This window comes from Vulpes vulpes, chromosome 14 (assembly GCF_048418805.1).
Source record: "Vulpes vulpes isolate BD-2025 chromosome 14, VulVul3, whole genome shotgun sequence".
Classification (NCBI taxonomy): domain Eukaryota; kingdom Metazoa; phylum Chordata; class Mammalia; order Carnivora; family Canidae; genus Vulpes; species Vulpes vulpes.
In genome coordinates this window covers 79,804,343-79,929,485 of record NC_132793.1, presented here as the reverse complement: position 1 = coordinate 79,929,485, position 125,143 = coordinate 79,804,343, and the positions used below count along the sequence as shown (strand labels likewise).

Genomic DNA, 125,143 nt, shown 5'->3' with positions numbered 1-125,143 from the left:
TTTTTGTGTATGGTGTAAGAGAATGGTCTAGTTTCATTCTTCTGCACGTGGCTGTCCAATTTTCCCAGCACCGTTTATTGAAGAGACTGTCCTTTTTTCCAGTGGATATTCTTTCCTGCTTTGTTGAAGATTAGTTGACCATAGGGTTGAGGGTCCATTTCTGGGTTCTCTCTTCTGTTCCATTGATCTATGTGTCTGTTTTTGTGCCAGTACCACACCATCTTGATGATTACAGCTTTGTAATACAGCTTGAAATCCGGCATTGTGATGCCCTCAGTTTGGTTTTCTTTTTCAACATTCCTCTGGCTATTCGGAGTCTTTTCTTGTTCCATACAAACTTTACGATTATTATTATTATTTGTTCCACCTCTGTGAAAATGTCAATGGTATTTTGATAGGAATTGCATGGAACATGTAAATTGCCCTGGGTAGCATAGGCATTTCCACCATATTTATTCTTCCAATATGGATTGGAAGCATGGGATGTTTTTCCATCTTGCATCTTCCTCAATTTCTTTCATAATTGTTTTATAATTTTTAGCATACAGATCCTTTACTTCTTTGGCTAGGCTTATTTCTAGGTATCTTATGGTTTTGAGTGCAATTGTAAATGGGATTGATTCATTAATTTCTCTTTCTTCTGTCTCATTGTTAGTGTTTAGAAATGCCACTGATTCTGGGCATTGATTTTGTATCCTGCCACATTGCTGAATTGCTGTATGAGTCCTAGCAATCTTGAGGTGGAGTCTTTTGGGTTCTCCACATAAAGTATCATGTCATCTGTGAAGAGGGAGAGTTTGACTTCTTTGCCGATTTGAATGCCTTTTATTTCTTGTTTTCTGATTGTTGAGGCTAGGAACACAGGGGTGAGAATGGATGTCCCTGGAGTGTTCCTGATCTTAAGGGAAATGCTCTCAGTTTTTCTCCCTTGAGAATGACATTCGCTGTCGACTTTTCAGAAATGGCTTTTATCATACTGGGAAAATTTCCCTCTAACCCTACACTTTGAAAAGTTTTAATCAGGAATGCATGTTGTATTTTGTCAAATGCTTTCTTTGTACCTCCTGAGAGGATCATATGGTTCTTGTCTTTTTTTTTTTTATTGATGTCATCTATCACGTTGATTGTTTTATGAATGTTGAACCACCCTTGCATCCTAGGGTTGTGATGAATAATTCTCGTAATGTACTGTTGATCCTATTGGCTAGTGTCTTGGTGAGAATTTTTGCATCCATGTTCATCAGGGACATTGGTCTGTAATTCTCCTTTTGTGGTGGGGCCTTTATCTGGTTTTGAGATCAAGGTAATCTTGATCTCTTGAGAGAGAAGGAGAGAGAGACAGAGACATAGGTAGAGCGTGAAGCAAGCTCCCTGCGGATAGCCTGATTTAGGACTCGATCCCAAGACCCCCAGATGAAGACCTGAGCCAAAGGCAAATGCTCAACCACTGAGCCACCCAAGTGCCCCAGTAGAATAGGTATTATTTCTTCTTTAAATGTTTGGCAAATTCCCCTGGGATGCCATTGGGCCCTGGACTTCTGTTTCTTGGGAGTTTTTTGATGAATGCTTCAATTTCCTTGCTGGTTACTGGCCTGTTCAGGTTTTCTATTTCTTCCTGTTACAGTTGTGGCAATTTGTATGTTTACAGGAATGCGTCCATTCTTTCAGATTACCTAATTTGTTGGCATATAGTTGTTCATAATACATTTTAAAAATCATTTGCATTTCTTTGGTATTGCTTGTGATCTTTCCTCTTTCATTCATGATTTAGTTAATTTGAGTCTTTTCTCTTTTTAATAAATCTGGCTAGGGGTTTATCTATCCTATTAATTCCTTCAAAGAACCAACTCCTGTTTTCATTGATCTGTTCTACAGTTCTTCTGGTCTCTATTTCATTGAGTTCTGCTCTGATATTATTATCTCTCTTCTGCTTGGTTGAGGCTTTATTTGCTGTTTATTCCAATTCCTTTAGGTGCGAGGTTAGCTTGTGTATTTGAGATTTTTCTAATTTTTTGCTTGTAATATATTTCCCACTTAAACCACCTTTGCTGTATCCCAAAGATTTTGAACAGCTGTGCTTTCCTTAGTTTCCATGAATCTTTTTAATTCTTCTCTAATTTCCTTGTTGACCCATTCATCTTTTAGTAGGATGCACTTTAACCTCCAGGTGTTTGAATTTCTTCCAAATTTCTTCTTGTGATTTGAGTTCTAGGTTCAAAGCATTGTGGTCTGAAAATATGCAGGGGACAATCCCAAACTTTGGTATTGATTGAGACCTGATTTGTGACCCCATATGTGTTCTATTCTGGAGAAAAGTTCCGTGTGCACTTGAGAAGAATGTGTATTCTGCTGCATTAGGATGGAATGTTCTGCATATATCCGTGAAATCTATTTGGTCTAGTATGTCATTCAAGGCCCATGTTTCACTGGTGATGTTCTGCTTAGAAGATCTGTTCTTTGCTGGGTGTGCCTGCTGAGTGTGTTGAAGTCTCCTACTATTAATGTATTATTACCTATGTGTTTCTTTACTTTGGTTATTAATTGATTAATATACTTGGCAGCTCCTACATTAGGGGGATATATATTCATAATTTTTAGGTCTTCTTGTTGGATAGACCCTTTAAGTAAGATATACTTCATCTTTTACTACAGTCTTTGGCTTAAAATATAATTTATCTGATATGAGGATTGCTACCCCAGCTTTCTTTTGAGGACCATTTACATGGTAAATGGTTCTCCACCCCCTCATTTTCAATCTGAAGGTGTCCTTAGGCCTAAAGTGAGTCTCTTGTAGATAGCAAATAGATGGGTCTTACTTTTTTGTCCATTTTAATACTTTGTATCTTTTGATTAGATCATTCACATTCAGAGTAACTATTGAAATATATGAATTTAGTGCCATGGTATTACCTTATACAGTCCCTGTTTCTGCAGATTGTTTCTTTGGGCTCCCTCCTTCTCTTATAGGGTCCCCCCTTAATATTTCTTGCAGCGCTGGTTTGGTGGTCACATATGCTTTCAGTTTCTGTCTATCCTGGAAGCTTGTTATCTCTCCTATTCTGAATGAGAGTCTTGCTGGATAGAGTGTTCTTGGTTGCATTTTTTTTTTCTTTTAGGATGCTGAATGTATCATGCCAGCCCTTTCTGGCCTGCCAGGTCTCTGTGGAGAGGTCTGCTGTTAATCTGATATTTTTCCCCATATAAGTTAGGAATCTCCTGTCTCAAGGTACTTTTAGGATTTTCTCTTTATCTTTGAAATTTGTGAGCTTCACTCTTATATGTTGGGGTGTTGATCGGTTTTTGATTTTGTGGGGGGCTCCTCTCTATCTCTTGGATATGAATGTCTGTTTCCTTCCATTGATTATGATTTGTTCACATATACTTTGTGATCCTCTCTCTTTCTTTACCTCGTCTGGAATCCCAATAAGACGAATATTAATCCTTCTCAAGCTATCCTTTATTTCCTGAAGCCTTTCCTCATGGGTTCTTAATCGTTTTTCTCTCTCAGTCATTTGTGAGAGACACAGACTGATAGAGAGAGAGAGAGAGGCAGAGACATAAGCAGAGGGCTCCTCACAGGGAGCCCGATGCGGGACTCAATCCTGGATCCTGAGATCATGACCTGAGCCAAAGCCAAAGATCATGACCTCAGCACCCAACTGCTGAGCCACCCAGGTATCCCAAATAAAATCTTAAAAAAAAAATCAACCATGACCTAAGTAAACTATACCCTAGACAATTCTATAGGGGCCAGGGACAAGAACATTAAAAAAATGAAAAAAAAAAAAAAAAAAAGACCATGAAAGTGAAAAACAAATTTAAAAAAATAGTAGAAATTAATTTTAAAAAGGGTGGGGAGGAAGTGCTAGGGGAGAGAGAATATAGTCTCACAGAGTGGAACAAGGAGGCGATCCTCTTGATTCTGAATGTATTTGGTTCTGTATGTTGGAAGGTGCTGAATTCCAAATTTATATAACCAGTAAGACTTACCTAGAGACACAACAGCAACCCTGAAACAGAAACAAGATAAAAGTGGGGGATGGAAATGGAAGGGAGAATATAATCTCACTGAATGGACCAATGTCGTGCTCCACTTGGTTCTGAGTGTAGTTTGGTCCATATGTTAGAAGATACTAAATTCCAGAATTATAAAACAACACAAGACAACCCCCCCCATAATTTATATATTTAGAAAAATTAGATTGAATACACTGATAGGAATCCAAAAATGAAGAATTTATCTAAGACACATAATTGGAAATTATGGAAGTCAAAAAGGAAAAAAACTAAAAATGAAGAGTTGATAAAATACTGTAGTTATGGCAGGCAAAGAGAAAAAATATTGGAAAATTTTAACCTGAAATATAAATGAAAAATAAGGAAAAAAACCTGGAGGTCTATATACTATTTTCCCTCAGTCCTGGAGCTTTCCAGTGCTGCTCAGTCAAGAACTTGCTCTTCCCCTGTCCTTCCAGCTCCTCTTCTGGGGAAGGGGCCTGCTGTGCTGATTCTCAGGTGTGTGTACCTGGGGGAGATGCCCCACCCCCTGCTGAGTGCCGGGCTCAGTGGGAACTGTTTACTCCATGAGGCCCCTGTTCCCTGGTGGCCCTGCCTCTCCCAGGTGAAAAGAGAGAAGAAAGAAAATTAAAATGACTGTGGCCAGATCTCCAGCCTGGGAGCCAAGAGGTCCCTGCATGCACCGAACTGCAGTCTGTCAGTGCATACTGGCCTAGATCCTCCTGGGGGTGGGCACGGGGCATTGATCTGTATAGAGAAGGGTGCCGAGAGGCATAACTTTCACTGTCTTGTGCCCTCCCGAGTTCCACCTGTCTCGGAGGGAACAGAGGGTAGTCCGCTTCTGGTCACTCTCTCTCTTGGGTAAAGAGAGCTCAGCTGCTGGCCCTCGAACCCAGCACACTTCTCCCAGATGCCCTGACGGGGTTGCCGTGTTTGAGCCCTTTAGGGAGATCTGACTGTGTTTTCCAGTGTGCTGTCTTCCTGGTGCCTCTATTCTTACTGTGTCTCTGGGAACATTGAAACCTCACTGCCCCTCCTAAGATTCTGCCCTATTTCCCCACTGAGCACTTTTCAGTCAGAAGACTCTCTTAGGTGCAGGTTTCTAAAGGTCCTGCTTGTGTGCTGCACTGCTTTCCTAGGTTCCCTCTTCCGCCATTTATCTTCTGATATATCCCCTCTGTTCCTCTTCTCCACCTCCCTACCCTGTCAGAAGCGATCACTCTTCTCTGTCGCATCCAGCTGTTCTCTCTTTACATCTCAGATTGAATTTGTAGGTGTTCAGGATGGTTTGAAAGTTAAGAGGTAAGTTTGGGGGACCAGGTGAAACGAGGACCCTACTCCTCCACCATTTTGCCTCCATCTCTCTACCTCCTTTAGATGTAATGTTAGTTTGTGGTTTTGAGACCTTTCTTGTTTCTTGAGAAAGTCTTATATTGCTCTATTCTTCTCTCTTAGGACCTTTGCTATATCCCAAAAGTTTTGGACAGTTTTTTTTTGACAGTTTTTTTCATTTGTTTCCATGAATTTTTTTTAAAAAAATCTTTAATTGGCTTTGTTGACCCATTCATTCTTCAGTAGAATGCTCTTTAGCCTCCATGTATTTGAGTTTTTTTCTGAGTAGGTCTGCTGCCAGTCTAATATTTCTATCCTTGTGTGCAATAGACATCTTGTCCCAAGCTGCTTTCAGGATTTTCTCTTTGTCTCTGAGACTTGCAGGTTTCACTATTATCCTTCAGGGTGTTGGCTTATTTTTATTGATTTTGAGGGAGGATTCTTGGTACCTCCTGGATTTGGATACCTGTTTCCTTTCCCAGATGAGGTAAGTTCTCTGCTATAATTTGCTCCACTATACCTTCTGCCCCCATCTCTCTTTCCTCTTCTTTTGTGGTTTCAATTATCCTAATAATGTTTTCCTTTATGGCATCACTTATTCTTCGAATTATTCTATGATCTAGTAGTTATCTTTTTCTCAGCTTCTTTATTCTCCATCATTTTATTTTCTATATCACCCAGAATCATACATTACAGAGAAAACATTTTAATTTTTTAAATAATATTTATTTTTTATTGGTGTTCAACTTGCCAACATACAGAATAACACCCAGTGCTCATCCCGTCAAGTGCCCCCCTCAGTGGCTGTCACCCATTCACCCCCACCCCCTGCCCTCCTCCCCTTCCACCACCCCTAGTTCATTTTCCAGAGTTAGGAGTCTTCATGTTCTGTCTCCCTTTTTGATATTTCCTACTCATTTCTTCTCCCTTCCCTTCTATTCCCTTTCACTATTATTTATATTCCTCAAATAAATGAGACCATATAATGAAAACATATTAATTTTAAAAGATTTTATTGCTGGGCAGCCCGGGTGGCTCAGTGGTTTAGCGTTACCTTCAGCCCAAAGCCTGATCCTGGAGACCCAGGATCAAGTCCCACATCAGGATCCCTGAATGGAGCTTGCTTCTCCCTCTGCTTGTCTCTACCTCTCTCTCTCTCTTTCTGTGTCTCTTATGAATAAATAAAATCTTTAGAAAAGACAAAAAGATTTTACTGCTAAAAAAATGTTAACCATCATCTGTTCTTCTAGTGAGTGATGATTTTTTGCTGGTGGAGGGTCTTGTCTTGATGTTGATGGCTACTGACTGGTGGTAATTGCTGAAAATATTTGGAGCTGTGGCAATTTTTTCAAACAAGATAAACTGATGGGTTAATTCTGGTTAATTCTGTTGACCTATACTGCAGGCTGGGTTTTCTCTCTGGCCAGTCTACCTTTCCCCTCTTTCCATTGGTAGTCTGCATGTCTAACTCCATCTTGGAGGCTGCTTCCCAGAGAAACTAAGTGGTGATGGTTACAGTGTATTCTTCTCGTTTTATTTTTAAAAATACTTGTATTTATTTGAGAGAAAGAGAGCATGTGCATGCGTATGAGCGGGGGAGGAACAGACGGAAAGGAAAAGGGACAAGCAGACTCCCTGATGATTGGGGAGCCTGATTTCGGGGCTTGATCCCAGGGCCCTGAGATCATGACCTGAGCTAAAGTCAGACACTTAACCAACTGTGCCACACAGATGCCCCTTTTTCTCCAATTTAAACTTGCTAATATTTCCTTGGAAACTCTTAAAATCATAAGAATAGGTCAAATATTACAAGTTTTGTAACAGACCAAAACCCATTTCTGTGAAGAAAGTAGTATATAGTGCAGAGATCAGAGGGTCGTTCAGGGTGGATGAGTGGCTCCACACCATGATGTTGTTCAGAATGCAGGTTCCTTATGGCTTGTCCTGCCACTGCCTTTGATGCTGCCCTTGTTTCCATGATCAAACCTGGGTGGCAGGACTGCCCACAGGAGGGAAGAAGAGAAGAGGCAGAGGGCAAGCAAATTTCTTACATGGTCATATCATAATCTAGTTGTTAGGAGGCTGAGAACTTGGTTAAGGTATTTGCAGTTCTAGCCTTTTTGTTTTGTTTTGTTTTGTTTTGTTTTAGCCTTTTTGAAATGCTGAGGTATAACGTATCTACAATTACTCACTTTAAAAAATGATTTTATTTGAGAGTGAGTGAGCCAGCATGCGTGGGTGGTGGTGGGGGGGGGACAAGGGCAGAGGGAGAAGCAGGCTTCCTCTTCAGCAGGGACCCCTATAAGGGCCTCATTCTCAGGACCCTGGGATCATGACCTCAGCAGAAGGCAGATGCTTAAGCAACTGAGCTACCCAGGTGTCCTAGAATTACTTATTTTTATTTCCCAGATGAAATAAAATTGATTGAAATAAAATTTTGTCTGAGAGTTGATTCAAATTCTATCTCAGAAAATGTTCTACATTACTTCTCTACTTTGGGTTAGGATACAAAAGACACTAAAGACCTTCACTCCTGTGGTTACGAGAAAAGACAAAATACAATTTATATTTTTCTGTGGGATTAGTGCAGACTGTCCATACAGAAAACTTGAACTGAATTCCAGAGAGAAATAAGTCCTTTATAAGAAAGTGAAAGGCTTTGCAACTTCCATACCCTAGGAGGGATGAATGGTGAATGTGTGGGTTGGCAGTAGGACCTAGTCTGCCATCGGTGCAGGGAATATACTGGGATGAGAAGAAATCAATCGAGCCTCTGACAAGCAATGTGTTCTGCTAGGATGGATTAGAATGTGAAAATTGCAAATACAAAATCAATCACTTGTTCCAACAATTCCACCCCACTCCCTCAATCCTCCCCAAATTTTGATAAGGTCGCAGTAAATAGAAACCTGGGACTATAGTCCTGTGTGTTCTCAGAGTGATTGCATTCTGGAGCCCTAACAAACCTAAATCCAAAGGTTAACCAAAAGCATCTGAAAATGCAGCTTAATCCTTCCTACTTCAATTACTCATGAGATAAAAAGGTAGTGATAGTGGAGGTTAGAGTCTGGAAATCCAGGTCAATTCAATATAATTAAAGCTGAAGTCCAGCTGCAATTCAACCCAAGTCTAGAAGGAATCTGAGGAATCCTTTCCTGTCACAAACTACAGGATTCAGATTCTATATTCCAATTCTGATGTGTGTTTTTTCCCTAAATTAAGTAATTCTCCAACACCAGCTGGCTGCCCTCCAGTTCAATTCTGACACTATTTATCTGCAAGTAGCTTTTGTGGGGACTAAACCCCACAAGAATGCCTCCCCACTCCCACTTCAGACACCAATTGCAAGTCCAGATTGTCACTTTTTCTGACTCACCAGATATAGATCAGAAGTTCCAAAAACCCCCTCCCTATTTGGGTTTGGTTAGTTTGCTAGAGCAGCTCACAGAACTCACGAGAAACATTTTCCTTTAGTAGATTACCAATTTATCATGAAAGGATATAATTCCTCAACAGCCAGATGGAGGAGATGCATGGCACAAAAGATATATGGGACGGGGCAGAGTTTCTGTACCCTCTGGGCACTCCACATTCCTAGCACCTCCATATGTTCACCAACCCAAAAGCTCTCTCCGAACCCTGTTGGTTTTAGGTATTTAAGAAGGCTTTGTTACATAAGCATGATTGATTAAATCTTGGCCATTGGTATTTGAACTCAATATTCAGCCCCTCCCCCTGCCCAGAACTGGGAGGTGAGACTGAAAGTTCCAACCCTCTAATCACACCAGTTCCTGGGTAACTTACCCGGTTCCTCATCCTTAGGTAAGTTACCCAGGAACTTTACAAAAGTAATCTCATTAACATAACAAAAGACACATTTATTGCTCACATTACAGGAAATCCCAAGGGTTTTAGGACCTCTTTGCCAGGAATAGGACAAAGACCAAATATATGTATTTCTTGTTAAAAATCACAATATTGCAAGGACAGACTTGTATTCTCTGGGAAAACAATCTTATACTACAGTGTCCAATGTTCATAGACATCTGGAATAAAATCTCAAAACCTAAAGACATGTATGACACATATAAAAAAAATGTCATAATTGAGGAAAAATAGCCAATAGAAGAAAACCAATAGTTGACTCAGAGTTAGCAGACAAGTACTTTGAAATAATTATAGGTGTGTTAGGACGCCTAGGTGGCTCAGCAGTTGAGCATCTGCCTTCGGCCCAGGACATGATCCCCGAAGTCCTGGGATTGAGTCCCACATAGGGCTCCCTGCATGGAGCCTGCTTCTTTCTCAGCCTATGTCTCTGCCTCTCTTTGTCTCTCATGAATAAATAAATAAAATTTATTTTAAAAAATTATAGGTGGGTTGAAGAATTTTCAGGAATAGATGGCATACATGGCAAAGAAAACAGTTATTTCAGGGGCATCTGAGTGGCTTGGTTGATTAAGTGCCTGCCTTTGGCTCAGGTCATGATCCTGGGATCCTGGGATTGAGGACTACACAGGGCTTCCTGCTCGGGCCTTCTCTACTCGCTTCTTCCACTCACTTTCTCAAATAAATAAACAAAATAGGTATTTCAGGACAGAAATGAGAAATAAAAAAAAAGGAACCTTTAGAACTGCATAAGAAATTCTAAAATTTAAAACACCATTCTGACTAAAGGTTAATAAACTTGAAGACATGTTACTAAAAATTAAGAAGAGAGAGACTGGAAATGAAAAAGTATCCACAGCATAGAGGATAAGTTGGTCTAATGTATGTGTAACTGATAACCAGAAAGATAGGACAGAGTGAATGTGCCAGAAAAAATATCTTAAAAATAGTGGCCTAACTTCTGGGACATGGGTCCTCAGTCCAAGCAAGGGAAGACTCATCCAATACAGAGTTAGTAACTGCAGAGCTTTTGCTACTGCTTTATTACTAAGGACCTGCTCAGGTTGGGTATGGGGAGGGGGACCATAATAAGGGCTGATCAATGAGAAGCAAGAGAGCCTATTTGTATTCCCAGGAGCCAATCCTGTACTGTTTTGTAGTCAGGTGACTGTCAGGGGTGGAGGGGTGGAGGCTCTATTCACTCCACTGGAAGATGAATGTAACCTACATGGTAATAAAAACAATCATTTCGGGATCCCTGGGTGGCGCAGTGGTTTAGCGCCTGCCTTTAGCCCAGGGCGCGATCCTGGAGACCCGGGATCGAGTCCCACGTCGGGCTCCCGGTGCATGGAGCCTGCTTCTCCCTCTGCCTGTGTCTCTGCCTCTCTCTCTCTCTCTCTCTCTCTGTGACTATCGTAAATAAATAAATAAAAAACAAAACAAAACAAAACAATCATTTCCCCTTTGATCCCAGAAGAGCTGGCTCCAGAAAACTGGGATCATTCTGAATGGAAAATATGTTATGAGTCCAGCATAATGCTGATAACAGAAATTTATAGGGGATTGCAAGAAAAGAAAATTACAGAAAAACATCTCTCATAAGATAGACCCCAATTCCCTAATGAAATCAAGTCTTTAAGTAAATCGAATTTACCACAGATGATTTATCCCAGAAAAGCAGGTTTGGTTCAACATTTGAGAATCAGTTGAATCGACATATTAACAATGGACAAAAACCATCTAGTTGTCTCAATAGATGTAGTATATGAAAAAAAGCCAACGACCATTCACAATAAAAGCTCTCAACAAACTAGCAATAGAAAAGTACTTTCTCAACCTAATAAAAAACATCTTTAAAAAATCATACTTACTGGTAAAAGATCAAATGCTTTACGGTCAAGAACAAGGCAAACCTATCTGCTCCCAACACTTCAATGCAATATGATACTGGAGGTTCCAGCCAGTGCATTAAACAGGAAAAAGAAATAAAAGACACAATGATTGGAAAATAAGAAGTAAAATGTATTTATTCCTAAGTGACATAATTGTGTATATTGTAGATACAAAGGAATCTCAAACTAGTAAAACTAATAGATGAATTTAATAAGTTCACAAGATTCAAGGTCAATATAAAAAGAGTATTTATTAAACAAACTGAAAAATTTTAATTAAGCAAATATAGTGAAGTGGTTTATTTGTAAGATAAAACTAGGTGGTGGGTTCATTATAAAATTCTTTGAACTTTCCTGCATGTTTGAAATTCTTATAGTATTAGAAGATAAAAGACCGTAAAATATAACATTGAAAATATTAAAGGAATGCATTTAATACAATACATAAGACCTTTATTTATTTTTTTATAATTTAATTTTTATTGGTGTTCAATTTAACAATATACAGAAAAACACCAGTGCTCATCCCGTCAAGTGTCCGCCTCAGTGCCCATCACCCATTCTCCCCCACCTCCCGCCCTCCTCCCCTTCCACCACCCCTAGTTCGTTCCCCAGAGTTAGGAGTCTTTATGTTCTGTCTCCCTTCCTGATATTTCCCACACATTTCTTTTCCCTTTCACTATTATTTATATTCCCCAAATGAATGAGAACATACACTGTTTGTCCTCCGATTGACTTACTGCACTCAGCATAATACTCTCCAGTTCCATCCACGTTGAAGCAAATGGTGGGTATTTGTCGTTTCTAATGGCTGAGTAATATTCCATTGTATACATAAACCACATCTTCTTTATCCATTCATCTTTCGATGGGCACCGAGGCTCCTTCCACAGTTTGGCTATTGTGGACATTGCTGCTAGAAACATCGGGGTGCAGGTGTCCCGGCGTTTCATTGCATCTGAATCTTTGGGGTAAATCCCCAACAGTGCAATTGCTGGGTTGTAGGGCAGGTCTATTTTTAACTCTTTGAGGAACCTCCACACAGTTTTCCAGAGTGGCTGCACCAGTTCACATTCCCACCAACAGTGTAAGAGGGTTCCCTTTTCTCCGCATCCTCTCCAACATTTGTGGTTTCCTGCCTTGTTAATTTTCCCCATTCTCACTGGTGTGAGGTGGTATCTCATTGTGGTTTTGATTTGTATTTCCCTGATGGCAAGTGATGCAGAGCATTTTCTCATTTGCATGTTGGCCATGTCCATGTCTTCCTCTGTGAAATTTCTCTTCATGTCTTTTGCCCATTTCATGATTGGATTGTTTCTTTGCTGTTGAGTTTAATAAGTTCTTTATAGATTTTGGAAACTAGCCCTTTATCTGATATGTCATTTGCAAATATCTTCTCCCATTCTGTAGGTTGTCTTTTAGTTTTGTTGACTGTATCCTTTGCTGTGCAAAAGCTTCTTATCTTGATAAGGTCCCAATAGTTCATTTTTGCTTTTGTTTCTTTTGCCTTCGTGGGTGTATCTTGCAAGAAGTTGCTGTGGCCAAGTTCAAAAAGGGTGTTCTCCTCTATGATTTTGATGGACTCTTGTCTCACATTTAGATCTCTCATCCATTTTGAGTTTATCTTTGTATATGGTGAAAGAGAGTGGTCCAGTTTCATTCTTCTGCATGGGGATGACCAATTTTCCCAAAACCATTTATTGAAGAGACTGTCTTTCTTCCAATGGATAGTCTTTCCTCCTTTATCGAATATTAGTTGACCCTACATTTCAGGGTCCACTTCAGGGTTCTCTATTCTGTTCCATTGATCTATGTGTCTGTTTTTGTGCCAGTACCACACTGTCTTGATGACCACAGCTTTGTAGTACAACCTGAAATCTGGCACTGTGATGCCCCCAGCTACAGTTTTCTTTTTTAAAATTCCCCTGGCTATTCAGGGTCTTTTCTGATTCCACACAAATCTTAAAATAATTTGTTCTAACTCTCTGAAGAAAGTCCATGGTATTTTGATAGGGATTGCATTAAACGTGTCAATTGCCCTGGGTAACATTGACATTTTTACAATACTAATTCTGCCAATCCATGAGCATGGAATATTTTTCCATCTCTTGTGTCTTCCTCAATTTCTTTCAGAAGTGTTCTATAGTTTTTAGGGTATAGATCCTTTACCTCTTTGGTTAGGTTTATTCCTAGGTATCTTATGCTTTTGGGTGCAATTGTAAATGGGATTGACTCCTTGATTTCTCTTTCTTCAGTCTCATTGTTAGTGTATAGAAATGCCATTGATTTCTGGACATTGATTTTGTATCCTGCCACGCTACCAAATTGCTGTATGAGTTCTAGCAATCTTGGGGTGGAGGCTTTTGGGTTTTCTATGTAGAGTATCATGTCATTGGCGAAGAGGGAGAGTTTGACTTCTTCTTTGCCAATTTGAATGCCTGTCATTTCTTTTTGTTGCCTGATTGCTGAGGCGAGGACTTCCAGTACTATGTTGAATAGCAGTGGTGAGAGTGGACATCCCTGTCTTGTTCCTGATCTTAGGGGAAAAAGGCTCCCAGTGCTTCCCCATTGAGAATGATATTTGCTCTGGGCTTTTCGTAGCTGGCTTTTAAGATGTCGAGGAAAGATCCCTCTATCCCAACACTCTGAAGTGTTTTGATCATGAATGGATGCTGTATTTTGTCAAATGCTTTCTCTGCATCTAATGAGAGGATCATATCGTTCTTGGTTTTTCTCTTGCTGATATGATGAATCACACTGATGGTTTTACGAGTGTTGAACCAGCCTTGTGTCCCGGGGATAAATCCTACTTGGTCATGGTGAATAATTTTCTTAATGTGTTGTTGGATCCTATTGGCTAGTATCTTGTTGAGAATTTTTGCATCCATGTTCATCAGGGATATCTATCTGTAATTCTCCTTTTTGGTGGGGTCTTTGTCTGGTTTTGCAATTAAGGTGATGCTGGCCTCATGGAACGAATTTGGAAGTACTCCATCTCTTTCTATCTTTCCAAACAGCTTTAGTAGAATAGGTATGATTTCTTCTTTAAACGTTTGATAGAATTCCCCTGGGAAGCCATCTGGCCCTGGACTCTTGTGTATTGCGAGGTTTTTGATGACTTCTTCAATTTCCTCCCTGGTTATTGGCCTGTTCAGGTTTTCTATTTCTTCCTGCTCCAGTTTTGGTAGTTTGTGGCTTTCCGGGAATGTGTCCATTTCTTCTAGATTTCCTAATTTATTGGCGTATAGCTGTTCATAGTATGTTTTTAAATCGTTTGTATTTCCTTGGTGTTGGTAGTGATCTCTCCTTTCTCATTCATGATTTTATTAATTTGAGTCTTCTATCTCTTCTTTTTAATAAGGTTGGCTAATGGTTTATCTATCTTATTAATTCTTTCAAAGAACCAACTCCTGGTTCTGTTGATCTGTTCCACAGTTCTTTTGGTCTCAATATCATTGAGTTCTGCTCGAATTTTAATTAACTGTCTTCTTCTGCTGGGGGTGGGGTCCACTTGCTGCTTTTTCTCTAGTTCCTTTATGTGTAACGTGAGCTTTTGTATTTGAGTTCTTTCCAGTTTTTGAATGGATGCTTGTATTGTGATGTATTTCCCCTTCAGGACTGCTTTTGCTGCATCCCAAAGATTTTGAACGGTTGTATCTTCATTCTCATAAGTTTCCATGAATCTTTTCAATTCTTCCTTAATTTCCTGGTTGACCTTTTCATCTTTTAGCAGGATGGTCCTTAACCTCCACGTGTTTGTGGTCCTTCCAATCTTCTTGTTGTGATTAAGTTCTAATTTCAAGGCATTATGGTCTGAGAATATACAGGGGACTATCCCGATCTTTTGGTATCGGTTCAGACCCGATTTGTGACCCAGTATGTGGTCTATTCTGGAGAAAGTTCCCTGTGCACTTGAGAAGAATGTGTATTCAGTTGAGTTTGGATGTAAAGCTCTGTAGATATCTGTGAAATCCATCTGGTCCAGTGTATCATTTAAAGCTCTCGTTTCTTTGGAGATGTTGTGCTTAGAAGACCTATTGAGGGTAGAAAGAGCTAGATTGAAGTCACCAAGTATAAGTGTATTATTATCAAAGTATTTCTTCAGTTTGGTTATTAATTGGTTTAAATATTTGGCAGCTCCCACATTCGGGGCATATATATTGAGGATTGTTAAGTCCTCTTGTTGGATAGATCCTTTGAGTATGATATAGTGTCCCTCTTCATCTCTCACTATAGTCTTCGGGGTAAATTTTAATTTATCTGATATGAGGATGGCTACCCCTGCTTTCTTTTGAGGACCATTTGAATGGTAAATGGTTCTCCAACCTTTTATTTTCAGGCTGTAGGTGTCCTTCTGTCTAAAATGAGTCTCTTGTAGACAGCAAATAGATGGATCCTGCTTTTTTATCCAGTCTGAAACCCTGTGCCTTTTGATGGGGTCATTAAGCCCATTCACGTTCAGAGTTACTATTGACAGATATGAGTTTAGTGTCATCATATCTATTCAGTCCTTGTTTTTGTGGATTGTTCCACTGAACTTCTTCTTAAAGAGTCCCCCTTAAAATTTTTTGTAGAGCTGGTTTGGATGTCACATATTCTTTCAGTTCCTGCCTGTCTTGGAAGCTCTTTTATCTCTCCTTCAAATTTGAATGAGAGCCTTGCTGGATAAAGTATTCTTGGTTGCATGTTCTTCTCATTTAGGACCCTGAATATATCCTGCCAGCCCTTTCTGGCCTGCCAGGTCTCTGTGGAGAGGTCTCCTGTTACCCTAATATTCCTCCCCATAAAAGTCAGGGACTTTTTTTCTCTTGCTGCTTTAAGGATCTTCTCCTTATCTTTGGAATTTGCAAGCTTCACTATTAAATGTCCAGGTGTTGAATGGTTTTTATTGATTTTAGGGGGGGATCTCTCTATTTCCTGGATCTGAATTTCTGTTTCCCTTCTCGGATTCGGAAAGCTTTCAGCTAGGATTTGTTCAAATACATATTCTGGCCCTCTGTCCCTTTCCGCGTCCTCGGGAACCCCAATTAAACGTAGGTTTTTCCCTTGGCTGTCGTTTATTTCCCTTGATCTATCTTCATGGTCTTTTAATTGTTTGTTCCTTTTTCCTCAGTTTCCCTCTTTGCCATCAACTTGTCTTCTATGTCACTCACTCATTCTTCCACCTCGTTAACCCTCATCGTTAGGACTTTTAGTTTGGATTGCATCTCATTCAATTGATTTTTAATTTCTGCCTGATTAGATCTAAATTCTGCAGTCATGAAGTCTCTTGAGTCCTTTATGCTTTTTTCTAGAGCCACCAGCAGCTTTATAATAGTGCTGCTGAATTGGCTTTCTGACATTGAATTCTAAAGCAAATTCTGTTACTCTGTGGGAGAGAGGACTGTTTCTGATTCTTTCTCTTGAGGTGAGGTTTTCCTTCTAGTCCTTTTGCTCAGTGCAGAGTGGCCAAAAACAAGTTGTATTGGGAAAAGGAGAAAAAGAGAGGAGAGAAAGAAGGAAATAAAAGAGAAAAAGAAAAAAGAAAAAAAGAAGAAAAAAAGAAAAAAGAGAAAGAAAAAGAAAGGAAAAAAAAGGGTGGGGGAAGCAAACAGAAATCAAAAAGCAAAAAACAAAAACAAAAACAAAACAAAAAAACACGGGGGAGTATCTTCCGATTCTGTATACTTGAAGTCCCTTGACTTCCTCTGGAACTGGTCCGTCTAGCTGGTCTTCTGGGGGAGGGGCCTGCTGTGCTGATTCTCAGGTGTTAGCACTTGGGGGAGCTGCTCTGCCCCTGCCTGGTGCAGGGCTCAATGGGGGTTGTTCACCCCGTGAGGCCCCAGGATGAACAGCCACAGTGGCCGGAGCAGCTCTGGAAACCTGGATTCAGCCCCCGCAGTAACTCCGGGGCTCTCCGTCTGCAGGACCTGGAGGCTCCGGGGCGGGGCCGCTGATCTGCTCAGCTCGGGGCAGGAGCGTCCTTGCTGTCCTGGGCCCTCCCGGTCTCTGCCGGTCCCGGGGGGAGGCCGGATCCTGGGCTGTGTCCCCGGTGCCCTGTGCTTTGGCGCCTGCGCTGTTGGATTCGCGCTGCCGCCCCGTAGCCACCTCCGCGGAGCCGCCGCCCGAGCCCCTCCGAGCTGCTCCGGGTCGCGCCATGCGCGCTGCAGCCCTTAGGGAGCTCGGCGCACTCTCCTGCACGCGCCGCGGGTGACTGTTAGTGTCCCAGGGAGCCCGAGGGCATCCCTGCCCTCCTGCGTCCTGCTCTCCCTGCGGGCGCCTTTCCTCCCGGGAAGGTTGGTGCAGCTCCTGCTTCTCCGCGACGGGGCTCTCCTGTCCTGGGGACACTCGCCCCGGCCTCAGCCCGGCTCCTCGCGGGGCCCCTCCCCCTTGGAGGCCTTTTGTTTCTTTCTTTTTCCCCGTCTTCCTACCTTGATAGAAGCGCGAACTCTTCTCACTGTAGCATTCCAGCTGTTCTCTCTTTAAATCTCAGGCCGAATTCGTAGATTTTCAGGATGATTTGAAGGTTATTTAGGTAATTTGTTGGGGACAGGTGATTTGGGGACCCTACTCTTCCACCATCTTGCCCCTCCTCTACCCATAAGACCTTTATATTGAAAACTATAAAGCATTGCTCAGAGAGGTTAAGAGCCAAAATGAAGATATACCATATATATGAATTAGAAGATTCTATGTGAATGTCAGTTCTTCCCACCTGACCTATAAAATCAGCACAACCGAAATTAATTCCAGCAGGCATTCTATGACAGGCTGATTCTAAAATTTATAGGAATATAAAAAGGGCCTAGAATAATCAAAGCAATCTTGAAAGACAATATTATAGGACTTTCATTACCTGATTTCAAGACTTTCTATAAAGCCACAGTCATCAAGATTAGTGTGGTACTGGCAAAAAGATAGACAAATAGATTAATGATATAGAAGAGTCCAGAAGTAGACTTATATTGTCTATTTTTTAAAAAACTAAAATATCAAAAAATTTAATGGGGAAAGGAAAGTTTTTAAACAAATGGTGTGAGAACAACTGGATGATTCGAACTATATGACATTCTGGAAAAGGCAAAACTGTGGAGACAATAAAAAGATCTGAGGTTGGAGAGAGAGGGGAATGAATAGATGGAACACTGGATTTTTAGGGCAGTGAAACTATTCTGTAGGACCCTGTAATGGTGGGTACAAGTCATTATACATTTGTCAAAAACCACAGAATGTATAACACCTAAAGTGAGGATGCCTGGGTGGCTCAATGATTGAGCGTCTGCCTTTGGCTCAGATCATGACCCCAGAGTCCCAGGATTGAGTCCAACATCGGGCTCCCTGCATGGAGCCTGCTTCTCCTTCTGCCTGTGTCTCTGCCTCTCTCCGTGTGTCTGTCATGAATAAATAAATCAAATCTTAAAAAACAAAACAAAACACCAAAAGTGAACCCTAATGTAAAGAATGGATTTTGGGTGATAATATGTTAATACAAGTTCATCAACTATAGTGAATGTACATAGCTCTGTACATGATGTACAGATGTTGATAGTAGGGGAGAATGTGCATGCGTAGGGCCAGGGAGTATATGGGAAATCTCTGTACCTTCCTTAGTGAATTTTGCTGTGAACCCAAAACAGCCCTAAAAAATAAAAGTCCATTTTTTAAAAAGTAATACATTGCTGACACACATAATAAGCATTTCAAGATCTTTATGTTGATAAAAAAGAAGCCAGACTTAAAAGGATTCATGATATATGATTCCATTTATATACAGTTAACAACAAACAATTAATGTATATTGATGACTGGAACAGTAGATGCCTCTGGGCAGGCATAGTGCCTGAAAAGGGTAAGGGAGAGCTTTCTGGGGTAATGGAAATGTTCTGTAGCTTTTTTTGTTACACAAGTATCTACATTTGTCAAAACATATATAGCTTTAAGATCTGTGCAATTTACTGTGTAAATTATACCTCAATTCTAAAAAGTAAATATTTTAAAAAGTTCAACACAATTAGGGGCACTTGCTTGGCTCAGTTGGAACAGCATGTACCTCTTGATCTCAGGGTTGTGAGTTTAAGCTATTCACCGAGTGTAGAGATTACTAAAAAACATTAATTTAAATTCAGCACAATTACATACCATTTGCACACTTATTAAAACAGCAAAATAAAACAAGAAAGTGACAGTATCAAAACCTGACATAGATGTAAAGCAACTGGAATTTTCATACTTTGCTGGTGGGAATACAGAATGGTATAACCACTTTGGAAAAAGATTTTGTTGTTTTCTTTTTTATATAATAGTATAAATACACTTTACATGGCCTAGCAATTCCAGCTCTAGCATTTACCCAAGAGAAATGAAATTATGTTCACACAAAAACCTGCACACAAATGTTTATAGCAGCTTTATTTGTAAAGGCCAAAAACCAGAGACACATGTCTATCACCTGGTCTATGAATTAACAGTGCCAATTCATACAAGGAAATACTGTTCAGCAATGAAAAGACATAAACTTGTAACAACCTGGATGGATCTCAAAAACAGTGTTAGGTTAATCCATCCCTAAATGGCTACATAATGTATGGTTCCTTATATTCTGGAAAATCAACATAATATGACAGAGAACAGATAAGGTGTTGCCAAGGGCTGGGGCTCAAGGAGGAGACTGACACAAAGGGGCATGCATGAACTTCTGGAGATGACAAAATGGTCCTCTATTTTGAGGGAGTGGTGGGTACATCAGGATTCATAGACCTGCATATCTAAAAAGAATAACTTTTTAAAAATACGTTTGTTTGCTTATTTATTTATCTATTTATTTAATTTACTTGAGAGAGAGAGAGAGCACAAATAGGAGGGAGGGGTGGAGTAGGATGGAAAAACAGACTCCCTGCTGAGCAGGGAGCCTGATGTGGGATTCAATTCCAGAACCCCCGGATCATGACCTGAGCTGAAAGTAGATGCTTAAATGACTGAGCCACCCAGGCATCCCTAAAAAGAGTAACTTTTACCCAAGTTTTACCTCAATAAATTCGACTTTAAAAATAGAAAGTAGGAAGCTCAGGGGGGCAAGATGGCAGAAGAGTAGGATCCCCAAGTCACCTGTCCCCACCAACTTACCAAGGTAACTTTCAAATCATCTTGAAAACCTACGAACTCGGCCTGGGATTTAAAAGAGAACAGCTGGAATGCTACAGTGAGAAGAGTTCGCGCTTCTATCAAGGTAGGAAGACAGAAAAAAAATAAATAAAAAAAGCAACTCGCGAGGACCCGGGCTAAGGCGCAGGGCAAGAGCCCGCAGGACAGGAAAGCCCAGGCCCGGAGAAGCAGGAACTTTACCAAACTTCCCGGATGGAAAGGCGCTCGCAGAGATCTAGGTAAGGATCCCAGGAGGAGCAGTGGAGCCCCCAGGTTCCCAGGGTCCCTAACAGAGGACCTGCGTCCTGGGGGAAAGTGCACCACACACTGAGGGCCGAGATCCATAAAGGGATGGAGTGCGCACCCGGCGGGGTCTTGGGAGCAGCTCACGTGGTGGCTCCTGTGGAAGAGGCTGCATAGTCCTGAGAGCAGTTCAGGCTGCGGCTACGCATGGAGGGGGCTATGCGGCCCCAGAAGCAGGATTCCAGCAGCACAGGCCCCGGAGCCCAAGGTACCGGGGGACACAACCCAGGATCTGGCGCTCCCCTTGGGACAGGCAGAGGCCAGGAGGACACAGGACAGCAAGGACTCTCCTGCCACGGGCACCCTGAGCTGTGCAGGCCAGTGCCCACCACCCCCAGGAGCATCGAGGCCAGTGTGGACTGGGAGCTGCAGTAGTTACTGCAGGAGCTGACTCAAGAGCTGGAGAGCTGGCAGCCACCAGTGTTGTTATTCCTCCTGGGTCTCCCTATGCCTGGGAGGAGCAAGGCCACCAGGGAGCAGGGGCCTCACAGGATAAACAGCTCCTACTGAACCTGGCAGGGGCAGGGCAGCTCCCCCAAGTGCACACACCTGAGAATTCGGCTGGAAGGACAGGGGAAGAGCAAATTCTTTTTTTTTTTTTCTTTCTTTTTTTGGAAGAGCAAATTCTTAACCAAGCAGCGCTGGAAAGCTCCAGGGGAAGTCGAGGGACTTACAGTATCTAGAATCAGAGGATACCCCTCCTTGTTTTTTTTCCCCCTTTTTCCTTCCTTTTTCTAGTACAACTTGTTTCTAGCCATTCTGCACTGAGGAAAATGACTAGAAAGAACTCACCACAAAAGAAAGAATCAGAAACAGCACTCTCTCCTATAGAGTTACAGAATTTCAATTACAATTCGATGTCAGAAAACCAATTCAGAAGCACAATTATAAAGCTACTGGTGGCTCTGGTAAAAGCATAAAGGATTCAAGAGACTTCATGATTGCAGAATTTAGATCTAACCAGGCCGAAATTAAAAATCAATTAAATGAGATGCAATCCAACCTGGAGGTCCTAACATTGAGTGTTAATGAGATAGAAGAACGAGTGAATAACATAGAAGACAAGTTGATGGCCAGGAAGGAAGCTGAGGAAAAAAGAGAAAAACAATTAAAAGACCATGAGAAAAGGTTAAGGGAATTAAATGACAGCCTCAGAAGGAAATATCTACATTTAATTGGGGTTCCAGAGGGTGCCGAAAGAGACCGAGGATGAGAAAGTGTATTTGAACAAATCATAGCTGTGAACTTCCCTAATTTGGGGAGGGAAACAGGCATTCAGATCCAGAAGATAGAGAGATTCCCCCCCACCCCCATGAATGAAATAGAGACCAGAAGAACTGTGGAACAGATAAACAAAAATAGGAATTGGTTCTCTGAAAGAATTAATAAGATAGATAAACCATTAGCCAGCCTTATTAAAAGACAGAAAAGAGTCAAATTAATAAAATCACGAATGGAAAAGGAGAGATCACTATCAATACCGAGGAAATACAAACGATTTTAAAAACATATTATGAGCAGCTACATTTTATATATATATATATCCTAATAAATTAGGCAATCTAGAAGAAATGGACGCATTTCTGGAAAACCACAAACTACCAAAACTGAACAGGAAGAAACAGAAAACTAGAACAGGCCAATAACCAGCAAGGAAATTGAAGCAGTCATCAAAAACTTCCCAAGACATAATAGTCCAGGGCCAATTGGCTTCCCAGGGGAATTCTATCAAACATTTAAAGAAGAAACCATACCTGTTTTACTAAAACTGTTCCGAAGGATAGAAAGGGAGAAAATACTTCCAAACTAGTTTTTTTTTTTTAATAATAAATTTATTTTTTATTGGTGTTCAATTTGCCAACATACAGAATAACACCCAGTGCTCATCCCATCAAGTGCCCCCTCAGTGCCTGTCACCCAGTCACCCCCACCCCCCGCCCTCCTCCTCTTCCACCACCCCTAGTTCGTTTCCTAGAGTTAGGAGTCTTTATGTTCTGTCTCCCTTTCTGACATTTCCTACCCATTTCTTCTCCCTTCCCTTGTATTCCCTATCACTATTATTTATATTCCCCAAATGAATGAGACCATATAATGTTTGTCCTTCTCCGATTGACTTATTTCACTCAGCATAATACCCTCCAGTTCCATCCACGTTGAAGCAAATGGTGTGTATTTGTCATTTCTAATGGCTGAGTAATATTCCATTGTATACATAAACCACATCTTCTTTATCCATTCATCTTTTGATGGACACCGAGACTCCTTCCACAGTTTGGCTATTGTGGACATTCATCCATTCATCTTTCGATGGACACTGAGGCTCCTTCCACATTTCGGCTATTGTGGACATTGCTGCTATAAACATTGGAGTGCAGGGGTCCTGGCGTTTCATTGCATCTGCATCTTTGGGGTAAATCCCCAGCGGTGCAATTGCTGGGTCATAGGGCAGGTCTATTTTTAACTCTTTGAGGAACCTCCACACAGTTTTCCAGAGTGGCTCCACCATTTCACATTCCATCAACAGTGTAAGAGGGTTCCCCTTTCTCCACATCCTCTCCAACATTTGTGGTTTCCTCTCTTGTTAATTTTCCCCATTCTCCCTCATGTGAGGTGGTATCTCATTGTGCTTTGAAAGAATTAGTAAGATAGATAAACCATTAGCCAGCCTTATTAAAAAGGAGAGAGAAGATTTCAAACTTGTTCTATGAGGCCCGTATCACCTTAATTCCAAAACCAAAGATCCCACCAAAAATGGAGAATTACAGCCCAATATCCCTGATGCAAAAATTCTCAACAAGATACTAGCCAATAGGATACAACAGTACATTAAGAAGTTGATCCACCATGACTAAGTGGGATTTATCCCCGGGATGCAAGGCTGGTTCAACATTTGTAAAGCAATCAATGAGATAGATCATATCAACAAGAGAAAAAACAAGAACCATATGATCCTCTTAATAGATGCAGAGAAGGCCTTTGACAAAATACAGCATCCCTTCCTGATGAAAACTCTTCAGAGTGTAGGGATAGGGCAAACATTCCTCAGCATCTTAAAAGCCATCTAGGAAAAGCCCATAGCAAATATCATTCTCAATGGGGAAACATTGGGAACCTTTCCCCTAAGATTTGGAACACAACAGGGATGTCCACTCTCACCACTGCTATTCAACATAGTACTAGAAGCCCTAGCCTCAGCAATCAGACAACAAAAAGAAATGACAGGCATTCAAATTGGCAAAGAAGTCAACTCTCCCTCTTCACAGATGACATGATACTGTACATAGAAAACCCAAAAGACTCCACCCCAAGATTGCTAGAACTCATACAGCAATTTGGCAGTGTGGCAGGATACAAAACCAATGCCCAGTAATCAGTGGCATTTCTATACACTAACAATGAGACTGAAGAAAGAGAAATTAAGGAGTCAATCCCATTTGCAATTGCATGCAAAAGTATAAGATACCTAGAAATAAACCTAACCAAAGAGGTAAAGGATCTATACCCTAAAAACTATAGAACACTTCTGAAAGAAATTGAGGAAGACACAAGAGATGGAAAAATATTCCATGCTGATGGATTGGCAGAATTAATATTGTAAAAATGTCAATGTTACCCAGGGCAATTGACACGTTTAATGCAATCCCTATCAAAATACCACGGACTTTCTTCAGGGAGTTAGAACAAATTATTTTAAGATTTGTGTGGAATCAGAAAAGACCCCGAATAGCCAGGGGAATATTAAAAAAGAAATCCATAGCTGGGGGCATCACAATCCCAGATTTCAGGTTGTACTACAAAGCTGTGGTCATCAAGACAGTGTGCTACTGGCACAAAAACAGACACATGGATCAATGGAACAGAATAGAGAATCCAGAAGTGGACCCTTAACTTTATGGTCAACTAATATTCGATAAAGGAGGAAAGACTATCCACTGGAAGAAAGTCTCTTCAATAGATGGTGCTGGGAAAATTGGACATCCCCATGCAGAAGAATGAAACTAGACCACTCTCTTGCACCATACACAAAGATTAATTCAAAATGGATGAGAGATCTAAATGTGAGACAAGAGTCCATCAAAATCCTAGAGGAGAACACAGGCAACACCCTTTTTGAACTCGGCCACACTAACTTCTTACAAGATACATCCACGAAGACAAAAGAAACAAAAGCAAAAATGAACTATTGGGACTTCATCAAGATAAGAAGCTTTTGCACAGCAAAGGATACAGTCAACAAAACTAAAAGACAACCTACAGAATGGGAGAAGATATTTGCAAATGACGTATCAGATAAAGGGCTAGTTTCCAAGATCCATAAAGAACTTATGAAACTCAACACCAAAGAAACAAACAATCCAATCATGAAATGGGAAAAAGACATGAAGAGAAATCTCACAGAGGAAGACACAGACATGGCCAACATGCACGTGAGAAAATGCTCTGCATCGCTTGCCATCAGGGAAATACAAATCAAAACCACAATGAGATACCACCTCATACGATTGAGAATGGGGAAAATTAACAATACAGGGAACCACAAATGTTGGAGAGGATGTGGAGAAAAGGGAACCCTCTTACACTGTTGGTGGGAATGTGAACTGGTGCAGCCACTCTGGAAAACTGTGTGGAGGTTCCTCAAAGAGTTAAGAACAGACCTTCCCTACGACCCAGCAACTGCACTGTTCGGATTTACCACAAAGATTCAGATGCAATGAAATGCCAAGACACCTGCATCCCGATGTTTATAGCAGCAATGTCCACAATAGCCAAACTGTGGAAGGAGCCTCGGCGTCCATTGAAAGATGAATGGATAAAGAAGCTGTGGTCTATGTATACAATGGAATATTACTCAGCCATTAGAAACGACAAATACCCACCATTTGCTTCGACATGGATGGAACTGGAGTGTATTTTGCTGAGTGAAATAAGTCAATAGGAGAAGGACAAACATTATATGGTCTCATTCATTTGGGGAATATAAAAAATAGTTAAAGGGAATAAAGGAAAGGAGAAGGAATGAGTGGGAAATATCAGAATGGAAGACAGAACATGAGAGACTCCTACCTCTGGGAAACGAACTAGGGGTGGTAGAAAGGGAGGTAGGCGGAGGGTGGGGGTGACTGGGTGATGTGCTCTGAGGGGGGCACGTGATGGGATGAGCATTGCGTGTTATTCTGTATGTTGGCAAATTGAACTCCAATAAAAAAAAAAGTAAAATAAATAAAAATAAAAATAGAAATATGGATGCCTATCTGGCTCAGTTGGTACAGCATGTGGCTCTTGATTTCAGGGTTTTGAGTTTGAGTCCCACATTGGGTGTAGAGATTACTTAAAATTAAAATTTAAAAAAAATAAAAAGAGAAAGTCAATCTACAAGCCAGTAAATGGAAAACTTAATTTAAAGTTCAACATATGTCCTAATTCAATGCAAAGAAGCTGACTGACTTGTAAAAGCCAACATACAAAAACAAGGGCATAACTGCACTTCCTCTCATATGCTGGAATACAACACGGAACTCCGATCCTGGTTTATATGAAGATGTATAGGTTCATGACACAGATAATCTATTTTTCATTGTTGTAGGTACTCACTCAGTCAACAAACACTGAGCACCTACTGTACACCTTGCCCCATGACAGATGCTGACCATAACATGGTCATATACAGACGTGTTCCCAAGGATCTCACAGTGCAGTGAAGAGCACAAATAAAGAAACAAATACATCATAAAAAGGGCATAATTATCAATATATTACACCTTGTCATCTTCACCATCAGACATAGGAATGTCCATGTTTATAATAATACATCCTAAATGGCATTTTGATTATCTGAAGCCCTATCCTTTGTGTATTTCCTTTATTTTAGACAGCTTGCTTCTCCCTCTGCCTAGGTCTCTCATGAATAAATAAAAATATTAGAAAAGAAAATCCCTTTGCAGAGAGGAGTTAAGACGGTGGAGGAGTGGGGTAGGGAGCCCTAGACTTGCCTTATCTCTCGAACACAATTAGATAAATATAAAATCATTTAACACCCATTTTATATTTACTCTCGGGAGTAAATATAAAATCATTTATTTATTTAAAATAAATATTATATTTATTTACTCATGAGAGACACAGAGAGAGGCAGAGACACAGGCAGAGGGAGAAGTAGGGTCCCTGCAGGGAGTCCGATGCAGGACTCAATCCCAGGACCCTGGGATCATGACCTGATCCAAAGGCAGAGGCCCAACCACTGAGCCACCCAGGCATCCTGAACACCCAAGAAATTGATCTGAGGAGTGATAGAGCCAAACTGCACTAGGGGTAGAAAAAACCAAAAATCATAGAAGGTAGGAGCTGTGGAGAGTTGACTTGGGGGAGGAAAGACCTACAGGTGCTGCGTTGGGAGGGGGGGCCTGATCATGGAGACTGGAGAGAGAGACAAAGAGAGACAGAGAGAAACAGTGATCAGCATGCACGGCATTGCACAAGAAAAACTCTTCCCCTAAACCATTGTGGGAGGAAAAGGAAAGGGGCTGACTACCACAAGTACTATTAAGCAGTAGAGCACAAACTCTAAAGTTTTGGATGTCTGTGACATTACCAGGGTTGTTCCTTATGGGTGGGAAGGAGGTTTGGAGGCTTGGGAGCAGGCACCATGGTCTCAGGACTCAATTTCCCACTTCAAGGCATTTGGGAGAGCGGGTACAACTGCTCCAAGGGCACCATTGGCTGTGCTATTCCCTTGCATGGGAACAAAGGCTGAGGGCAGCAAGCCATGGTGCTATCTATTTGCTGATCTTTACCATAAACTCCAAATGGCTGTGCTGTCACAACTGATTTCTGGGACAAACCGGCAGATGGCAAAAGTGTGGGGAGACCCTTCTCCGGAGGAACAATGTGGGTCTGCACCTCAGGGATCTTTAAAGTTGGTGGAGTTTTGAAACCCAACTCCATGCCTGAGATAAAATACAGAAGTGTTGTGCAACCTGGCAGGCAGACAGCTTGGATGCCGGGAGGGTGAAGCCAGGGATCTGATGGAAGCTGGGGCAGAAGAGAGGTGACTCTTTGCTCTTCTGTGAGAGCTTCCTCAGGAGTGGTGGGTGTGAACTCCCTGCTCAGGGATAGAGGGAGCAGGGCAACACCATTCTGCCCACTGTCCTCCTTTACCCCTGTACATCAGCACTGAATTCGTATCGTTCAACAATCATTCTGAATGTAAAATGGACTAAATGCTCCAATCAAAAGACACAAGTATCAAAATGGATAAAAAACAAGACCCATCGATATGCTGCGTAGAAGAGACTAATTTTTGATCTAAAGATACCTCCAGATTGAAACTGAGGGGATGAAGAACCAACTATCATACTAACAGATCTCAAAAGAAAGCCAGGGTAGCCATGCTTACATCAGACAAACTACATTTTATTTTTTTTTCAAACTACATTTTAAAACAAAGACAGTAAAAGCAGCCTTAAGAGGTAAGTACACTGTAATACAGGCCTTTCTCAAAAAGCAAGGAAGGTCTCAAATATACAACCTAATCCTAGAAAAGGACCAGCATATAAAGCATAAAGCCAGCAGAAGAGAATATAGAGCAGAAAGAAATGGTATAGAGGAATGCATGGGTGGCACAGTTAAACCAAAACTCTTGTTTTAGGCTAAGGTCCTGATCTCAGGGTCTTGCAATTGAGCCCTACATCAAGCTCCATGCTCAGTGCAGAGTCAGCTTAAGACTCTCTTTCTCTCTCTCTGCTCCTCCCCACTGTACTTTCTCTCTCAGATAAATACATAAATGTTTGGAAAAAAAGATATAGAAACAACAATAAAAACCAGAACTGATCAATAAAACTAAAAGCTGGTCAGAATGGGTAAAATCAACAACTCAGGAAACTACATGTGTTGGCGAGGATGTGGAGAAAGGGGAACCCTCTTACAATTCTGGTGGGAATGCAAACTGGCGCAGCCAAATGTATAAAAACATGGTGTGTGTGTGTGTGTGTGTGTGTGTGTGTGTGCGCGCGCACACACACACATACTGGAATATTACTCAGCCATCAAAAAGAATGGCATCTTGCTATTTGCACCAATGTGGATAGAACTAGAGGGTATTATGCTGAGTGAAGTCAGTCAAAGAAAGACAAATACTGTAAGATTTCACTTGTGGAATTTAAGAAACAAAAGCAATGAATATAGGGGAAGGGAAGGAAAAATAAATAAGAGGGAAACAGAGAGGGAGGCAAACCATAAGAGACTCTTAACTATAGGGAACAAACTGAGGGTTGCTGGAGGGGAGGTAGGTGAGGAGGTTGGATAGGAGCATGATAGGTATTGAGGAGGGCACATGATGGAATGAGCCCTGGGTGTTACAAGCAAGTGATACTACTTAGTCCTCTGTTTCTACAGATGAAACAGCTACCTTCTCCCTTTGATTTAGCCCATAAAACATCTGTCTGCCTCACATGGTATTTTGAACTGTTACACCTGCACTCTCCTGGAAGCTTTTGAAATTGCTAAAAAAGTCTATCCTCTGATAAGGAAGAGTTACAAAAGCTACACATAATAGTAGGGTATGACTGAGATCTATTCTGCCATCTACTTTACTTAATAATAGTTCTAAATTCTACTTCTGAGACTAGTAATACACTATATGTTAACTAACTTGAATTTAAATAAGACGTAAAAAAATAAAAACAGAAACAAAGAAAAACTATGTAAGAATTTCTGCAACCAAGCAAAAGGAGAATAGAAGATTTTAAAATGTCCTCTTTTTAATAGCAGTAACTGCAAATGATATAATTCACATTTAAAGGTATGATACCAAAAATGTATCTTACAGTAGGAAATATATAAGTATAAACAGCTTATATACACTTTGCTTTATTGATAAAATTTTATATACATAACCTTGTATACTATCCAGTAATTTCCAAAGAAAACATCTGCAAATGTACTTGTCTAGACAGTAGAGAATAGTTTTTAAAATGAATCAGAACAGAGATTCTGATTCCTCAGCTGCATGTGGTGGAATTATATTTGTATAAAGATCAATCTTAGAAAAAAAAAAAAAAAAAAAAAAAAAAAAAGATCAATCTTAGGTATTTACTACATTAAAGATATTTAACTTTGTTCCATTCCAGCCATGAGTGACAGTGCAAGAGATTCCACTGTGGAAATAATAAAAATAAGGTTACAAATAGGTTTAAATATTTGAAAATAAGGCTTATTAAATATAAATTGAAAAAGTAAGGTTTACTTCATTTTTAAGATTTTAATGCTGAAAACAAAACATCTTGCATTTCACTGAACAAATCACGATTGTCTCCTCTGTCATAGAATCTGGAGTCAGTTCATAACAAAATGCTATGTTCTAACCTATGAATGGATCCTCTTTGTGAAACAATAACCCCAATGCAAAATGGACAAATAGGTTAATGTTTGCTCTAACACGTGTTTTTAAAAATGTTCAGCTACTCTTAATTAGTATATTACAATTAGAATACACAGAAAAAGGGAAGAGATTAAACCCATACGTTTCTGGAAAAAAAAAAGCTGTGCAAAGATACTACTTAGTCCTGTTTCTACAGATGAAACATACTACACATAATAGTAGGGTATGACTGAGATCTATTCTGGTTTACTTAATAATAGTTCTAAACCTTTAAAAAAATTAAAAGCATCTGATATTCATTTACCACATTGTAATTCTGAAAAAATAAGTCAAAGCATGGCACAACTGCTGAGGGACTTTCCAAGTTTGAATAGATAAAAATTTCTAATTCTTCATGAGATTAGTACCAAAATAATAACATGCAGACTTAGCTACAAGAAAATACAAAAGCAATAATAATTTAACATGGTATACTCACAATGGGGAAAGGATCCTCTACAGACAGCTTTGTTTAAAATGGTTACAAGAAACATATGGCAGTTTTTAAAATCAGACTCCATTTTCTCTATAGATTCCATTCTAGGAAAGAAAGTAAATTTCAATTTAAGTATATAAAGGGTTAATGAGTAGGTTACAAAATATCTTTAGAGGAATTCCAGATGTACTTCAGTTTAATTGCCAAAGTCTAAAGAAATACATAATTTCTTGCCCAACCTTAAAATACAAGCTTTCCAAATGTTTGAAGAAAAAGTCATTAGGACATAAAACTTCCTTTTAGGTGGTACTGAATTCTGAAGCTGAGATGACTAGGGATGTTCCCTTTCCCATTACACATTTCTTTATTTTCATTTACATACCTTCTTTTGAAACAAAGACTACATTAAAGACATAAAACCCTACATCTTAAAATTATTTAAAAAACGGGATGTAAAAATAAGACAATCAGAGAGGGAGACAAACCATTAAGAGACAAACTGAGGGATGCTGGGGGGGGGGATGGGGTCACTGGGTGCTGGGCATTAAGGAGGGCATGTGATGTAATGAGCACTGAGTGTTATAGAGGATAATGAATCACTAAATTCTACCACTGAAACTAATAATACACTATATGTTAACTAATTGAATTTAAATAAATCATAAAGAATAAAATCTTTAAATTAAATAATAAAAATTTATTACGGGCAATAGGCAACATACATAGAAAGAGAGCCCAGAGGACATTCGCATATCCACATCCAGCTTCAGCAGGCACGTACCACCTAGGAGTTCTATGCGCAGCCAGCCCTACCACACTTAGAAGCAAGTTTGAGGCATGACAGCATTCTGACGTAAGTATTTCAGTGTGTATACATTAAAGATAAAACCCTTTTTCAAACATAGCCACAGTATCATTTACTTGAAAATCCTTAATATTTTAATATAATTTTATATTTTATATATATTATATACATTTTAATATAATAAAAAAACCAGTCAGTACTCAAATTTAAAGTTGCTTTTGAAATTTTTCATTCTTTTGCTTTAAGTCTGTAAGTTAATTTCCATAAACTATAATGGCAAATAATGCTTTATAGCCCTCCTAACTCCTGTTATTTTTCTAACAATTTACTTTTGAAGAAATTGAAACAGTTCAATTTTAGACAAGCATATGCAGCAGTGTTATTTTCTCCTTTACCTCACAGTGATACGGAGAGAAAAAGGTGCTTTACACACTTTGAGACAGTCATAATAAAGCAAGTAAGACTTTTATTTTTGCTGCAATTATGAATATTATTTATTTATTTTTAAAAAAGATTTATTTACTTATTTATTTATGATAGAGAGAGAGAGAGAGAGAGAGAGAGGCAGAGACACAGGAGGAGGAGAAGCAGGCTCCATGCCGGGAGCCCGACGTGGGTCCCGGGATTCCAGGATTGCGCCCTGGGCCAAAGGCAGGCACTAAACCGCTGAGCCACTCAGGGATCCCCCATTTGTTTAAAAAAGGATGAATCTTTATTTAGACTCAGAGGGTTTAGTCCACTACAATACAGAAACATACGGCATTTAACAGTTATTTTGTAAAGGTATAAAGTAGACCAATTCTATCTTTTAATTAGATTGTATTTATATTTTAATTGATGTCAATTTAAGCTTATTTTGCTAACAAAGGCCTGAGTTTTCATTCTAAGTCCACGAGTACATATTAGCAGAAAGATCCCATCCTCTTATTTATTTTTTTCTTGGAGTTCAATTTGCCAACATATAGCATAACACCAAGTGGTCATCCCATCAAGTGTCCCCCCTAGTGCCGGTCACCAAGTCACCCCAATGCTCCGCCCACCTCCCTTTTCACCATCCCTTGTTCATTTCCCAGAGTTAGGCGTCTCTCATGTTATGTCACCCTCACTGATAATTCCCACTCTTTCTCTCCTATCCCCGTTATTCCCTTCTATTTTTTATATTCCCTAAATGAATGAGAGCATATGTTTGTTCATCTCCGATTGACTTATTTCACTTAATAACCTCCAGTTCCATTCATGTTGAAGCAAATGGTGGGTATTTATCATTTCTAATGGCTGAGTAATATTCCTTTTCTTAAATTCCTTATTTACTTTTTAATAATAAGTTTATTTTTTTATTGGTGTTCAATTTGCCAACATACAGAATAACACCCAGTGCTCATCCCGTCAAGTGACCCCCTCAATGCCCGTCACCCAGTCATCCCCACCCTCTGCCTACCTCCCTTTCTACCACCCCTAGTTCATTTCCCAGAGTCAGGAGTCTTTATGTTCTGTCTCCCTTTCTGATATTTCCCACAGATTTCTTCTCCCTTCCCTTCTATTCCCTTGCACTATTATTTATATTCCCCAAATGAATGAGAACATATGTTTGTCCTTCTCCGATTGACTTACTTCACTCAGCATAATACCCTCCAGTTCCATCCACGTTGAAGCAAATGGTGGGTATTTGTCGTTTCTAATGGCTGAGTAATATTCCATTGTATACATAGACCACAGCTTCTTTATCCATTCATCTTTCGATGGACGCCGAGGCTCCTTCCACAGTTTGGCTATTGTGGACAGTGCTGCTAGAAACATCGGGGTGCAGGGGTCCCGCCGTTTCATTGCATCTGCATCTTTGGGGTAAATCCCCAGCAGTGCAACTGCTGGGTCGTAGGGCAGGTCTATTTTTAACTCTTTGAGGAACCTCCACACAGTTTTCCAGAGTGGCTGCACCAGTTCACATTCCCACCAACAGTGTAAGAGGGTTCCCCTTTCTCCGCATCCTCTCCAACATTTGTGGTTTCCTGCCTTGTTAATTTTCCCCATTCTCACTGGTGTACGGTGGTATCTCATTGTGGTTTTGATTTGTATTTCCCTGATGGCAAGTGATGCAGAGCATTTTCTCATATGCGTGTTGGCCATGTCTATGTCTTCCTCTGTGAGATTTCTGTTCATGTCTTTTTCCCATTTCATGATTGGATTGTTTGTTTCTTTGGTGTTGAGTTTCATAAGTTCTTTATGGATCTTGGAAACTAGCCCTTTATCTGATATGTCATTTGCAAATATGATCTCCCATTCTGTAGGTTGTCTTTGAGTTTTGTTGACTGTATCCTTTGCTGTGCAAAAGCTTTTTATCTTGATGAAGTCCCAATAGTTCATTTTTGCTTTTGTTTCTTTTGCCTTCGTGGATGTATCTTGCAAGAAGTTACTGTGGCTAAGAAAAAAAAAAATAAGAAAAAAAAAAAAAAAAAAAAGAAGAAGTTACTGTGGCTGAGTGTAAAAAGGGTGTTGCCTGTGTTCTCCTCTAGGATGTTGATGGAATCTTGTCTCACATTTAGATCTTCATCCATTTTGAGTTTATCTTTGTGTATGGTGCAAGACAGTGGTCTAGTTTCATTCTTCTGCATGTGGATGTCCAGTTTTCCCAGCACCATTTATTGAAGAGGCTGTCTTTCTTCTAGCGGATAGTCTTTCCTCTTTTATCGAATATTAGTTGACCATAAAGTTGAGAGGCTACTTCTGGGTTCTCTATTCTGTTCCATTGATCTATGTGTCTGTTTTTGTGCCAGTACCACGCTGTCTTGATGACCACAGCTTTGTAGTACAACCTGAAATCTGGCACTGTGATGCTCCCAGCTATGGTTTTCTTTTTTAAAATTCCCCTATTTGGGGTCTTTTCTGATTCCACACAATTCTTAAAATAATTTGTTCTAACTCTCTGAAAAAAGTCCATGGTATTTTGATAGGGATTGCATTAAATGTGTAAATTGCCCTGGGTAACATTGACATTTTTACAATATTAATTCTGCCAATCCATCAGCATGGAATATTTTTCCACCTCTTTGTGTCTTCCTCAATTTGTTTCAGAAGTGTTCTAGTTTTTAGGGTATAGATCCTTTACATCTTTGGTTTAAGTTTATTCCTAGGTATCTTATGCTTTTGGGTGCAATTGCAAATGGGATTGACTCCTTAATTTCTCTTTCTTCAGTCTCATTGTTAGTGTATAGAAATGCCATTGATTCCTGGGCATTGATTTTGTATCCTGCCACACTACCAAATTGCTGTATGAGTTCTAGCAATCTTGGGGTGGAGTCTTGGGTTTTCTATGTAGAGTATCATGTCATTGGCGAAGAGGGAGAGTTTGACTTCTTTGCCAATTTGAATGCCTTTCATTTCTTTTTGTTGTCTGATTGCTGAGGCTAGGACTTCTAGTACTATGTTGAATAGCAGTGGTGAGAGTGGACATCCCTGTCTTGTTCCTGACCTTAGGGGAAAGGCTCCCAGTGCTTCCCCACTGAGAATGATATTTGCTCTGGGCTTTTCGTAGATGGCTTTTAAGATGTTGAGGAATGTTCCCTCTATCCCTACACTCTGAAGAGTTTTGATCAGGAATGGATGCTGTATTTTGTCAAATGCTTTCTCTGCATCTAATGAGAGGATCATATGGCTCTTTGTTTTTCTCTTGCTGATATGATGAATCACATTGACTGTTTTACGAGTGTTGAACCAGCCTTGTGTCCCAGGAATAAATCCTACTTGGTCATGGTGAATAGTTTTCTTAATGTACTATTGGATCATATTGGCCAGTATCTTGTTGAGAATTTTTGCAAGATTGGAAGTTTTCATTTTTAATTTCTGAAATAGCTTCAGAATATGTATTAATTCTTTTTTAAATGTTTGGTAGAATTCTGCTGGGAGGCTTACCTCTTATTTGTTAGACTCTTGTTTGTTGGGAGATTTTTGATTACTACTTCAATTTCTTTCCTGGTTGTGGATATGTTCAGTTTTCTATTTCTTTCTGTTTCAGTTTTGGTAGTTTATATGTTTCTAGGAATGCATCCATTTCTTCCAGATTGCCCAATATGTTGGCATACAGTTGCTCATAATAGTCTCTTATAATTGCTTGTATTTCTTCAGTGTTGGTTAAGATTTCTCCTCTTTCATTCACGATTTTATTAATTTGGGTCCTTTCTCTTTCTCTTTTGATAATCTGGTTAGGTGTTTATCAATATTAATTCAAAGAACCAGCTCATAGTTTCGTTGATGTTTTCTAATAGGTTTTTTTTTTTTTTTAATCTATAGATCATTGATTTCTGCTCTAATCTTTATTCTCTTCTGCTGGATTTACGCTTTATTTGCCGTGCTTTCTCCAGTTCCTTTAGGTCTAAGTTTAGGTTGTGTATTTGAGACTTTTCTTGATTCTTGAGTACGGTCTTGCTATATACTTTCCTGTTATAATCATCTTTGTTGCATCCCAAAAGTTTGAACTATCATGTTTTCATTTTCTTCCATGTTTTAAAAAAAATTCTTTAATTTCCTGGTTGACCCAGTTCTTTCTTAGTAGCAATGCCCCTTATCCTCCATGTATTTGTGTCGCTTCCAAATTTTCTCTTGTGATGGAGTTCACGTTTTAAAGTGGTCTGGGGATCCCTGGGTGGTGCAGCGGTTTGGCGCCTGCCTTTGGCCCAGGGAGCGATCCTGGAGACCCGGGATCGAATCCCACATCAGGCTCCTGGTGCATGGAGCCTGGTTCTCCCTCTGCCTATGTATCTGTCTCTCTCTCTCTCTGTGACTACCATAAATAAATAAAAAAAAAAAATAAAAAAAAATAAAGTGGTCTGAAAATAGGCATGTATAATCTTAATCTTTTGGTACCAGTTGATATTTTAATTTGTGACCCAATATGTGATCTATTCTGGAGAATGTTCCATGTGTACTTGAGTAGAATGTGTAGTCTTTTGCCTCAGGATGAAATGCTCTGGATATAAACTGAAATCCATCTGGTCCAGTGTGTCATTTCAAAGCTCCTATTTTCTTGTTGATCTTCTTAGATGATCTGTCCATTGCTGTGATCAGGGTGTTAAAGTCCCCTACTATTATTGTACTATCAATGTGTTTCTTTAATACTGTTATTATTAACAGTATACTGTTTATATAATTGTCTGCTCCATAGTTCGGGGCATAAATATTTGCAATTGTTAAATCTTGTTGGATAGACCCTTTAATTATGATATATAGTATACCAATTCTTTTATTGAGATCTTTGGTTTAAAATCTAGTTTGTTTGATAAAAGGATGGTTACTTCAGGTTTCTTTTTTTTATGTCCACTGGCATGATAAATGGTTCTCCATCTTCACACTTTAAATCAGGAGGTATCTTTGGGTCTACAATAAGTCTCTCTTATAAGCAGCATATTGATGGATCTTATTTTTTTATCCATTCTGATACCATATGTCTTTTCATTGAAACATTTCGTTCATTTACATTCAGAATAATTACTGAAAGATTTGAACTTAATGCCACTGTATTACCTGTAAAGTCACTGTTCCTGTAGATTGTCTCTGTTCTTTTCTGGTCTTTGTTACTTTGGGGCTCTCTGCTCAAAGGATTCCCTTTAATATTTCTTCCAGGGCTGGTTTAGTGTTCACAAATTACTTTTGTTTGTTCTTTAAACTTTTTAAAAAAGTTTTATACATTTGACAGAAAAAGAGAGAACGAGCACAAGTAGGTGAAGTGGCAGGCAGAGGAGGAGGGAGAAGAGGCTCCCTGCTGAGCAGAGCCTCATGTGGAGCTCAATCCTAGGACCCCAATATTATGGTTGAATTGAAGGTAGATGCTTAACCAACTGAACCACCCTGGTGCCCCCTTCCTGAAAACTCTTTATCTCTCCTTCTATTCTGAATGACAAACCTTGACGGATGAAATATTCTTAGCTGCATAGTTTTCCCATTTAGAACCCTGAATATATCATGACAGTCCTTTCTAGATTGCCAGGTCTTTGACCAGGTCTGTTGCCAGCCTTGTGTGTTTACCCTTGTAGATTAAGGACCTCTTGTCCCAAATGGCTTTCAGGATTTTTATCTTTATCTCTGAAAGTTGCAAGCTTCACTATTTTACGTTGAAGTATTTGATATCTGACCTAATTTTATTGATTGGCGGGGGGGGGGGGGGGGAGTTCCTCTGTGCTTCCTGGATTAGGGAAGTTCTTAGCTAGAATTTGTTCAAATATACCTTCTGTCCCCCACCCCTCTTCATCTTCTGGGACCCATATTATCTGGATATTATGTTGCTTTATGGAATTGCTGAGTTCTCAAAGTCTCCCTTCATGATCCAGTAGCTTTCTCTCTTCTTTTCAGCTTTATTCTCCATCATTTTGTCTTCTATGTCACTGACTTCTCTGGCTCATTCATCCTTGCTGTTAGAGCTCTATTTTTTACTGCATTTCAGTAATAGCATTTTAAGTTGGGCTGTTAGATTTTCACTTTTATTTCTCCATACAGGATTCTTGAATATCTCCTATAGTTTTTTCAAGCCCTGCTGGTATCTTTACAATCGTTTAAATTCTAGTTCAGTTATCCTATACTTATATTCATATTGATTAAATCCCTGGTAGTGAGTGGTATCCCGTTCTTTCTTTTGTGGTGAATTTCTCCATTTGATCATTACGTCCAGAAAAGAAGAAAACACAATACCAGAAAAACAAGAAAAATAACAAACCAGAAGAAAACAAAAAGGCAAAATAAGAAAAAAAATCATCAAACCAGACACAAACTGAACAAAACAAAATACTATCTCCTGGGATTATTTTGATCTGCTTGTTAAAAGAAACTAGATCGCAGGCAGCCCGGGTGGCTCAGCGGTTTAGCGCTGCCTTCAGCCCAGGGTGTGATCCTTGGAGACCCGGGATCGAGTCCCACATCAGGCTCCCTGCATGGAGCCTGCTTCTCCCTCTGCCTATGTCTCTGCGTCTCTTTCTCGAATAAATAAATAAAATCTTTAAAAAAAAAAAAACAAAATGAAAAGAAACTAGATCCCAACATAAGAAACAAAAATGTATATATATGAAAATAAAGTAAAATATACAATGAATGGAAAGCAAAGATAAAAAATATATACATATATAATGTATATATAAAAAAAGATTTGAAAAAATACGAAAATAGCTGTAAAAAACCAGAAAAACTAAATAAATAAAAAAATCACCAATGCTATATGGTGATTTCTCCAAGAGCTGAATTTTGTAGATCTCTATGGTTGGTGGACTCAGTGTTAACTGCTTGTTTCTGCTGCTTCTCTGGTGGAGGCACCTGCTGTGCTGATGTTGAGGTGCCCTTATGGTGGTGGAATTCCACCTCCCTTGTCAGTGGGCTGAGATCAGGGTTAGGGGCTCCAGACGCCACCGGGTGGCGCTGTTTTGCTCCCTGAAGGCTTTCAGCCCTGATGAGGAGAATGAAAATGGCCAGGCCCCAGTCTCTAGCCCCAGATCTAAAGGTTTGTGACCCCACTCTTCAGTGAGCCCTCATAGACAAGCAGTCGTCATAAAGCCTGTTTTAAAAGGAAAGCTGAAATAGTCACAATGCAGAGGTTCCACAAGCTACTTACTGCCACGTCCCCAGACCTGCTTGCCAACCATCTGCAAACATGAGAGCCAAATTCAATACCTTCATGATGGCTTCTTTCACAAAACTGACCTGGAGATAAAAACCACAGACAAAATACAGGCTCTATAACTATGTTTGGACATGGACACCAACACTTTCATTTAATCTACATGAGTCACAGAAAAAGCTCATCAGTGCAATGACAGCCTTCAGTATAATATGAAAGGGTGCCAGACTATGAATAAGTGCACTTGGAATGAGATACAGGGAATATTAGCAACAGAGCTGACCAATAGAGCAAGAGACCATTTCCTGGGATGGCCGTTTAAATTCATCCACAAAAGGGAGCAAGTAATCCAATGGACTTATCCCATATATTCTTGCTAGCTGGATGCACTTCCTGACTAAAGCACCGTATCATTCCACAACTGCAGACAGAATTTTCCAATTGAATACAAGCGCAGTGTGCAGATGATCACAATGCAGTTCTCATCTGCTTCTCTCAGACACAATTTCTAGTAATATGGCACAAATTTGTAACAAATTTGAAACTCTGCAGAACAGAGGCTTAGTAAGTGTTAAATTCTGAAGCAGATAGACAACTTCCCTTGGCCAGCTTCACTCCTGCCTCAGTGGCCAAATCTGCAGATAACATCTCACGTACCTTTTCTCTTAGCAAACATCGATCATGGATGGTTGACAAGTATCTATAGTGAATCTTAATCAATTGATCTAAATCCTTGGCTTCTTCAACTTGATGTTGAAACTCCAGTCCTGTACTGTGAAGAATCTTGAAGAGAAAGATGAAGTTTAATCAGCAGACTTCTTTGAGGACTTGTGTGCTAGACACAAAACTGTTTATCAACCTCTTCTACTCCTCTCAAATTTTCTTCAATAGTTACATCTGTAAAATTTACAAAGTACCTTTTTTAAAAAAGATTTTATTTATTAATTTGTGAGAGACACAGAGAGAGAGGCAGAGACATAGGCAGAGGGAGAAGCAGGCTCCCTGTGGGGAGCCCAATGTGGGACTCCATCCCAGAACCCTGGGTTCACGACCTGAGCCAAATTCAGTTCAAACACTGAGCCACGCAGGTGCTCCGAAGTACCTTCTTTAAAGGCTGGCATTCTTATCCTAGAATAATGGTGGAGGTCAGTTCTTTAGGAAATCCACTTGTACAGTAAATGAATGCCTTAGTTTGTACTAACAGGTTGCTCCTGGTGGCCAGGGGCAAGTACATCAAACCACATACAAAATGCATTGATTTTTAAAAAAACAATTATCAGGTAAATTAAACTTGTGTTTTTTTAAAATTTTTATTTATTTATGATAGTCACACAGAGAGAGAGAGGGAGGCAGAAACATAGACAGAGGGAGAAGCAGGCTCCATGCACCGAGCCCAATGTGGGATTCGATCCCGGGTCTCCAGGATTGCGCCCTGGGTCAAAGGCAGGCACCAAACCGCTGTGCCACCCAGGGATCCCCAACTTATGTGTTTTTTTAAGTTTCACTGTTTTTATAATGATCTTTCTTTAAAAGGAAGATAGATGTTTAACGAGAAAACAACAAGTAAAAACTTAAAAACTCCTACCATTTACTCTCAGTAATTAAGGGTTTAAGGCTGCCTCTGAAGGCCAATACGTGGTAAGCAGAAAGCACCTCTGCCATATGCATCATGTCTAAAACACAGGCTTCAAAGCCTCACTTCTTCCAAATAAGTTGAATTTTCAGAACTTATGTACAAATGAGTTTTTTTTTAAAGCAGCCATTTTAAATCCCAAATAAGTACTGTCTTCCAAAATACTGCTATTGTTCAAATATCTGAACTCCTATTCCAAACTTCCTCTAGACCTGTTTTTAAGATGTATAAGGAAAGCAGTTTCAGGGGGAACTGGGTGGCTTAGTGGTTGAAAAGTCTGCCTGTGGCTCAGGTCATGATCCCGGGATCCTGGGATCGAATCCTACATCAGGCTCCCCTCAGGGAACCTGCTTCTCCCTTAGCCTATATCTCTGCCTCTCTCTTTCTGTCTCTCATGAATAAATAAATTAAAAATCTTGGGAAAAAAAGGAAGAAAGAAAAGCAGCTTCATTTACTTCATAATCAGTTGCTTCTTTTTTTAAAGAAAAAATACATAATCTGGCTGCATCTTCCTCTTTACACACCATACTAGCCTGACAGATTTTTGGCTGTTACTAAAATTTGAAGCCATTTTCCAGGGACAGATCTGTCATCACTGATAAAGCTTAAAAGGTTATATATTTCAAGTTCTGAAGATAATTACAAAAGAGGAGCTCTGGATATACCTGGATAATTACAAAAGATGAGGCTACCGGACAACAGGGACAGGAATCTCTGGTTACACATGTTGTGGCATGTTTAAAAAAAAATTTCCCCCCACTGCCTTGTTATTTTATGATCAAATATTTTATATGTGCTATTTTCTTACTTATTGTCTACAAGTATTCTCTGGGCTCTTTACTTATAAATATATCACAAGTAGTCCAGGCACAAACCCTGGTCATGATGTAGTTGTGTAAGCTGTTCACAAAGTGCATGAGCTTCACTCTCAAGAGGAACATACGATGAATTTGCTGTCTTACTGGCTCCTTTTGTGGTGCAAACCGAGCAGTTGTATCTTGTTCACATAAAAGTCCTTCTCTAAGTTGTGGTTTTCCAGCAGTACTTGCCAGTTCTATATAGGATTGAAAGAGCAGAGAAGGTGGGAAGAACATCTACTCAAGGTCCACCTGTGCCATTGCACAGGGATGGGACTTCTGATATGGTCACCAACCTGCAAAGGGCACTCTACAGGAGGCACACTAGTGTCTCTGGAAGGTAGGTAAGACAGTGAAAAGTTCCCCTTATCATCCTGATTACCACTGTCATGTAAATGCAAAGTCCCAATATCTGGTCATTTTAAAGATTTTTGTATAATTAAAGAGTACTTATTCTAGCTAAATTCCTTTTTTTTAATTTATTTTTTATTGGTTTTCAATTTGCCAACATATAGAATAACACCCAGTTCTCATCCCAATTCTAGCTAAATTCCTAATCAAGCTGTTATAATTCAGATGGACTGCAGTATAATTCTCTGATATTTCATTCAGGGAAGTTAATCTTGACATCTATAAAACTGTTGCTGTAAGTACTTGTGATTTGGGCACTTATGTATACATAAAAAATGACCAAAGATCACCCCCTTCTTTATTTCAGGGTTAAAATTCAATTATAACTTATCTGTTGAAAACAAATCTTACCACCAAATAGTAAAACATCCAGACTATATTTTGCCCACTTTATTTGCAATAAGAGAAGGAACACCTGATTATAAATTTTTTGACATTCCAAACTTATAACAATATCCACAGGCCATGGGATCTATGAAAACAAAAACAAAAAATTAGAGTAGAAAGTAATCTATTACTTGCATGTTGTAATTTCAACAGAAAACAATGTTCTTATAAAGTGTATCAGCACATACCTTATAGCTCAGGGTGAGACCATCTAAGATATGAACAGGGAGTTTCTTCTTAGTTGTGTCAACATTTTCATAAGATATAGACAGACTAGAAAAATAGATTTCAGCTTTAGTTTGTGAAAGTACTATGCTCAAATAAAAATACTGTTTAAAAACCATTAGCATTTTAACATCCACAGCAATTTCAAAGAAGACTCATTTCATAAAAGGAATGCAAATATTTCAATAAAGGTTTTCTAGCATATATTCTAGAATAGGAATTTGGTTTTAGAAGAGGAGCAAAGTTTTTAAATAATGGGTTTAGCTATGAAAGAGAAGAGATACTTAGATGTAGTAAGTTATTTAGGAAAAAGATGAAGTCAGGGAAGAAGATATAATGGTAATACACTGGCTGGGTGCTTAATTTTTTAAAAGATTTTATTTATTTATTCATGAGAGACAGAGAGAGAGAGAGATGCAGAGACACTGGCAGAGAGAGAAGCAGGCTCCACATAGGAAGCCTGATGTGGGACTCGACCCCGGGGTCTCAAGGATCAGGCCCTGGGCTAAAGGTGGTGCTAAATCGCTGAGCCACCCAGGATGCCCTGGGTGCTTAATTCTGATAAAATTCAGGCAACAGGCTCAGAAGATAGACTCTTTGCTGAGGGCAGTGGAGGCAGACTGCTCTCCTTGCCCTGGAGAGTGTGTGTGCAAGTCTATTGACAGGAATGGGATCTGTTTCTAAAGCAAAGGTATATACACACTGCTTCATCCACTGTTTCCTAACATTGGTTTGAATGTGACTCTCAACTGAAAGCAACAAATGTACATGGAAATGTCCTTGCACCAGGCACCACATGGGCACTTAAGTGCCCTTACTCATTAAATCCTCAGAGTTCTCTCAGTGGACTGGGAAATGATGTAACACTCCCACAATTACAGAGGCATCAAGTGATGAAACAAGGATGCAGACCATGGAAGGTTTAAGTGTAATACAGATGGGGAGGCAGCCTTACAACCAGAGATGGCAAGCACAGCGTGTGACTTATAAATTAGGCAATTCATTCCATGTCATAGGCACTAGTTAGAATGTTTTTTAGCTTGTAAGTCTATTACATGTGCATCCACTAAGTACTTAGTAGGCACTTACTGGATACCTTGACAGTCACCATGCCAAGCACGTGAAAGAAAAGTCAATCCCTTCCCTTCTACAGGCTCATAGCCCAGAGCAAATCCCAGAGCAGACACAGGGTCAGGGTGCTGCGCCAATCCAGGCCAAGCAGGACTACGTAGAACAGGCCACTGCCAGGCCATGCAAATGGAAGAGCTCATAACTGGAGGAAGCTGTGAAGCAGGGAGAGTATACAGCTCTTTGGCAAACCAGAAATACTCTACATCCCTGAAATGTAAAGTGTGGTAGGAGAGAGAACATGATGTGTCTATATGGGTACATGTAACTAGAAATGGGGTTGGGAAATGAGCCAGGTAGTAAAAGCTTGCCCTCTTTTGAGAAGCTCAGCCCATCTGTTATGAGGCACCAATAAGGAGACTGAACACAACTGGTGGAGGGAACTGCTGGTTTACTGTAGTCACTCTGGTGACCCTGTTGGGGTTAAATGGAAGGGAGTGAAGCTTAGACACAGAGATAGTCAGGAGGTGTCAGAGAGGAGCTCTTGAGTGAGCACCCAGAGGTAAGGGGGAATGTTATCTAAGAGGCAGGACTGAACAATTAGGAAGGTGTAGGAGTTTTAGGAAAGAGGAAGGAATCTAGAGCAAGCCACACACTTCCTTTGGGCACTGGAATGAACAATGGTGCTCAACTAGAAGAGACAAGAGATGATTTGGGATGAGACGATGAAGTGCTCCGTTTTGGACACAAGACATTTGAGTGGAGTCACAAGCAGACACTTGGGCTAAAGGTACTGATCTGCAGGTCATAAGGCATTGCTGAAACCATTAACAGGGACTGGAATTGCCCCTGGTAAGAGTGCTGAGGCAGTAGAGAAAGAAGCTATGCCAAGGACATGTGGAAAGCAAGGGGCCCAAGGGAGATTATAGAAAGAGTAGCAGTGATGTGTGAGAGTTTTAAGACAGAGGCACTGTGCAGGGCAGGGGAGTAGCACTGGCAATGACGCTGGAATTGAGAAGGAGACTCAGCAAGCCTGAGGAGGCAGACAGCTGCCTAGAACACATGGAAGCTTGGAAGCCAGAGCAAAAGAGGTCCCCCAGGTGACTCATTCCTCCTGAGTTAATCTATGACTAGAATGCAATCTCTTTATATTTGATATAAAAATACCATCAAATATTTTGTTTTGGTGGAGCTAGACAAGTTGATGATAAAGTACATTTGGGAAAACAAGCAAACAAGAATAGCCAGGAAAGCCTTTATTATTAAAACAGGATGCTATTAACACATGAATAAATAGAACAAAGAAACAGAATGGAAAATCTAGAAAGATACTCAAGTACATATGAAAATTTAATGATAAAGGGCATGTCAAATAAATGTAGGAAAGATGGATTTTTTTTAATAACTGATGGGAACAAATTAATCATTTGGAAAAAAGATAAAACTAGACCTATTTCTCATGTGTTTAGGGGGATAAATCCCAAATGGATCAATATCTAAATGTAAAAAAATCTAAGTATTAGGAGAAAAGATGGGTGATTTTCTTTGTAATCTGGAAAAAGTAAAACTTATCCTGACTCTCAACTCAAAATCTAAAAGTAGGAAAAGACTGATAAATAATAAAACTAAAAAAAATCTACCTGACAAAACAATAAAAAATTATTATAAATGTAAGCAGAATGAAAAGACAAATGTCATTTGGGAAACATATATAATATAATAGTTTCTAAAAATGGAGAGAATTAGAGACCAATAATCTGATACTAACAGAAATGGTGGGAAAAGATATATACAGTTTTTGTTAAAAAAAATTACAAATAGGGGATCCTTGGGTGGCTCAATGGTTTAGCACGTGCCTTTGGCCCAGGGCATGATCCTGGAGTCCCAGGGATCGAGTCCCACATCAGGCTCCTTGCATGGGGCCTGCTTCTCCCTCTGCCTGTGTCTCTGCCTCTCTCTCTCTCTGTGTGTCTCTCATGAATAAATAAATAAAATCTTTAAAAAAATTACAAATAAATATACGGGAAAATGATAAAAGTCACTCATAATTAGAAAAATGTAAATTAAAACTATACGGAGATACCATTTCTCATCAGATCAGCAAAATTCCAAAACTCTGGCAGCATAGTCTGTTGGTGAGAACTGTGGAGAAAGCCACTCTACATATTGCTGGTGGGAATCAGAAAAAATACAGCCCATATGAAGAGAAATTTGGAGTAGCTAGCAGAATTGCACACACATTTACCCTTTTACCCAGCAATCCCATTCTAGGAATATACTCCAAAGTTACACTGGCAAAAATATGAAGCAAGATGTACAAGACTTGTTAGTCATTGCATATACGCACAGCAGAACAGAAACCCAAATGCCCACCAACAGGACAAATGACAGAATACAGTGGAAAGCCAGACAGCTGTAAAGGAGTAAGGACAAGCTCTCTAGCTTATAAATGGAGTGGATGTGAGACACATTAGTAACATAAGAAAAATAAACCAGATGCCAGAGTGGGCAATGCATGCTACCTTTTGTATAGTAGGCAATGAGGAAATGGAATACAGACACATGTTTTTGATTCCAAAAAATAAATACCTGAAGGATAAAACAAAATCTAATAAAAACAGTTACTTAAAGGAAAGGGAGAAAAAGGGTGGGAACAGGACTAGAAGACAGTTCTCCCTAGAAGTGCCACTGTACCAGTGATTTTAACTTAAGACATATACAGCTGTTTACATAATTAAGAAACAAAAGCCAATCAAGAAAAAAAAAACAAAGCAATTCCTAAAAGTAGGAAATAAATGAAAACAAATGAACTTGACCTTATATTAAGCTGGTGGCATAATCATATGGAGAATTATTCCAAGTGGCCTTGAAATACAGTATTCTGATGACTTGACAGTACAGGAAGAAAAGAATCACAAACCTTAATTTAAGCTCTCAGTGGGCTATTATTACTTTGGAACTATTACTTATTATAGAATTAAAAAACCATTCGTTACATCAATGTGTTAGTAAGCACTCAAGAGACGAAGTACAAAGGAAAACCAAAGAGTTGAAAACTAATCTTTAATATAAATTGGAAATACCAATATGAAATTATGATTAATTTTTTTCTTCCTACATATTTCATCACTCTGTCCACTGAGAAACCCCAGAAGTACTAACAATCCAATACTGATGAATACTCTGGCACCCAGATAAAGGTGTTTTTAAGCTACCAAATAGATGGGCCCAGTGCTTCTGGGAGAGGTGCACAAGCCTAAGGCAGGAGGTGCACAGGACCAGCCTGCACATCCAATTAGCCCTGAAAGTAAAGATACTCTCTCAGATTACTAGGGTCATATGAAGGGGTGCCTTTGGGTAAAAAATGGGAGTCTGAGCAACAAAAAAAGAAAAGCTGCAATAGACTGTGACTTTAAATATAACAAATTTATGAGTTTCTGCTAATAGTGAAAAACAACTTTCCCTGTTTTCCATGGGGGTTGCTGGGCACATAACTCACGAAAATTCTGTTTTTATGGAGGAATTAAAGGTAATAAAAAAGAATGACACAAAAATAAAAGAAATTAGAATAATCTACTAAGTAGTAGCTTGGTAATCTAGCATGGCTATGAGGAAATGACATGTAATGTTAATTATTATGACTGCTATTCGTGAAGGACCTCTGAGGATGTGAAGAAAAGAAGCTAAGTAAGAGAACCGAGCAGGGATGCGGAAGAGAAAAAAGACTACCAAGCAGTGTATTAGATTCACAAAGATTTGGTGGTACCAACCCACAGACCTGGGTGAGCTGAACGTTCAGCAGACAGACCAAGAGGCACTGAGACAGGCTTGATCAGCTCTACAGTTGAGGGTAAGAGAGAGCCGAATCTTAACCACTAGACCACCAGGGTTGACATAACAGTTTGAAAACATGCAACTCTATCTATTAAGTGGTAGAAACCATTTCCCAACCCTGAACGCAGGCTGACCCGTGACTAGGTTTGACCAACAGCCTGTGGTGGAAGTGAAAGTCTGTGATGCCTGGAGCTCAGGCGTCGGCAGGTCTCAGAACATCACCTAAGACTCCTGTGTAAGGAGGCCAAGCACAGCTGGCTGGAGGACAAGGACTTCAGGGCTGTGAGGGTAGGCCACCAGACTGACAGTCTACCTGGTTCCATCTCATCGTCTCCTTAGTGGGCAAGTCATTTAGCTACCTTCTGCCTCAGTTTTCTAATATGAAAAATAATACTCATAAAATTCATAGCGTGAGCGCGAGGATTAAATAACATACCTAAGAATTCACAGCAGAAGTGTTGCACATGGATTATTTTATATTATTTAGACTAAAAGGTCTTATGTTTTACCGTAAACTATCTTCAGGATAACGTTGTCCTACTGCTTCTTGAAGCTGCACATTAAGGAAAGACACATTCTGCCAGGTCTCCTTTTCTCTTATTTTATCAAAAATTGATGTGTAGAAGTCATACATGGTATCTCCACCTTCCATTAAGAAAAAATTTCTCATGGCTTGTAAGTATTCAACCAACCTAAACAGAAAATAAACACACAAAGATCTTGCACTCTTGAGACTGAATTCTGGATTAGGACCAGGCTTTGTACACTACTAATTTTAAAACAGGTTTACAAAACCTACATTTACAAAAAATAGAAATGTTAACACCTTTTAAAGACTTTTTAAGTAAAAAAATAGTATATGTTTGTTTTTAATAGAAAGAAATAAATTACTTTCCTATTACATTGTAGAAAGATGGGAAAAGTCAAAAAACTGTAACAAACTGAAGTTAGTCCAAATCCTGCTATTCATAGTGAATTTCTACTGTTAATTCTTGGGGTATTTCTTTCTAGCCCTTTTTTCTATGCATTAAAAAAATATACTTCCCATCATATTATATATCCTGCATTTTAAGCTTTAAGAACATTTTATATTATTTCAAACTCTGGACAAACATAATTCCTTTTTAAAGATTTTATTTATTTATTTAAGACACACAAAAAGAGGCAGAGACAGAGGCAGATGGAGAAGCAGGCTCTCTGTGGGGAGCCCAATGCGGGACTTGATCTTGAGACTCTAGGATCATGACCTAAGCCAAAGGCAGACACTCAACCACTGAGCCACTCAGGCATCCCTGGACAAACATAATTTGTATGAAACAAAGTTTATACTTGACATGGATATGCCATAGTTTATACGGCTATATCATATTTATGGATGTATCATTATTTAAAGAACTAATCATCCATTACTAAGTAATTTCATGTTCTTCCCTCTGACAGCAAACTTTCTGATGGGCATTTTTGTGCAACAAGCTTTTTTTGTATTTCTTTCAGGACAGAATCTCAGATACAAAGGATTAAATTTTGCAATATAATGGTATGAAACACTGATAGTTGATTCTCTCAGAAGAAAACTGTTTATCATGTACCCATTAGTTACTCTATTAACTTGAAATACAGATTTCAAAATAATTTCAACTGTTTTAAAGTACAATAACCTACTTCCAACACAAAACTACTCCCTTAATACCTGTAATCCTTTTTTAGAGTTCGCATGAGGTTTCCACAGCACTCTAGATATTGCTTATCAATATGAGGATAGAGGCAAGATCTCAGTGTTAACTCAAAAGTCTGGCACGTCACGGATTCTGATGATCTATCCACACATATATCTCCACCAGCAAACTTCTCATGAAAGTCACTCTGTTCTAAATATAACCTTTAAGATAAAAATGTGAGTCTCTTTTTATGAGCTGTTGTCAACAGAATTCCCTTAATCAAAACTCCAGAGTCCCATTTTTACCTTTAAAGTTACCAAATATTACAGAAAGAAACTTCCCCCCAAAATATTCTTTACACAAAAACAGTTTTTCAGCCATTTCAACCCTTCTTCCTTAAGGGTCAAGTACTGAGTAGATCTTTTTAATCACTGGGCCGCAGGCAGTGAAAAATGGCCATTAGACAACAGGGTGCTAAAAATACATAAGGGTCAAGATGCATTTTAAGCAGGGTATGTGTGTGTGTGTTTGTGTCTGATGCCTGCACATAACCCAGATGTTCAGAAGTATCTTCTGTATGAGTGATGGCAACTCCCCATGGATATAGGGCACATCGAAAAGCCTGTGGACTTTCATAAACAAGGAGGCCAAACTGAATACAATGTCCTTTTGCATTTCAGTCATTAGAAAAGATGAGCTACAAAGGATTTTAAGGGTGGAAAGCCCCACCTTGCAGAAATAAATGGTTACTAAATATTGCACAGATTTTATTTAAATCATCCAATATCTTGCAGGTATGTATCACCTTGCAAAGTTAATTGCCAGCAGTGGATCGTGAACATCATCCAGTTCCAGATGCCTTTCAGCAATGGACTGCATCTTAATTAGGTTCTCTTTGGTTGCCTGCTGCTCAGTGAAGACCTGTGTAGTAGAATCTTCTCCATGTCGAAGGCGTGACTGTACAGATTCCAGAAACAGGGTATACAAGCTTTTTCTTTCTGCATCTGAAACATGAAGAAAGATGTATGGTGAACTATGTTCTGGTAAATGATAGTAACATTAAGAAATACTAAATAGTTTTATCTTTTTTTTTTAAACATTTTATTTATTTATTCATGAGACAGAGTGAGGGAGGCAGACTCCCCACGGAGCAGGAAACCCAATGCAGCACTCGATTCCAGGACTCTGGGATCATGACCTGAGCCAAAGGCAGATTCTTTTTTATTTTTTTTTTTTATTTTTTAAATTTATTTATGATAGTCACAGAGAGAGAGAGAGGCAGAGACATAGGCAGAGGGAGAAGCAGGCTCCATGCACCGGGAGCCCGACGTGGGATTCGATCCTGGGTCTCCAGGATCGCGCCCTGGGCCAAAGGGAGGCGCCAAACCGCTGCGCCACCCAGGGATCCCCCAAAGGCAGATTCTTAACCAACTGAGCCACCTAGGGGCCCTAAATAGTTTTATCTTAATATAGCTTGGTATTTTTCCTTTGGCTTATGAGAGTCTATCCCTGTTTCTTTACTTCTACAGTATGGTAGAACTAAATAATTTTATATTCTATTAGACAACCGCAAAGCTCAGAAACATTCAAAGCATAAGCTAATTTTTTCTGAAAGAGTAATACCATAAACTGGATGCTTAACAGTTAAGTTAACCACCATAGTGGATAGCACTATGATAATACTAATTGGAGTCATAATTTCTTTGGGGAAAACACTTCTTACAGTGACCCTAGAAGCTCATTACATTTTATTATTGAGTCAAAAAGGAAATGTTCCACAAAGTGAAATATTACTTAAATACAATAATACAAAGAAATGTAAAACTAAGATAATTTACAAACAATTAAGGTCACATATATACTTTCAATTCTTTTTAAGTCAGTTGATAAAACCTGAAGTATTTCATTACTTAAATTGTAAAAAAAAAAAAAAAAAAAAGGCCATAAATATATCAAAATTTTCTCAAGATCTATGATCATGTCTGAACCACTGAACCACCAAATTCCTATCCACCAGGGTTTATATTTATGGTCTTCAACAGCTAAATGCTGCACTGTATTAAGAAATGGAAGAAAATTAGAAACACAGTGCTGAAAATTTCCATTGAGGATATTCTTTAATCAGGAGTAGTAATTTGATCAAGGTGGTAATTTCCACAAAAGTAAAAGGCTTTGATAATTTTCAAACTACAAAATAATTACATATCTATCTCAGGATGACAAGAGTGAAGAGAGAAGAGTTGCCTGAATGCTGAAAGATATATGAAGAAGGAAACTGCTACCTACCTCTGGCTGTGTCCTGGCATGTGGTGCTCTCCACACACTGCAGGTTCTTCAGCAGCTGCATTGACTTGCCAGCCATAATTATCTGCTTAAGGACAGGTTTGAGGAAGGACACCATGGTATGCTGCCTGCTGGAGGGCCCCTGGTCACTTCCAGAACTTGCACTAGCATTATCACTCATTTTTTCTTCATTTTCTGTCTTTTCTGATACGCTGTATAGTGTATAAGTGGCATACCAAAAATCTCTGTGATTTACTGGAACGTTTTTGTTTCTGTAGAGATTCAAAAGAATTTTAAATTTCAACTTTTCAGCCTTAAAAACAAGAGTACATCTATTCTAGCTTAGGCATGTTGTCCAGACATTCCAAAACAGTTTTATCAATTATTAGTAAAATGAAGCACAAAATGGGGCAGAGGTTTATCCGACTTCAGTTTAACATAGAAAAGTAGATAAATACTCTTAATGGCATAGGTAAAATTTAACTAACTAGAAAGTTTCTTAAATTGGAATGAAACAATGGTCAAGTCACTCATCACCCTCTAAGAACAGCCAGAATCCTATTTTCGCAAAATTATCATGCAAGATCAATGAAAAAACAAAATGACAGACGTGACTTAGTTAGAGAAGGTCTGCTAATTTACATGAGCACTGCATAAACAAGGTTACCTTTTCAGAACTGTAAGAACTTAATGCTCTCCTTCTTGATGAGTTAAATGGATAGCTATCCATAAAAATCATACATCTAAACAGAGTGCATTAATTTAAAACTGAGTTAAGAGAGTTGTATATAGCAGTGTATATGATTCTATTCAGAAAAATCAATTAACTGAAGGGGAAATCATAACAAGTGACTAATGATTTTCCTTGCTTTATTAAATATTATATGAAGGAGGGTAATCAAAGAAACCCCTAGCTAATTTGGATAAATACCATATTAAAGGCATATTCTGTAACATATTCATATCTTTTATCCTACAGATAATTTATAATGGGAATTAATTGAAGCCATTTAATATTACCTAAATTCATTTCATGGGAAGCAATGTGCCTTTTACAGTATCAGCCAATCATAAGCACTATCATTTAAAAAACAGAATTTGCTAAGAAAAGGTATAAATTTACATAAAACTTGGAACTTTTTTTGGGTACCTAACATCTACAAAAATGCAAAAGAACTTGTTTATGATAAAAACACAGCTCTGTCACTTGCACTAGTCTCCCTCAGCATCACCTGAACCAACAAAAGTGTATGATTTTCCTGTGAGAGAAAAGAGGTGCAAGCATTTCCCCACATCTCCCAAGCTGTGTGGAGGACCTGACCTTTGGATGATAAACTCCCTAGCACCATCACATAGATGTCCGTGCACGATCCACTCATCCACAATCTGCAGGTAGGGTCGTACTGTTTCAACCCAGAGAGAGAACAGAAGCGAGACCTGAGGGCAGAGTGTACAGTCAATTCTCAGAACTTCCTTGTCCCTGGATAAAATGAAGTTTAAATATTTCTGATACTTTTTTTTTTTTCTTTTCTAGAAAGGGAAAGAGAGTGCACACACAAGGGTGGGTCCAGGGAGAGAGGGGAGAGAGAATCTTTAGCTACCTCCACACCCAGCATAGAGCTCAAAGTGGGGCCTGATCTCATGATCCTGAGATCATGATCTGAGCCGAAATCAAGTCACATGCTTAACCAACTAAACCACCCAGGCATCCCTCTGAAATACCTTTTAAAAAGTGATGGGATTTCTGCTTTTTGACAGAAATTAAGAAATTAAAAATCCAAAACATACTTTATAAAATCCTTATGAAAACTCACCTAAAGATAAGATGACCATATCATCTGTAGTCCATACCAGGACTCTCTTGGGAATTAAAGTTACAAGAGGGTTACAAGAGCAGTCTTAAGTTGGATAGTACAAACTGAGGAACAGCTACCCTATCTAAAACATGTTATTAGCAAAACGTCCATTAAGAATGAAGAAATGAGGGATGCCTGGGTGGCTCCGCATTTGGCTCAGGGCATGATTCTGGAGTTCCGGAATCGAGTCCCACTTCAGGCTCCCTGCAGGGAGCCTGTTTCTCCCTCTACCTATGTTTCTGCCTCTGTCTCTGTGTCTCTCATGAATAAATAAATAAAAATCTTAAAAAAAAAAAAAAAATGAAGAAATGATTTCATTCTATTATACTTCCCAGTAGGAAAAAAATTGCATAGCTGAAAGAAATAAAACTGTTTTATAGTGAACTGCAGGACCAAAATGGTGAGAAAACAAAGTTACATCAAGGTACTAGGAAACAACACCTAAAATGTGTATCCAAACAAACCTGCAGCTTTCTAGACTATAGTTTCCGTTAGATTTGTATTTTTTAAAATTAAAAAAATTTTAAAATGGTATGTATTAAAATTTTAAATTAAAAAAATTTTAAATTAAAACATGTAACACAAAAAATACTATCTTAGGCATTTTTGAAAGGTTTTATTTATTTGAGAGAGAGAGAGCACTAGAGAGACAGAGCAAGGACAAGGTGGGAGGCAGAGGGAAAAGGAGAAGCAGACTCCCCTGAGTAGGGAGCCCAACCCAGGGCTCATGACCTGAGCTGAAGGCAGATAATCAACTGAGCTACTCAGGTGCCCCTATCTTAAGCATTTTTAAGTGTACAGTTCAGTAGTGTTAAATATATTCATATTGTTGTGAATGTTTTTCTTGGGCATGCTGCGGAACTGAAACTCTGCACCCATTAAACATCTTCCCTCTTCTCCCTTCCCAGTTTGTGGCAGCCACCATTCTATTTTGTTTCTATGAATTTGACTACTCTAGATACCTTATATAATCTGTATTTTTATTGAAGAGTAATTGCAAACATCTATATAAGTCAGCTAGATGTTTTTCACATCTTGCTTTTTACGTTTTGCTTTCCCCTTGCCGCATCCTCCCCATAATCTCTGTGATTAAAGCCAAGAAGCCAGTTTCCTGTAGTGCTGATTTTAGAAGCTTATTTAAAAACTCTGAACAGGGACATCTGGGTCTGGGTGGCTCATTGGTTTAGCACCTGCCTTTGGCCCAGGGCGTGATCCTAGAGTCCCGGGATTGAGTTCCACATCAGGCTCCCTGCATAGAGCCTGCTTCTCCTTCTGCCTGTATCTCTGCCTCTCTATCTCTCTCTCTGTGTCTCTCATGAATAAATAAAATCTTTAAAACAAAACAAAACAAAACTCTGAACAACTGTTATGACACACCATGATTTAAGCAGTATTTTTACAAAGAGCTATGACAGGCTATCTACCACTACTTTGGCTGAACAGAAGGGAGTCACACAACTTAGGATGAAGGTCTTACATACAGTTTGCTCAGAGGCTTCTCCAACATTGTCATATTCAAGAATGGCCTTGTACAGTGTGTTGAGCAGGTGAGATGCCCGAACAACATTTCGAGTGTCAGGTGGAACTTCTGCTACTCCAGTACTAAATACTTTGTGCAGAACTTTGAGCTGAGCCAGTCGAGGTGACAACTTATCCACCACTATTGCAAGAGTTATTGTGGTGTCTGTAAAATATCAAAAAATCAAACCCTTTAGCAAGGAAGAATATCTGCATTCAGAAAAGGATATAAATGCTAAGTCACTTATGGAAAGACATGGCAAACTAGGGCATGGTGGATTTTTTTTTTTTTTTAAAGAAAGCACTTTATTTTTTTTTAAGATTTTGTTTTTTTAATCTGTTCATGAGAGACACACAGAGAGAGAGGCAGAGGCACAGGCAGAGGGAGAAGCAGGCTCCATGCAGGGAGCCCGACGTGGGACTCAATCCTGGGACCCCAGGATCACACCCTGGGCCGAAGGCGGCACTAAACCGCTGAGCCACTGGGGCTGCCCGGGCGTGGTGGATTTTAATCTCCCATCATAAGGAGCTAATTTCTCTAAAGAAAGAAAACTCAGAAGATAAATAATATATAATGGAACTCACAGTTCAGGGGAAAGGAAAGGAAATAAAAGTGATTCTTAAATATATAGAGATATTCAACCTCAATTATAATAAAAGAATACAAATTAAAACTACACTGGGCAAATAAAAAAGACTTCAGTGGGCTATTACATTAATGAGGAGATGGTTCCTACGAAGGGGAGCAAGAATAAGTTTTTTCATGGAGATGAAAGAGCTCTGTATCCTGAGGATGGAAGTGGATTTACAAATATATGTGATATTTGTCACGTGATAAAGTGTCACAGAACTATACACGAAGATACCACTCCCCTCCCCACAAAATAGCAAGTGCCTGCAAAACTGCTGAAACTCATGTCAGGTCTGCAGAACAATAAATGTAATGTGCCAATGTCAATTTCCTAGTTTTGATAACATACCATAATAATGGTAAGGTGGGAATTATTGGAGGAAGTTGGGTGATGGGAACCTGGGATGTCTGGGTACTATATTTTTGCAGTAGTTGAAAATGAAAGTAGAGGGCAGGGGGAAGCCAAAAATGCTGGTTACCATTTTAAATCTGTTTGATAACACACTGTTGATAACACACTGTTAACAAGAGTGTGAGGACACAGGTACTCATATATATTGCTGGTTTAATAACACACTGTTGGCAAGGGTAATCATATACATTGCAGGCAACCATGTGGAATACGTATCAAAATCACATATGCCATCACATTCTCTTTAACCTAGGAATTCCATTAAGAATTTATGCTACAGGGATGCCTGGGTGGCTCAGTAGTTGAGCATTTATTTGCCTTTGGCTCAGGTCATGATCCCGTGGTACTAGGATTGAGTTCTGCATTAGGGTCCCTGTGGGAAGCCTGCTTTTCCCTCTGCCTATGTCTCTGCCTCTCTGTCTCTCATGAATAAATAAAATCTTAAAAAAAAATTTATACTATAGCTTGCTTCACATTAAGTAAGCAGTTATCACTATAGCACTATTGACAATAGCAGATCAGAAACAACCTAAATGTACATTCACACAACTAAATACTCAATTTGTAAAAAAGATGAGGAAGCTCTTTACATTTTTGTATGGTTTAATCCTCAAAACCCAAATTAGGAAACAATTTGAAGAGAGGGACGCCTGGGTGGCTCAGTGGTTGAGCGTCTGCCTTCGTGCCCAGGGCATGATCCTGGAGTCCCTGATCGAGTTCTACATCGGGCTCCCTGCATCAAGCCTGCTTCTCCCTCTGCCTAGGTCTCTGCCTCTCTCTCTGTGTCTCTCATGAATAAATAAATTTTAAAAAAATCTAAAAAAAGAAAAAAGAAAAAAAATAATTCGAAGAGAGAAGTTAACAGACTACCAGGTATGTATATATGAATATGTATTGCTTGCATGTGTTTAAATTATTTCTGGGGATGCCTGGGTGGCTCAGTGGTTGAGAGCCTGCCTTTAGCCCAGGACATGATCTTGGAATCCCAGGATGGAGTCCCACATCGGGCTCCCTACATGGAGCCTGCTTCTCCCTCTCCCTGTGTCTCTGTCTCTCTCTGTGTGTCTCTCATGAATAAATAAATAAAATCTCAAAAAATATATATTATTTCTGGAAGAATGCAAAAGAAACTTATGACTTGGTTGTCTCTGGGGAAGGGAACTGAGTACTTGGCTAGAGAACTTGCACAGGAAGAATAATTTTCACTGTAAACTTTCTGTACTATTTGGATTTTTAGAGAATGAATGGTTTAATACAAATTTAAAATGATCATGAATATTACTTATTTGTCATAGAATTTACAAACTTTGTATAATTTAATAACCTAGATGGCATTCTAAATATTACTTATGTGTCTTAGAAGTAAAAAGGAAGGATATTTAAATACCATTATTGATGATGTACTTCTCAATGTCTGTAAGTTCCTTTTTGAAACTAATGAAGTATTTGTATAGGGCCCACATGAAAGCCTGGTATGTCCTAAAGGGAGCTTCAGTCAACTTCTTGGGAAGAGAACCATTTCCAGGTAACATGCCTTCGGAGCTATGCCCCATGACTTCATCGATGAACTCTTGGAGTCGAAATACAACCTGGCCATATGCTGCTATTTGTTCTAGCACTGATCGTAAACAACTCTATAATAGAAGCAAACCGCAAACATTTGAAGTCCTCAAAAAACATTCAAATACATATTCGTTCACTAAAATATTTATTTCACGACTGGTTTCTTTGGGTCACTGTTTTAAACAGTGTGCTTAGTAGACGACAAATAAAATGAATAGTTTTATACTCCAAGGAAACAATGTAAGCATTAATTTCTACAGAATACAGAATTGTGGCTTACACTTTTTAAAAACACATATAAGGTAAGTAAATGTACTAAAAACAAAAAATTTATAGTACACAGCTTCCCAATACAGAATTGACAGAAATAAAAAGGAGAAAACATAAATTGAAACTAAATGTGAATATAACAAACTATTAAAGAATTCTCTAGCACTATAAACACGCACAATTTAATTTTGCCTTTTGGATCTCAAGTGTATTTAATAATTAATTTTGATACTGCAAAATGGTTTAAAGTTACAGAACTATGGTTTACATAAACTCTATTATTTGGGCAGCCCGGGTGGCTCAGTGGTTTAGTGCCGCCTTCAGCCCAGGGCATAATCCTGGAGACCGGGGATCAAGTCCCACGTCAGGCTCCCTGCATGGAGCCTGCTTCTCCCTCTGCCTGTGTCTCTGCCTCTCTCTCTCTCTATCTCTCATGAATAAATAAATTTTAAAAATCTTAAAAAAAAGATTTAAATCCTATTAATTTTAATTACAATAAATACAAATAACTTACATGTGTCAAATGAGTTACTGTAACACTGTTTCTCACAGTTACTTTTCCATCTATCAACTGAAATATAAAGAGCTTTTTCACCCCTGAAAGTAACCTAAAATGAAATAAAAGAGATAAGCCTACAAAAATATTCATTACAGTAATGCCTAAAAATATTTTCTTCTAAATTTTTATTTAAATTTTAGTTAGCTGACATAAAGTATAATATTGGTTTCAGGAGTAAAATTTAGTGATTCATTACTTGCATATAATAACCAGCACTCATCATAACAAGTGCCTTCCTTATTAGCCCATCCCCACCCACATCCCTCCATCAACCCTGTTTGTTCTCTACTGTTAAGAATTCTTTTGGTTTGCCTCCCCCTTTCTCCTTCTCTTTTTTTCTCACTTCCCACACATTCACCTGTTTTGTTTCCTAAATTTCCCCAAATGAATGACATCATATGGTATTTGTCTTTCTCTGACTGACTTACTCACTTAGCATAATACACTCTAGCTCCATCCTTGTCATTGCAAACACTGCTTAAAAAATTTTAATGAAAGATTCAGAATTGGGGGTTTGGGGCAAAGAGAGCAGATAATTAGAAAATAGAGGGCATCAATCTTTTTATCTGATTACCATAAGACTCAAGACATTTCAACATCATCTTAGAAGTCAAGACAGCGTTGTCAAAGCATTTCCTCATCTGTGTGATGGCCTAAATAAGTCTTCCCATTTTTAAGAATGTCAATATTATACTTTGTGGCAGAGGATCAAAACCTGAAAATCTCAGCAGTATCAGCACTACATGCTGCATTTCTCATTTTCATTTTTATGGGAACACAATCTAAATTTTTTTTTTTTCCACAATCTAAATTCTTAGGTTCCTGGTTTCCAGGTAAAAGAAACAGGATCTCACTGACATACTCTGCCTATTAAGAGCAGTTAGCAGCAAACTAGGAGCCTTTCTTTGAACTCAGTAATTAAAAAAATAATGGTTTAATCTAATTAAATAGCATACTAAATGATTTAAGATGAAAAAAAAAAAATAAACATATCAAATTCCCACAATCTCCACAATCAAATTTGAAGTTTGGGTTTCCTGAGTCCCCCCATTTACACTTAGGTGCCTACTAGAAACAGTTTCGGGTTAAACCTAATGGCCTGTTTCTAGTATGAATGTGAAAAAAACCATGAATACTTTTCCTTAAAAAACCAAAATTCTGCTTCTCAGTAACAAAATCTTCTACACTATTAGTTTAATAGGTCTTACCATAAGGTTTCCCGAATAACCTGTGTCTCAGTAACAAAAACTCTGTCATCTGGAACATATAACGGGTCACTGCTATACAAGTGTTGGTCCCTATTAGATAGCAAACATCAAATGTTAATGTAAAGGTTTCTCATGAAGTAAAATTATGTTTAGTAACATATGCATTAGGTGGTAATTTAACCAGTAATCAATAAACAAATAACATGCTTTAAATGCCCTCCATACTCATTTCTACATGTCAATTATAATTCTTTCAGAAGTATTTTCAGAACAATTCCAATTATTATATTCATTATTGATTTAACCAAGTGTTTAAAACTATGCACTGTTTTAGAAAAATAGTAACCGTACTTTTGCAATAAGTGCATTAAAACAGAAATCAAATGGGCTAATTCATACCAATCCATTAGCTTTGAAAATAAATAAAAAAAAAACAGACTATAATTAAATAATAACCTCATTTTTAAAATAAATAACTGAAAACTATGTTCAATTAGAATTGTTAAAAAAAAACAAGTTTAAATTTCAGGGAAGTATTTGATATAAGCCACAAATCAACAGCAAATATTAAAACATCAAAGTTTCTTCAATTAACACATTAAGTGAAAAACTTAGCTTCTTACCAGACAGCAGCTAAATTGGAGTACAAATGTAAACTATGAGGAAATCTTGAGGATCTGGCTGTCCAGTATTGATGAACCACATGCTGTTCCAGCCAACTCTGGCCATCTATCTCATCTACTAAAAGAATATTTAATAAGTTTAAGTTATGAGAGTTAACAAAAAATACTGGAGCAGCTATCCCAAAATTCTGGATTTACGACTCCATTCAAATATGCAATTTAAAAAAGCCCTTTAACTTACCAAACTCAACACCCAAAAAACCAAATAATCCAGTTAAGAAATGGGCAGAAGACATGAATAGATACATTTCCACAAAAAAAACACATCCAGACAGCTAACAGCCTCATGAAAAGATGCTCAACATCACTCACCATCAGAGAAATACAAATCAAAACCACAACACAATACCACCTCACACCTGTCAGAATGGCTAAAATTAACAACACAAGAAACAACAGATGTTGATGAGGATGCAGAGAAAGGGGAACCCTGCTACACTGTTGGTGGGAATGCAAACTGGTGCAACCACTCTGGAGAACAGTATGGAGGTTCCTCAAAAAGTTAAAAACAGAACTACTCTCTGATCCAGCAATTGCACTATTAGGTATTTAACCAAAGGATATAAAAATACAGATTCAAAGGGATAGATATACCCCAATGTTTACAGCAGCATTATCAACAACAGCCAAACCATGGAGAGGGCCCGAATGTCCATCGACTGATGAACAGATAAAGAAGATATGGTATACATACACAATGGAGTATTACTCAGTAATCAAAAAGAATGAAACCTTGCCATTTGCAGCCACATAGATGGAGCCAGAGTGAAATAAATCAGAGAAAGACAAATATCATATGATCTCACTCTTATGATATGAAGCAAAACAGATGAGCATATGGGAAGGGGGAAAAGAAAAAAAGGAGAGAGGGGAAACAAGCCATAAGAGACTCTTAATGATAGAGAATAAACTGAGGACTGATGAAAGGAGTTGGGGACGGGCTCTACAGAAGGGTGATGGGTATTAAAAAGGGCACTTGTGATGAGCACTGGGTGTTGTATGTAAGTGATGAATCACTGAATTCTACTCCTAAAACCAATATTGCACTGTATGTTAACAAAAGTTAAATTAAAAGAATCCTTAAGAACAGAAAAAAAAAAATCCTTAAGAACAGTATACACACACACACATACATATAAAATGTATATTCAAAATTTAAATATCATTGGCTATAAAGAAAAATTACTCTATTTTAAATGAACTATGAATAAGAAAACACAGACAGTATATTCAAATAGTTCAATAATCATGAAAGAAATTGAAATGGTAATCAAAGATGTTCTCATGAATCCCCCCAAACCCTTAGGACTGGGACTAAGCTTTAAAGAACTAAATGGATTATAAAGCTAATATAAATTTGCTTCTAAACGAGATAATTACATAAGAAGAAATAATAATGACATAAAAATGAAAAATCCTAAATTAAAAACAGCTAACCTAGGGGCACCTGACTGGCTCAGTTTGTTGATCATGTGACTCTCGATCTCAGGGTCTTGAGTTCGCAGGAGCCCTACATTAAGCATAGAGCTTATTTTTTTTTTAAAGTAGTTTTTAGGGGATCCCTGGGTGGCTCAGCGGTTTGGCGCCTGTCTTTGGCTCAGGGCGCGATTCTGGAGACCCGGGATCAAATCCCACATCGGGCTCCGGGTGTATGGAGCCTGCTTCTCCCTCTGCCTGTCTCTGCCTCTCTCTCTCTCTCTCTCTGTGACTATCGTAAATAAATAATAATTAAAAAAAAAAAGTAGTTTTTACTACTTTAATAAGAGAATCATTAATTCATTAATCATTAATAAGAGAATAATTATTCAGGAATTCAAAGATGATTCACTATCACAAAATCTATCAATGTAGAAATAGAACAAAAGAGAAAAAGGATAGGATTATCTCACAGAGAAGAATGTATGATAAAGTTCAATATTCATGACTAAAGACTCCTGGAAAAACAGGAATAGAACTACCTTAACTCAATAAAGGCCACATACCCAGAACCTATAACAAAACCCATCACACTTAATGGAGGAATTTCAGATGTAACCCTCTCAGAAGAACAAATCCAGGAAACCTGCTCTCACTGCTGATGCTTTCTCTTCAGACTAAAGGCCTGGCCAGAACAGACACCACTAATGTGTTGCAAAGAAAATACAAGATACAAGAATTGACAGGACTGGGATGCCTGGGTAGCTCAGCTGTTGAGCATCTGCCATCCGCTCAGCATGTGATCCCAGGATCTGAGATAGAATCCCACAATAGGCTCCCTGCAGGGAGCCTGCTTCTTCCTCTGCCTGTATCTCCTCCTCTCTCTGTGTCTCTCATGAATACATAAATAACTCTTAAAAAAATTTTTGACAGGAGATAAAACTGTTTGCAAATAATGATCATCTATATAAATAAGAAGCTACTGCACAGCAAAGGATACAGTCAACAAAACTAAAAAACAACCTACAGAATGGGAGAAGATATTTGCAAATGAGGTATCAGATAAAGGGCTAGTTTCCAAGATCTATAAAGAACTTATTAAACTCAACAACAAAGAAACAAACAATCCAATCATGAAATGGGGAAAAGACATGAACAGAAATCTCACAGAGGAAGACATAGACATGGCCAACACGCACATGAGAAAATGCTCTGCATCACTTGCCATCAGGGAAATACACATCAAAACCACAATGAGATACCACCTCACACCAGTGAGAATGGGGAAAATTAACAAGGCAGGAAACCACAAATGTTGGAGAGGATGCGGAGAAAGGGGAACCCTCTTACACTGTTGGTGGGAATGTGACCTGGTGCAGCCACTCTGGAAAACTGTGTGGAGGTTCCTCAAAGAGTTAAGAATAGACCTGCCCTACGACCCAGCAATTGCACTGCTGGGGATTTACCCCAAAGATACAGATGCAGTGAAACGCCGGGACACCTGCACCCCAATGTTTATAGCAGCAATGTCCACAGTAGCCGAAATGGGGAAGGAGCCTCGGTGTCCATCGAAAGATGAATGGATAAAGAAGCTGTGGTCTATGTATACAATGGAATATTACTCAGCCATTAGAAATGACAAATACCCACCATTTGCTTCAACGTGGATGGAACTGGAGGGTATTATGCTGAGTGAAGAAAGTCAATCGGAGAAGGACAAACATTATATGTTGTCATTCATTTGGGGAATATAAATAATAGCGGAAGGGAATAGAAGGGAAGGGAGAAGAAATGGGTAGGAAATATCAGAAAGGGAGACAGAACATGAAGACTCCTAACTCTGGGAAACGAACTAGGGGTGGTGGAAGGGGAGGAGGGCGGGGGGTGGGGGTGACTGGGTGGTGGGCACTTAGGGGGGCACTTGACGGGATAAGCACTGGGTATTATTCTGTATGTTGGCAAATTGAACACCAATAAAAAATAAATTTATTATTTAAAAAAAAAAAAAAACTAACGGGGAGAGGCATCCAAGATGGTAGTATAGGATGACTCTGAACTTCCCTCCTCCCACAAACACACCAAAAGTACAACTACATATGGAGCACTTCCTCCTGACAAAAAACTGAGGGCTGACTGAACAACAAACAACAGAGGAACCACACAGAGAGGGGTAGGAGAGACAGAAACATGGTCATGACAGGAACCTGACTCCAAATGCTGTGCAGTGGGGAGACAGAGTACTGAGGGACCAATTTGGTCCCTCAAGATTTGTCAGCTGTAGGACACACAAAAAAAGCTGCATATAAAAGGACAACTAGGGATCCCTGGGTGGCGCAGCGGTTTGGCGCCTGCCTTTGGCCCAGGGCGCGATCCTGGAGACCTGGGATCGAATCCCACGTCAGGCTCCCGGTGCATGGAGCCTGCTTCTCCCTCTGCCTGTGTCTCTGCCTCTCTCTCTCTCTGACTATCATAAATAAATAAATAATTAACTTAAAAAAATAATAATAATAATAATAAAGTAAAAAAAAAAAAAAAAAAAAAAAAGGACAACTAGACTAAAATTGATGGAAACCCATTCACTACCCTAGAAGGTCCACCAAATGGCAGAGGAATACCTAAAACTCCCTCCAGGTCAGAGGTGTTGCTGAATACCATTGTTTTTTTTGTTTTTTGTTTTTGTTTTTTTTTTTTTACTTTTTTAATTGGAGTTCAATTTGCCAACATACTGCATAACACCCAGTGCTTAGCTCGTCAAGTGGCCCCCTCAGTGCCCGTCACCCAGTCACCACAACCCACCACCCACCTCCTTTTCTACAACCCCCTGTTCGTTTCCCAGAGTTAGGTGTCTCTCATGTTGTCACCCTCACTGATGTTTTCACTCATTTTCTCTCCTTCCCCTTTATTCCCTTTCACTATTTTTTTATATTCTCCAAATGAATAAGACCATGTTTTCCTTTTCCGACTGACTTATTCCACTCAGCATAATACCCTCCAGTTCCATCCACATTGAAGCAAAAGAAGAGTATTTATATTTTCTTTTTTCTTATAAATTGATATTTTATTGGTGTTCAATTTGCCTACATATAGAATAACCCCCAGTGCTCATCCCATCAAGTGCCCCCCTCAGTGCCCGTCACCCAGTCACCCCCAACCCCCACCCACCTCCCTTTCTACCACCCCTAGTTCGTTTCCCAGAGTTAGGAGTCTCTCATGTTCTGTCTCCCCTTCTGATATTTCCCACTCATTTTTTTCTCCTTCGCCCTGTATTCCCTTTCGCTATTTTTTATATTCCCCAAATGAATGAAAACATATGTTTGTCCTTCTCCGATTGACTTACTTCACTGAGCATAATACCCTCCAGTTCCATCCACGTTGAAGCAAATGGTGGGTATTTGTCATTTCTAATGGCTGAGTAATATTCCATTGTATACATAAACCACATCTTCTTTATCCATTCATCTTTCGATGGACACCGAGGCTCCTTCCACAGTTTGGCTATTGTGGACAGTGCTGCTAGAAACATCGGGGTGCAGGGGTCCCCGCGTTTCACTGCATCTGTATCTTTGGGGTAAATCCCCAGCAGTGCAATGGCTGGGTCGTAAGGCAGGTCTATTTCTAACTCTTTGAGGAACCTCCACACAGTTTTCCAGAGTGGCTACACCAGCTCACATTCCCACCAACAGTGTAAGAGGGTTCCCCTTTCTCCACATCCTCTCCAACATTTGTGGTTTCCTGCCTTGTTACTTTGCCCCATTCTCACTGGTGTGAGGTGGTATCTCATTGCGGTTTTGGTTGTATTTCCCTGATGGCCAGTGATGTGGAGCATTTTCTTCTCTGCTTGTTGGCCATGTCTAACTCTTCCTGTGTGAGATTTCTGTTCATGTCTTTTGCCCACTTCAGGATTGGACTGTTTGTTTCTTTGCTGTTCAGTTTAGCACGTTCTTATAGATCTTGGAAAGTAGCCCTTTATCTGATACGTCATTTGCAAATATCTTCTCCCATTCTGTAGGTTGTCTTTTAGTTTTGTTGACTGTATCGTTTGCTGTGCAAAAGCTTCTGATCTTGATGAAGTCCCAATAGTTCATTTTTGCTTTTGTTTCTCTTGCCTTCATGGATGTATCTTGCAAGAAGTTACTGTGGCCAAGTTCAAAAAGGGTGTTACCTATGTTCTCCTCTAGGATTTTGATGGAATCTTGTCTCATATTTAGATCTTTCATCCATTTTGAGTTTATCTTTTTGTATGGTGTAACAGAATGGTCCAGTTTCATTCTTCTGCATGTGGATGTCCAATTTTCCCAGAACCATTTATTGAAGAGACTGTCTTTTTTCCCGTGGATAGTCTTTCCTGATTTGTCGAACATTAGTTGACCATAAAGTTGAGGGTCCACTTCTGGATTCTCTATTCTGTTTCATTGGTCTATGTGTCTGTTTTTGTGCCAGTACCACACATGACCACAGCTTTGTAGTACAACTTGAAATCTGGCATTGTGATACCCCCAGCTATGGTTTTCTTTTTTAATATTCCCCCTGACTATTCGGGATCTTTTATGATTCCACATCAATCTTTTTGTGTGTGTGTGCATATAAGAATATTTGTTTTTTTTCCATGAAGCAAATTATCACGTGAGACACTGCATTGGTACACACAGCATCTGGTGTCAACAGAGGCCCCTTGAGCACTGAGTGATATATGTTGGCAAACTGAACTGCAATAAAAAGTAATTCAAAAAATAGAGGCTCCCTGGGGGAAACTGCTCCATGTAGAGGAAACCCAGGCCCTGACAGGAAACCTGCCCAGAACCTCCATCTGCACTTGCTCCTGGGCCTTCAAGACAGAAGTGATGAGTGTGCATGCCTTGGTGGTCCCAATCCCCTTCTACAGGGAGGTTTATTCTGGGCTCACACTGAGGTCGCCTCACTGTGTCACTTGCACAGTAATACACAGCCGTGTCCTCGGCTCTCAGGCTGTTCATCTGCAGATACAGTGTGTTCTTGGCGTTAAATCTGGAGATGGTGTGATTCCAAACCAATCTTAAGATAATTTGTTCCAAATATCTGAAGAGGGTCCATGGTATTTTGATAGGGATTGCATGAAATGTGTAAATTGTCCTGGGTAGCATTGACATTTTCACCATATTCATTCTTCCAATCCATGAGCATGGAATATTTTTCCATCTCTTTGTGTCTTCCACAATTTCATTCAGAAGTGTTCTGTAATTTTTAGGGTATAGATCCTTTACCTCTTTGATTAGGTTTATTTCTAGGTATCTTATGCATTTGGGTGCAATTGTAAATGGGACTGACTCCTTAATTTCTCTTTTCTCAGTCTCATTGTTAGGGTACAGAATTGCCACTGACTTATGGGCATTGATTTTGTATCCTGCCACACTGCTGTATTGCTATATGAATTCTAGCAATCTTGGGGTGGAGTCTTTTGGGTTTTCTATGTAGAGTATCATGTCATCGGTGAAGAGGGAGAGTTTGACTTCTTTGCCAATTTGAATGCTTTTAATGTCTTTTTGTTGTCTGATTGCTGAGGTGAGGACTTCCAGTACTATGTTGAATAGCAGTGGTGAGAGTGGACATCCCTGTCTTGTTCCTGATCTTAGGGGAAAGGCTCCCAGTGCTTCCCCATGAGAATGATATTTGCTGTGGGCTTTTCTTAGATGGCTTTTAAGATGTTGAGGAATGTCCCCTCTATCCCTACACTCTGAAGAGTTTTGATCAGGAATGGATGCTGTATTTTGTCAAATGCTTTCTCTGCATCTAATGAGAGGATCATATGGTTCTTTGTTTTTCTCTTGCTGATATGATGAATCACACTGACTGTTTTACGAGTGTTGAACCAGCCTTGTGTCCCAGGAATAAATCCTACTTGGTCATGGTGAATAGTTTTCTTAATGTACTGTTGGAATCTATTGGCTAGTTTCTTGTTGAGAATTTTTCAATCCATGTTCATTAGGGATATTGGTCTATAATTCTCCTTTTTGGTGGGGTCTTTGTCTGGTTTCGGAATTAAGGTGATGCTGGCCTCACAGAACAAGTTTGGAAGTATTCCATCTCTTTCTATCTTGCCGAACACCTTAGTAGAATATGCATGGTTTCTTTTTTAAACATTCGTCAGAATTCCCCTGGGAAGCCATCTGGCCTTGGACTGTTGTTTTGGGGGGTTTTTGATGACTGCTGCAATTTCCTCCCTGGTTATTGCCTGTTCAGGTTTTCTATTTCTTCCTGTTCCAGTTTCGGTAGTTTGTGGTTTTCCAGAAATGCGCCCATTTCTTCTAGATTGCCTAAATTATTGGCGTAAAGCTGCTCATAATAAGTTTTTAAGATCATTTGTATTTCCTTGGTATTGGTGGTTATCTGTCCTTTCTCATTCATGATTTTATTACTTTGAGTCTTTTCTCTCTTCTTTTTAATAAGGCTGGCTAATGGTTTATCTATCTTCCTAATTCTTTCAAAGAACTAACTCCTGGTTTTTTTGAACTGTTCCACAGTTCTTCTGGTCTGTATTTCATTGAGTTCTGCTCAAATATTTATTAACTCTCATCTTATGCTGGGTGTAGGATCTATTTGCTGTTTTTTCTTCAGCTCCTTTAGGTGCAAGGTTAACTTGTGCACTGGAGTTCTTTCAGTTTTTCGATGAATGCATGTATTGCGATGTATTTCACCCTCAGGACTAGTTTTGCTACATCCCAAAGATTCTGAACAGTTGTATCTTTATTCTCATTAGTTTCCATGAATCTTTTTAATTCTTCTCTAATTTCCTGGTTGACTCTGTCATCTTTTAGCAGGATGGTCCTTAACCTCCACGTGCTTGAAATCCTTCCAAACTTCTTCTTGTGATTTAGTTCTAATTTCAAAGCTTTATGGTCTGAGAATATGCAGGGGATGATCCCAATCTTTTGGTATAAGACCTGATTTGTGACCCAGTATGTGGTCTATTCTGGAGAAAGTTCCATGTGTACGTGAGAAGAATGTGTATTCAGTTGCGTTTGGATGTAAAGTTCTGTAAATATCTGTGAAATCCGTCTGGTCCAGTGTATCACTGAAAGCTCTTATTTCTTTGGAGATGTTTTGCTTAGAAGATCTGTCGATTGTAGAAAGCACTACATTCAAGTCACCAAGTACATGTGTATTATTATCTAAGAATGTCTTAACTTTCACTATTAATTGACTGATATACTTGGCAGCTCCCACATTCATGGCATAAATATTGATGATTGTTAGGTCCTATTGTTGAATAGATCCTTTAGGTATGATATGGTGCCCCTCTTCATGTCTCACTACAGTCTTCGGGATAAACTTTAATTTATCTGATATAAGGAAGGCTACCCTGGCTTTATTTTGAGGACCATTTGAATGGTAAATGGTTCTCCAACCTTTTATTTTCAGGGTTAGGTTTAAAATGAGTCTCTTGTAGACAGCAAATATATCGGTCTTGCTTTTTATCCAGTCTGAAACCCTGTGCCTTTTGATGGGGTCATTAAGCACATTCACGTTCAGAGTTACTACTGAAAGATATGAGCTTAGTGTCATCATGATACTTATTCAGTCCCTGTTTTTGTGGTTTGTTCCCTTGGACTTCTTCTTTCTGTTACAGAATCTTCCTTAATATTTCTTGCAGAGCTGGCTTGGTGGTCACATATTCTTTCAGTTTCTGCCTATCTTGGAAGCTCTTTATCTCTTCTATTCTGAATGAGAGCCTTGCTGGATAAAGTATTCTTGGCTGCAGGTTCTTCTCATTTAGGACCCTGAATATATCCTGCCTGCCCTTTTTGTCCTGCCAGGTCTCTGTGGAGAGGTCTGCTGTTAATCTAATATTTCTCCCCATAAGAGTTAGAGATTTCTTGTCTCTTGCTGCCTTAAGGATCATCTTTTTATTTTTGGAATTTGTAAGTTTCACTACTAAATGTCGAGGTGTTGAGTGTTTTTTATTGATTTTATGGGGGGATTCTATTTCCTGGATCTGAATGCCTATTTCCCTCCCCAAACTATGGAAGTCTCAGCTATGACTTGTTTAAATATATTTTCTGGCCCTCTGGCCTTCTTGGCGATTCTGGAACACCAATTATATGTAGATTCTTCCTTCTGAGACTATCATTTATTTCCCTAAGCCTTTCCTCATGAGCTCTTAGTAGTTTTTCTCTTTTTTCCTCTGCTTCCATCCTTTCCATCAACTTGTCTTCTATGTCGCTCACTCTTTCTTCCACCTCATTAACCCTATTCGTTAGGACATCCAGTTTGGATTGTATCTCATTTAATCTGTTTTTAATTTTGGCCTGATTAGATCTAATTTCTGCAGTAACAAAGTCTCTAGAGTCCTTTATGCTTTTTTCCAGAGCCACCAGTAGTTTTATAATTGTGCTTTGGAATTGGCTTTCTGACATCAAATCATATTCTGTAGCTCTATGGCAGAGAGTACTGTTTCCAGTTCTTTCTTTTGTGGTGAATTCTTCCTTCTAGTCATTTTGCTCAGTGCAGACTGGCTGTATGAGTGAGCTGAGTCAAGAATATCAACCATGACCTAAGTAAATTTCACCCTAGATGATTCTAACGTGGTCAGAGACCCGAAAAAGAAAACAAAGACCAGAACAAAATAAAACAAAAGGACCACTAAGGTGAAAAACAAATTTTAAAACAATGTAGTAAAAAACAATATGCCAAAAATCCCAAAGAACAGAAAAAAAAAAGAGAGAAAAAAAGAAAATTAAAGAGGAAAAAAAGAGAAAGAAAAATAAAGAGAATAAAAAACGAAGGGGGGTACTGGGAGGTTGTGGTAGTTAAGCTGTAGTGGATGGAGAATGTAGTCTATTGAGGTGATCCTCTTGGTTCTGAGTGTATTAAGTTCTGTATGTCCAAAGATGTTCAGTCCCAAATTTGTATAAACCAGCAATACTTGTAGAAAGCCCCAACATTGACCACCAACACAGAAACAATATACGTGAGAGGGGCAGAAGAGAAATTAAGAGAGAATATAATCTCACAGAATGAACCAGCAAGGTATTCCACTTGGTTCTGGGTGCATGCTGGTCATGGTTTAGAAGGTATTAACTTCCACCATTGTAGAACAAAATGAGGCAAAGAAAACAAAAAACACAAAACAAAATCGTATCTTGTATATCTCCCAAAATTAAATTTGAATATGTTGAAGGGAATCTGGAAGTGAAAAATACATCTAAGACATGTTATTGTAGAAACATGAAAGTCAGAAAGGAAGAAACTTAGAAATGAAGAGATGGTAAAATATTGTAGTTAAGGTAGGAAAAGAGAAAAAATACTGGAAAATTTTAGTCTGATATAAAAACGAGTTCTACTAGAAAAAGTAAGAAAAAAAAAAAGGAGGTACCCTCTACTTTAATACTAGGGATTAGTAGAGATACTATTAAGTATAATACTTAATATATAATATTAATATAATATTAATTATATTATATTAATAATATAATCTGACTCTCAGGTGTGTGCACCTGGGGCAGATGTCCCGCCTCCAGCTGGGTGCTGGGCTCAGTGGGAGCGGTTTACCTCCTTAGGTCTCTGTTCCATGGTGGCCCCACCTCTCCCGGGCACAAGGTGATACCGGGAAGAACAATAACACTGGGGGTGGCCAGGTCTCCAGTTCTGGAGTCAGCTCCCCACAGTAATGACTGCAGTCCCAGCCCGCACTGGCCTAGATGCTCCTGGGGCGGGGTGGGGGGGGGGGGCGCTAACCTACACAGCTTGAGGGCTCCTGCTATCCTATGCCCTCCCCGGCAATCTGAGATCTGGGGCCTGTTCTGTTGGGATTGCACTCCTGGGCCGCAGCTCTTGAAAGCAGCAGGGCACAGACCCCTCCGTCCAGAGCTGCCACCTGACCCAATAGCTTTTCCCCGAGGCCCCACCGGCTGCGTACTCCAGCCCTTTACTGAGATTGGCCTCAGTGTGCAGTGCGCTCTATTAGTGACTCTGGGAGAATGGAGGCATCCCTGCCCCTCCTGCAGTTCTGCCCAATTTCCCTGCTGAGGACTTCTCTGTCTGGGAAGAATTAATTTGGTGAGGATTTTTAAGATTCTCACTTCTCCAGGGCCGGACTTTCCTGTCTCAGTTTGTAATCGCCGCCCAGCCTTAGCCCGGCTCCTGGTGGGGCCCCTCCCCAACTTGATTCTTTTTTTTTTTTTTTCCCCACCTCCCTACCTTGTTAGAAGTGAAAACCCTTTTCTCTGTAGGGTTCCAGCCATTCTCTCTTTAAATCTGAGGTCGCATTCGTAGGTGTTCAGGATGGTTTGAAAGTTATCCAGGTAAGTTGGTGGGGCCAGGTGTGGTGAGGACTGCTACTCTTCCACCATCTTGCCTCTAAACTGCTTCCAGTCCTTTCTAGAGTCTACTCATTCATAGTCTTCACTAAAACTTAAGCATTTCAATTTAAAATTCAATCATATAGATCTTTTTTCCTTTTATTTAGCTAACTTTAGCAAAGTCAACCCTTTTCCAATAAAAAACAAACTGAAACATTTAGGGCTACTAAAATTCTTAGAACTATAAAAAAGAGAACAGATTTTACTCTAAATCTCTTTTCATATTAATTCTGTAGTATCATAGTATCACTTCTTAGACACTATAGATCTACTAATGGTTTAAAGATTATGAGGATGGCAGAACTTACCAATATCTTAAATTACATAGAACTGATTCCCAAAATGAGCCTGTCCTACTACAAGAAAATGATGCCAACATCTGAGAATACACAGTACCTTTCCAGCTGATATGAGGCCCCAGGTTTCTGTTTTGATCTTGTTCTTCTAACGGTGTCCTGTCCACCTGAATCCCAGAGTCTTCTCTACTTAATGGCTGTTGATCATCTTCGTCTTCACTTTCTTCAGACCAATTCTGATACAAAATGGAAATATATTTTACCCTTAAGAGTGTACGGTGACTAGAACTAGTTAGATGAAAAGATTATCTGTCTCTGTATCTCTCATGAATAAATAAAATCTTAAAAAAAAAGGATGCCTGAGTGGCTCACTGGTTGAGCATCTGCCTTCGGCTCAGGGCGTGATCCTGGGGTCCTGGGATCGAGTCCCACATCAGGCTCCCTGCATGGAGCCTGCTCCTCTCTCTGTCTGTGTCTCTGCCTCTGTGTCTCTCATGAATAAAAAAAATCTTTAAAAAAAAAAAAAAAGATTAAGAAAACTTCCAAAGAAGAGCAAAACGTATATCTAATGACACTTTTTTCTAAATGTCTTCAAAGTTACTATTATAACATGAAATTATTTTTGATGGCAAAACCCCCAAGATTCACAGCTCTATAAAGGATACTTAACATTTATTCTATTCAACTTCCTAGTACTATTGACTCACTGCAAAATCTCAATAAATCTTTGAATATAAACTACTCTCATTTAGTGAACAGCGTTCTTGTTTTAGTTAAGTTGCTCTAAGGTGAAAGGAATCATAAAAAATGTTATCACTTGACATATATTCATATTTTCAATAGTAAAACTATTGCCACTTACTGGTGTGTCTACATTTGGACCAAGGTCAATTTCTTCACCTTCCATCAAGTATTTTCCCCAGTCAAAATCATCTTTCTTTTCTAAAATGTAACAGAAGAATTTAATCAGCTTTATCAAAATTATGTGGGAGAAATCCCCAAAACTATAAGAAAAAAGTCTAACAAAACTCAAAATAAAATGCACTCAGGTGGGACACCTGGGTGGCTCAGCGGTGTAGCCGGTGTAGCCTTCTCCCTCGCCTGTGTGTCTCTGCCTCTGTCTGTCTCTCATGAATAAATAAATGAGCTCTTAAAAAAATAATAATAAAATGCACTCAGGAAATGGAAATTCAAAAATACTGAAACACTCAATTAATTGATATTCTAACACATTTTAAAATTTAACTTATTGTCAAAAGTGACTTTTCTCTTCAAATAATTGAAAGTTAACTAAGTCAGAATTTAAATTTTAACAGAGGATTTGCAATTGCAATTGTATTCAAACCAACAGAAATGTTTTAGTCTCATAGATTTTTACAACTTTTTAAAAATCTCAATGTCACTCTTTTTGTTTTTGCTTTTGTTATATATTAAACATTTGGCAACGTACCCACTTCTTTATCTCTTGGTGTTTCCACATAATTGCTGTTTGAAGGTGAATCAGATAGACACAGAAGAAGTGACAGTATGGAATAATGTGCATCTGTCTTGAAAACAAAATATAAATATTATCAATCACTGAGGTTGGTGAGAACTTTCAAAACTAGTTTAAGAAAAGAAAACCCCATGTCAGTTATGTCCCCAATATTTTTTCTAGTTTTAGAAAACATGAATTATATCTAAATATATTCTAATCTCAAAGTCTCTTTTATAGTTCAAATGTGTACATATAAAGAACTTGTCAAAAATGCATTACCTGAATCATAATGAGGAACTGTCAAAAATACCAAAACTGAAGACAAGTCACCAAATAATTGGCCTGTGCTCTTAAAATATGTCAAGATCAAGGGGGGAGGTGGGGAGAAGCTGAGGAAGTATTCCAGATTGAAAGAGACTGATTAGTGAACCTGAGCAAAGGATACACTGGAGTTTACTTACTATTCTTCAACTTAACTCTTAAAGTTTTTTTTCTTTTTTTTAATGATATTTAAAAGACCATATTTGGGGTGCCTGGATGGCTTAGTTGGATAAGCATCTGACTCTTGATTTTGGCTGAGATCATGATCTCAGGGTTGTGGAATCAAGCCCTGTATCTGGATCCACATTTGGTACAGAGTCTGCTTGTTCCCCTTGGTCTGCTCTTCTTCCTACTTATACTGTCTCTAAAATAAACAAGTAAAAATAAAATCTTAAAAAACAAAATAAAACAAAACCATGTTTAAAAGTTACCAAAAAATAAAAACACCCCAAATGGGCTGTCATAAACTATGCTGGAAAGAAGAGATGGGTTAAATTCAAGGAGGTAAGTCTCTGATGCTGAAAGACCAGGTGAACTCTTCCTATTCTGTTCTTTTTTTTTTTTTCTTTTTCCTATTCTATGTTGTGTTCAAGTTTTCTTCCACACTTCCAATAGGGTTACATCCCAAGAAAGTCATTGTAAGTTGAAAATATTTTAAGTCCAAAATGTACTTAATATATCTAACTTACTGAACATCATAGCTTGGCCTACACTATTTTTAAGTAATCTTTACGCCCAACATGAGGCTTGGACTCAGAACCCCAAGATCAAAAGTCCCATACTGTACCAAGAGAGCCAGCCAGGCACCCTTGGCCTATTCTATCATAAACATGCTCATAACGCTTATATTAGCCTACTGTTGGGCAAAATCATCTAACACAATGCTTATTTAATAATAAAGTACTGAATATCTCATGTAACTTATTGAGTACTGTACTGAAGGTGAAAAATAGAATGGCTGTATAGGTATAAAGTGGCTCTTAAGTGTATTGGTCATTTACCCTCATGAACACCTGGCTGACTGGGGGCTGTGGCTTGTTATCACTGTCCAGCATTACAAGAGTCCTGGGATCCAGCCCCATGTCAGACTCCTTGCTAGTGGGGAGTCTGCTTGTCACTTTCTCTCTCCCCCTGCATATCACTAACCTGAGAAATGATCAAAATTCAAAATCTGAATTTCTACGGAATGTGAATTGCCTGTATACCACTGAAAGTCAGGGACCATCTGTACTACCTTATATATGTATTCATAACGTTTATCATAATTAAATAACTATTAAAAAACTATCTGAAAAGATAAATAAATAAAAATAAAAAACTATCTGGGTAGTGATTATCATGTCCTGTTTATTCTGTATTTCTATCACCTTGTATGATGCCAGGGACACACTAAACACTTGCTAAACTTTCCTAGGAATGTTTAGGAAATATATCACTAATAAGAGTCAAGGAGTTGCCCTTTTCTAATAATTTCTCACCTGCTTAGATGACTAAAATTCCTTTAACAAAGAACTTTTATTCCACAGAGAAAAGTGGAATAAAAAGTGAAAAGAGCAAGATGGTGGAAGAGTAGGGGTCCCCAAGTCACCGGTCCGGATCAATTTACACAGATGACTTTCAAATCATCCTGAAAACCGATGAATTTGGTCTGAGATTTAAAGAGAGAACAGCTGGAATGCTACAGTGGAATGCTACAGTGAGAATGCTTCCTACCTATCAAGGTAGGAAGATGGAAAAAAATAAATTAATTAATTAAAGAGCATCCAAGGGGGAGGGGCCCCGTGAGGAGCCGGGCTAAGGCCCCACTGCGAGGGCTCCCACAGGACAGGAAAGCCCAGGCCTGGAGAAGCAAGAGCTTTACCAACCTTCCCGGGTGGAAAGGTGCTACCAGGGAGTTGGAGCAGGATCCCAGGAGGGGCGTGGATGCCCTCAGGCTGCCAGGGGCACGAATAGAGGACCTGTGCCCTCGTGGAGAGTGGACAACACACCGTAGGTCGAGCTCCCTAAAGGGCTGCAGTGCACGCCCACGGGGGGGAGGGGGGGTACCGAGAGCATGATTCCAGTGGCGCAGGCCCTGGAGCCTAGGGCACTGGGAGACACAGCCCAAGATAAGGCGCTCCAACCTGCAGAGGCCAGGAGGGCCCAGGACAGCAAGGACGCTCCTGCCACCAAGCGGCCTAAGCTGTGTAAATCAGTGGCCCTCACAAAAAAAAAAAAAAAAAAAAAAAAAAAATCAGTGGCCCTCACCTGCGGAGCATCCAGGCCCCTGCGGACTGACAGCTGTGGTAGTTACTGCAGGAGCTGACTCCAGGGCTGGAGAGCTGGCTGCCGCCACTGTTCTTGTTCCACCTGGGGCCTCACAGGATAAACAACTCCTACTGAGCCCTGCACCAGGCAGGGGGCTGAGGAGCTCTCCCAGGTGCTCACACCTAAGAATCAGTACAGCAGGCCCCTCCCCAAGAAGACCAGCTAGACGGACAGGGGAAAAGCAAGTTGTTGACAAAGCAGCACTGGATAATTCCAGGGAAGTCGAGGGATTACAGGATATAGAATAAGAGGATACTCCCCCTTGTTTTTTGTTTTCTGTTTGCTTCCCACACTTTTTTTTTTTCTCTCTCTCCTCTCTTTTTCTCCTTCTTCCAGTACAACTTGTTTTTGGCCACTATGCACTGAGCAAAATGGCTAGAAGAAACACCTCACCTCAAAAGAAAGAATCACAAAATCCTCTCTCCCACAGAGTTACAAAATTTGATTAGAATTCAGTGTGAGGAAGCCAATTCAGAAGCACAATTATAAAGCTACTGGTAGCTCTAGAGAAAAGCATAAAGGATTCAAGAGACTTCATGACTGCAGAATTTAGATCTAATGAGGCAGAAATTAAAAATCAATTAAATGAGACGCAATCCAAACTAGAGGTCCTAACGACTAGGGTTAACGAGGTAGAAGAACGAGTGAGTGACATAGAAGACAAGCTGATGGCAAGGAGGGAAACTGAGGAAAAAAGATAAAACCAATTAAAAGATCATGAGAATAGGTTAAGGAAAATAAATGACAGCCTAGAAGGAAAAATCTATGTTTAATTGGGCTTCCCGAGGGCGCTGAAAGGGCCAGAGGTCCAGAATATGTACTTGAACAAATCATAGCTGAGAACTTTCCTAACCTGGGAAGGGAAACAGGCATTCAGATCCAGGAAATAGAGAGATCCGCCTCTAAAATCAATAAAAACCACTCAACACCTCGACATTTAATAGGGAAACTTGCAACTTCCAAAGATAAAGAGAAGGTCCTTAAGGCAGCAAGAGACAAGAAATCTCTAACTCTTACGGGAAGAAATATTAGATTAACAACAGACCTCTCCACAGAGACCTGGCATGCCAGAAAGGGCTGGCAGGATATATTCAGGGTCCTAAATGAGAAGAACCTGCAGCCAAGAATACTTTATCCAGCAAGGCTCTCATTCAGAATAGAAGAGATAAAGAGCTTCCAAGATAGGCAGAAACTGAAAGAATATGTGACCACCAAGCCAGCTCTGCAAGAAATACTAAGGAGGATTCTGTAACAGAAAGAAGAAGTCCAATGGAATAATCCACAAAAACAGGAACTGAATAGGTATCATGATGACACTAAGCTCATATCCTTCAATAGTAACTCTGAACGTGAATGTGCTTAATGACCCCATCAAAAGGCACAGGGTTTCAGACCGGATAAAAAAGCAAGACCCATCTATTTGCTGTATACAAGAGACTCATTATAGACCTAAGACACCTACAGCCTGAAAATGAAAGGTTGGAGAACAATTTACCATTCAAATGGTCCTCAAAATAAAGCCAGGGTAGCCTTCCTTATATCAGATAAATTAAAGTTTATCCCAAAGGCTGTAGTAGGAGATAAAGAGGGACACTATATATACTTAAAGGATCTATTCAATAAGAGGACCTAACAATCATCAATATTTATGCCCTGAATGTGGGAGCTGCCAAGTATATCAATCAATTAATAGCCACATTAACACATACTTAGAAAAAAAAAACAAAAGACATACTTAGATAATAATACCCTTATACTTGGTGACTTCAATGTAGCGCTTTCTACACTCGATAGGTATTCTAAACACATTATCTCCAAAGAAATAAGCGTTTTCAATGATACACTGGACCAGACGGATTTCACAGATATTTACAGAACTTTACATCCAAACGCAACTGAATACACATTCTTCTCAAGTGCACATGGAATTTTCTCCAGAGAAGACCACATACTGGGTCACAAATCAGGTCTGAACCAATACCAGAAGATTGGGATCGTCTCCTGCATATTTTCAGACCATAATGCTTTGAAATTAGAACTAAATCACAAGAAGAAGCTTGGAAGAATTTCAAACATGTGGAGGTTAAGGACCATCCTGCTAAAAGATGACAGGGTCAACCAGGAAATTAGAGAAGAATTAAAAAGATTCATGGAAACTAATGAGAATGAAGATACCACTGTTCAAAATCTTTGGGATACAGCAAAAGCAGTTCTGAGGGGGAAATACATCTCAATACAAGCATCCATCCAAAAAGAACTCAAATACAAAAGCTAACCAAAAGCAAATACAAAAAAAAAAAAAAACCAAAACCAATACCAAATACAAAAGCATCCATCCAAAAGAACTCAAATACAAAAGCTAACCTTGCACCTAAAGGAGCTGGAGAAAAAACAGCAAATAAATCCTAACCCAGCAGCAGAAGAGAGTTAATAAAGATTCGAGCAGAACTCAATGAAATACAGACCAGAAGAACTTGGAACAGATCAACAAAACCAGGAGACCAACAAAACCAGGAAAGAATTAATAAGATAGATAAACCATCAGCCAGCATTATTAAAAATAAGAGAGAAAAGACTCAAATTAATAAAATCATGAAGGGCAAAGATCACCACCAATACCAAGGAAATACAAATGATCTTAAAACCTTATTATGAGCAGCTTTACACCAAAAAATTAGGCAGTCTAGAAGAAATGGATGCATTTCTGGAAAACCACAAACTACCAAAACTGGAACAGGAAGAAACAGCATATCTGAATAGGCCAATACCAGGGAGGAAATTGAAGCAGTCATCAAAAACCTCCCAAGACACAACTGTCCAAGGCCAGACGCCTTGCCAGGGCAATTCTATCAAAGGTTTAAAGAAGAAACCATAGTAATTCTACTAAAGCTGTTCAGCAAGACAGAAAGAGACGGAATACTTCCAAACTCATACTATGAGACCAGTATCACCTTAATTCCAAAACCAGAGAACAACCCCACCAAAAAGGAGAATTATAGACCAACATCCCTGATGAACCTGGATGCAAAAATTCTCAACAAGATACTAGCCAGTAGGATCCAACAATACATTAAGAAGACTATTTACCATGACCAAGTGATTTATCCCTGGGATGCAAGGCTGGTTCAACACTCGTTAAGCAATCAATGTGACTGATCATATCAGCAAGAGAAAAAACAAGAACCATATGATCCTCTCATTTGATGGCAGAGAAAGCATTTGACAAAATACAGCATCCATTCCTGATCAAAACTCACATATTGTAGGGATAGAGAGAACTTTCCTCAGCATCTTAAAAGCCATCTACGAAAAGCCCACAGCAAATATCATTCTCAATGGGGGAAACACTGGGAGCCTTTCCCGTAAGATCAGGAACAAGACAGGGATGTCCACCTTCACCCCTCTATTCAACATAGTTCTAGAAGCCCTAGCCTCAGCAATCAGGCAACAAAAAGAAAAAAAGGTATTCAAATTGGCAAAGAAGAAACCAAGCTCTCCCTCTTCCCTGATGACATGATACTATACATAGAAAACCCAAAAGACTCCACCCCAAGATTGCTAGACTCATACAGCAATTCGGCAGTATGGCAGGATACAAAACCAATGCCCAGAAGTCAGTGGCATTTCTATACCCTAACAATGAGACTGAAGAAAGAGTAATTAAGGAGTCAATCCCGTTTAAAATTGCACCCAAAAGCATAAGATACCTAGGAATAAACCTAACCAAAGAGGTAAAGTATCTATACCCTAAAAACTACAGAAAACTTCTGAAAGAAAGTGAGGAAGACACAAAGAGATGGAATTATATTCCATGCTTATGGATTAGAAGAATGAATATGGTGAAAACGTCAATGCTACCCAGGGCAATTTACACGTTTAATGCAATCCCTGTCAAAATACCATGGACTTTCTTCAGAGAGTTAAAACAAATCATCTTAGGATTAGTGTGGAATCAGAGAAGATCCCGAATAGTCAGGGGAATATTAAAAAAGAAATCCGTATCTGGGGGCATCACAATGCCAGATTTATTTCAGGTTGTACTACAAAGCTGTGGTCATCAAGACAGTGTGGTACTAGCACAAAAACAAACACATAGATCAATGGAAGAGAACAGAGAATCCAGAAGTGGACCCTCAACTTTATGGTCAACTAATGTTTGACAAAGCCTTTCCTGCTATCCACTGGAAAAAAGACGGTCTCTTCAAAAAATGGTGTTGGGAAAATTGGACATCCACATGCAGAAGAATGAAACTGGACCATTGTCTTACATCATACACAAAGATAAACTCAAAATGGAAGAAAGATTTAAATGTGAGACAAGATTCCATCAAAATCCTAGAGAACACAGGCCACACCCTTTTTGAACTTGGCCACAGTAACTTCTTGCAAGATACATCCATGAAGGCAAGAGAAACAAAAGCAAAAATGAACTATTGGGACTTCATCAAGATAAGAAGCTTCTGCACAGCACAAGAAACAATCAACAAAACTAAAAGACAACCTACAGAATGGGAGAAGATATTTGCAAATGAGGTATCAGATAAAGGGCTAGTTTCCAAGATCTATAAAGAACTTATTCAACTCAACAGCAAAGAAACAAACAATCCAATCCTGAAATGGGCAAAAGACATGAACAGAAATCTCACAGAGGAAGACCTCGACATGGCCAACAAGCACATGAGAAAATGCTCCGCATCACTTGCCCTCTGGGAAATACAAATGAAAACCACAATGAGATACCACCTCACACCAGTGAGAATGGGGCAAAGTAACAAGGCAGGAAACCAGAAATGTTGGAGAGGATGCGGAGAAAGGGGAACCCTCTTGCACTGTTGGTGGGAATGTGAACTGGTGCACCCACTCTGGAAAACTGTGTGGAGGTTCCTCGAAGCATTAAAAATAGATCTGCCCTAAGACCCAGCAATTGCACTGCTCGGGAATGACCCCAAAGATACAGATGCCGTGAAATTCCGGAACACCTGCACTCCGATGTTTATAGCAGGAATGTCCACAATAGCCAAACTGTGGAAGGAGCTTCAGTGTCCATCAAAAGATGAATGGATAAAGAAGCTGTGGTCTATGTATACAATGGAATATTACTCAGCCATTAGAAACGACAAATACTCACCATTTGCTTCGACATGGATCGAACTGGAGGGTATTATGCTGAGTGAATGAAGTCAATCAGAGAATGACAAACATCATATGGTCTCATTCATTTGGGGAATATAAAAAATAGGGAAAGGGAATAAAGGGGAAAGGAGAAAGAATGAATGGGAAATATCAGAGAGGGAGACAGAACATGAGAGACTCCTAACTCTGGGAAAGGAACTATGGGGGTTGGAAGGGGAGGTGGGCGGGGGGTGAGGGTGATTCTGTGACGGGCACTGAGGGGGGCAGTTGATGGGATGAGCGCTGGGTGTTATTCTGTATGTTGGCAAAATGAACACCAATAAAAAATAAATTTTTATATAAAATATAGTGAAGGGAATAACGGGGAAAGGAGATAAAATGAGTGGGAAATATCAGAGAGGGAGACAGAGCACGAGAGACTCCTAACTCTGGGAAATGAAAAGGGGTGGTGGAAAGGGAGGTGGGCGAGGTGTGGCGGTGACTGGGTGACGGGCAGTGAGGGGGGAACTTGATTGGATGAGCACTGGGTGTTATGCTGTATATTGGCAATTGAACTCCAAAAATAAATAAATAAATAAATAAATAAATAAATAAATAAATAAATAAAATAAAAGTGTAAAAATAAATTTAAAAAGTGGAAAGAAAAATTAAAAGTCTAAAATATAAATACTGAAAGAAAATATCTCTCAGTATAGAAACCTATTATGTTCAGTAAGAATTGGAAGTATCAGATTATTATCTATTTTGGATTCTGTGCACCTGAATGAGGTGAAAGGTGAATGACGAATAAAGTGTGTACAGGGAAAGGGCACACAATGCGCCTTTGCAGACCTCCCTACCTGGCCAAGGTTTATAACTATTGCCCTGTAGCACTGTAGGGATGCAGAAAAGCAGCTCTTGGTCATGGGAGGAGGACATGAATGATGCCATTTCCCCACTCCTATACCTTATTCATTTTTTGAGTAACTTCTATAGAGGAGCTTGAGCCTGAGACACTCATCAATTGGGTTATCACTGAACTACAAATCAGCACTAATGGTCTAAACACAGCCTACCAACCAGCTATATACATCATGCTTTGACCAAAATTACTAATTGTAGTAAAGAAAAAGAACACTGCTTAGAGTTAGGATTCTGGCACTTACATTTAGAAGATATGAACAATTTTACTTAACATTAAAAATATAAGTTGGGATGCCTGGGTAGCTCAGTAGTTGAGTGTCTGCTTTTGGCTCAGGGCGTGATCCCAGGATCCTGGGATTAAGTCCCGCATCAGGCTCCCCACAGGAAGCCTGCTTCTCCATCTGACTATGTCTCTGCCTCTCTTTGTAGCTCTCATGAATAAATAAATAAAATCTTTTTTTTTTTTTTTTTTAAATAAAATCTTTTTAAAAATATATGTTAATTTGATTTTTATGTCATCTTTTTACATAATTTTTATTTATGTTCAATTTAGTTAACATGTAGTGTACTATTATTTTCAGGGGGTAGAATTTAGTGATTTATTAGTTGCATGTAACACTCAGTGCTCGTTATTTCACGTGCCCATCACCAAGTTACCTCATCCCCCCGCCCATCTCCCCGCCAGCAGCCCTCAGTTTGTTCCCTATAGTTAAGAGTCTTTTATGGTTTATCTCCCTCTCCACTTTTATCTTATTTTACTTTTCCTTCCCTTCTCTTATTTTCATGTTTTCTCTTTCTCTTACTGACTTATTTTGCTTAGCATAATACCCTGTAGTTCCATCCACATCATTACAAGATTTCATTCTTTTTGATGGCTGAATGATAATCCATTGTATATATACCACATCTTCTGTATCTACTCACCTGTCAATGGACATCTGGGCTTTTTCCACAGTATGGCTATTGTGGACATTGCTGCTATTAACAGTGGGGTGCAGGTGCCCCTTCAGATCACTATGTTTGTATCCTCTGGATAAATACCTAGTAGTACACTTGCTAGGTTGTATAGTAATTCTATTTTTAAGTTTTTGAAGAATTTCCATACTGTTTTCACTAGTGGCTGCACCAGTTTCTTTTGTTGTTGTTGTTGTTGAAGTAGGCTCCTTGCCTGGGGCACCTGGTTGGCTCAGTCAGTTAAGCATGACTTCAGCTCAGGTCATGATTCCAAAGTCCTGGGATTGAGCCCCATATCAGGCTCCTTGCTTGTGGAGAGTCTGCCTTTGTCCCTTTCTCCCCCTACCCATACTCCTGCTGTCTCTCTCTCTCTCTCTCTAAAATAAATAAAATCTTAAAAAATAAAAAGTAGGCTCCATGCCTAGTGTGGAGCCCAACACAGGGCCTGAACCCATGACCCTGAGATCAAGATCTGAGGTGAGATTAAGAGTTGGATGCTTAGGGCAGCCCCAGTGGCTTAGTGGTTTAGCACCGCATTCCACCCAGAGCGTGATCCTGGAGACCTGGGATCGAGACCCATGTCGGGCACCCTGCATGGAGCCTACTTCTCCCTCTGCCTGTTTCTCTCTCTCTCCCTTAAAAAAAAAAAAAAAAAAGAGTCGGATGCTTAATTGACTGAGTCACCCAGGTTCCCTGCCATTGGATCTAGATTATTAAATTCTACAGTCTATACAAGAAACTATATAAAAAAATCAAGAAAAGATCTAAAAAAAAAAAAAAAAAAAAAAAAATCTAAAGAAAAGATTTACTTCCTCTCTTTCAAAATGGTCTTTTCAGGAATAATATACCGAAGTGTGTTTTTAATCCTTAGGGCATGGATTCAAAGTACTGTAGAGCTCTCGTTTCCAGAAATACTTTTTATAGCCTTTCCTTAAATTGATAGTTTCAAAAATTATCTAAAATTCTCTTCCTTATGAGGAAGGAAGCTCTCTTCCTTACCACTTCCCACAGTGTAGATAAAGAGAAAGCCTAACAATTATAGAATATCTCATAGTGCTTATTGTGAGGGTGAATGAATATATATGTGAAATAAAGGATATACTCAGGAAGCCTGATTTGCCCAAACTCTAATCATCTCAGACTGGTCCTTTACTAGCTCCTGAGAGAATCTCTGAGCCCTTGGAATATCCTGCTAAGAGTGCTTCTGTATGCTTTGGGTCATGCAGTATCAGTTTGATTCGTTTGGTCATGTAGTATCAGTTTGATTAGTTAGTTTATGCTAACAATGTGACTTATGGTGAATGCATTTTCTTATGCCTGAGGTCCTTGGTTTGACCTCAGAGGGATTGGAGACTAAAGAACTATGGTCAAGCACATGTGTACTGCACATCCATGTGACTGACCCCCAACTAAATGCTAGACACCAAGGCTCAGGTGAACTTCCTTGGTTTGCAAACACTTTGCATATGTTGTCATACATTGCCACTGTTAGAATTAAGTGCACTCTCATACAATTCCAATAGGAAGGCACACCTGGTTTCTTCTGAACTTTATTCAAAGTATCTTTTCCCTCTGTTCATTTTAAATCTGTATCCTTTTACTATAATAAACCTAACAGTGAGGATAGCAGTGTTTTAAAAGTTCTGTGAATCCCTCTAGTGAATCATCAAGTCTATGGGTGATCTTAGAGACCCTCAGCTGAATATATGAATGTGCTTAGAACAGCACCTGGTATCTAGTTAGCAATATATAAGTAGCTATTATTACCAAGTGCTGAAAAGCCATTTAAAAGTTTTAAGACAGCCAGACAGTGCTATTATTTGTGCCAGTCGATTTCAATTTCCATAGTAGGTTCAGCTTAGAAGACAAAAAAGAACGTGCCTTTTCACTGATCACAAGCCTGAGGCACACTGGGTTTGATGACAATGCTTAAGTCAATTTCCAGAAGGTTCTGCTCCAATTAGCAGATGATTATAAAACAGAATGCTCAAACAGTAACAGAAACAAGTTGATGATAATAGATTGGAAACAATAAAATATACATGAAATGTCACAATATAAGGCTTACCTTTATTTCCTTTATGCTCAGTAGTGATGCATTTAGAAATTCTTCAGTTAATCTCTTCCAACTAGCAGCTTTGCTGAGATCAGAATGAATGATGAATTTTTCATAAATTCTAAAATATAAATAAACTGATAGTTATAATAAAATATCTATAAGAATATACATAAATTTCTGAATATGTACATATATACACACACATATATGAAACTAACTTACCCTTCTATTGTCTTTTCTACTTTGTGGCTGTTAACATCCAAGAAACGATGAAATCTAAAAGGTAAAATGCAATTCTTATATGAATCTTGCCATATACCTAAGTAGACTAGTTTCAGAGCCCTCCATAGCCCTACAGATACCCTATATTCAGCAATATATTTCCAGGACTGGATCCCTCTCAAGTCATCTCTATCATCCAAGCAAATAGCCACTCAGCAGTCTCAGGAGGCTGCTCAAGCACAGGTCAGCCTTAGCCTCTTTTGTCCTCTGATTCCTTCATCTTCCCATAATGCTCTAGAGCAGGGTTCCTAATCTTTTTATACCATAGTGAATGAAGCCCAGTGAAATTTAGGGATCTCTTCTCCGAATAACACTTTTAAACCATAAATTGAAATACAAAGAAAACCAAGTATACTGAAATGTAGTTATGAATTTTTCTAATGTTTGTGATGTAATAAGAGACCTATTTATTAAAGCACTAAATAACAAGATCTAGCAGTGGATCCATAACTCACATTAAAGAATAAAAAATATTTAGAAAAATCTGCCATAACTTTATGATGTGAACTATGTGATTTCTACCTTTGACATAGTCATAGGTAAACCAGTATTGCTTGTTGCTTTCATTTGTAATTTAAGAAAATGCTACTTTTTAGTTAGAGGTTAGTGTAATTTTTTTTCTTGTCCAAATTCTTAACACCTGAATTCTATCTTCAGGCTCTCAGGTTAAAAACTCCTATCCTACATCATATGTAATTAACTTTTGTCTCTTTTCCTTTAGGATAGAGGCTATGTCTCACTGACCTGAATTTCTAGGGCCTAGAACATGGCCACAATTAAAAAAAAAAAAAAGGCAGCAGACATGAATTATTCATTTTTCTGATAAAGTATTATAAAATTGTAGAAGAGCTCACTCAACTCTTGTTTTCCATGTTTTAGTGTCAAAGACAACAATTTGTATTTAAAAGAAATAACTTATGGTACTAAATAACATATCTAATTCTAAATGGCTGAGTAGAACACCACTTTATCTATTACCATTTAGGTGTTGGGGTAAGAAATGAACAAAACAGACCAAGATCCCTACCCTTGTGGAACTTAGATTGTAGCTGAAAGTAAGGTTAGAGGAGAGAAACAGTCAACAACATAAAAGCTATCCAGTGTATTATGCTGTGCATTTTGGGGAGAGAGAAAAAAAAAAGAAGACCAAGGTAAGAGAAATCTGGCTTAGCTCGAGGAGAGAGGAATCCGTAAGAACACTTCTGCCTCACAACCTCACCGCCCTGCCTGGCCAACACAGCCGCCCTTGCAGGCGTGCGCGTATCAGACGACAGGGAAGCAGACAGCCTCAGGGCACCAACCTGCCCCGGCAAAGGGAGCGCCAGCGCTCCGCCGGGGCGGGGACCGGGCCGCGCGCCCCGGGCACCGCGAGACCCCTTCCTGTCCCCGGCCTCGCCCAGGAGCCGCACCGCATTACCTGAAGTTGGACCAAGCAAAGTGCAGGGCCAGCTGGAAGTTGGGGTCTGCCTCGTCCTGAAGGCCTGCCACATGGCGAACGAGCTGGCGAACGTCGCGCTCCTGCTGTGCGTCCTGCGGACCCCATGACAGCCCGGGCCGAGACATTCCGCGCAGCCCCCAGCGACGACTCGCCTCGGGAGAGTGAGCCTGCTCTCGCGAGAGTTACACCCGCCGAAACACACCGCTCCAGCTCCGACCACAACCCGTCTTCGCGAGGTTGCGCCCACTCTCGCGAGAGTTCACACTCCCGCGGTTTTACGCTCCCGAGAGGCTCAGGATGCTGTCGCGAGAATTCGCACTCCTGCCACCTTGAGAATCAGAGCCGGTGTTTCCTGCGTGTTCCAGGCTGGGTTTTCCTTTCCTTCCTGGGTGCTTTTAGGAGCGTCCTCAAAAACTTAGCCTTTATTGTTTATCACATTAATAACCTCTCCCTGGACGCCTGGGTGGCTCAGTGGTTGAGCGTCTGCCCTCAGCTCAGGTGGTGATCCCGCTGTGCTGGGATCCAGTACCGCCTTGGGCTCTCTGCAGGGAGCCTGCTCCTCGCTCTGCCTGTCTTTGCCTCTGTCTCTCTGTCTCTCAGGAATAAATAAATAAAATATTTTTAAAAATACTCTTTGCCTAACTTTGGCTGGTGGTTTAACTTCTGATATTTGGAGAGCACTACTTTTCATCTTATTTGCACCTGCCTTTTCAGGTACCGTTGGCCCCTTATTGTCTATCCTTATCCCAGCTTCAGGTTCTCCTAGAGCTGATCTTAATTATCTCTATTTCACTCTGTCTACTCAGGTGACACTACGGGGTCCACACTGCAGGAAGTGTCAGCAAAGAGGCTTGTCTGGCAGAGGCAGACAGGCTGAGCGCTGCTCCTGCTTCCTCTCTGGGAACAGCCAAAGCGGCTTTATAATCCCTGTTGACCAAAGGTGGCGTATTGTCTTTATTATTCATAATTAAATCTGTACCTTCGAACGAACTTAAAAAAAAAAGACTTTATTTATTTATTTGACAGAGAATGAGACAGCACAAGCAGAGGGAGCAGCAGAGGGACTGGGAGAAGCAGGCTTTCTCCTACCCAGGATCCCAGAACCCTGGGACAATGACCTGAAGCCAAAGCCAGATGCTTAACTGACTGAACCACCCAGGCGCTCCTGAACTAGCTTTCTGCCTGGTATTGTATATAACCATTACAGAAACCTAGATCTCTGTATTTTTCTTTTAGTGATCTGCTAGGTTTTCATGTGGTTTATTACATTTTATTACTGTAGTAATAGCCAATACATCATTGTCAGTCCATTTGGGCAGTTGTAACAAAATACTACAAAACAGATGGCTTCTAAACAACAAAAATTTATTTCTTACAATTCTAGATGCTGAAATTCAAGATGAGGGTGCCAGCATGGGGTTTGTGAAGGGCTTCTTCCTAGAGCAGACTTCTCTGATTGTGTCCTATATGGTGAAAGGGGCAAGGGAGCTCACTGGGGCCTGTTTTATAAGGGCACTAATCCCATTCATGAGGGCTACCATTTAGTACCTGATCACCTCCCAAGGGCTCAACCTACTAATACATTGGGCGTTAGGGTTAGGGTTAGGGTTAGTGGTGGGGTAGGGTTATGATTAGGGCTAGGGTTTGGGTTAGGTTATTGTTAGGGGTGTTAGGGAAGGATTATGTGCAGGGGTATGGTTGGGGAGGCGTAGGGGTACAGGTAGGATTAGGGGTAGCAGTAGGGGCAGGAAAATGGTTAGGGATAGGGTTAGGATAAGGGTTAGGGTTAGGCTTACAGGTAGATATAAGGTATAGGGGTAGATATTGGTGTAGGTGTAGGCATGGGGTAGGGTTAGAGGTAGGGATAGGGGTATGTGTAGTCATAGGGTCAGGTTTAGGGTGAGGATTAGGATTGGGGTACGGATAGGGGTAGGGCTAGGGTTAGAGTAGGGTTTCTTTTAGGAATAGGGTTATGATTGGGAAGCGGTAAGGGTAGGGTTAGAGTTAGGATAAGGGCAGATGTAGGAGCATGAGTATGGTTAGGGTTAGTGTTAGGGGTCGGTGTTGGTGTAGGGGTAGGTTTAGGGTTAGGATTAGGTGTAGGGCTTAGGGGAAGGTGTGGGGTAGGATTAGCATTAGGGAATGGGTATGCGTAGTGGTAGGGTTAGGGTTATGGTTATATTAGGGTTAGGTTTTGTGTTAGGTTTAGGGGTAAGGATGGGGTAAAGGTATGGTTAGGGTTAGGGGTAGGTGTAGGTGTAGGGTTAGTGTTTGGGTTAGGGCTAAGGTTAGGGTTGGGGTAGGAGTAGGGTTAGGAATAGGATTAGAGTTAGTATTAGGGTTTGGGTATGTTTAGGGGAGAGAGAGGGGTAGCAGTAGAGGGAGGGATGGTGTTAGTTTAGGGTTAATGTTAGGTTAGTGGTAGGGTTAGGGGTAGGGACAGGTAAAGGGATAGGGTTATAGTATTCTTAGGTTTAGGATTATGTTTAGGGTTAGTGTTAGTGGTAGGATTAGGGGTAGGGATAGGTTTAGGATTAGTGTTTGGGGTAGGGGCAGGTGTAGGGTTAGGGATGGGTTAGAGGTTGGGTTTGGGTTAGTATTAGGGTTATATTTAGGGCTAGATGTAGGGTTAGGAGTAGGGGTAAGGGTAGGGGTAGGGATGTGGTTAGGTTAGGGTTATTGTTATGTTTAGGGCTGGTTTAGGTAGAGGTAATGTTAAGGTTAGGGAGTAGGGTTAGTGTCAGGGTTAGGGGTAGGGATAGGGGTATTGGTGGGTGTAAAGATATGGGGATGGGTAGGGGTAGAGTTAGGGGTATGTTTAGGTGCAGGTTAGGGTTAGTGTTAGGGGTAGTGGTAGATGTTGGATTAGTAGTAGGGTTATATTAGGGGTAGGGGTAGAGGTGGTGTAGGAGTAGGATTAGGGTTAGGAGTAGGGAAAAGGGTAGGTGTCAGGTTAGGGTTAGGGTTATGGTTAGATTTGGTTTAGTTTAGGGTTGGGTAGGGGTAGGACTAGGGTAGAGTTTGGGTTAGGGATTAGGGTTAGGGTTAGTGGGAGGGTTAGTGGTAGGATTAAGGTAGGGTTATGGGTAGTCATAGGGGTAAGGTTAGGGTTATGGTAAGGTTAAGTTTAGATGTAAGGTTTTTTAAAGATTTTATTTATTTATTCATCACACACACACACACACACACACACACACACACACACAGAGGCAGAGACACATGCAGGGAGCCTGACATGGGACTAGATCCCGGGTCTCTAGGATCACGGCCTGGGCTGAAGGCAGTGCTAAACCACTGAGCCACCCAGGCTGCCCTAGGTGTAAATTTTGATGTGTAGTGGGTGTAGGTGTAGGTGTAGGTGTAGGTGTAGGGTTAAGGTTAGGAGTGCAGTAGTGTTAGGGGTAGGAGTAGGGTTATGGGTAGTGGTAGTGCTAGGGCTAGAGATAGGATTAGGGTTGTGGGTACTTTGAGGGGGAGGGGGATGGGTAGCTGTTGGGGAGGGGTGGTGGTAGTTTAGGGTTAGGATTATGTTAGGGGTATGGGTAGAGTTAGGGTTAGGGATAGTGGTACGGTTTTGGTAGCATTAGGGTTAGGATTAGGTTTAGATTTAGGGTTATGGCTAGGGTTAGGGCTAGGGGTTGGAGTATCAGTGGTGGTGGGTCAAGTGTTAGGTTGGTACAGGTTAGGGGTAGGTATAGCAGTAGGTTTAGGGTTAGGATTTCAGTTAGGGAGAAGAGTAGCATTAGGAGTAGGTGTTCAGGTCGGGTTAGGGTTAGTGTTAGGGGTGAGGGTAGTGGTAGGTGTAGGATTAGTGGTAGGGCTAGATTAGGGTTAGGGTTATGGTTAAGGGCAGAGGTAGGTGTAGGGGTAGGATTAGGGTAAGGTTAAGGATAGCTGTAGGGGTAGGATTAGTGGTAAAGTTAGTTTAGGGGCAGGGTTAGGGATTATGGGTAGAGTTACAGTTATGGATAGGGTTAGGGTTAGGGGTACAATTATAGTAGTGTTATCGGTAGGCATAGGCATAGGGTTAGGGGTAGAGTTAGGGTTAGAATTCGAGTTAGGAGTAGGAGTAGGAGTAGGTTTAAGTTTAGGGTGAGGGTTAGGGTTGGGGTAGGGTTAGTGTCAGGGTTAGGGTGTGGTTTTGGTTAGGATTAGGATAAGGGTAAGGGTAGGTGTAGGGTTAAGGTTAGCAGTAGAGTTTGGGTTATAGTTAGAATTAAGGGTAGGGTAGTAGTAGGGGTATTGTTGGGGCTAGTGTTAGGGTTAGGGGTAGGGGTAGGAATAGGTGTAAGGATAGGTTTAGATTTACATTTTGAGGTAGAGTTAGATGTAAGGGTAGCAGTAGGGGTAGGGTTAGTGTTAGTGTTAGCTTTAGGGTTAGGATTAGGGTTAGGGTTAGGCTTAGAGAATGGGTAGGGGTAGTGTCAGGGCTAGGGTTAGGTATTGGGGTTACTGTTAAGAGTCGTGGCAGGGGTATCAGTGGTCGTGGGGGTAGGGATAGCTTTAGGGGTAGGATTATGGGTAGGGGGAAGGTGTACAGGTAGAGGTAGGGTTAGTTTTAGGGTCAGGGGTAGGGGTAGTGGTATGTGTATGGGTAGTTGTAGGGATAGGTATGCGGGTAGGTATACGGGTAATGGTAGGGGTATGTTTAGGGCTAGGCATAGTGTTGGGGAGAGGTAGGACCAAGTGTAGGTGTAGGCTTAGGGGATGGGTTAGTAGGTGTAGGATTAGGGATATGAGTAGGGGTCAGGATAGGTGTAGGGTTAGGGCTATGTGTAGGGTTAGGAAGAGGGTTAGTGTTGGGGTAAGGTTAGGAGTAGGGGTAAGAGTAGGGCTTTGTGTAGGGGTCGGAGTAGGGTTAGTTGTACAGGGAAGGCTAGGGGTAGGGACAGGGTAGGGTTAGGGGTGGGGGATTTGGGGTAGGATTAGGCTTACGGATAGGGGTAGGTGTAGTGTTAGGTGTAGGGTAGCGGTAGGGGTAGAGTTAAGGGTAGGGGTAAGAGTATGGTTAGGGGTAGGTGTAGGGTTAGAGGGACTATAGGGAGTAGGAGTAAGGATAGATATAGTGTTTGGGGGTAGGGGTAGGGGTAATGGTAGAGACAGGAGTAGGAGTAGGTGTAAGGGTAGGGGTAGATGTAGCTGAGGAGTAGGTTAGGAGTAGGGGGTAGAGTTAGGGATAGGGGAAGGGTTAGAGTTAAGGTTAAGGTTAGTGCTAGCTTGAGGGTTGGGGTAGGGTTAGGTGTTTGATTAGTGGTAGGAGTATTGGTAGGATGAGGGGTAGGGGTAGGGTTTAATGTAGAGGTACAGGTAGGTTTAGGGGTAGGGGTAGAAGTATGGGGCAGGGGTAGGTATAGGGTAAGTGTATGGGTGGGGTAAGGCTAGAGGTCCGTGTTAGAGTGGGTGTAGGGCCATGATTATGATTAGTGGTAGGGGTAGCAGTAGTGGTTGAGGTAGCAGAAGAGTTAGGAGTAGATGAAGGGCTGGGGTGGAGGATGGGTAGTGGCAGGCATAGGGTTAAGTGTAGGGCCCAGGAGTAGGGGTAGGGTAGATGTTAGGGTAGCTTTAGGGGTAGGGTTAGGTGTAGGAGTAGGGTTAGAGGTAGCTCTGAGAAACAATTATTTCTTGAATGCAGCATTCAAGTAACCTCTCACCTTTCTCAATGGTACAGGTAGAGGCACATTGGGAATGCAAAGTACTGAAGTCTGAGAAACAAGCATTCCTTGAATGCAGCATTCAACTACCTTCTCAATAAGGGAGTTAAAACCTACCTCAACAGTCAAGGTGGAGGTACAATGGAATTGAAATGTACTGGGGCAGCCCCGGTGGCTCAGCGGTTTAGTGCTGCTTGCAGCCCAGGGAGTGATCCTGGAGACCCTGGATCGAGTCCCACGTCAGGCTCCCTGCATGGAGCCTGCTTCTCCCTCTGCCTGTGTCTCTGCCTCTCTCTCTCTGTCCCTATGAATAAATAAATAAAATCTCTAAAAAAAAAAAAAGAAATGTACTTAACTCTGAGAACCAAGCTTTCATAGAATGCATCCTTTAAAAGCCTATTACATAAGGGAGATGGAATGTAACTCAATAGCAGGCATAGAGATGCAATGGATGCGATATACTTAACTCCGTGAAACAAGAATTCCTTGAATGCAGTGTTCAACTAGACTGGAATTGAGCTATACTTAATTGTCAGAAGCAAGTGTTCCTATAATGCAGCCTTCAACTAGCATTTCATATAAGTGAGTTACAACCAATCTCAGAAGTACGTGTGGAGGCCCATTGGATATGTGCTGTAGGGAACACTGAGAAATAAACTTTCTTTGATTGTGTTTTCAACTAGTCCTCACATAAGGGAAATAGAAACTATTTCAACAGTAGGTGTGGAGGTGTAATGGATATGTGCTATAGTTAACTCTCCGAAACAAGAATTCCATGAATGAAAGCATATGAAACCAGCCTTTCGTATAAGTGAGTTAGCACCTACCTCGGAAGGACGTGAGGAGGACCATTGGAAAGGTGCTTCATGTAAACAAGCCTTCCTTGAGAGCAGTGTTCAACTAATTTCTCACATAAGAGAGTTAGACTGTATTAGAGCAGTAGGTGTGGAGGTGCAATGGAAGTGTGATATACATAAATCTGAGAAACCAAATAATGGTGAATGCAGATTTAACTAGCCTCTCACATAAGAGAGTTAGAACCTATCTCAAAAATTGGTGTGGACGTTCAATGGAAATGTGATATTTTGAATTCTGTGAAACAAGCCTTCCTTGAATACAGCTTTCCACTAAACTCTCTTAGAACCTACCTCAGAAGTAGGTGTGGAAGCCCATTGGAACTGTGCTCAAAGGAACTCTGAGAAACAAGATTTCCTTGATTGCAGCTTTCAACTGGCCTCTCACATAATGGATAAAACTTATATAAACAGTTGGTGTGGATGTTCAATGGAAATGTGATCTATGGAATTCTGAGAAACAAGCCTTCCTTGAATGCAGTTTTCAACTAGCCTCTCATGGAAGGGAGTTAGACTCTATCTGAGCAGTATGTGTGGAGGTGCAATGGAAAGGTGATACACTCAAGTTTGTGTAATAGTTTCCTTGAAGGCAGGTGTAACTAGCCTCTGACTTACACAAAAGAGTTAGAGCCTATCTCCACAGTACTTGTGGAAGTGCTATGGAAGTGTAATATACTTAACTCTCTGAAACAAGCATCCTAAACTTAGCTTGCTAACCAGTCTCTCACATAAGAGAGTTAGAACCTCTCTCAACAGTAGGTGTGGATGTTCAATGGATATGTGATATATTGAATTCTGAGAAACAAGTCTTCCTTGAATGCAGCTTTCAACTAGCCTTACACATCAGGGTGTTAGAACCTATCTCAACAGTAGGCATTAACTTTCAATGGAAATTCCATATACTTATCTCTGAGAAACTAGCGATCCCTGAATGCAGCTTTCAACTTGCCTCTATGAAAAAGGAGCTTGAGTCTATCTCAACAGTAGGTGTGGATGCTCAATAGAAGTCAGCTGTACTTAACTCTGAGAAAGAAGCATTCTCTGAAGGCAGCTTTCAACTAGCTTCTCATGTAAGGGAGTTAGAAACTATCTCAACAGTAGGTTAATTGGAAATGTCCTGTCTTACCTCTGAGAATCAACCATTCCCTGTCTACAATTTCAACTAGCCTCTCACATACTGGTTATGAACTTATCTCAACAAGTAAGTGGAGATGCAATGGAAATGAACTGTGCTTAACTCTCATAAACAAGCATTCCTTGAATGCAGCTTTCAACTATCCTGTCACAACTGGGATTTAGAACCCATCTCAACTGTAGGTAAGGAGGTGCAATGGAAATGGTAATGTTAACTCTGAGAAACAAGCGTTCCTTGAATTCAGCTTTCCACTATCATCTCCCATAAGGGAATTAGGACATATCTCAACAGTCGTCATGGAATTGCAATGAAAAACTGTACCTACCTCTGAGAATCCAGTGTTTCTTGAATGCAGCTTCATAACTAGCCTCTCACATAAAGGAGTTAGAACCAATCTCAACAGTAGGTTTGGAGGTGCAATGGAAACATAAGTGCTGTACTTAACTCTCAGAAACAAGCTTTCCTTGAATGCAACTTTAAACTGCTGAATAACCTCTCATGTAAACGAGATAGAACCTACCTCAATAGCAAGTATGGAGGCACAATGGAAATGTGCTGTACTGAACTCTCAGCAACAAACAGTCCTTGAACGCAGCTTTCAACTTGCCTCTCACATAAGGGAGGTAGAACCTATCTCAAAGTAGATGTGGAGACACATTTGAAATGCGCTGTACCTAACCCTCTGTAACAAGCATTCCTTGATTTTTAGTTTTCAACTAAGCTCTCACATACATGAGTTAGAAGCTATCTCAACAGTAGGTGTGGAGTCTCAATGGAAAGGTGATGATCTACTTAACTCCAAGAGAAAAGCATTTTGTGAATGAAACTTCAACTGGCATCTCACATATGGGATTTATTTTTTAAAAATATTTTTATTGGGATCCCTGGGTGGCGCAGCGGTTTGGCGCCTGCCTTTGGCCCAGGGCGCGATCCTGGAGACCTGGGATTGAATCCCACGTCGGGCTCCCTGCATGGAGCCTGCTTCTCCCTCTGCCTGTGTCTCTGCCTCTCTCTCTCTCTCTCTCTCTCTGTGACTATCATGAATAAATAAATAAAATATTTTAAAAAAATAAAAATATTTTTATTTATTCACAAAGATACACACACACACACACAGAGAGAGAGAGAGAGAGAGAGAAAGAGAGACAGAAGACAGAGAGGCAGAGACACAAGCAGGCACCACACAGGGAGCCCAACGTGGGACTCGATCCCAAGTCTCCAGGATCACACCCTGGGCTGCAGGCAGCGCTAAACCACTGCGCCACTGGGGCTGCCCTCCAGTATGGGATTTAGAAGCTATCTCATCTTTAGGTGTGTAGGCACAATGGAAATGTGATGTAGTTAACTCAGAGAAACAAGCATTCCTTGAATGAGGCTTGAAACTAGACTCTCATGTAAGGGAGTTGGAAACCATGTCTAAAGTCAGTGTGGAAGTTAAATGTATATCCGTTGTACTTATTTGTGAAAAAAATCATGCCTTGTATGAGCTTTACTAGCCTCTCCCATAAGGGAGTTAGAATTTATCTCAACAGTAAGTGTGAAGGCACATTGGAAATGTGATGTTCTTAACTCTGAGAAACAAGCATTCTTTTCTTTCATTTATTTTTTATTGGTGTTCAATTTGCCAACATATAGCATAACACCCAGTGCTCATCCAATCAAGTGCCCCCCTCAGTGCCCATCACCCAGTCACCCCCACCCCCCACCCACCTCCCTTTCTACCACCCCTTGTTCGTTTCCCAGAGTTAGGAGTCTCTCATGTTCTGTCTCCCTTTCTGATATTTCCCACTCATTTTTTATCCTTTCCCCTTTATTACCTTTCACTAAGAAACAAGCATTCTTGAATTCAGCTTTCTTTTTTTTTAAGATTTTATTTGTTTATTCATGAGAATATACAGAGAAGAGAGAGAGAGAGAGAGAGAGAGAGAGAGACAGGCAGAGGGAGAAGCAGGCTCAATGCAGGGAGCCCGATGTGGGAATCAATCCCCGGTCTCCAGGATCACACTCTGGGCTGAAGGCAGTGCCAAACCACTGAACCACCTGGGCTGCCCTGAATGCAGCTTTCTACTAGGGTCCCACATGAGGGAGTTAGAACCAAGCTCAATAGGAGGTGTGTAGGCACCTTGGAAATGCAATCTACTTACTCTGAGAAACAAGCATTGCTTGAATGCAGCTTTCAACTAGCCTCTCACATAAGGGAGTTAGATACTATGTCACCAGTAGGTGTGACGCTAAAATGGAAGAGTGCTATACAGTAGGCATAGTATAGGAGTATTGCTAGGAGTAGGTTTAAAGTTGTGATTGGGGTAGTGTTACATTTAGGGTTACAGATGGGTTTAGTGATAGGTTTAGAGGTAGGGTTAAGCATAGGGGTATTGGTAGGGATAGGGATAATTGTACAGATAAGGTTAGGTGTAGGGTTACAGATGGTGTAGAAATAGAGGTGGGAGTAAGTTTAGATGTAAGGGTACTGGGGTAGTGGAAGTGGTAGTGGTATGGGTAGGGTTCGAGGTAGGGGTACGGTTAGGTGTAGAGGTAGTTATAGGGTAAGAGTAGGTTTATGGGTAGATGTAGAGATAGAGGTAGGTGTAGTGGTTGGGTTAAGGGAAGGGAAAGTGTGAGGGTTAGGTGTGGAGGTAGGATCAGCCATAAGGTTAAAGTTAGGGTTAGGTTTAGGTGTAAGGGTAGTTTTAGGTGTCAGAGTAGGGCAAGCATAGGGTTAGGGGGTAGGATTAGTAGTATGGTTAGGGGAAGCTGTAGGATTAGGTTTAGGGGTAGGTCCAGGTATAGGAGTGAGTTTATGGATTGGGGCAGGGTTAAGGGTAGGTTTTGGGGTAAGAGTTGGGGTATTGATAGGTGTAGTAGAAGTGGTAGGTGTAGGTGTAGGTATAGTGGAGTAGGTGTAGAGGTAGGGCTAAGGGTAGGAGTAGGAGTAGTGATGGGGTAGGGATATACATAGAGTTAATGGTAGGTGTAGGGGTCAGGGTAGGAGTACAGGTATGGGTAGGGGCAGGGATAGATGTAGGTTTTGGGGGCAGGGTAGAGTTACAGGTAGGGTTAGGGGAAGGGGTAGGGTGGGGTATGGGTTGGGATAGGAGTATGGGTAGGGTTAAGGTATGGGAAAATGTAGTGTTAGGGGTAGGGGTAGGGCAAGTTGTTAGAAAGGAGTGTGACTGTAGGGGCAAGAGTCGATAAGTCATAAGGGTCATGTAGTGGAAGAAATGGGGTATGTGGAGGAGTATTGCTAGGGGTAGGTGTAGTGGTAGGAGTAGGAGTAGGTATAGGGGTAGGAGTGAGTGTAGGGGAAGGGGTAAGGTTAGTGGTAGGGGTAGGGATGGGGTAAGGGTAGATTAAGGAGTGTGTAGAGGTAGGTGTAGGGTTAGGGGTAGGAGTAGCTTTAGGGGTAAGGGTGAAGGAGCAGTAGTTGTACATGTATGGGTAGGGTTAGGGTTATGGATAGGGTTGGGGTACTTTGGGTTAGGGTTGGGGTTAAGGGTACAACTAGCTGTTGGGTTTGAGTAAGGAGTAGAGGTAAGTGTAGCAGAAAAGAATAGTGTAGCAGTAAGTATAAGGGTAGGGGTAGGATTAGTTTTAGGGGTTGGGATAGGGATGGAGGATCCCTAAACATAGGGATAGGGTTTGGGGTAGTTTTAGATGTTGTGGGAGAGTTGAGTTAGGTGTAGATGTAGGGTTAGGAGTAGGTTTAGGGTTATGGAGAGCTGAAGGTGTAGGGCCAGGGCTTGGGTTAGGGTAAGTGTTAGGTGTACGGGTAGGGGTAAGTTAAACCATAATGGTAGGAGTAAGGTTAGGGTAGGGCTATGTGTAGTGCTAAGGTAGGAGTAGGGTGTGTGTAGGGGGTAGGAGTAGGGGTAGGGGTATTGGTAGTTGTAGGGTTAGGGATAGTTGTATGTGTTGGTTTGTGGGAGGTGTAGGGGAAGAGTTAGCTATAGGAAGATCTACTCCTACAGGGTTAGGGGGAGGGGTAAGCCTGTGGTAAGGGTGGTGTTAGGAGCAGGTGTAGAGGTTGGCTCAGCAGTTTAGTGCCTGCCTTCAGCCCAGGGCATGATCCTAGAGTCCCAGGATTGAGTCCCACATCATGCTCCCTTGGCAAGGAGCCTGTTTCTCCCTCTGCCTCTTTCTCTGCCTCTCTCTCTCTCTCCCTCGGAATAAATGAATAAAAACTTTAAGAAATAGTTTAGCAGTAAGGGTAAGGGTAGGGATAGGAGTAGGATTAGCTTTAAGTGTAGGGGTAGATGTATGTTTAGGGATAGGATTCAGGGTAGTCGTAAGTGTTGGGGGAGAGTTGAGTTAGGTGTAAAGGTAGGGTTAGGAGTAGGTTTAGGTTTATGGGTAGCTTTATGTATAGGGGCAGTGTTAGGGTTAGGTGAACATATAGAGGAAGGGGTAGGAATAGCTTTAGGGGTGTAGATAGGAGTAAGCTTTGGGGTAGGGTTAGGTGTAGTTTTAGGGTAGGAGTAGGTAGTGTGTGTAGGGATAGGAGTAGGGGTAGTGGTAGTTGTAGGGATAAGGGTAGGTGCATGTATAGGTTTGTGGGAGGTGTAGCGGAAGGGTTAGCTGTAGGAGTGGGTACTCCTACAGGTTAACAGGTAGGGTCAGGAGCCAAGGTAGATGATTGGCTAGTCCTTCAGCTACTGTTACAGGTAGGGATGTTTTAAGAGTAGGATTAAGGGTAGAGGTAGGAGTAGGGGTGAGTAGGGGTAGGAGAGGTTTTGGAGTAGGGATATGATTAGTGTTAGAGTTACGGTTTGGAGTAGGGTTAGGGGTAGGTGTAGGGTAGGTATAGGATTAGGTTATTGGTGGGAGTACATTTAGAACTAGGGGTAAGGCTAAGTGTAGGTGTTGGGTCAGGTGTATAGGTAGGGGTAGGTTTAGGAGTAGATGTAGGAGTAGGGGTAAGGTTGAGGTAGGGCTAGTGATAGGAGTAAGAATGGGATTAAGGGTAAGTGTAATTGTGGAGTTAGGTGATATGGTAGGAGTAGGAGTAGGGTTAAGGTTAAGGATAGGGATGGGGTTAGGTGTAGAAGTAGGAATAAGGGTAAGGATAGGATTTGGGATAAGGGTAGTTGTAGTTTAGGGTTAGCGTTAGTTGTAGTGGTAGGGTTACACGTAGGGTAGGTAGGGGTAGGGTTAAGGAATGAAGTAGTGGTAGGGGTAAGGTTGGGGTAGGGATAGCACTTAGTGTATGGGTGGGGTGGGGAAAGGGATGTGGGTAGTGTTAGGGATTGGGGTAGGAGTAGGGGTAGGGGTAGGTGGCAAGGTAGTGGTAGGGAAGTTTTATGGGTAGTGTTATGGGTAGGGTTAGGGTTAGGGAGGGGTTTGTGAAGGCTTATGCTTGGCAGTTGGAATGAGGTTAGTGGTGGGATGGGGGAGGGATGGGGTATGTTTAGGAATACAGGTAGGAGTATTTGTAGGGGTAGTCATAAGGTTATTTGTAGGGTTTTGTTTGTTTGTTTGAATATTTTTATTGGAGTTTGATTTGCCAACATATAGTGTAACACCCAGTGCTCATCCCATCAAGTGCCCCCCTCAGTGGCCATCACCCAGTCACCCCATCCCCCCCGCCCACCTCCCCTTCCACTATGTAGGGGTAGTTTTAATGATAAGGGTATTAGTAGGGGTAAGGGTAGGAGTAGGGTTAAGGGTAGGGGTAGGGGTAGGGGTATAGTTAGGTATAAATTTAGGGGTAGTATTTGGAGTACGTTAGAGGTAGGGATAAGGTTAGGTTTATGGGTTGGTGTAGGAGTAGGGTTAGGTGTAGGTGTTAGAGTAAGGGTAGTCATAGGGATACAAATAGGGGTAGGGGTAAGCATATATATATAGTGGTAGGGGTAGGATTAGGATTAGGTGTAGGGATAGTTTTAGCCATAGGGGCATGGCTACATAGGTGTAGGAGAAGGGATAGTGTAGGGTTATGGGTAGAAGTAGTTATAGAGTTAGAGTGATGGGTATGGGAAGTGGTAGGGTTAGGGTTATGGGTAAGGGTAGACATGGGGATAAGGTTAGGGGTAGTTGTAGAGCTAGGGATAAGTTAGGTATAGAGTTAGTGTTTGGAGTGCCATTAGGGGTAGGTGTAGGGTTAAGTTTAGGGGTAAGGGTAGGAGTAGGATTGGGGGTAGTTGCTGGGGTATGAGTAGTCAAAGGGTTGTGTTTAGGTGTACAGTTATGGGTGTGGTAGTGGTGGTGGTAATAGTAGGTGTAGATTAAGATGTAGGGGTACACTTAGGGGTAGGGGTATGTCTAGGTTTATGGGTAGGGGAAGGGGAAGTGTAGGGTTATGGGTAGAAATAGTTGTAGAGTTAAAGCTAGGGGTATGGGAGGTGGTAGGGTTAGGGTTAGAGGCAGGGTAGGTACAGGGGTAAGGTTGGGGTAGAAATAGGGGTAGGTATAGTAGTAGGGATAGGGGGATGATAGGGTTGTTGTAGGATTAGTATAGGGTTATTGATAGGGATAGGCATAGGGTTAGGGGTAGGTGTAGGAGTAGGGGCACAGGTAGGGCTATGGGTAGACGTATTGTTAAGGATAGATCTAGGGTTGGGGTAGTGGCAGGGGTTAGGGCTAGGACTATGGGTATGTTAGAGGTAGGGAAAGGGTTAAGTGTAGGGCTAAGGTTACTGGTGGGTTAGGGGTATGGTTAAGGGTAGAAGTATAGATATGTGTAGGGTTCAGGGTAGAAATAGAGGTTGTGGTATGGTGATGAGCAGGGTTAGGGGAATGTATAGGTGTAGTGTTAGGAGTAGGGGGATGGGCAAGGGTAGGGATAGATGGTGGATTAGGATGTAGTAGAAGGTATAGGGACAGGGTTATAGGTAAGGTTAGTGGTATGGAAAGGACAGTGTATGGTTAGGGGTAGGGGTAGTTGTAGGAATAGTGTTGAGGTTAGGGATGGGGAAAGGATAAGGATAGGGTTAGGTGTAGGGATACTGGTAGCAATAGGGATAGTGGTAGGCATCAGGTTATGTGTAGGGTTAGGTTTAAGGATATGGGTAGGGTTAGGGTTAGGAGTAGGGGTAGGGGTAGGATCTATGTTAGTTTTAGTTATAAGGGTAGGGATAGGGTTATGAGTTCCATCAGGGGTAGGTGTAGGTGTAGTGGTAGGGGTAGGGATTGGAAAGAGTAGGGGTAGTGGTAGGTTAGGGTTACGGTTATGGAGGGGTAGATGTAGGTGTAAGGATCAAGTAGAGGTAGGTGTAGGGTTAAGGTAGGTTTAAGGGTATGGATAGGGGTAGGGATAGTTTAGGTGCAGTGCTATGGGTAGGTGTAGGAGCGAATTTACAGTGGTGTAGGGATAGGATTATTGCTTAGTGTATGGGTACACATAGGGATAGCAATAGTAGGTTAGGTTAGGGGTTTGAGGGTGAAGGATTAGGGGAAGGGTTATGGGTAGGTGTAGGGCTAGGGGTTGGAGTAGGGTTAGGAGTAGGGGTAGAGCTACAGGTAGTGGTTGGGTTATGAGTAGATTTAAGGGTATGGGCATTAGGGGTAGGTGATGAGGTAAGGTTAGAGGTAGCCATTGGAGTAGGTTATGGTGAGGGTACTGGTAAGGTTAGTCTTACACTTAGGAGTACTGTTAGGGGTAGGGGTAGTAGGAGGGTTAAGGGTAAAAGTAAAGGTAGGGATACTGTTAGGTAAGAGTAGGGTTAGTGATACATGTAAGGGTAGGAGTAGGGATGGGTGAAGGGGTAGGAGTACTTAGGGGTACTGTTAGGGTAAGTCATAGGATTATGTTTAAAAGTAGGGGCAGGTAAATTTTATGGGTAGGTGCAGGAGTTGTTAGGGGTACTGTTAGGGTTAGCCATAGGAGTAAGTTTAAGAGTAGGGGTAGGGTTAAGGTTAAAGGTAGGGGTGGGAGTAGGTTTAGGGTTAGCTGTAAGGGTAGTGGTAGGGATAGGTTTAGGAATATGGTTAGGGCTAAGGTTAGGGGTAGATATGGGAGTAAGGGTATGAATATAAGTACAGGTAGAGTTAGGGTTAGGGTTAGGGGTATGGTTGGGGTAGGATTAGGGTTAGATTAGGGCTAGTAGTTGGGTTAGAGGTAGGAGTAGAAGGGTAGGAGTAAGGTATAGTGTAGCAGTAAGTGTAACCGTAAGGGTAGGGGCTGGATAAGCTTTAGGGTAGGGGTAAGTGCATAAGTATGTTTAGGGGTAGGGGTTAGTGTAGTAGTAGGTGTTGGGGGAGGGTTTAGAGGTACAGGTTTAGAGGTACAGGTAGGAGTAGTTGTAGTGGTAGGCATAATGTTGGGTGTAGGGGTGGGTTTATTTATTTTATTTTTTATTTTTTTCAGATTTTAAAAAAAGTTTTAATTTATTTATTTTTATTTTTAATTATAAATTTATTTTTTATTGATGTTCAATTTACCAACATACAGAATAACACCCAGTGCTCATCCCGTCAAGTGCCCCCCTCAGTGCCCGTGACACATTCACCCACACCCCCCGCCCTCCTCCCCTTCCACCACCCCTAGTTCGTTTCCCAGAGTTAGGAGTCTTTATGTTCTGTCTCCCTTTCTGATATTTCCCACACATTTCTTCTCCCTTCCCTTATATTCCCTTTCACTATTATTTATATTCCCCAAATGAATGAGAACATATAATGTTTGTCCTTCTCCGACTGACTTACTTCACTGAGCATAATACCCTCCAGTTCTATCCACGCTGAAGCAAATGGTGGGTATTTGCCATTTCTAATGGCTGAGTAATATTCCATTGTATACATAAACCACATCTTCTTTATCCATTCATCTTTCAATGGACACCGAGGTTCCTTCCACAGTTTGCCTATTGTGGACATTGCTGCTATAAACATCGGGGTGCAGGTGTCCCGGCGTTTCATTGCATCTGAATCTTTGGGGTAAATCCCCAACAGTGCAATTGCTGGGTTGTAGGGCAGGCCTATTTTTAACTCTTTGAGGAACCTCCACACAGTTTTCCAGAGTGGCTGCACCAGTTCACATTCCCACTAACAGTGTAAGAGGGTTCCCTTTTCTCCACATCCTCTCCAACATTTGTGGTTTCCTGCCTTGTTGATTTTCCCCATTCTCACTGGTGTGAGGTGGTATCTCATTGTGGTTTTGATTTGTATTTCCCTGATGGCAAGTGATGCAGAGCATTTTCTCATGTGCATGTTGGCCATGTCGATGTCTTCCTCTGTGAGATTTCTGTTCATGTCTTTTTCCCATTTCATTATTGGATTGTTTGTTTCTTTGGTGTTGAGTTTAATCAGTTCTTTATAGATCTTGGAAACTAGCACTTTATCTGATAGGTCATTTGCAAATTTCTTCTCCCATTCTGTAGGTTGTCTTTGAGTTTTGTTGACTGTATCCTTTGCTGTGCAAAAGCTTCTTATCTTGATGAAGTCCCACTAGTTCATTTTTGCTTTTGTTTCTTTTGCCTTCGTGGATGTATCTTGCAAGAAGTTACTGTGGCTGAGTTCAAAAAGGGTGTTTCCTGTGTTCTCCTCTAGGATTTTGATGGACTCTTGTCTCACATTTCGATCTTTCATCCATTTTGAGTTTATCTTTGTGTATGGTGCTCATGAGTGGTCTAGTTTTATTCTTCTGCATGTGGATATCCAATTTTCCCAGCACCATCTATTGAAGAGACTGTCTTTCTTCCAATGGATAGTCTTTTCTCCTTTATCGAATATTAGTTGACCATAAAGTTCAGGGTCCACTTCTGGGTTCTCTATTCTGTTCCATTGATCTATGTGTCTGTTTTTGTGCCAGTACCACACTGTCTTGATGACCACAGCTTTGTAGTACAACCTGAAATCTGGCATTGTGATGCCCCAGATATGGTTTTCTTTTTTAAAATAACCCTGGGTATTCGGGGTCTTTTCTGATTCCACACAAATCTTAAAATAATTTGTTCTAACTCTCTGAAGAAAGTCCATGGTATTTTGATAGGGATTGCATTAAACGTGTAAATTGCCCTGCGTAACATTGACATTTTCACAATATTAATTCTGTATTATTAATACTTATGTATTCTTAATGCTTGTATTGTGATGTATTTCCCCCTTAGGACTGCTTTTGCTGCATCCCAAAGATTTTGAACGGTTGTATCTTCATTCTCATTAGTTTCCATGAATCTTTTTAATTCTTCCTTAATTTCCTGGTTGACCCTTTCATCTCTTAGCAGGATGGTCCTTAACCTCCACGTGTTTGAGGTCCTTCCAAACTTCTTTTTGTGATTTAGTTCTAATTTCAAGGCATTATGGTCTAAGAATATGCAGGGGACGATCCCAATCTTTTGGTATCGGTTCAGACCCGATTTGTGACCCAGTATGTGGTCTATTCTGGAGAAAGTTCCATGTGCACTTGAGAAGAATGTGTATTCAGTTGAGTTTGGATGTAAAGTTCTGTAGATATCTGTGAAATCCATCTGGTCCAGTGTATCATTTAAAGCTCTCGTTTCTTTGGAGATGTGCTTAGAAGACCTATCGAGAAAGAGCTAGATTGAAGTCACCAAGTATCAGTGTATTATTATCTAAGTATTTCTTCACTTTGGTTATTAATTGGTTTAAATACTTGGCAGCTTGGCAGCTCCCATTTGGGGCATATATATTGAGGATTGTTAAGTCCTCTTGTTGGATAGATCCTTTAAGTATGAGATAGTGTCCCTCTTCATCTCTCACTACAGTCTTCGGGGTAAATTTTAGCTTATCTGATATAAGGATGGCTACCCCTGCTTTCTTTTGAGGACCATTTGAATGGTAAATGGATCTCCAACCTTTTATTTTCAGGTTGTAGGTGTCCTTCTGTCTAAAATGAGTCTCTTGTAGACAGAAAATAGATGAGTCCTGCTTTTTTATCCAGTCTGAAACCCTGCGCCTATTGATGGGGTCATTAAACCTGTTCACATTCAGAGTTACTATTGACAGATATGAGTTTAGTATCATCATGATATCTATTCAGTCCTTGTTTTTGTGGATTGTTCCACTGAACTTCTTCTTAAAGGGCAATTTTAAAAGTCCCCCTTAAAATTTCTTGCAGAGCTGGTTTGGAGGTCATATATTCTTTCACTTCCTGACTGTCTTGGAAGCTCTTTATCTCTCCTTCCATTTTGAATGAGAGCCTTGCTGGATAAAGTATTCTTGGTTGCATGTTCTTCTCATTTAGGACCCTGAAGATACCCTGCCAGCCATTTCTGGCCTGCCAGGTCTCTGTGGAGAGGTCTGCTGTTACCCTAATATTCCTCCCCATAAAATTCAGGGATTTCTTGTCTCTTGCTGCTTTAAGGATCTTCTCTTTATCTTTGGAATTTGCAAGCTTCACTATTAAATGTCGAGGTGTTGAATGGTTTTTATTGATTTTAGGGGGGGTATCTCTCTATTTCCTGGATCTGAATGCCTGTTTCGTTCCCAGATTCGGAAAGTTTTCAGCTAGGATTTGTTCAAATACATATTCTGGCCCTCTGTCCCTTTCAGCGCCCTCGGGAACCCCAATTAAATGTAGGGTTTTCTTCCTCAGGCTGTCGTTTATTTCCCTTAGTCTGTCTTCATGGTCTTTTAATTGTCTGTCTCTTTTTTCCTCAGTTTCCCTCTTTGCCATCAACTTATCTTGTATGTCACTCACTCGTTCTTCCACCTCGTTAACCCTCGTCGTTAGGACTTCTAGTTTGGATTGCATCTCATTCAATTGATTTTTAATTTCTGCCTGATTGGATCTAAATTCTGCAGTCATGAAGTCTCTTGAGTCCTTTATGCTTTTTTCTAGAGCCACCAGTAGCTGTATAATAGTGCTTCTGAATTGGCTTTCTGACATTGAATTGTAAAGCAAATTCTGTCACTCTGTGGGAGAGAGGACTGTTTCTGATTCTTTCTTTTGAGGTGAGGTTTTCCTTCTAGTCATTTTGCTCAGTGCAGAGTGGCCAAAAACAAGTTGTATTGGGAAAAGGAGAAAAAGGGAGGAGAGAAAGAAGGAAAGAAAAGAGAAATTGAAAAAAGAAAAAAGGAAGAAAAAAAAAGAAGAAAAAGAGAAAGAAAAAGAAGAAAGGGAAAAAAAGGGTGGGGGAAGCAATCAGAAATCAAAAAGAAAAAAAAAAAACCACACGGGGGAGTATCTTTTGAATCTGTATACTTTAAGTCCCTTGACTTCCCCTGGAACTTGTCCGTCTAGTTGGTCTTCTGGGGGAGGGGCCTGTTGTGCTGATTTCCAGGTGTTAGCACTTGGGGGAGCTGCTCTGCCCCCTGCCTGGTGCAGGGCTCAGTGGGGGTTGTTTACCCCGTGAGGCCCCTGGAGGAACAACCCCAGTGGTTGCTGCAGCTCTGGAAACCTGGATTCAGCTCCCGCAATAACTCGGGGGCTCTCCGTCTGCAGGGCCTGGAGGCTCGGGGGCGGGGCCGTTGATCTGCTCAGCTCGGGGCAGGAGCGTCCTTGCTGTCCTGGGCCCTCCCGGCCTCTGCCGGTCCCGGGGGGAGGCTGGATCCTGGGCTGTGTCCCTGGCGCCCTGTGCTCCGGCGCCTGCGCTGTTGGATTCGCGTTCCCGCCCCGCAACCCCCTCCGCGGAGCCCCTGCCCGATCCCCTCCGAGCTGCTCCAGGTCCTCCCTGCACGCTGCAGCCCTTAGGGAGCTTGGCGCACTCTCCCCGGGGCACAGGTGTCTGTTAGTGTCCCAGGGAGCCCGAGGGCATCCCGCCTTCCTGGGTCCTGCTCTAACTTCCTGCGGGCGCCTTTCCACGGGGAAGGTTGGTGCAGCTCCTGCTCCTCCGGGACGGGGCTCTCCTGTCCTGGGGACACTCGCCCCGGCCTCAGCCCGGCTCCTCGCGGGGCCCCTCCCCCTTGGATGCCTTTTGTTTCTTTATTTCTTTTCCCCCGTCCTCCTACCTATGTAGAAGCGTGAACTCTTCTCACTGTAGCATTCCAGCTGGTCTCTCTTTAAATCTCAGGCCAAATTCATAGGTTTTCAGGAGGATATGAAACATAGGTAATTTTGTGGGGTAGGTGACTTGGGGACCCTGCTCTTCCGCCATCTTGCCCCCTCCTACTCTGTTTTTCATTTAAAATTGTCTCTAGGCAACGGTATCAGGAGGCTCAATGAGAAAGCCATCTGACATTGGCCACCTGAGCTGCAAGGTGATTGGCCACCTGAACCAGGCCCCTCCCAGAGCCTGCATGATTGGCCGCGGCATGGTGGTGACATCACAGAGGGGCACTCTGATGCACCTGGGTTGATATAAAAGCATGACAACCACGCAGGTGCCCGTGATGACAGAGATGGCACTTCAGCCACAGATCTCCCTGCTCTCCCTCAGGTTGTCTGCCCTGTTTTCTGCCCATGCCCATGGCAAGCTCCGGACCACCCTCCTGCCCCAGTCCTCTCGCCAAGACTTTTGGCTCCACCTGCATGTTTGCACATCCATTCATCCCCTTCTGTGGTCCTGAGAGTCCACGAACCCACAGCAGGCAACTCCTGCTCCCATTGCCCACTGAGAGGTTGGCCTGGCTGCTCACCGACATACTCCCATGTGGACTGTGGGAGCCGGACACTGGGAATTGGTACCATGGATACTCAGGAAGAGGGGAAATGCCTCTCCGACACCCCTCGGGTCAACCCGGGGCTCAACACAGGAAAGCTGTGAGTCCTGGTTCTGAGGGAACCCAGAGCACTCACTGCTTCTCTGGAGCTCTCCAATCCAGCTCAGTACAGGAAACAGGAATGTCCTAAACCTCCACCGCACCCCCACGTGTACAGTGTTTTGCAGTGCCTCCAGGCACCCGGCAGAGAAGGGATTGTATGAAACAAGTATGTCCTGAGGCAAGGAGTCACCACATCACTGGACACGGTGGGGGTCATTGGAACACAGGCCCTTGGACCACGAGCTCTCTGCCCCAGCTCAGTAGTGGACAAATGGATGCTCCAGGTTCCTGGCTGACCAGGAGCCCATACACCACAAACCCTCGAACACAGCAGGACATGGAGAAATTCAGTCCCCAGAGCAGAGCACCTACCAGTATCCTTCAGACTGAGAACCCTCTTAACCCCCAGGCAGGTGAGTCACCCAGACACCGGATCCCTATCAAAATACCAAGGACTTTCTTCAGAGAGTTGGAACTAATTATTTTAAAATTTGTGTGGAATCAGCAAAGACCCCGAATAGCCAGGGGAATATTAAAAAGAAATCCATAGCTGGGGGCATCACAATGCCAGATTTCAGGTTGTACTACAAAGCAGTGGTCATCAAGACAGTGTGGTACCGGCCCAAAAACAGACACATAGATCAATGGAACATAATAGAGAATCCAGAAGTGGACCCTCAACTTTATGATCAACTAATAATATTCGATAAAGAAGGAAAAACTCTCCACTGGAAAATACAGTCTCTTCAATAAATGGTGTTGGGAAAATTGGATATCCACATGCAGAAGAATGAAACTAGACCACTCTCTTGCACCATACACAAAGAGAAACTCAAAATGGATAAAAGATCTCAGTGTGAGACAAGAGTCCATCAATATCCTAGAGGAGAACACAGGCAACACCTTTTTGAACTTGACCACAGTAACTTCTTGCAAGATACATCCATGAAGGCAAGAGACAGAGAAACAAAAATGGTCTATTGGGACTTCATCAAGATAGGAAGCTTTTGCACAGCAAAAGATACAGTCAAGAAAACTAAAAGACAACCTACAGAATGGGAGAAGACATTTGCAAATGACGTATCAGATAAAGGGCTAGTATCACAGATCTCTAAAGAACTTATTAAACTCAACAGCAAAGAAAGAAACGATCCAAACAGGAAATGGGCAAAAGACATGAGCAGAAATCTCACAGAGGAAGACATAGTCATGACCAACAAGCACATGAGAATATGCTCCACATCCCTGCCCATGAGGGAAATACAAATCAAAACCACAATGAGATACCACCTCACACGTGTGAGAATAGGGAAAATTAACAAGGCAGGAAACCACAAATTGTGGAGAGGATGTGAAGAAAGGGGAACGCTCCTGCACTGTTGGTGGGAATGTGAACTGGTGCAGCCATTCTTGAAAACTGTGTGGAGGTTCGTCAAAGAATTAAAATTTATCTGCCAAAAAAAAAAAAAAATAGATGTGCCCTACGACCCAGCATTTGCAGTGCTGGGGATTTATCCCATAGATACAGATGCAATGAAATGCTGGGACACCTGCACCCCGATGTTTATAGCAGCAATGTCCACAATAGCTAAGCTGTGGAAGGAGCCTCGGTGTCCATGGAAAGATGAATGGATAAAGAAGATGTGGTTTATTTATACAATTGAATACTACTCAGCCATTAGAAATGACAAATGCCCACCATTTCCTTCGATGTGGCTGGAACTGGAGGGTGTTATGCTGCGTGAATAAGGCAGTTGGAGAAGGCAGACATTATATGGTCTCCTTCATTTGGGGAATAGAAAAAATAGTGAAAGGGAACGCTCTGTTGGATATTACTGGCTAGAATCTTGTTGAGAATTTTTCCATCCATGTTCTTGAGGGATATTGGCCTGTAATTCTCCTTTTTGGTGGGGTCTTTGTCTGGTTTTGGAATTTAAGTGATGTTGGCCTTATAGGAGGAGTTTGCAAGTGCTACATCTCGTTTTATCTTTCAGAACAGCTTTCGTAGAAGAAGTATGGTTTCTTCTTTAAACGTTTGATAGAATTCCCCTGGGAAGGCATCTTCCCTGGATTTTGTGTCTTGGTAGGATTTGAGGACTGCTTCAATTTCTTCCCTGGTTATAGGCCTGTTCAGTTTTCTATTTCTTCCTGTTCCAGTTTTGGTAGTTTGTGGTTTCCAGAAATGTGTCCATTTCTCCAAGATTGCCTAATTTATTGGCATACAGCTGCTCATAATAAGCTTTAAAAATAGTTTTTATTTTTGGTGTTGGTGGTGTTGTCTCATTTATCATTCATTATTTTATTAATTTGAATCCTTTCCCTCTTCTTTTTAATAAGGCTGCCTAATGATTTATCTACGTTATTCTTTCAAAAAACCAACTCCTGGATTCATTCATCTGTTCCACATTTCTTCTGGTCTCTCTTTCATTGAGTTCTGCCCGAATCTTTATTGACTCTCTTTTTCTGCTGTGTGGAGAATCTATTTGCTGTTTTTTTCTCCAGCTCCTTTAGATGCAATGTTCGCTTTTGAATTTGAGTTCTTTCCAGTTTTTGGATGGATGCTCATATTGCGATGAATTTCCCCCTCAGGACTGCTTTTGTTGTATCCCAAAGATTTTTAATGGTTGTATCTTTATTCTCATTAGTTTCCATGAATGTTTTCATTCTTCTCTAATTTCCTCCTTTACGCTTTCATCTTTTAGCAGGATGGTCCTTAAGCTCTATATGTTTGAAATCCTTCCAAACTTCTTCTTGTGATTTAGTTCTAATTTCAAAGCATTATGGTGTGAAAATATGCAGGGGACGATCCCGATCTTTTGGTATCAGTTAAGTCCTGTTATGTGACCCTGTATGTGGTCTACTCTGGAGAAAGATCCATGTGCACCTGAGAAGAATGTGTATTCAGTTGTGTTTGGATATAAAGATCTGTAAATATCTGTGAAATCCATCTGGACTAGTGTACCATTTAAAACTCTTGTTTTTAGAAATGTCATGTTTAGAAAACCTGGTGATTGTAGAAAGCGCTTCATTCAAGGCACCAAGTATGAGTGTATCATTATCTAAGTAGGCCTTAACTTTGGTTATTAGCTGATTGATATACTTGGCAGCTCCCACATTGCGGGCATAAATTCCGGGCATAAATATTGAAGACTGTTAGGTCTTCTTGTTGGATAGATCCTTTAAGTATGATATAGTGTCCCTCTTCATCACTTACTACAGTCTTTGTGTAGAAATGTAGTTTATCTAATCTAAGGATGGCTACCCTTGCTTTCTTTGGAGGACCATTGGAATGGTTCATTTTTCTCCAACCTTTTATTTTTAGGCTGTAGGTGTCCTTATTTTTAAAATGAGTCTCTTGTACACAGCAAAGAGATGGGTTTTGCTTTTTTATCCAGTGTGAATTGGCAGTTGCGCCTTTTGCTGGGGTCATTAAACCCATTCACGTCCACAGTTACTATTGAAAGCTATGGATTTGGTGTCATCATGATACCTATTCAGTCCCTGGATTGTTCCCTTGCACTTCCTATATTACAGAATCCCCCTTAGTATTTGTTGCAGAGCTGGCTTCATGATCACATATTCTTTCAGTTTCTGCCTATCTTGGAAACTCTTTATCTCTCCTTCTATTATCAATGAGAGCCTTGCTGGATAAAGTATTCTTGGCTCCATGTTCTTCTCATTTAAGACTCTGACTATATCCTTCCAGGCCTCTCTGGCATGCCAGGTCTCTGTGAAAGGGTCTGCTGTTATGCTCTTCTCCCCATAAAATTTAGAGATTACTTTTCTCTTGCTTCTTTAAGGATTTTCTCTTTATCTTTGGAATTTGCAAGTTTCACTATTAAATGTCCAGGTGTAGAGTGGTTTTTATTGATTTCAGGGGGGGATCTATCCATTTTCTGATCTGAATGCCTGTTTCCTGCCACAAATTAGGGAAGTTTTCAGCTAGGATTTGTTCAAATACATATTCTGGGCCTGTGTCCCTTCGGCACCCTCGGGACCCCAGGTAAACGCAGTTTTTCCTTCTGAGACTGTCATTTATTTCCATTAGCCTATCCCCATGATCTTTTAGTCATTTTTCTCTTTGTTTCCGCAGTTTCCCTCCTTGACACCAACTTTCTTCTATGTCACTCACTCGTTCTACCATGTTAACTCTCATCGTTCTGACCTCTAGTTTGGATTGCATCTCATTTAATTGATTTTTAATTTTGGCCTGATTAGATCTAAATTCTGCAGTCATGAAGTGTCTTGAATCCTTTAGGGTTTTTTCTAGATACACCAGTAGCTTTATAATTATTCATGTGAATCGGCTTTCTAACACTGAGTTGTAATACAAATTTTGTAAGTCTTTGGGAGACAGGGCTGTTTCTGATTCTTTCTTTTGAGTAGAGTTTTTCCTACTAGTCGTTTTGCTCAGTGCAGAGTGGCCAAAAAGAAGTTGTATTTCATAGAAGCGTGAACTCTTTTCTTTATAGCTGTTCTCTCCTAAATCTCAGGCCAGGGATCTCTGGATGGTTCAGAGGTTTAGCACCTGCCTTTGGCCAGGGTGTGATCCTGCAGTGCCGGATTGAGTCCTGCGTCGGGCTCCCGGCATGGAGCCTGTACTCTGCCTCTCTCTCTCTATGTTTATCATAAATAAATAAATCTTAAAAAAATTAAAAAAAATAAATCTCAGGCCAAATTCCTAGCTTTGCAAGATGATATAAAAGTTATGTAGGTAATTGGGTAGGGAGAGGTGACTTGGGGACCCTACTCTTCCACCATCTTGCCCCCACCTCCTCTGTTTTCCGTTTTAACATGGTTTCTAGGCAACAATATCAGGAGAGTTACTGAGAAAGCCGTCTGACATTGGCCACCTAAGCTGCATGGTGATTGGCCACCTGAAACCGGCCACAACGAGAGTCTGCCTGATTGGCCGCAGGAGGGCGGTGACATCACAGAAGGGCACTCTGATGCACCTGGACTGATATAAAAGCATGGCAATCACGCAGGCCCCCGTGACGACAGAGATAGCACTTCATCCACAGATCTCCCTGCTCTCCCTCTAGTTTGCTTCCCTGTTTTCTGCCCTGCCCATGGCAAGCCCCCTGTCCCATCACCTGCACCAGGCCTCTCATCAAAACTTTGGGCTCCACCTGCATGTTTGCACCTCCCTTCATCCCCCTCTGTGGTCCTGAGAGTCCTGGAACCCACAGCAGGCTACTCCTCTTCCCTTTTCCCACTGTGAGTTTGTCCGGGCTGCTCACAGACATATTCCCATGTGGCCTGTGGGAGTGGGACACTGGGGACCAGTATCATGGATACTCAGGCAGATGAGAAAAGCCTCTCCCACACCTCTGGGGACAACACCGGGATCAGCACAGGAAAGCTGTGAGTCTATGTCCTGAGGAGCCCAGGGCACTAACTGCTTCTCTTGAGCTCTCCAACCCAGATCAGCACAGGGCTCATGAATGCCCTATCTTCCAGTCCATTCCCATGTGTACAATGTCTGAAGTGCCTCCAGGCCCCTGGCAGAGAGGGGGTATTATGAAACAAGTAAGTCCTGGGACAAGGAATCACCACATCACTGGACACAGTGGGGGTCACTGGAACATGGGCCCTTAGACCATGAGCTGCCTGCCCCAGCTCAGTAGTGGACAAATGGATCGTCCAGATCCCTGGCTGACCAGGAGCCCACAAACGACAAATCCTCGAACACAGCAGGACATGGAGAAATGCAGTCCCCAGAACAGAGCACCTACCAGGAGCCCTCAGATTGGGAACCCACTGAACCCAGGTGCCCCATGGCATGTGGGTCACTCAAACACTAAAGGGACCAGGGACCTTCATACCACCAGTCTCCAGCTGAGCCCAGAAAAAGGCAAGGGGGTCCAGGGAACACTGGGTTTGCAGAGTGCCTGAAAATCATGAGCCCCACATCCCAGCTCATCATTGGGAAAATGAGGCACCTGCATAGTGGGATCAGCATGTGCCTTGGACCTGGAGACCAACATCACAGCTCAGCTGTACTCAGGCCACTGGTAAGTGGGCTTACCTTGTGATTTTGGACTTGCAGTTACACAACCCAGACATGGCTAGGCCAAGTAAGCCCCTGGATAGCAGGCTCACCATGTGCCATTGGACCCCTAGACTAACAGCATATCTCAGCACTAGGGCAAGCTGGCCTCTACTTAGGAAGAATTCATGAGGTTGAGAAAGCTCTCAAAGGATTTATCAAAAAAAAGATAAAGAATCCAAACAAATAAAATCATAAATGAAATTGGTGGATCACAACCAACTCCAAATAAATGCAAATAATTATAAAGGCATTCAAAGTGGCAAGGAAGAAGTCAACATCTCACTTTCCTCAGATGACATGATATTTTATTTGGAAAACACGAGAGTTTGCAACTCTGCTAGGACTCATATTGTATTTCAGCAATGTGGCAGGATAAAAAAATCAATGTACAGATATCTGCTTTATTTCTAGACACAAGAATGATACAGAAGAAAGAGAAATTAAGGGCTGATCCTATTTACAATTGCACCAGAAACCATAAAATACCCAGGAATAAACATAATGAAAGAGGTAAAGGATCTGTAACTAAAAACTACAGAACACCTATAAAAGAAATTGTGGAAGAGCAAAGAGATTCATTAACATTCCATATTCATGGATTTGAAGTATCAATATTTTGAAAATGTCCATGCAACCCAGGGCAATGTACACTTTCGAAGTAGTCCCTATCAAAATACCATTGACATTTTTCACAGATCAGAAAAAAATATTTCTAAGTTTTGCATGGAACCAGAAAAGACCCCAATTCGCCATAGGAATGTTGAAAAAGAAATCAAAAGCTGGTTATATCACAATGTCTGGACTTCAGGCTGTATTTTGCCTAAGGTTTTTTCTGCATGTCATCGACAAAGCTGTCATCATCAAAATGTTATCGTACTGGCACAAAAACAGACACATTGATCAAGGAATGGAATAGAGAACCCAGAAATGGACCCTCAACTCTATGGTCAAGTAATCTTCGACAAAGCAGAAAAGAGTATCCGCCGGAAAAAGGATAGTCTCTTCAACAAATTGAACAGCCACATGCAGAAGAATGCAATTGGACCATTCTCTTACACCACACACAAAGATAAACTCAAAATGGATGAAAGACCTAAAGGTGAAATAGAAATCCATCAAAATCCTAGAGGAAAACACAGGCAACAACCTCTTTTACCTTGGCCATAGCAACTTATGCAAGACATGTCTGTAAAGGCAAGGGAAACAAAAGCAAAACTGAACTATTGGGACTTCATCAAGATAAAAAGCAAAGGAAACAGTCCACAAATCTAGGAAGCAACCTACAAAATGGGAGAAGGCATTTGCAAATGACATAGGAGATGAAAGGCTAGTATCCAAGATCTATAAAACACTTATGGAACTCAACACCCAAAACAAGTAATCCAATGAAGAAATGGGCAGAAGAGACGAACAGACATTCTCCAAAGAAGACAACACGTGGCCAACAGACACATGAAAAAAATGCTCCACATCACTCATTTTTTTTAAAATTTTTTTTTAATTTATTTATGATAGTCACACACAGAGAGAGAGAGAGGCAGAGACACAGGCAGAGGGAGAAGCAGGCTCCATGCACCGGGAGCCCGACGTGGGATTCGATCCCGGGTCTCCAGGATCACGCCCTGGGCCAAAGGCAGGCGCCAAACCGCTGCGCCACCCAGGGATCCCTCCACATCACTCATTATCAGGAAATTACAAAACAAAACAAAACCCACAATGAGATACCACCTCACATCTGGCAGAATGGCTAAAATAAGCAAGACAGAAAAACAACAAACTTTGGCCAGATTGTGGAGAAAGGGGTACTGTCTTGCACTGTTGGTGAGAATGCAAAGTGGAGCGGCCACTCTGGAAAAGTGTGCAGGTTCCTCAAGAACTTAAAAACAGAGCTACCCTATGACCTATCAAATGTGCTACTGGGTATTTACCACAAAGATACAGAGGTAATGAAAAGAAGGGGCACCTGCACCCCAATGTTCACAGCAGCAATGTGCACAATGGTCAAATGTGGAACGAGCCCACATATCCATCGCCAGATGAATGGATAAAGAAGACGTGGGCTATAGTTACAATGGGATATTACTCAGCCTTTAGAAAGGACGAATCTTTACCACTTCTATTGACATGGATGGAACTGGAGGGTATTAGTCAGAAAGTGAAATAAGTCAGTCATTGAAAGACAATTATCATACGGTTTCATTCATATGTGAAATATAAGAAACATTGCATAGAATCATAGGGGAAGGGAGCGAAAACTGAATGGGAAGTCATCAGAGAGAGAGAGAAAAACCATGACAGACTCTTAACTCTGAAATAAACTGAGGGTCGCTAGAGGGGAGGTGGGTGGGGGATCAGGACCTGGGTAAGGGGCATCAAGGAGGGAACGTGGTGTGAGGAGCACTGGGTGTTACACACAAATGATAATTTATGGATCGCTACATCTGAAACTAATGGTTTATGATATGCTGGCAAATTGAATTCAAATTTTTAACAAGTAACTTAAAATAAGATAAAACAACATATTTGTGTAAATAGAATGGGAAAATAGGACATCAAGATAATGAGAGCCAAGGCTGTCGGCATGATGGCGGAAGAGTAGGATTCCGAAAGCCCCTGTCCCCAACAACTTACTTAGATAACTTTCACATCATCCTGAAAACCTACGAATTCAGCCTGGGATTTAAAGAGAGAACAGCTGGAAGGTTACAGTGAGAAGAGTTTGTGCTTCTATCAAGGTAGGAAGACGAAAAAATAAAGAACAAGACTCCAGCGTGTGAGGGGAGAACCCCCACGAAGAGTGGGCTAAGGCCGGGCAGGAGACACTCCAGGACAGGAAAGCCCAGACCGGGAGAATCAGGAAGTTTACCAATCTTCCCGGATGGAAAGGCGCTCACAGGGAACTCAGGCAGGATCCCACGAGGGGCAGTGGAGCCCCAGGTTCCCGGGGTCACTAACAGAGGAGGTGGGGAGAGCGTGCCACACACCATGGGCCGAGCTCTGAAAAGGCCTGGAGCGCGCACCCATCGGATCCCGGGAGAGCTCAGGTGGTGGCTCTGGGAGCCGCTCGGCGAGGAGGGGAATGTGCGGCCCTGGGAGAGCGATTCCAGCGGCGCAGGCCCCAGAGCCCAGGGCCCCGGGTGACAAAGCCCAGGGTCTGGCGATCTCCTTGGGCAATCGGGGGCCGGGAGGACACAGGACATCGAGGACGCTCCTGCCACCGGGCACACCCGAGCTGTGCAGGTCAGTGCCGCCGACACCCGGGGCTGCAGGCTCCCGCAGACTGTGAGCTCCAGGACTTAATGTGGGAGCTGACTTTCGGGCTGGAGAGCTGGCCGCTGCCAGTGTTGTTTCTCCCTATGTCACATTGTGTCTGGGTCAGAGCCGGGCGGCCAGGGAACATGGGCCTCACAGGATAAACAGTTCCCAGGGAGCCCTGCCCCTGGTGCTCACACCTGACTATCAGCAGAGCAGGAACCTCCCTCACAAGACCAGCTGGAAGGAAAGGGGAAGGGCAAATTCTTGACCAAGCAGCGCTGGAAAGCTCCAGGGGAAGTTGGGGGACTTACAGTATGTAGAATCAGAAGAGACCCCTCCTGGTTATGTTTTTTTAAATTTTGAAAATTTTCTTGTTTTTTGTTGGTTTGTTTGTTTTTGTTTTTTGTTTCCCCCCTTGTTTCTTTATTTCCATCCCTTTTCCAATACAACTTGTTTTTAGCCACTCTGCACTGAGTGAAAGGACTAGAAAGAAGAACTCACCACAAAAGAAACAATCACTAATAGTCCTCTCTCCCACAGAGTTACAGGATTTGGGTGACAATTTGATGTCAGGATGCCAATACAGAAGCACAATTATAAAGCTACTGATAGCTCTAGAAAAAAGAATGAAGGATTCAAGAGACTTCATGACTGCAGAATTTAGATCTAATCAAGCCAAAATTAAAATCAATTAAATGAGATGCAATCCACACTGGAGGTCCTAACGATGAGGTTAATGAGGTAGAAGAACGATGAGTGACATAGAAGACATGTTGATGGCAAAGAAGGATGCTGAGGAAAAAAGAGAAATAAAAAGACCATGAAGAAAGGTTAAGGGAAATAAATGACAGCCTCAGAAGGAAACATCTACGTTGAAAGGGGGTTCCAGGGGCTGCCGAAAGGAACAGAGGACCATAAAGTGTATTTGAACAAATCTTAGCCGAGAACTTCCCTAACTTGGGGAAGGAAACAGGCATGCACATCCTCAAGATAGAGAGATCCCCACACACAAAAAATCAATAAAAACCGTTCAACACCCTGACATTTCATGGTGAAACTTGCAAATTCCAAAGATAAAGAGAAGATCCTCAAAGCACTAAGAAACAAGTGATCCCTAACATTTATGGGGAGAAGTATTAGGTTAACAGCAGATCTCTCCACAGAGCCCTGGAAGACCAGAAAGGGTTGGAAGGATATATTCAGGGTCCTAAATGAGAAGAGTTCAATTTGCCAACATCTAGCATATCACCCAGGTCTCATCCCTTCACATGCCCCCCTCAGCGCCCGTCATCCAGTCACCCCAACCCCCAAGCACTTCCCTTCCCACTACCCATTGTTCCTTTCCCAGAGTTAGGAGTCTCTCAGATTCTGTCATCTTCAACTTATCTTTTCACTCATTTTCTCTCCTTTTCCCTTTATTCCCGTTCACTATTTTTTTATACTCCCCAAATGAATGAGACCATATAATGATTGCCTGTCTCAGATTGACTTATTTCCCTCAGCATAATACCCTACAGTCCAATCCACGTCGAAGCAAATGGTGGGTATTTGTTGTTTCCAATGGATGAGTAATATTCTATTGTATACATAAACTACATCTTTCTATGGACACCGAGGCTCCTTCCACAGTTTGGCTGTTGTGGACTTTGCTGCTACAAACATCGGTGTGTAGGTGTCTCAGCACTTCATTGCATCTGTATCTTTGGGGTAAAACCCCAGCAGTGCAATTGCTGGGTAGTAGGGCAGATCTATTTTTAACTCTTTGAGGTACCTCCACACAGTTATCCACAGTGGCTGCACCAGTTCACATTCCACCAGCAGTGTAGGATTGTTCCCCTTTCTCCACATCCTCTCCAACATTTGTGGTTTCCTGCTTTGCTAATTTTCCCCATTCTCATTTGTGTGAGGTGGTATTTCATTGTGGTTTTGATTTGTATTTCCCTCATGGCAAGTGATGCTGAGCATTTCCTCATGTGCTTGTTGGCCATGTCTATGTCTTCCTCTTTGAGATTTCTGTTCATGTCTTTTGCCCATTTCCTGTTTGGATTGTTTGATTCTTTGCTGTTGAGTTGAATAAGTTCTTTATAGATCTTGGATAATAGCCCTTTCTCTGATATGTCATTTGGAAATACTTCTCCCATTCTGTAGGTTGTCTTTGAGTTTTGTTGACGGAATCTTTTGCTGTGCAAAAGCTTCTTATCTTGATGAAGTCCCAATAGTTCATTTTTGCTTTGTTTTCTCTTGCTTTCATGGATGAATCTTGCAAGACGTTACTGTGGCCAGGTTGAAAAAGGGTGATGCCTGTGTTCTCCTCTAGGGACTTTGATGGAATCTTGTCTCACTTAAGATCTTTCATCCATTTTCAGTTATCTTTGTGTATGGTACAGGAAAGTGGTCTACTTTCACACTTCTGCATCTGGATTTCCAATTTTCCCAGCATCACTTATTGAAGAGACTATCTTTTTTCCAGTGGACAGTCTTCCCTCTTTTGTTGAATATTCACTGACCATAAAGTTGAGGGTCCACTTCTGGATTCTCTATTCATTTCCATTGATCTGTGTGTCTGTTTTTGTGCCAATACCACACTGTCTTGATGACCATAGCTTTGTAGTACAACCTGAAATCTGGCATTGTGATGCCCCGCGCTATGATTTTCTTTTTTAAAATTCCCCTGGCTATTCAGGGTCTTTTCTGATCCAACAAAAAATCTTAAAATAATTTGTTCCAAGTCTCTGAAGAAAGTCCATCGTATTTTGATTGGGATTGCATTAAACGTGTAAATTTCCCTGGGTATCATTGATATGTTCACAAAATGAATTCTTCCAATCCATGAGCATGAAATATTTTTCCATCTCTTTGTGTCTTCCTCAATTTCCTTCAGAAGTGTTCTATAGTTTTTAGGGTATAGATCCTTTACCTTGTTGATTAATTTCATTCCTAGGTATCTTATGCTTTTGGATGCAATGGTAAATGGATTAACTCCTTAATTTCTCTTTCTTCAGTCTCATTGTTAGTGTATAGAAATGCCAGTGACTTCTGGGCTTTGATTTTATATCCTGCCATGTGGCCAAATTGCTGTATGAGTTCTAGCAATCTTGGGGTGGAGGCTTTTGGGTTTTCTACGTAGAGTATCATGTCATCGGCAAAGAGACAGAGTTTGATTTCTTCTTTGCCAATTTGAATACATTTATTTATTTTAGTTGTCTGACTGCTGAGGCTAAGACTTCTGGTACGATGTTGAATGGCTGTGATGAGAGTAGACATCCCTGTCTTGTTCCTGATCTCAGGGGAAAAGCGTCCAGTGTTTCCCCATTGAGAATGATATTTGCTATGGGCTTTTTGTAGATGGCTTTTAAGATGTTGAGGAATGTTCCCTCTATCCCTACACTCTGGAGAGTTTTGATCAGGAAAGGATGCTGCATTTTGTCAAATGCTTTCTCTGTATCTATTGAGAGGATCATATTTTTCTTGTTTTTCTCTTGCTTATGTGATGAATGACATTGATTATTTTACGAGTCTTGAACCAGCCTTGCATCCCAGGGATAAATCCTACTTGGTCATGGTGAATAATCTTCTTAATGTATTTTAGTATCTTATTGGCTAATATCTTGTGGAGAATTTTTGCATGCATGTTCATCAGGGATATTGGCCTATAATTCTCCTTTTTGGTGGGGTCTTTGTCTGGTTTTGGAATTAAGGTGATGTTGGCCTCATAGAACAGGTTTGAAATTACTCCATCTCTTTCTATCTTTCTGAACAGCTTTAGTAGAATAGGAATGGGTTATTTTTTAAACATTTGATAGAATTCCCCAGGGAAGCCATCTGGCCCTGGACTTTTGTGTCTTTGGAGGTTTTTGATGACTGCTTCAATTTCTTCCCTCTTATTGGCCTATTCAGGTTTTGTATTTCTTCCAGTTCCAGTTTTGATAGTTTGTGGCTTTCTAGAAATGTGTCAATTTCTTCTAGATTGCCTAATTTATTGGCGTTTAGCTGTTCATAATATGTTTTTTTAAAATCGTTTGTATTTCCTTGTTGTTGGTAGTGATCTCTCCTTTCTCATTCATGATTTTATTAATTTGAGTCTACTGTGTCTTCTTTTTAATAATACTGGCTAATGATTTATCTATCTTATTAATTCTTTCAAAGAACCAACTCCTGGCTTTGTTCATCTGTTCCACATTTCTTCTGGTCTCTATTTCATTGAGTTCTGCTCGAATCTTTATTAACTCTCTTCTTCTGCTGTGTGTAGGATCTATTTGCTGTTTTTTCTCCAGCTCCTTTAGGTGCAAGATTCGTTTTTGTATTTGAGTCCTTTCTAGTATTTGGATGAATACTCATAAGTGATGTATTTCTCCCTCAGGACTGCTTGTGCTGTATCCCAAAGATTTTGAAACGTTGTATATTCATTCTCCTTAGTGTCCATGAAATTTTATAATTTTTCTCTAATTTCATACTTGATCCTTTCATCTTTTAACAGTATGTTCCATAACCTCCATGTGTTTGAAATCCTTTTAAACTTCTTCTTGTGATTTAGTTCTTATTTCAAAGCATTATGTCTGAAAATATGCAGGGGACGATCCCAATCTTTGGGTGTCTTTTAAGACCTGATTTGTGACCCAGTATGTTGTCTAATCTGGAGAAAGTTCCATGTGCACTTGAGAAGAATGTGGATTCAATTGTGTTTGGATGGAAAGTTCTGTAAATGTCTGTTAAATCCATCTGGTCCAGTGTATCATTTAAAGCTCTTGTTTCTTTGGAGATGTTGTGCTTAGAAAGCTTGTCAATTGTAGGAAGCGCTACATTCAAGTCACCAGGTATAAGTGGATTATTATCTAAGAATGTCTTAACTTTGGTTATTAATTGATGGCTATATTTGACAGCTCCCACATTTGGGGCATAAAAATATATGATTGTTAGATCCTGTTGTTGGATAGATCCTTTAAGTACGATATAGTGTCCCTATTCATCTCTTACTACAGAGTTTGGGATAAAGTTTAGTTTATCTGATCTAAGATTGGCTACCCTTGTTTCTTTTGAGGAACATTGGAATGGTACATGGTTCACCAATAGTTTACTTTCAGGCTGTAGGTGTCCTTATGTCTAAAATGAGTCTCTTGTAGACAGTAAACAGATGGGTTTTGCTCTTTCATCCAGTCTGAAACTGCAGCTGTGCCTTTTGCTGAGGTTGTTAAGCCCATTCACGTTCAGAGTTACAATTTAAAGATATGGATTTAGTGTCATCATGGTACCTATTCACTCCCTGTTTGTGTGGATTGTTCCCTGGACTTCCTCTATTACAGAATCCCCCTTTGTATTTCTTGCAGAGCTGTCTTCGTGGTTACATATTCTTTTGGTTTCTGCCTATCTTGGAAGCTCTTTATCTCTCCTTCTATTCTGAATGAGAGCCTTTCTGGATACAGTATTCTTGGCTGCATGTTCTTCTCATGTAGGACCCTGAATATATCCTGCCAGCCATTCCTGGCCTGCCAGGTCTCTGTGGAGAAGTTTGCTGTTATGCTAATACTTCTCCCCTAAAAGTTAGAGATTTCTTGACTCTTGCTGCTTTAAAGATCTCTTTTTCTTTGGAATTTGCAAGTTCCACTATTTATCGTCAATATGTTGAGACGTTTTTATTGATTTTAGTGGGAGATCGCTCTATTTCTAGATCTGAATGCCTGTTAACCTCCCCAAAGTAGGGAAGATTTCAGCTATGATTTGTTCAAATACGTATTCTGGACCTCTGTCCATTTCGGCACCCTTGGGAACCCCAGGTAAATGTAGATTTTTCCTTCTGAGGCTGTCATTTATTTTCCTTAGCCTACCCTCAGGATCTTTTAGTCGTTTTTTCTCTTTTTGCCTAAGATTCCCTCTTTGCCATCAACCTGTCTTCTATGTCACTCACTCGTTCTTCCACCTCGTTAACCATTGTCTTTAGGACCTCTAGTTTGGATTGCATCTCATTTAATTGATTTTTAATTTCTGCCTGATTAGATCTAAATTTTGCACTCATGAAGTCTCTTGAGTCCTTTATACTTTTTTCTAGAGCCACCGGTAGCTTTGTAATAGTGCTTCTGAATTGGCTTTCTAACATTAAATTGTAATCCAGATTTTGTAACTCTGTGGGTGAGAGGAGTATTTCTGATTCTTTCTTTTGAGGTGAATTTTTCCTTCTAGTCATTTTGCTCAGAGTAGAGTGGACCAAAACATGTTGTATTGGGAAAAGGAAGAAAAGATAGAAGAGAAAGAAGAAAAGAAAAAGAAAATAGAAAAATGAAAAAAAGAAAGGAGAAAAAAGAGGAAAAAAATTGAGGAAAAGAAGAAAGAAAAAAGGGGGGAAGCAAACACAAATCAAAAAGAAAAAAAAAAAAGAAAAAGAAAAACAAGGGGGAGTATCCTCTGATTCTGTAAATTGTAAAGCCCTTGAATTCCCTTGGAACTTTACAGTGTTGTTTGGTCAATAATTTGTTTTTCCCTTGTCAGTCTAGCTGGTCTTCTGGGAGAGGGGCCTGCTGTGCTGATTTCGAGGTGTTAGCACTTGGGGGAGCTGCTCAGCCCCCTGCCTGGTGCTGGGATCAGTGAAAGATGTTTAAACTGTTTATCTGGTGAGGCCACTGTGAGGCTCAGTGGCGGTTTATCCTGTGAGGCCCAGGAGGAACAACCACAGTGGTGGTGGCCAGCTCTGGAGCTCTGGAGTCAGCTCGCAGTAGCTATGTAGCTCTCAGTCTACAGAAGCCTGGATGCTCTTGGGGCAGGGGCCGCTGATCTGATCAGCTCAGGGCTGCCTGGCGGCAGGAGTGCCCTTACTGTCCTGGGCCCTCCCGGCCTCTGCCGGTCCCGGGAACACCGGATCTTGGGCTGTGTCCCGGAGGCCTGTGCTCCCGGGCCTCTGCTGTTGGAATAGTGCTCCCGTCCACGCAGCTCCCTCTGCACGGAGCCTCTGCCCAAGCTGCCTCCGAGCTGCTCCTGGGGTCCCGCAACCGCCTCTGTGCCGAGCCACTGCCTGAGCCACCACCGAACTGCTCCCGTGGACATGGAGCCCCCTCTGCACAGAGCATCTGCCTCTACCGCCGCCGAACTGCTCCCAGGGCCACGCAGCCCCCTCTGCGAGGAGCCCCCAGCTGAGCCGCTTCCTAGCTGCTTCCCCTGGTCCAGGCGTGGGTGCGCTGTAGCCCTTTAGGGAGCTTGCCCAGGGTGTGGCACGCTCTCCCTGGGGCACAGGTGCTCTGTTAGTGGCCCTGGGAGCCTGAGGGCATCCCCGCCCCTCTGGGGATCCCACTCTAACTCCCTAGGAGTGCCTTTCTGTCCGGGAAGATTGGTGAAACTCCTACTTCTCCAGGACGGGGCTTTCATGTCCTGGAGATACTCGCCCCGACCTTAGCCCGGCTCCTCGCAGCACCCCTCCCCCTTGGATGCCTTTTGTTTCTTTATTTCTTTTGTCCCCATCTTCCTGCCTTGATAGAAGCATGAACTCTTCTCACTGTAGCATTCCAGCTGTTATCTCTTTAAATCTCAGGCCGAATTCGTAGGTTTTCAGGATGATTTGAAGGTTATCTAGGTACTTTGGTGGGGACAGGTGACTTGGGGAACCTACTCTTCTGCCATCTTGTCCCGCCTCAGATTATGTATTACTTCTTATTCAAATGTTTGGTTGAATTCTCTGGGAGGCATTCAGCTCTGGACTGTTGTTTTCTGGGAAGTTATTGATTCAATTACTTTACTAGTTATGGATCTGTTCCGGTTTTCAATTTCTTCCTGTTTTAGTTCTCATAGTTCATAAGCTTCCAGAAAAGCATCTATTCTTTTTCCAGATTCCTAATTTGGGGGC

General features: G+C 40.9%; 1 protein-coding gene across 4 annotated transcripts; it reads right to left on the bottom strand.

Annotated features, from left to right (window-relative positions):
* Positions 1-27,938: 27,938 nt before the first annotated feature.
* TUBGCP5 (tubulin gamma complex component 5) lies at positions 27,939-87,025 on the bottom strand. Of its 4 annotated transcripts, none has more exons than XM_025982252.2 (23): positions 86,752-87,025; positions 85,275-85,328; positions 85,062-85,170; positions 73,349-73,445; positions 72,761-72,840; positions 71,999-72,134; positions 59,793-59,910; positions 59,170-59,259; positions 57,917-58,010; positions 56,957-57,203; positions 54,490-54,692; positions 52,474-52,589; positions 51,156-51,424; positions 49,675-49,873; positions 48,902-49,090; positions 47,721-47,903; positions 42,273-42,357; positions 42,049-42,169; positions 41,305-41,483; positions 39,454-39,579; positions 38,791-38,879; positions 30,404-30,504; positions 27,939-29,701 (listed from the first exon to the last, which is right to left on the bottom strand). In XM_025982252.2, exons 1-23 carry the CDS (start codon positions 86,895-86,897, stop codon positions 29,655-29,657), a joined length of 3,078 nt encoding a protein of 1,025 aa, XP_025838037.2. In that variant the 5' UTR covers positions 86,898-87,025; the 3' UTR covers positions 27,939-29,654. The 4 variants fall into 4 exon arrangements, with proteins under 4 accessions (XP_025838037.2, XP_025838038.2, XP_025838039.2 ...); XM_025982253.2 differs by having other exon boundaries at positions 59,793-59,907; XM_025982254.2 differs by lacking the exons at positions 54,490-54,692; positions 56,957-57,203.
* Between the last annotated feature and the right edge of the window lie 38,118 nt (positions 87,026-125,143).

Bases quoted from the DNA above. Each gene is read 5' to 3' on its own strand.
- TUBGCP5 (XM_025982252.2), bottom strand. From the start codon at position 86,897: ATGTCTCGGCCCGGGCTGTCATGGGGTCCGCAGGACGCACAGCAGGAG. The intron at 58,011-59,169 runs GTAAGACCTATT...ATTTCATTTTAG, and splicing joins GTTATTCGGGAAACCTTATG to GTTACTTTCAGGGGTGAAAA. The intron at 41,484-42,048 runs GTAAGATTTGTT...AATCCTATATAG, and splicing joins GGATGTTTTACTATTTGGTG to AACTGGCAAGTACTGCTGGA.